Source organism: Coregonus lavaretus (genome assembly GCF_964263955.1).
Source record: "Coregonus lavaretus genome assembly, contig: HAP1_SCAFFOLD_1122, whole genome shotgun sequence".
Lineage (NCBI taxonomy): Eukaryota > Metazoa > Chordata > Actinopteri > Salmoniformes > Salmonidae > Coregonus > Coregonus lavaretus.
The window spans coordinates 11537-155715 of NW_028160143.1; the positions used below are offsets into that span (position 1 = coordinate 11537).

The following is a 144179-nucleotide window of genomic DNA, read 5'->3' on the forward strand; positions in this document are numbered from 1 at the left end:
TGCAGTCATGGGTGAACAGGGAGTACAGGAGGGGACTGAGCACGCACCCCTGAGGGGCCCCCGTGTTGAGGATCAGTGTGGCAGATGTGTTGTTACCTACCCTTACCACCTGGGGGCGGCCCGTCAGGAAGTCCAGGATCCAGTTGCAGAGGGAGGTGTTTAGTCCCAGGATCCTTAGCTTAATGATGAGCTTTGAGGGCACTATGGTGTTGAATGCTGAGCTGTAGTCAATGAATAGCATTCTCACGTAGGTGTCCCTCTTGTCCAGGTGGGAAAGGGCAGTGTGGAGTGCAATAGAGATTGCATCATCTGTGGATCTGTTGGGGCGGTATGCAAATTGGAGTGGGTCTAGGGTTTCTGGGATAATGGTGTTGATGTGAGCCATGACCAGCCTTTCAAAGCACTTCATGGCTACAGACGTCAGTGCTACGGGTCGGTAGTCATTTAGGCAGGTTATCTTAGAGTCCTTGGGCACGGGGACTATGGTGGTCTGCTTGAAACATGTTGGTATTACAGACTCAGTCAGGGACATGTTGAAAATGTCAGTGAAGACACTTGCCAGTTGGTCAGCACATGCTCGGAGTACACGTCCTGGTAATCCGTCTGGCCCTGCGGCCTTGTGAATGTTGACCTGCTTAAAAGTCTTACTCACATCGGCTATGGAGAGCGTGATCACATAGTCATCCGGAACAGCTGGTGCTCTCATGCATGCTTCAGTGTTGCTTGCCTCGAAGCGAGCATAGAAGTGGTTTAGCTCGTCTGGAAGTATTGTGTCACTGGGCAGCTCGCGGCTGTGCTTCCCTTTGTAGTCTGTAATAGTTTTCAAGCCCTGCCACATCCGACGAGCGTCAGAGCCGGTGTAGTACGATTCAATCTTAGTCCTGTATTGACTCTTTGCCTGTTTGATGGTTCGTCGGAGGGCATAGCGGGATTTCTTATAAGCGTCCGGGTTAGAGTCCCGCTCCTTGAAAGCGGCAGCTCTACCCTTTAGCTCAGTGCGGATGTTTCCTGTAATCCATGGCTTCTGGTTGGGGTATGTACGTACGGTCACTGTTGGGACGACATCATCGATGCACTTATTGATGAAGCCAGTGACCTGATGTGGTGTACTCCTCAATGCTATCTGAAGAATCCCGGAACATGTTCCAGTCTGTGCTAGCAAAACAGTCCTGTAGCTTAGCATCTGCGTCATCTGACCACTTTTTTATTAACCAAGTCACTGGTGCTTCCTGCTTTAGTTTTTGCTTATAAGCAGGAATCAGGAGGATATAGTTATGGTCAGATTTGCCAAATGGAGGGCGAGGGAGAGCTTTGTATGCGTCTCTGTGTGTGGTTGCACATTTCACATGCTGGTAGAAATTAGGTAGAACTGATTTAAGTTTCCCTGCATTAAAGTCCCCGGCCACTAGGAGCACTGCCTCTGGATGACCGTTTTCCTGTTGACTTATGACCTTATACAGCTCATTCAGTGCAATCTTAATGCCAGCATTGGTTTGTGGTGGTAAATAGACAGCTATGAAAGATCTAGATGAAAACTCTCTTGGTAAATAGTGTGGTCTACAGCTTATCATAAGATACTCTACCTCAGTCGAGCAAAACCTCGAGACTTCCTTAGTATTTGATTTTGTGCACCAGCTGTTGTTTACAAATATACACAGACCGCCACCCCTTGTCTTACCGGAGTCAGCCGTTCTATCCTGCTGATGTAGCGTATAGCCCGCTAGTTGTATGTTGTCCATGTCGTCGTTCAGCCACGACTCGGTGAAACATAAGATATTACAGTTTTTAATGTCCCGTTGGTAGGATAACCGTAATCTTAAATCATCCAATTTATTCTCAAATTATTGAAGATTGGCTAATAGGATTGATGGGAGCGGCAGTTTACTCGCTCGCCATCGGATCCTTACAAGGCACCCCGACCTACGTCCACGATATCTCTGTCTCTTCCTCATGCGAATGACGGGGATTTGGGCCTTGTCGGGTGTCTGTAGGATATCCTTCGCGGCCGCCTCGTTGAAGAAAAAATCTTTGTCCAATACGAGGTGAGTAATCGCTGTCCTGATATCCAGAAGCTCTTTTTGGTTATAAGAGACGATGGCAGAAACATTATGTACAAAATAAATGACAAATAACGCAGAAAAACACACATAATAGTACAATTGGTTAGAGGGCTGTAAAACGGCAGCCGCCTTCTCCGGCGCCATTATCTTATCAATCAGTTGCCAAAAGTTCGCTGGTTCGAGTAAAATGTGTCAATCTGTCGACGTTCCCTTGAGCTGTACTAATATGGCTGACCCTGTAAAACAACACATTTGACTGCACCTATCCATTGTATGTGACAATAAAACATCTTTAAAACAAAATATTTAACAATTTTCTATTTCTATATATCTCCTGTGCTATTTTTGTCTCGGTCTCTCTCCCCCCTCTCTCTTTCCCTCCCCCTCTCACACACGTAGCCGACATACAGAGTTCAACGGGAGGTTTGAGGCATCCCCACCCCTCCCCCCTCTAGTCAGCGTTGAGGGCCACAGGTGTAGGCCAGCCCTACTAACACTAATATACGGTACAGTATGTGTGCCGTGTGCGTCACAGCCTCTGTGTTTAGAAATGGGGGCAGGTGGCCAGCCAGGCAGGCAGCTCAGTTCTTGGAAAGGCAGAACAGAAAGGAAGGAATTAAATGTCACTATTCAGGGAGTCACTATTGTCTGATAATGATTATACAGTTGAAGTCAGAAGTTTACATACACCTTAGCCAAATACATTTAAACTCAGTTTTTCACAATTCCTGACATTTAATCCTAGTAAAAATTCCCTGTCTTAGGTCAGTTAGGATCACCACTTTATTTTAAGAATGTGAAATGTCAGAATAATTGTAGAGGGAATGATTTATTTCAGCTTTTATTTCTTTCATCACATTCCCAGTGGGTCAGAAGTTTACACACACTCAATTAGTATTTGGTAGCATTGCCTTTAAATTGTTTAACTTGGGTCAAACGTTTCAGGTAGCCTTCCACAAGCTTCCTACAATAGGTTGGGTGAATTTTGGTCCATTCCTCCTGACAGAGCTGGTGTAACTGAGTCAGGTTTGTAGGCATCCTTGCTCGCACACGCTTTTTTAATTCTGCCCACACATTTTCTATAGGATTTGAGGTCAGGGCTTTGATGGCCACTCCAATACCTTGACTTTGTTATCCTTAAGCCATTTTGCCACAACTTTGGTAGTATGGTGGGGGTCATTGCCCATTTGGAAGACCCATTTGCGACCAAGCTTTAACTTCCTGACTGATGTCTTGAGATGTTGCTTCAATATATCCACATAATTTCCTTCCTCATGATGCCATCTATTTTGTGAAGTGCACCAGTCCCTCCTGCAGCAAAGCACCCCCACAGCATGATGCTGCCACCCCCATGCTGCACAGTTGGGATGGTGTTCTTCATCTTGCAAGTACCCCCTTTTTCCTCCAAACATAACGATGGTCATTATGGCCAAACAGTTATATTTTTGTTTCATCAGACCAGAGGACATTTCTCCAAAAAGTGCGATCTTTGTCCCCATGTGCAGTTGCAAACCGTAGTCTGGCTTTTTTATGGCGGTTTTGGAGCAGTGGCTTCTTCCTTGCTGAGCGGCCTTTCAGGTTATGTCGATATAGGACTTGTTTTACTGTGGATATAGATACTTTTTGTACTTGTTTCCTCCAGTATCTTCACAAAGTCCTTTGTTGTTGTTCTGGAATTGATTTGCACTTTTCGCACCAAAGTACATTCATCTCTAGGAGACAGAACTCGTCTCCTTCCTGAGCAGTATGACGGCTGCGTGGTTCCATGGTGTTTATACTTGCGTACTATTGTTTGTACAGATGAACGTGGTACCTTCAGGCGTTTAGAAATTGCTCTCATGGATGAACGAGGTCCAAAAAAAAAAATCTGAGCTCTTGGCTGATTTTCTTTTGATTTTCCCATGATGTCAAGCAAAGAGGCACTGAGTTTGAAGGTAAGCCTTGAAATACATCCACAGGTACACCTCCAATTGACTCAAATGATGTCAATTAGCCTATCAGAAGCTTCTAAAGCCATGACATCATTTTCTGGAATTTTCCAAGCTGTTTAAAGGCACAGTCAACTTAGTGTATGTTCACTTCTGACCCACTGGAATTGTGATACAGTGAATTATAAGTGAAATAATCTGTCTGTAAACAATTGTTGGAAAAATTACTTGTGTCGTGCACAAAGTAGATGTCCTAACCGACTTGCCAAAACTATAGTTTGTTAAAAAGAAATTTGTGGAGTGGTTGAAAAACGAGTTTGAATGACTCCAACCTAAGTGTATGTAAACTTCCGACTTCAACTGTATATCAAATCCAAGGCATTATTTCATTATTTGACCAAAATCCAAACCATTGAATAATGGTTATAATTGTGTAACGATGTGTAATTATGCTATTACAGACGGTAATAATTATACTATTTGCTTATTAAAAATACTGCTGCAAAACGTTGAGGGTAGATAGATGGCCTTTTATTACAGTAAGTAACAGGAATGATGGGCTAGAAATGGACTGTTCTTTATGTTATTTCAGAGGTGGTTGGAGGGCTAATAGTAGTCAATACCAGTCCTGCTTCAGTCAGTGAGTCCACCAGTGTTCCAGCCCCTGGCTCTCTGTTAGTCAGCAGCTCTTGAGGAGAGTAGAAAGGAGATCCAGGCCCTGTACGAAGCCCAGTGTGCAGGAGGTCTAAACAGAGACGTGTCTAATCAACCTGCCTGGACACACAAAGGGAACCCAGGGTTAGGTTACTACTGTTACCTCCAGCCCTCACACACACTGACTGAGCCCTGTGTGGCGCAGGTGGCTCTGGAGGACAGGTAGAGTGCACGTACGTACGCACTGACTCGTGCATGAGCGCACGCACACACAGCACAGGTGTAGCAGCACAGAGAAAAAGGGTCAATGAAAGAGCAGTTCATGGTGATGGATTTGTCACCAGAGAGAGAGAGAGGACAAGAGAGTAGTAGATCCCCTTACTATAACCGGAGGCTGTTTCTTAGGACATGATGTGTGTCAGTAATAATGACCAGAGGACCCACTACAGGCCAGGGTAGACCGCGAGGAGAGCCTGTGCCGGGGAAGGAGAGGAGAGGAGAGGAGGCGTGGGCGGCCAGGCAGGTCGAGATCACCTCTGAGGCCACTTAGCTGGGGCCGCCCGTCAGGTTGCCTGGGGATGGTGGAGAACGCAACATGGATGACCCTGGGTTGTGTCACGGAGAAGCCTAGCCTATATCACCTATAGCAAAACTTCTCGTTAACTCCACTGCCAGGCGATTTCCAGCTATTATTAGCTTAGGAACAGCAAAGCCTCTTAGGGCTCTTTATTTAACCGGATCGGCAGTGATGTTGGGGCACTTCAGTTGTGTATGACGCAATCCTCTTGCTGCCTGTCAGGAGTGGAGGAGAGGAGAAAAGAGGAGAGGAGAGGAGGAGAAGAGAGGAGAGGAGAAGAGAGGAGAAGAGAGGAGAAGAGAGGAGAAGAGAGGAGAAGAGAGGAGAAGAGAGGAGAAGAGAGGAAAGGAGAGGAGGAGAAGAGAGGAGAAAAGAGGAAAGGAGCAGGGGCCTCAGGCCAGACCAGACCAGGCCAGACCAGGAGTAGAGTAAAGCAGCTGTGCTTTCTATTCATTGTCTGGTTAGATTATGAGATGTTCTGATGAGATAAAGGAGAGCTTTCAACTCATCTGACCTCATCTCTTACCAGGAACTTGTCCATTTCCAGAGGACTGACTCATATCTCGTATGAGGCTCCGTCAATGTCATAAATCATAGATCCAGTAATTCAACCTTTGAGCATGTGGGTCGGTGTGTGTGTGTGTGTGTGCGCGTGTGCGTGCATACGTGTGTTGGCCTGAGTGTGTGTGTGTGTGTGTGTGTGTGTGTGAGGGACTTTTAATTATAGTGTGTTAATATAATGGTCCTAAAACAGGGACAGGAGGGGTGTGGTCATGTTGACCAGCTTTCTTAGACCTGTCTGCTCCACATGCATCCCCGGCTACCCTTTCCTCCTTCCCCCCTCTCCTCCTCCTGAGAGCAGGTGGTTGGGGTCTGGCACTGACAGGGTGCTTTCCCCCCAGATGAGCCCCCACGCCAGGTATTAGGTGGCGGTCCAGTGGGCTAATCTGGTCCCAGAGAGGGGTGTGAGCCAGGGCACCCGGTCCACTCCACTCCTCCCACCCCCATGTCTACCCCCTGCCTCCCCCCAGAAGTCCCCCCCCCCAAGCCCCATCACTCTTCTCTCCCTTCCCCTTCTGTCTTTCTCTCTCAACCCTCCCCCCTCTCTGTCTATAAACCTCTCTCCCCCCCTCCTCCCCCTAGAAGACCGTCCAGTGTGATGAAACCGTGGCATTAACAGGAGGGTTTCAGATCAGTCATCTGAGGAGGCTGGAGGAGCTGGTGGAGGCCTGATAAAGAGGCCAAGAGGGTTTCCACATCATAAAACATACACCTAATTAGCTCTTAGACTGGTCAGGCAGAGCATTTAGACACACCTTCACTCACATACAGACTGTAGCCTATATATGCTGTATACAGTAGAGTCAGACTTCACAGGCCTTTCCAATGCCATGTGGAAGTAGCACAATGATGAGAATTTTGACAGTATCTAGGTTTCCATCAGATTGGCGATAGATTTTCATGCGGATATTCTAAAATCCACATTTTCCTGCCAAAGATGTGTTTCCATCAAATTGACTTGTTGCAAGTAAAAGGCTGTGCGTGATGTAGCGCACATAAAAATGACTTTTGAGATTCAATTCTCATGTACCGCATTAAAAAAAAACAAGTTAAATGGGTTTCCATGGCATTTTAAACTATACTGATGGTTTTGTTACAAAAATGTTTGCGTTATATAGGGAATTGTGCCCCAAGGTTTCCGTTTGGAAAATGTGGTTCCGGACATTTGACCGGCAACATTTTCATTTACCCGGACATTTGAGAAATGTACCAGACTGCATATGCATATGGGTGCGTAACCTGATTAGGGCTAACACCCACGGTGCTTAGAATGACAGAAATAACATTTAGAATATGGTAATTAATATTAACAAAACATGCAAGCCGAGGATGCAACAATGTATGGTCCTTCCTAACGAATTCTGATGTGCACTTTGAACATGTTAGAATAACTGTCCACATTTACTGTATCTTTCCTCATCCAACAAGACGAGTAACGAACAGCAAAATCATCACACACCATATCATCGTTTGACTCAACGTTTACTTCAACATAATGGTTGTTAAATCAATATATTTGCATGAAGGCATTTCCACCGCCATTTCCCACATAATTAATTTGACAGACCCCAAAAGATCCCACCTGGCCTAGCGTATTTTGTTTTGTCGACATTTTGAAAGTTTACTGACAAATTTGCTGTTTCCATCAGGCCTGTCATTTAAAAAAATATACCTGACATGTACTTTTACTCACATAAATAGGTTGGATGGTAACCTGGTTAGTGGTAAGGCACCTATCTGTCGGTTATTGTGATACATTATTTTGTAGACAGTTCTTGATTGAATAAAAAAAAGAGCCCTTAATAAGAACCAGAAGACCTTTAATATCCCACTGCTGGGCAAATTGGATTGAGATCAGATGGCTTCACTGCTTCCTTTGCTAATTAGCTCATGTGTTGTGTCTGACTCTATTCTAGCTGTATCTCTGTCAGTGGTCACACACACAGACAAGACAGGGAGATTACCATTTCTCCCTCCTTCTCTCCTGCATCTGCACTCTTTCTCTCTCTTTCTCTCTCTTTCTCTCTCTTTCACTCTCTTTCTCTCTCTTTCTCTCTCTTTCTCTCTCTTTCACTCTCTTTCTCTCTCTTTCTCTCTCTTTCTCTCTCTTTCTCTCTCTCTCTTTCTCTCTCTCTCTCTCTCTCTCTCTCTCTCTCTCTCTCTCTCTCTCTCTCTCTCTCTCTCTCTCTCTCTCTCTCTCTCTCTCTCTTCCCTCTCTCTCTTTCTCTCGTCTCTCTTCATTGAGTGAGCAATGTTAATGAACTGAGCTGGCAGCCTGCAGTGTGGTAGGGTTGAGTATTAATTGATGGCTGGCCATGCCACCTCACTCATTTAGAACAGCATTTAAATGAGGGGGGGATGTGAATTTACAACACAACAACAGGTGGCTCACACACACACACACACACACACACACACACACACACACACACACACACACACACACACACACACACACACACACACACACACACACACACACACACACACGTACATGTACAACACAACTGGCAGTTTTTTCTCTCTCTTTCCAGCAGGCTCTTGGAAACAGAGAACATTCAATAGATCTTTAATAACTGAGGTTTATTTGTGGACCCGCTCTTGTTCATTAATATGTAATTGAAAATGCCTGCCTTGAAAATAAGTCCCTCTTAATATATACGCATTTGGCAATGAATATGGGCTTCTTTGCACTTTAAATATCCAGGCAAATGTATTTTGAGTGCTTACGTCTGGCTGTAAACTGACTAGTTTTCCACTTTCAATTTTACCTCCCAATGGATTTCTTTAATGCAATGTGATTCACAAAGTATTGGCCATTACAGGTTTGTCTAACTCGATTTCTACCGTTGAGAATTTATTGAATACATTTATTTAATTGTGTGGGAAACAACCAGGGGCTGTCCAATCCTGTGCCTTTTGAGGAGTGTTGTCATGATACCGGTTTTTCGATTTCGATACCGATACCAGGTTTAGTATCACAATACTCGATACCATCACGATACCAAAACGATACCAAGGGAAAAAAGAAGGCGTATTATCCAGAGTCACAGAATGGCACTTGATCCAGACAGATCTTTTGAGTTCAATGTTTTTTTGAATGTATGCATTAATAGGTCAATTATACAATCATACAATCAATTTTACTTTATGGTAATCAGTTATTTGAATGGCAAATCTGTAGTCTATTGATTTAAACTGGGTAAATCAAGATTTAGCCTAGGCCTATTTACAATACAGGTGAATGCATATTCAATAGGAGTGTGTGCATGCCTAGATAAAAAAACTCTGTTTTCCTTCCATTTGGGACTTATTTTATTGTACTGATCAACAACATTTACATAGAAGAAGCAATCTCTTCTTTGATAAAAGTCTGTGCTGTCTCTTTTAAGACCCATGACGTCATACACACACACACACACACACACACACACACACAGACAAAGATGCTCGAGCAAAGATTATCTTGACTGGGAGAAATTGTGAGGCGGGGGAGATGAAGTGAATGAATAAAGTTTTTGGTGACAATCAGCTTTGAAATCAGCAAAATTTTTGCAGGATGGTTTGCCTACTGCATATTATCACAAACAAGGTACTAGGGTAGTGAATTGATGTTAGCTTCAGCTGTAAGCTAGCAAGGAAAGTTTGCCTACAAAGCTGGAAGCTACCGGTAACGTTATCTTCTTGCTTTGTAAAGTGTTCTAGCCTGTAGCTAAAGGACATTGTTTAGCGAACAGTTTTCAACATTTCTACATGCCGTTTTGCTGTTTAAGCGCGTTAACTTCTGTGCAGCACAAGTGGTGATGCAGCCCAGATTCCCAGTGAGTGCAGTGGTTCCTCAGGACAGGCTAGTCTAGAGCTAGCAGTGAGTAAGTGGAGCAGGCACCGTACTCTCGTACTATAAGGGGACATCGGCTGCACTTATAGACAGACTTGATCCTCTCTCAATCAGTAGAGGCCGTGAAAAAACATTTGACAGAAGTACCAAAAGTAAAACTAATTCTACGTTTCGGTATACCGTGCCACACTGCTTTTGAATGATTCTTTTTGAAACTTGACTAAACATTAACGGAACAAGAAAGTAAATGTGTGTGTTTTTTGCCAGATGCTATGGAGAGCTAGGCCTACAGTGTATAACTATCCAGCCCGATAGCAGTGCTTTAGTTAGTGTATCCTCCCACATACTGTACGCCATGCCTTTGTTAGTGTGTTGTGTCTTGTCCTTCCTCTGAGGGCTCGGGGGGGGGGGGGGGATGGCGAGGCGGTGCAGTGCAGCAGGCTGTTGACCCTCTGTTGTCCACACACACACACACACACACACACACACACACACACACACATCCTGTCTATCCCTCCTTCAGTCAGATGCTGTCTCCCTCTGTCGTCACAGGATACAGCAGTCTTGTGACATTGACAGGCAGGCATGGCCAGTGTGCAGCTGCTATAAATAGACTGCTGCTTGAGAGGGAGGGAGAGAGAGGGGGAGAGAGGGAGAGAATTCAGTAGGCTGCTCCTCTCCTAAAATGTCCCTTTTTACAGGCTGATTCTGATATTCTGATTTCATCTTTAGCTTTAGAAGACTGGTTTTCTAAATGTGTTGAAGCACTGGATTTGTGTCTCGTCTGAAGATCCTTTGAAAGTGTTTTGTTTTGAGGAACAAGCTTTTTTGCGTAAAGTGTTTTGTAATCTAACAGCAATTTCACAACCCCCATTGCCTATGACATGAACTCTGGGGTGTAAATATCATGATTATGTGCACCTTTGGTTAGGTTATTTGTATTTCACATAGAGCACAACACAACAATGTTACGTGATTTACACTTCTGCTGCAACACTAGTTCAAATGTAACCAAATTTTCACAAAGTTACAAAGGTTCAATATTGCAAATTCTCTTCATCTTTGTACTAAGTCCTAATATTGAACAGAACTATCGAATAGAACGTGACAGTAGAGCGATTCTCGTGTCTTTCTCGTGACGAGTCCAGGGGCGTGTAGTGACGCTGTGTCCTGTGTTCGTGTCCCAGTTAGGTGCAGCCAGTTTATCAATAACTACTAATAGAGTGGTGTTGGTGGACAATAGGTTGTTCTGTGTGTGCCTGTGTGTGTGTGTGTGCGCCTGTGTGTGTGCCTGTGTGTGTGTGTGCCTGTGTGTGTGTGCCTGTGTGTGTGTGTGTGCCTGTGTGTGCCTGTGTGTGCCTGTGTGTGTGCCTGTGTGTGTGCCTGTGTGTGTTTGTGTGTGTGTGTGTGTTTGTGTGGCCAGACCATTGCTGAGGCAGGGCCGATGTGTATTATTAGAGTGCTGGTGCTGCCGTGATGACAGGAGAGAGCATGCACCGTTGTGTGAATTTGTTTCCTGAGGAGCGATGCTCATCGGTTATCCCTCTTGGAACCATGCCTGTTTTCTTTCTGCCCGTCTAAACACACACGCACACACACACACCTCTGTCGTCCCCCCCGCCCCTCTGGAATGTAGGACTATGTCTGGAATGGAGGTAGCCTATCAGTAGACCATAATGCACCTACTGTTATAGATGAGGACTATCCTTGTTTGCAGCGAAGCAAAGTAACTCTGTGTGTGTGTGTGTGTGAAGCCAACTCCTGTTCGAGGCTAACAGAATGAAGACCACAGCATAAAGCACCAATAAAGGAGTTGGTCAGGGAGATACTGGAGCTGCCAAAGGGATCTGTGTTTGCCTGTGTCTTTCCTTATCACTCCCCTGGCGGTGCAGTGGCACTTAGACCTTGAAAGAATAAAGCTAAACAAACACATATTTATATCAATCTCAGAGGAATAGGGGAAAAAGTCATCTTCTATTGAATAAATTCAATTCAAAGGCATTGTCAGATCACAAGTATTAACATCCTCCTCATATAATACAAATTGGTATTATATGAACTATAGAGCGGTTATTGTGATGGTGACTTATGGTTCCTTTTCTCTCCATCATTCCCTCCACAGATCTGGAGCCTGATGACAATACGTCGTTCTACATCCTCAATGTGGGCCAGCAGGTTGTGGTCAACAACCAGTCTATGGGCCAGTCACGCCATGGCAGCATGCAGTCTCACTCCCACTCCCAGGTCATCAACTCCTCCCCCCATCAGCGCCTGCAGTCCCACAAGGTGTACGACCCCAACTATGAGGTCCAGGACAATGTCAACAAAAACAAATACAGCCCTGCAGGTGGGGGTGGGGGGCCTCCCAAAGCCTTTGAGTGTCCTAGCATCCAGATCACCTCTATCTCCCCCAGCTGTCAGCAGGAGATGGACGCTAACGAGGATGATCTTAGAGGTAATGATGGGGACTACCACCACGGGGACCGGCCCCTGTCCAGGGACCACCTGTACTTGCCCTTAGACCACTCGTACCGGGACTCAACTCTCAGCCCGTCCCCCTGCAGCTCCCTGTCCTCCAGGAGCTGGTTCTCAGACGCCTCATCCTGCGAGTCCTTCTCCCACGTGTACGATGACGTGGACTCTGAGCTGAACGAAGCGGCCGCAAGGTTTACCCTGGGGTCTCCCCGCACATCCCCTGGCTGCTCTCCTCAACCTGGGGTCCTGGAGGAGGGTCAGTGGGCTGGGCAGCAGCACCACCATCCTGCCTTTCACCACTCCCACCACTCCTCCCACTCCCTGTCCCCCCGCGCCTCCCCCTGCCACTCCCCACGCACCTCCGTCACCGATGAGAACTGGCTGAGCCCCCGGCCGCCGTCCCGCCCCTCCTCACGCCCCACCTCACCCTGTGGGAAGAGACGCCACTCCAGCGCAGACATCTGCTACCCGGTGGGCTCTGTGTCCCCACACCACTCCCCGATCCCCACCCCCGAGCCATCCCCAAGGGGCAGCGTGACAGAGGACACCTGGATAGCAAGCCCCTCCATGGGCATGTCCCCGTTCCAGTGCTGCCCTTCCGAGGCAGACATCCCCTCAAAGACTAGAAAGACGTCCCAGGATCGGACAGGCTCCATGGGGGGCAAGGGGGACCTGGGCCTGGATGACTCTGGGAACGGGTCCCCCCTCATGGACTCTCCCTCGGAGGACACCCTGCACTCCCTGAAGAAGGACGGGCCAGGGGAACAGTTTCTCTCAGTGCCCTCACACTTCACATGGAACAAACCCAAACCAGGACACACACCCATCTTCAGGTATGTCACTTCCTGTACCTGCCCTCTCAATCACAAATAGAGTTGGAAAATTCCACAAATTTACCCAGAAATTTCGGTTGGAGGATTCCCGAAATCAGGAGGGAATACGCAGGGAGGGAATCCTCCAACCAGGATATCTGAAAAACCAAGGAAGATATTTTGCAACACTAATCAGAACTCATCTTTGGGTTTAGTCCGCATTTAGCATGAATACACACTTATCAGAGTCATTAGTATTATTAGGTCAAGGTAGAGTACATGAAAGGTACAGAAAGGAACCTTTATGGGACCTTTTATAGGATTAGTGGTAAATTAACAAAATGTTCAGGAGCCTGTTTGATCCCGATAAGAGCATTAAGACACTGTTCCTACTAGTATTTTATGAAGGAAGATCATTACATTTAATCAAGTTTAATAGCAATAGATTACAGTTCACTCCTGGTTATGCAATGGCTTGGGACAGTTGGGCAAGCATTCCTCAAATTTGAGCTTGCAGTCGGATATCCAGAGCTCCAGAGTTAAAATTATGTAGCCTAATTGAATTAGAACAGGGGAACTACCCTGCACTTATTCTGCACCTATCAGGGGTGCACTATTGTAATATTCTGTGTCATATATAATATGACTCCCAATGCTCTCGAATTTTAGGTTCTGGGAAAGCTTCACAAGTCTATTCTTTAGTCACGTCTTTAGACGCACATGGCCTGAAACATTTAATGAGCCACAGAGACATGATGCCGCTGTTTGAAGTAGCACAACAGTGTAACATAAGGTTGTTGGTGCCTGGGGGGAAGCACATGCGCACGTCACACACACACACACACATATACTTTTTATCGGGAAATCGGCAACCAGAAGCTCTTGATCGTCGTGACGCACTGACTTCTATCAGAAAGAGAGGGTTAAAGTTTCCCTTCTCTGCTCTCACAATGTGTGCAGCAGATGAAGTCTCAGCTCTGGTCCCTGGCGCTATAAATCAGCACAGGTCACATATTGCTGAGGGGTCACACCACCACCATCTAACCCAGCCCTCCTTCTGAAACATCACAGTCTTGGCTGCCCATTCACAGACACCAGAAAGGGGTCAACAATGTACCTTGTTATAGTGGTCTAATGCCCTGCTACAAGAGTATATTCATATCTAGGATAAACCACGATGTATCAAATGATTAGTAGTTAGGACTAGAGTAGGCGTCCACTGTTGGATGTAGTGAGTGCTGTGACTGTGGGGTGATCTCTCCTGTCTGCTGTAGAAGGTTCTGGAAGAATCTCCCCCAGGTTTGTCACCATGATACCAGTATCGCGATACTCCAGAAGTATCGTGGCAATGAAACAAAACATGAAGCAGACATCATTTCTTGAGGAAAACAGTCCTATAGTAGAAAAAAAGTTGAGTCTGCTTCCTGTTCTTTTTTTTGCCAAGGAAAATCTGGTATCGTAGTATCGCCATACTGGTATCGTGACAACCCTAGTCCCCAGTCAGAGAAGCTGTGTCTGTGAGGTGTTCTGCTGAACAGATGGTCCAGGCGTCTGTCTGCTGGGTGGCTGTCACGGTTCAGTGGCTGGTGGTGGAGGAAACAGAGGCATGGCATGGGGCGGGGGGCTCCGAGTCTGAGCCTCAGACAGACTGGGGGTGGATTCAGGGAGCCCTCCCTCCCAGTCCCTCCCTATAGCCTGATCCCAGATCTGTTTGATGTATAGACAATTGGCATGACAATGACCATTGTAGTTGGCTACACTGCACAAAAAGATCTGTGACCAGGCTAGTCCATCCCACCTCAGGGCTAACCATAGACATACATATTCACATACTGGTATTCAGGTTGATAGGACATTTATTGGGGCTAAGAAAGGCTTTAGAGATGTAGAGGAGGATGTACAGGGGAGCGGCTGTAGGCCGCAGGATGTGACTGGTAGCACCAGGCTGGGAGCTCCAGAGCCCCGCGGTACGGAGCAGGATACCTGAGAAAGGTTACGCTATTTCAGGCCTCCGGCCTCTGCTCCAACCCGCTCCCTCCCTCCGCCCACCACAACGCTCAGGTTTTCCTAGCTACCAACCCCCTCTCCTGTTACTGTGGCCACTGGCCGGGGAAAACATACACTTCCGGTGTTATGTCGGTGGCATTGGAGGGTACGGGACAAGCCAATGTCACAGCCACCTTTGTTTTAGGCCTTAAACCTTTAGAGATGGTTTCCCAGACCTAGATTAAGATTACTTCTGGACTACAAAGCATGCTCATTGGAGAATCCCTATTCAAAAGGCTTTAAAGTCCAGGAATAGGCTTGATCTGGGTCTGAGAAGCCAACCTTTTATTTAGAATAGTCGTGACTCGTGCAGTACGTCTTTATAGTATGCAATGTGATAGTATTCATAGGGGCTTTCCTCTGCCATGTGCTGTGGGGGAATCTAGGCTACTAGGACAGGCTATCCTATAGCCTACTTTGATTCAAAATCGCTTGGGAACAGATGCTAGTGGTACAATACCCCTCATTGACCAAAATGTTAGAGATATGTGCTTCTATTTTTCTTCAAACGTCATACTTTCCTCTTGTACTTGTTTTTCTCATTCCTGTCAGAGGACAACAGTTTATTCAGTGAACCGGCTCCAAAGAAAGCCAGCCAGCACATTTCTCCCATTTAGCCTGACTGATGCTGTCCGGAGTCAGCCAGAAGCCCAGCTTCTGGTGGAGGCATGGAGTGGAGGGAAAAACTGACGGACTCATTTTTTACGCCTCTGTTGAATTCTTTTTGATTTCCCTGGCCTTTAGCAAGTTAACATTTTGATTTAATTTGGTGCCTGTGATCTGCATGCCGTGTGAGGGCTGAGTGGAGGGCATTTCTGTGTGGCATGTTTGCCTGGCATAGCATGGCCTGTTGAAAGCACAATTTTAGTTTCGCCACGAGCTGACAGGGGCACATAAAGAAACAATAGACAATGGTTAGTGACTTACCTTGACTAGCGGAGAAAAGAAGCCATAGTGGTTAGGCCAGTTACTGTAGAGAGAGGCATAATGTGGTGTAAATGTCTGCCTGCTTCGACAGCTTACAGTGGTGTGTATCATTCCTCTTACTCATAGGCCATGCACGCACCCACACACGTTTTATTTCTCCACTTGCATACTGCACAGTGCTGTGTTAGAGGAAACTGTGTCTCCCTGTAACTGTTAACAGACCAGGAACACCTGTATCATGCTGTATGGAACACATACTGAGAGCTCCTTAAAAACTGGCTCAATGTAGCCCAGTCTTTATAACTGGCTCAATGTAGCCCAGTCTTTATAACTGGTTTTATGGAGCCCAGTCTTTATAACTGGCTCAATGTAGCCCAGTCTTTATAACTGGTTTTATGGAGCCCAGTCTTTATAACTGGCTCAATGTAGCCCAGTCTTTATAACTGGTTTTATGGAGCCCAGTCTTTATAACTGGCTCAATGTAGCCCAGTCTTTATAACTGGCTCAATGGAGCCCAGTCTATAACTGGCTCAATGGAGCCCAGTCTTTATAACTGGCTCAATGGAGCCCAGTCTTTATAACTGGCTCAATGGAGCCCAGTCTTTATAACTGGCTCAATGTAGCCCAGTCTTTATAACTGGTTTTATGGAGCCCAGTCTTTATAACTGGCTCAATGTAGCCCAGTCTTTATAACTGGCTCAATGGAGCCCAGTCTTTATAACTGGCTCAATGGAGCCCAGTCTTTATAACTGGCTCAATGGAGCCCAGTCTATAACTGGCTCAATGGAGCCCAGTCTTTATAACTGGCTCAATGGAGCCCAGTCTTTATAACTGGCTCAATGGAGCCCCGTCTTTATAACTGGCTCAATGGAGCCCCGTCTTTATAACTGGCTCAATGGAGCCCAGTCTTTTTCATGAAGATACAGTGTGTATGCTAGTGGATTATGAATTACTAACAACCTAAATCGTTTTTTACAATAATATGCCTAAATAGGTTTTTAGAACAGATTATTTCTCTCTAGGTTGTAGCTCAATAGAGCCATAGACCAACCAAGCTACCCAGAGAGACTCCCTGAGACAGTTTGTCTGTGTGGAGGGGCATGGATGGAGTGTTTCTTTTTGAATGCAGCTGTTCAAATATGATTGTGCCCTACATAGATAAAAACACACAGAGGAAAAACACCCAGCAGCCTGCAGCCTCTCCTGTGACACAGCCTCTCATCCATACTACAGTGCTGAACAACACAACCATACTCTCCATCCATCTAAATACTGTTTATAGTGTAAAACCCCTTAATGATTCACTACTAGTTACAGTCCCTAAATGAGCTATTACAAGTGTGATTTTCGAGTATGGTTAGCCTAATGTTTGTGGGAATTCCTATGATTCACTGTCTTTTCTGTCTGATTGGGTTGAACACATCACATAGCCTCTTCAGCCCCATTTAGCCACTGTGCTCTGTGTGTCACTCAGACCTAGTGTAGGCCTAGAGTGATCCTCCACAGTGTTTCCAGAGGTCATGATTCAGTTCAACCTGTTGTGCTCTCACTTCTTTACAGTATATTAGCATACATAATGTGTCATTGCATTGGTTCTTCCATTGGTTTTTCCATTGGTTCTTCCATTGGTTCTTCTATGTACTTATTATCTTTGATTAAGGGCAGTCAAACCTACATTTCAGTAGCGTATTTAAACGCACAACCTCTTTTCCCTGACCAAATACAATTGCGATAGTTGAGTGGTTCTGTATGCTCAAATTGACTCATCTTACAAGTAGATGCTCTTAGTTCTCAGAATAAGACATGTGGGTGTGCTGGCCTGGCAGTAGTTTGTAAACAGAGGTACTGTACTGTGCTGCCAAGGCAGGTTTGAATGAATCCAGACGGTTTAGCTAGCTCTAACCTGTCCCAGCTGGCTAATATGTTAGACCTAAATCTCTGATTATAGTCTTTTTGTCATCCATAGGATGAGTATGTAGTCACAGGGCTCACAGGTAATGTCTTCCCAAAAGACAAGAAATTCTAGGTGATATAGGCTATATCTATTTGTTATCCATAGGATGAGTATGTAGTCACAGCGCTTCATAGATATCGCCTAGGTGATCTGTATCTTGTTGTTATCCAGACCAGCAGTACCCTTATTGTCTTATGTATCGGTTTGTCCCCAGGACCTCCTCCCTGCCCCCCCTGGACTGGCCCCTGCCCCACCAGTTTGGCCAGTACGAGCTGAAGATCGAGGTGCACCCCAAGGCCCACCACCGAGCGCACTACGAGACAGAGGGAAGCAGAGGGGCGATCAAAGCCTCATCGGGCGGTCACCCTGTTGTCAAGGTAAGACATATAGCTTATTGTAGTCTTTCCCCTAGATTGTTTTCCAGACAGGGCTCAAAGGCCCCTGGCATCAACATTGTTCATTGAAACCAATAGAAGCCAAACTGTTTTAGGCTGGGTGCAAAACAAAAGAGCTACTGAGCTAGGCGGGTGGACCTTCCTCACTAATTCACTGGCCTAGTGCATGGTCAATGAATAACCCATAGAAATCAGAATAACCAAAGTTATTACCAGCTGGTGTAACCAACCACACCTAATAACTGGCAAAACACAGGTCAAATGGCTCTTTAGGTCCTAGTGTAGGTCATGGCCAGTTTGTTGTGCCAATCTGTTAGCATGATGCCTGACTGCCCTGCATTGTGTTACATAAGGTAAACCTTTCCGAATCTAACCTATACCACCAAGGAAACTATCACCTTAGTCACGTAACCATGGTGTTGGCGTGGCAACCTGGACGCAGGAAGTAGAACTTGAGAAACTCTCTGATGTAAACTACAAAGGTAGGGCAGCTCAGTTCAGTTCAGGAGGTGACCTGCATCTATACTGACAGTGACAGACCTCATTCAGATTGATAGACAGCCCGTGCCTTGTAGAATCAGGACTGGTGCCAAGACTGGGACGGTCACAGCATGCAGTACCTCAACTGTCAATTCATCAATTTATATAGCCGTCTAGGTTACGGCAGCCAATGCTAGTGAATTAAACTACAGAGAAGTGTCTCAGTTTACCTGGTGAGCGTGTAAGTATTATCAGACAATGACCGCCCCACCCCTCCCTCTGTACAGGTAGAAATGTAAGCTGCTGCAGCAGGCATACCAAGCAGGGCAGGATACATCATCGGTGTCACCGTCACCGAAGCCCAATTAGTTTGTCTGTCATGTGAAACCCCTGGACACTGAGGCAGAGTGAGCCTCAGAGCTGGAGCAGTGAAACCAATAATAATATAATAGTAATATATGCTATTTAGCAAATGCTTTTATCCAAAGTGACTTACAGTCATGCTTGCATACATCTTACTTATGGGTGGTCCCGGGAATTGAACCCACTACCATGGCATTACAAGTGCCATGCTCTACCAACTGAGCTACTACAAAGGACAAGTTCCAAAGGTGCAGACCCTGCCTAACTACAACTCAACTCCAGGCAGGCTCAAGAAAAGGCTCCCAAGTATTTGAAAGGTTTTGAATACTATTTGAACCGAGGTCTGTTACAGTACCTATGTAGCGCCACATTCCTGACCCAGGGCTCCCGTTCTGTTATCCAGCTGACAACCAGAGCAGAGCCAGGCAGCGGGTGAATATTTTATGCTCATGGGACAGGGATCCTTTGTGTGGTGACTGAAGCCAGGCGGATGGCATCATGGGCCATGACCACTGTTGTGTAACCCAACAATGCCCCTGCTTGGAGTGTGTGTGTGCATAACCCAACAATACCCCCCTTATAGGAGCCAGGAGACGGCTTGTCATTCCAGTCCACTCCCTCAGGATAATCTTTTAGTTGGGGTTTTAATGGAACTATACGCTGGTACCCACAGCAACCCCAATGTCATACTCTAATTGAAGTGACCTTTAAGAATGTGGACCAGAGTAAGACCACAGTTTGGTCTCCAGAACCGCTCATTTGTTAAATCTTTCACTGGGGTTGTCATCATTGGTTATTTTGATGCAAATGTTGTTGACCAGTTGTTCCATACAGCATATTTTCTTAAAAACTATGCCAACTCTCATCTCAGGGCTAGTTATACAGACTGGGTCCTGTTCCTCCATCAGTCAGAGCTAATGTTGAACCATTCCAACTGCAACCCCTCCAACTGCAACACCTCATTATACCCCACCATGTGTGACGATGCATAATTTAGCTTTCAAAATGTTGAACCCATACGGGCATTGGCTGTGTTTGCCCTCATTCCTAGTCCAGAAGGGAGCTATTTGGCCATAAGATCATTTCATTCCTTCTTTTTTTTGTATCGCTCCTCGCTTTGTCTTTGTGTGTGTGTGTGTGTGTGTGTGTGTGTGTTTTTGTGTGTGTGTCTTGTCTTCATGTGTGTTATGGGGCACCAGACCAGTGTAACACTAGGAGCATGTGAGGATAGATATCATCTCTGGTCAGGCAGGTCTAGTGGTGTTGTCCTTGTTTACTAAACAGAACCTCCTCATTGTTTCTCTGTTGACACTCTGTTTCATGCCCCCTTTAACACCGTGTGACCAAGAGGCTGTCCTATTATATTTGTTTTCACAGAAACACTGTTGTTTTTATTACAACCTAAACACCTGCCTTACTGATACAGGTCCAAGACACAATGTGCTGCTAGAGTATTTACAAAAAGTCTCAGGTAAGAAGTGCTGATCTAGGACCAGGTCCCCAACGGTCCAGAAAATCATATTCATTATGAATTCATGATGTAAAAGGCAAAACTGATCCTATATCAGTGAATATACAGCAGGCCCTGGTGAATAGGGATGAGTCATCAAGGGTCAGTCACTAGGTTAACAACAGACTGACTAACAGCCTTTTCCCTCCAGGTGTAGGTCTGTAACTAAGCCTATAGTCCCTAGCCGTAGGAGGACATTGGTCCCTCAGTGTCTCAGTGTGTCACTGCATCCTTCTGCTCTCAATGGCTCCATGGGAGCGCCAGTCTTCCTGTGGGGTCCACTGACTCAGGTGTTGGGACTCGTGATGTCATCAACTGACGCAATGACTGCCATCTGGCCGTGGTGTGGCCAGCTTCCTTTTGTGACTGTTGTGTTTGTTGTCTATATCAAGACACACACACACACACACACACACACACACACACACACAAACACACACACCCCAGATCAAGGAGCCACAGAGCTGCTATGTCAACAGAAACAAGAGCATGACACTGGGAAGGGGTCCATGGTAGAGCCCTGCACAGGCAGGAAATTTAATCCCGAGCCCTACCCATGCCCTACCCTACCCGGGCCCGATTGCTTCTGACAAATTTAAGGCCCTGCCTGAACCCAAAATCAGAAATACATTTCTTCATGAGCTGCTCATCTCTGTCTGTTCCCCTGCTCCGTCCCTGCACTGCACTGCATCTGCTCCATGCGCTGTCTGCGTGTGTGAGTATCCATAGCAACGCCCCAGCTTGGGCTGCTCACGAGACGTGGTAGAGCTGTTAGCTAGCAACTTTTCGTTACTCTAAACTACTACCAAAACGTACGGAATATTATTATTTTCTGTGAAATAATATCTCCTGTCGACTCGGACAATGTTCTGGTTTTATATTTTATAAGAGGTTGAAGCACTTCTGACACCATGTTATGATAGTAAGATATGACTGTACAGAGACCCTGCACAGCAGAGCAGGAGGGAGCAAATGGCTCAGCTTCAAAATGTTAGTGATCAATTTAATCATTCTTGAAAATAATACCCAAGCCCGGCCCGTACCCTGGTAGATGAAAAAACGGGCCTTAACCTGATGTATAATGTTGGGGCCCTTCAGGCTCGGGTCAGGTAGCATAACCTAGAAAGGGTAAGCTGCTGCAGGGCAGGAGAAGGACAGACAGGGTGTCTGAGTGTGTGTGTGTGTGTGTGTGTGTGTGTGTGTGTGTGTGTGTGTGTGTGTGTGTGTGTGTGTGTCTCCCCCTCAGCCAGCCAGCCTACATTATTCATGCTACTGTATCTGCTTTATGCTAATTGTACCGGTCCTGTTCCTGAAGCGCTTGCTGGCTTTTCCCCCTATTATCGCTCTCTTTTTCTAGACTCTCTTTGACAGAGCCCAGTTTATATGGCAGAAGCCAGCCAGGCTTTGTTTTCTCTGATCACAGTGGGCCACAGATGAGCAGTTATAATGGTAGAGGTTGTGTCCCTGAGGCGGGAAGCTGTTAAAATATCCTGGTCCTCCCACCACCTGAAAGGGAAAGGTGGACTTGTCTCTGTTTTCTGTTACATTTACATTTACATTTTAGTCATTTAGCAGACGCTCTTATCCAGAGCGACTTACAGTTAGTGAATACATATTTTTTTTTTTGTTATTTTTGTTATTTTTTTTTTTTTAAACTGGTCCCCCGTGGGAATTGAACCCACAACCCTGGCGTTGCAAACGCCATGCTCTATCAACTGAGCTACATCCCTGCCGGCCATTCCCTCCCCTACCCTGGACAACGCTAGGCCAATTGTGCGCCGCCCATGAGTCTCCCAGTCGCGGCCGGCTGCGACAGAGCCTGGATTCGAACCAGGATCTCTAGTGGCACAGCTAGCACTGCGATGCAGTGCCTTAGACCACTGCGCCACTCAGGAGACTGTTACTGTCATGATACATGCTTTTACTGCTGTATGTTGACTTGCTGCAAACCAAAGTAAAAGAAAGGCAGCTTTAAGGCATGCCACTATATAGGACTAGTACTACACTGATAATGCAGCTCACCTAGTTTGAGCAACAGGCGTTTGTTTGCTTGAGGGGCCTCATCGTAAATTAGTGGTTTTATTTTATCCCCCATATTGTGTAGTAGATTTGAAAGTTCAAGAATGGTCGCTAGCTACAGGGTCTCCTTCCCATAACCCCAAGGGTCACCAGGTTATCAGGCAGGGCAGCGTCATTTAAATGAGAGGAACATGCAAGACTAACTGATCTTATCCACACTGTGATCAAACAGCCACCAAACTGTTCCCATGGACTTACATGCACATACATCTCCTACCATAAGTTAATGAGTAATATAAGGGAGTCAAAAATGAAAAGTCTCCTCAGTCCGTGTCTCCCCCCCAAAATAAACCATAGAGTGCAACAGAAAGAAAGCCATGGGTCTGCATGTCATAACAGTAATCTTCTAACTAAAACCTACAGTAGCCAGACAAACAAAAGCGAAACAATGTGACACTGTTTACATGGCACTGTTTGGACAGAGGTGATTCATACCACTGGGTTCTGTGTGGAATGCTGCTTATTCCAGTGGATACCACGCTAGGCTATGCTAAGCTAAGCTGTTCTTATGTAAACAGCCTGGGTTATGCTAGGCTAAGCTAGGGCTTCTCCTCAGGGGCTAGCCTAACTGCTGGGCAGGCAGACCATAATTGTAAGGCACACCTGTTGCTAGGAGACGGGTAAGTCCAAAGCCTCTGGCTTAGGAATCTGTGTGCGTATTTAACCGGCCTAATTGTGCGCTTGCTGCTTCGACACAAAGAGAAGGAGATCCACAGTGTTACACAGTGGGCCATGGATACAGGGAAACACGCATGCAGGCAGGATACACACACACACACACACACACGTACACACACACACACACACACACACGTACACACACACACACGTACGTACACACACACATACACATACACACTTTTACAGTATTATTAGGTAAAAGGCTTCTGTAAACAAAAACATTAAGGCTAAGTTTCTAAATATAACATGTTTTATATTGCAGCCCTTGCATTTAGTCTTTAACGTTCAGCCTTTTTAATAACTCTTAATGAGGCCATGGTGTCCGATAATGGGATTTGAAAGGCAAGATGGGCTGAGGCTGTCCAAGAGCGCATTATGTTTCCCTCTCTGGCCACACAGAATGATTGTGATACATCACGAACCCCCTCTCTGACTACCAGCGACTAGCTGTGGTTCTATTTCTATACAACATAACCATCAGCTTTTGTCACATAATAAAGCATGTGCCTTGCTGCGTTGTCACTTTTCTACACCAGTGCTCCTCTGCTCCACTGTGTGTAGTCTTTATTCCTCTGTGTTGTTGTGGCATGCCTTTGTTGACTCTTTCAATAGGTGTGGATGTGTAATAAAGAGGGAGACATGCGACGCTCTCCTCTCCTCTGCTCTCCTCTGCTCTGCTCTGCTCTGCAGTTTGCACTGTGTGAACCGACCGGAGCTGTTGTCCTGCCCCAGGCTCTATTTGATGTAAACATGATGTAGGCTGTGAGGCTCCGCTCTCATTTCATGTAATCAGGGTTAGTGTACAGTGAGGGAACTGGGGGGTGGGAGAGAAAGAGAGAGCGAGAGAGTAATGTTTACTGTTCATTTTTTATTGTTTATTTCACTTTTATTTATTTCACTTGCTTTGGCAATGTAAACATATGTAAACATAAATATGTTTCCCATGGAGAGAGAGAGAGAGGGAGAGAGAGAGGGGAGGGGGAGAGAGACCTTCAGCTTTAAGTAGAGGGGAGAGGGAAAGGGGAAAGAGAGACTGAGCTTTGAGCAGACCTGCAGAACCATACTCTAGCTGAGGATACAGTAGACGTTGCTCTGCTCTGTGTGTGTATATTGACCTTGTTTAAACAAACGGCTGTCTGGGCCCTGGTGTGCTGGCTACAGGCCTGTATGTGAACAGGGCTGTGCGCGTCCGTGGGCCCTAGGCCGTGTCAGAGACACCACTGGACGTCATGGGCCAGAAGCCGCCCATGACCTTGACCACCGCTGTTCCCGCTCCTACATCTCTCTCTTACACACACACACACACACACACACACATACACACACACACACACACACACACACACACACACACACACACACACACCCTCTAAGGGCTGTTTACACCAGTGTGAGAATGCACTCATATATACACACACTCAAATACACATGCACAGAGCCTTGCCATGGCAACACCAGAGAAACACAGGGAAACAACTTGGCAGAGGCATGCGCCTAAAGAAAGTGTTGTGTTACAATAGGGAGGGAGGTAGAGGGTCGGAGCTGAAGGGGGTGTGGAGGAAAGGGGAGGGAGGGTGGATTTAGGCATGATGAAACATGCCGCTCTCACTGTGAAGTTTGGCGGGCTACGCTTCTGTTGGTGGGACTTCGCCCAGCCCTAGCCCCAACCCAACCCATCCCTCAACACTTGTGTTTTGCCTTTTCATTTTTGCAAATGTCAAACATTTGAGACCGGGGCTGTTTTACATTTCTCCTTGTTGCATGTCACCCTCTTCTCTCCGGGCCCCGCTGGCCAGGCTGTTTTCTCTTCTAATACTGGATCAGTGGAACAGATGCCACTGAGAACCAAAATAAGCCTCTTTATTTAGACCTGAATCTGTAACGGTATCCAGCAGTTTTATATTTAGGTAACCTAGCAGGCAGCCTATGGTTGTGTTCCAAATGGCATTATAGTCCCTACATAGCGACATGCTTTCGACCAGAGCCCTGGTTGAAAGTAGTGCACTTACTGCACTATGTAGGGAATAGGGTGCCTTTTGGGATGCAGACCTATATCCAGCAGCAGCAGTGCGGCGTGTGTCAGACATGTGACTGGTATTAATGTCAGCAGGTTTAATATGACTACTGATTGACATGATCCATCAGGTCTTATTGACCATCTGGTCCCAGAGGATTTGAGGAGGTTAAGAAAGTGCAGAGACCACCCTCCCATAGTATTTCACACCAACCATGGATTTGGTGGGGGATGTGAGGCGAGGAATGTGAAACAAGCAGGCAGAGGGTGCGTGTGTGTGTGTGTGTGTGTGTGTGTGTGTGTGTGTGTGTGTGTGTGCATGCATGTGTGTGTCTGTGTGTGTCTACTCTGCGTGTGTCTACGTGTATGTGTGTGTGTATTTTTTGCTTATTCGCCCTTGCATGTGTTATGTGTTTACATAACACTTTGCGCATTACAGTATTTGGAAAGGTGTAGCCTAGCCTTGCTATGATGTTGGGACTGAAAGGTGTAGCCTAGTCTTGCTATGATGTTGGGACTGAAAGGTGTAGCCTAGCCTTGCTATGATGTTGGGACTGAAAGGTGTAGCCTAGCCTTGCTATGATGTTGGGACTGAAAGGTGTAGCCTAGCCTTGCTATGATGTTGGGACTGAAAGGTGTAGCCTAGCCTTGCTATGATGTTGGGACTGAAAGGTGTAGCCTAGCCTTGCTATGATGTTGGGACTGAAAGGTGTAGCCTAGCCTTGCTATGATGTTGGGACTGAAAAACGGAAACCGCAAAGAAAATAGTTATTTTGGATGTAGCTTTAAATGTCAGATGTTGCTAAATTAGTCGGCTCTGTCTTCTGTTTCTGTTCTGTTTGACAGTGTGGTGTTGACTCACTGGGAGTGCTGAAGTAGGTATTTTTCAGACCCTAATCAGTTTTACTTCCTGTATTATTTCATTTGACAATATGGTGGCTCGCTACCAGACCTGAGCCTCGTGTTGTAGACTCTAGAGACTGAGAGGCCTTTGTGTAGTAGGATATCTTTACAGAAAGTTATACTCAAGGATGAGCTGCACGTGTTCAAAGTATTTTATGTGTTCAAAGTAGTTTGTTTAGAGACGCGAAAAGCACCACAGCGCGAAACATGGTTTCACAAAACAATAACAATACTTGATTTCTGACCACGTTTCGTGCTGTAGTGCTTTTCACGTCCCTCCCTCCCCCCTCTCTCTCTCTTCCTCCCCCCCCACGCTGTCACAGTTTCACAGAAACATCAAGTCGCTAAATCATGTCTGGAACACACATGGTGTGCTGTGAACAGTGAATGAACATTACAACGCCACACACACACACACACACACACACACACACACACACTCCCTCAGTCTGTCTGCACTCACTTCCATAGTCCGCTTTCCATATCTATACTAGTAATGACAGACCGGAAGGCACCCATAAAACCAAGCCTAATGACTTTGAGCTTTTTGAAAGTAGGATTAAGGTTTTGTTTACAACCACAGGTTATTGTAATGATAATATAGATGGATAATTATCACTAGTTAGTTATTAGATGTATTTCACGTTGATATGGTTCTCTAGGGCTTGAGGATGACCCCATAATAGAGGGATATTATACAGGATGTCATGTTGATTGTATAAACTACTTTCAGCACATCTTAATATATTCAATTGCCCAAAAAGCTTTTTTGACATTTTGAGTTGCAGTCAGAGTCCGCACATCCATTGTCTCAGAGATTCGTTGCACTCTATTTCTTACGAGGCTTTACATTTCTGCTAGTCTCACCCGGTACCCTACAAAGACTAAACCAGTAGGGACAATGTTAGTGACTTCCACTATAAAGAGTAGGCCTGTAGGGACAACATTAATAACACTATAACAGCTGTGTTTCTGTACTCAGGTAGGGTTAAATCAATGCTAGTTCTCCTATTTGCAGCTGTAAGAGGCCATTAGTGCACCTCTCTTCCTCTCTTTAAAAGCTCTGAAGAACTAATCCATTACTAGGCTGGACTGTTCACCAACCCTGTCCGCTCATCAGGGTGCCAATGTGTTGTGGATGCCACAGGCCCTATCCCTGACTCTGGCTTTGTTTCGATGGGCGAAATGGCACTGCCTCTGAGGCTGATTGTCCGAAGTGTGAGTGTGTGTGCGTGTGTGTGTCACAGCGAGACAGGGATGTGACCTCGCACACTTCGTCCCGGCCATCCAAAAGCCTCTTAGCGTAGTCAGGGCAGTGTCAGGGAGGAGTCAGATGGTCTCCTAGGTATCAGCCTGTAGCCCGTAGGCCCAACAGGAGCAGACTTAGAGGGCACACACACTTCCAAGACATCCAGCTAGGAATGACTTTAGGGGGCTTTTCCTGTCCCTTTAAGTTCTAACCGAAGCCTGTGTGTGGCCCTCTGCTATGTGCTCTTTACTTAAAGGCCATGTGCCATTGTTCTAATGCATGCAATAACAGATCAACACACTTTGGTTTTTGTTCATTAAAGCAGTGGGTGGATTTGATTAGTAAGCACCCAGTACTTCAGCATGAACAATACATTGTGGAACTGGAAATTCTAACTGAGACAAATTGTCCAGTACCACATCAACCTTGAATTGAAATTGGAAGCAGGCCTACTGCTCAGCTGTAAGGTGTTTGCCGTGTGTTGAAAGATTAAGAATCAAGAATGAAGTCCAAATGAAACAGAACAGGTGTAATCACCCATACTCTGTGTAAAGGTCTCCATGTGTTGCTGGTGCTTTCCTAGATGTGCCTGCCTGTATAAATAGGTGGAGCTGCAAAGCAGAGAGGAGAGTGACCTAACCTGGTTGAGTTGAGCCAGGCAGGGCTGCAGTGGGCAGCTGCTGGGCTTGTTTTATTTTTATTTTTATTTTTTTTGCCAGCCACCCTGAAGATGAATTAACCAGCCAGACCAGACCAGCCGGGTGTTGTAACCTGTAACTAGGCCTATGAGGAGCCAGGTCATCCTAAACCCTGCCCCCTTCTCTCTCACACACACACACACACACACACACACACACACACACACACACACATATACGTACACACACAGAGGTTAGAGGTCAGGGAGAGGGGGTGGGTTAGTGTTCACTGCGTAAACAAGGCCCCTGACCAGCATCGTCTTGCAGACGTTGTGTCTCGGCTACCTCACCTCCCTACCCCTGTCCAGAACACTGAGGCTTTAAGCTAATTAGAACCCTGCTCCTGTCTTCAGTGTTATGGTAGTAGAGGTCTTTACCACCCTGATACCCAGGGGACTCGTCTTCTCTCCCAGACCTCTAAACACAACACATCGTTTCCACTGGCTCTGTCTGACCCCAACAGGCCCCCATACCTCTATTCTGACCCCGCTGGATCCCATCTATGTGTTTTAGTCAGAGAGAAAATAGTCTGAAAATTAAATAAAAACCAATGGAGTGTCTGGTAGGATCTCTCCCCCCTAAGCGGGTACACACCACCACAGTGCAGCTTTCAGTTGGAGCTGGAAAGGAAAAGGAAGTCCAATAATTGGTTTCAGAGAAAGTAAATATTTTGAAACCAAGCTGCATGTGATTTTTAGTGGTTGGTGTTTCTCAGGTACACTTGTTTCCATCCAGACCATAATTTCACTGTTTTGGCTGCTGTTGCTCTGGGAACCAACCGCATAATGACAACTCCCACCCTCAAACCCCCCTCTCCTTTCTTTTCTCTCTTTTTCTCCTTCCCTCCTTCTACACCTGACCTTTTTCTCTCTTTTCCCAAACGGTAATGCCGGTGTGTGTGTGTGTGTGTGTGTGTGTGTGTGATGCAGGGTGGGGAGCAGGGTTCACCCTCCAGCTGCAGTGGGGCCAGGGGTTGGCTGGGTCGGGGAGGTGTGTCGGGGGGAGGTGGTGGGTGGAAGTGGTGGTGGAGGGGGTACCATCCTGCCGGCACGGCCCCTGCCAAGCACAACATTCCTAACAGTAGTGGGATTGTGTGGCCGGTGTTTTCTCTGTCCCTCTGAGGAGAGGATGGAGGAGAGGGCCTCTCACCTGCATGGCAGGCTGGTGGCATTTTGGTTCCTGAAAGAGCCAAGGAGGAGAGCGGCTGCCCAGGGCTCAGGCCAAGCTGGCACTGGCATCACAGCTGGATCAGGGTCATGGGCGTTGGTTGGCAATTTCACTGACAGGTTTAGTCTAGAACCCAAAACCGCAGCTTCACCAATAAAAGTTGCTTTAAAAGGTGCACGATAGACCACACAGAATGAGTTGAAGATCATATCAGTGGTGACTTGTTTTTCCAAGCTTGCACTCCATTCAGTAAAGTTGTAGGCACATTTTTTCTGGTACTGTGGTGCACCAAAGTATGTCTTTCAAGATTATAATTTTTTCTCCTTTCTCTCTCGTGTTTTGAAAACGTGTCTCCTCGTTTTTTGGCTTGGTCTTTTTGGGTAGCTACGACCTGTTGGGGGTTTGTCTAGGAACTGGACTAAGGTCGGAGATGGTGGTTCCTCTGCAGAAGGGATTTTGGAGGTAATTGTGCACATGCAGGTTGGGATCCCTATTAAGACAGAGAGTAGATGGGGGAAATGATAAGGGTATTTAGTTAGAGGAGGAGAACGTGTGTGTGTGTGTGTGTGTTGACCTGGTTGGAGGCCAAGCAGATAGATCCAGATGAATCTCCAGAGATCCTGCCAGAAATGTCTGACTTACTGGGGTTTTCACTTGAACGTTTCAAGCTGACATTTAGGCTAGACTCGCTCCAGAAAAGAGAAAAGTGGGCATTGGGAAGCAAAGGAAATGTGCAGATTGTCCTGGAAGTGCGATGCTCATATGGACTCTATCTACATACTCATGTCTTTGTTTTAATTATTTACCCCCCCCCCCCCCCCCCCTTCCCTCCATATCTCTGTCTTGTCTCAGCTGATGGGCTACAACGAGAAGCCTGTCAACCTACAGATGTTCATCGGCACGGCAGACGACCGCTACCTCAGACCTCACGCCTTCTACCAGATGCATCGGATTACTGGGAAAACGGTGGCCACTGCCAGCCAGGAGATCATCATCTCCAGCACCAAAGTTCTCGAAATTCCTCTGCTTCCCGAAAACAATATGTCCGCCAGGTGGGTGTCATGGTCGCTCAAGGATGACATTACTCAGAGGAAGACCCTGAGAGTGTAAAAATAACAGTTCATGCAGGATCGTAATATCCAGACATACACACACACACACACACACACACACACACACACACACACATACACACATACATACATACATACATACATACACACGCTAGGGATTTTATTAGTCTTAATTCAAACCAACAGGAGGGTTAAGTTCAGCAGGAAAATGAGAATTTCCTACCAAGCAGAATATGCTTCTAATACACTTTATTTCCATATTTATGGATTTACATTGACCACAGTATATATTTAGGCTTTTATTTCGAAGGCTCTGGTTTTTCCTTTATAATCTGAATTCCGAGCTGTTTTGTCTTAGATTTGATGTTTCCCCTCATAGCTGTAGCATTAATAAATCATATTTACTGCATTTGCACTTTGTAATTTGACTCAGATGTATATTATTTTCACAATATGATGGCAAAGGTTTATTATGGCATTCATTCAGCCTTCCATTCAGCCTAATTAATTTCTTAATTGATACCCAATCGGGGGTGTGTTGCTTAGCTCCCCTCCCTATCTCTCTTGCAGTATTGACTGTGCTGGCATCCTGAAGCTGCGGAACTCGGACATTGAGCTGCGGAAGGGGGAGACGGATATTGGGCGGAAGAACACGCGTGTGCGAGTGGTGTTTCGTGTTCACATCCCCCAGACCAATGGGAAGGTTCTCTCTCTACAGGCTGCATCCATCCCCGTAGAGTGTTGTGAGTGTCCAGATCCTGTTCAGATGCGCACACACACACATACACACACACACACAGCCCTTTTCTCTCTCACTCACTCATCTCTCTTTTTCTCTGTCTCTTTCTATCTTTCTCATATGTACATTGCTGCCTATGTAAACCCCTCTCCTCTGCTCTCCTCTTTCCTCCCAGCCCAGCGTTCGGCCCAGGAGCTTCCCCAGGTAGAGAAGGCCAGTCTGACCAGCTCTCTGGTCAGCGGGGGAGAGGAGATAGTCATCACAGGATCCAACTTCTTCCCCGAATCAAAGGTCATATTCCTGGAGAAGGGCCCTGGTAAGAGATTTGTACACACAGCGTCTCACACACGGGGGAAGTCCTTGGGGACATCCTTGCTGAGGATTGTGATAGTTTTTCTTGATTATTTGTATTATATTGTATTTTACTTTATTTAGTATATTGTGTATACAGTATGGAGGGCTCCCTTGTAAAAGAGACGTTGGTCTCCATGGTAAAATAAGTAAAGATAAATATTGCTGACCCACAAGCTGACTCAATTCACATTGTCGAACAGTCCAAAGGATCAGGACAGATTATTTTTTAAATTGTCCTCTTGCCACAATGGTCTTATATCAGATATATAATACTGTTTAGTTAATCCAAATTAAACAGCTCAAAGAATATCCACAGTAGCAAATACTCTGTAGTTTGGATCCAGTGAGTTGACCCAAGATCTGTGTTGATTTGGGTACTGTAGCTCCATGTTAACGTAACCATTGTTGGGTAGAGAACAACGGGAGTGTAAGGAAGGACCCTTCTCAACATGCTCTGGATAGAACGTCACCATCACCAATCACCTCTTGCAACTTAGAGTTCAAACAGGTTCCAATAGCTGATTTACTGACAGCGGAGGAAGAGTCAGACCCAACTAGATAGAAACACCTGGGAAAAGAACAGTCACATGCCTCCTACAGCCCTGGGGAGCGTTCCACACCATGCTGCTATCCCGCCCACTAGCACTGCTCTACTATTTAAAGCACCTCTCTTTTTCTGTCATCCATGGAATGTTACTACTGAGTTATGTGTTACAATACACACATAGCTCAAGAGCAAGAGCCACTAATAACGGATCTCTATCTCTTTTCTGATTGTATCTGTCCGTCCCAAGAGATAGATAGGTAGCGTATCTGGCTGCTGCTACTGACTGAAACACAGGTCATCACACACCCACACAGTACAATCTACTGCTTACACCTGGCTCTTCAGTCTCTAGTCCTTATCAGTGTTAATATGTAGCCCTGCCCTGTTCAGTGTTGTAACTTAAGAAGAGAGAGTCTCTCTGAGTGTGGTCGGTCCTTCTACTCATACTGGACCTCTTCACTAATCGCTTGGGTTGAACTTAACTTATAACAACCCACTGTTTAGCCTCTCTCCCTCCTCTAACTCTCTCAATAATAAAACACAAGGATGGGCGGGTTCCAGGATGGAAACTGTGAAAGGGTGACCGCATTCTGTGAACCAGTCCCTGCCTGCCCATGTAGCTTTGTGAAAGAGGCCAAACTGAATCAAGTTCAAACACGGAGGAGAGTCAAGGGTGCTGTTACTTACTGACTAAGATACATTATTTTGAGAAATTGAGTGGAAACCTTTACCCTAGGAGTGGAAACCTTTACCCTAGGAGTGGAGAGTTTAACCTAGGAGTGGAGTGGAGGAAACTTGGGCCCCGCAAACATGATGTGTGTGTGTTTTGAGGTTGAAAGAGAGAGATAATGAATGATCTGGTTTGTATAAATTGTCCCTCATCACGGCTAATCCAGCCGCTTATTGCAGACCATGCCTGATTGGAGGGAGCGGATGGAGGGATGGAATAAAGACAGGAGAGGAAGAGAGTAGAAATGACAGAGTTTTCCACCTCCTCCTTCCATAAACAGAGTACAACAGTGGAATCACGTTGAGCGTAAAATACAGGTTTATTGTGGTTAGTTAGTTAATGCATAGTCAGTGTTTCCCCTAGGATTCTTTTCAGCAATGGTGGCAGAGTTGGGGGGGATGGGGTCTAGCGGGAGCTGGGTCTTCCTGCGGGGGGGTAGGGTGGGGTCTTCCTGCGGGGGGGGTAGGGTGGGGTCTTCCTGGGGCATATATAAAAATAAATGCAGTGGAAGCGCCGCTGCTAAATGCACATAAGAGGAGGGGAGGGTTCGGTAACAGGGATCCCTAGCTCCAGGCACCAGTTCATAAGAAGTACTACATTACTGTTTATGGAATCTCTACTGGCCTCTTTACTGGACTCTCTTCTTGACTTGTTATATTCCCATTTTTAAAGATGATAAAAGTCACTTTGAATAGAAAAGTTTGCTAAATTACCATATTGTTTTTATTACAAGCAGTAATGGAGGTATTTTAGTGAGTTGGTTGACTGTTAGTTAGGTCAATGGACTTGACTGCACTGCAGTGAGGATAGGGGAGGAGGGGGAGAGGTAGTTGAGGTGAGGAAGGGGAAGTTAGCCATGAGGATGCAGGCAGGCTAGCTACAGCAGGTCTGTCAGTGTGAGGTCTGGTCTTTGGCTCGCTCGCTCATCACCTCTTAATGCTAGGAAAAGCAGAAAGGGCCTTTCCATCTGTCCAGATGAAACAGGATAATATCCAATGGCTTCATGCTGACTTCTATCACTTTATTACCTGCTCGGAGGGAGGGAGGGAGGGAAGTATGGCTCAGAGGAAGGGGAATATGAAAAATGCATTATTATTCTGAGGGAAAAAACATATTATTTGACCAGAGTGAACCTCATCAAACAGAGAAAAAGGGTCCCTAGTTGGACTGACTCTACTGCCTGACTGACTACTGGCTGACTGACTCTACTGACTGACTGACTCTACTGGTTGAGTGACTCTACTGACTGACTGACTCTACTGATTCTACTGGCTGGCTGACTCTACTGACTATACTGAATGACTGACTCTTCTGATTCTACTGGCTAACTGACTCTACTGGCTGACTGACTCTACTGACTGTACTGACTGACTGACTCTACTGATTCTACTGCCTGACTGACTATACTGACTGACTGACTCTACTGACTATACTGACTGACTGACTGACTCTACTGATTCTACTGGCTGTCTGACTCTACTGACTATACTGACTGACTGACTCTACTGATTCTACTTGACTATACTGACTGACTACTGATTCTACTGGCTGTCTGACTATACTGACTGACTGACTCTACTGGCTGACTGACTCTACTGACTGGCTGACTCTACTGACTATACTGACTGACTGACTCTACTGATTCTACTGGCTGTCTGACTCTACTGACTATACTGACTGACTGACTCTACTGATTCTACTTGACTCTACTGACTATACTGACTGACTCTACTGATTCTACTGGCTGTCTGACTCTACTGGCTGACTGACTCTACTGATTCTACTGGCTGACTGACTCTACTGACTGACTGACTCTACTGACTATACTGACTGACTCTACTGATTCTACTGACTGACTGACTCTACTGACTCTACTGACTGACTGACTCTACTGACTATACTGACTGACTGACTCTACTGACTATACTGACTGACTGACTCTACTGACTATACTGACTGACTCTACTGGCTGACTGACTCTACTGGCTGACTGACTCGACTGGCTGACTGACTCGACTGACTGACTGACTGACTCTAATGTAGGGCCTTGATGAGCGCAGAAGTTTACACAAGGGGAGTGGAGAATGACGTAAAAAAAAAACAGTGGTTGAATTGAAATTGCATTTAACACACCAGGCATCAGTGTTTTTCCTTTCTTCTATACAAAAGGTCTAAAAGCTATAGTTATTATAGCTGTCTGACTAGCTTAGCCCTCGTTGTTTTGGTAGATATCATAACACATGGACGTGTGTTTTTAGCTCTCTGAGAGGGGAGCATATAGAACATGTTTTCTCTCGGAGAGAGGGGTGGATGGATGTGTGTTTTCAGGTGGGGGGTGCGATATGAGGTTCCTGTTGGAGCTTGTTTTGTGCTGGGCGGAGGACGGTGGCAGTACATGTGGGGCCCTCTACCTCCTCTCTCCTGCCTATTGAATGTCAACATGTGCTGCAGAAATACACTCAGTGTGCTGTATGCTGAAGTCAGACAGAGCTAAGGCACCCAAGGTCATTATTCAGTCATTACCAGAAAGCTGTCTGACTCAGATGGCTAGAGGAGTAGCTAGAGCCCTTACACCAAAAGAGAGGGAACCTCCCAATAGAGATACAATAGCCTAGAGTGGTTTATGTCATAAACCTGTTCTGTTTCCTTCTGTGGGACGGTGGAACCTCCACTGAGCTCTATGGAAGAGTCTAATGCACCACAGGATTACTGGGACAAAGACTGTCATCTGCCTCTGTTAGGATGAGATCAGGGGCATTTCTAAGCCTTCCTAACTAAAGTAGTATGTTATCAGTTAAGAGGAGATCAGAGTAGGGCCATCTACTATAGATGGCCATTAGAAGGGGAAGCCTTTGGAAAGAAAAGCAGAATACTGTAGATGTAGAGGACTTAGCCTATAACTACAGTACAGCTATAAGATCCCATTGTATAGATGGGGAGTCTTTCAGCAGGCATTAGGGCAGATCGGTTTTGGGGAAGCCCTTTGGTTAAGTGGAGAAGTAACACAGGTGCAGTCAGATGTAATCAGGCCCATATTGTGAACAGCATGAAACAGCCCCATTTGCAATTGCAAGTTAGTGTGGCATCATGCCATTTAAAAAAAGGTGTAGCTACTTACTACTGTAAGTGACAGCAGTAGTTGTGCAGTAGTAGCTGAAAATATCTATTTATATAGTAGTTGTGATGATCGTGACTTCTCCTGAACCGCAGCACCAGCCCAGCAGCCCGTTATAATTCTCTCAACTGCTTTTCTGAATGGCTGGATGCCTAAGATGTCTGGCCAGATCATTAGATCTGTAGTAGGAAAACTGGAAAATAAGGGGATGTTTCCTTTCCTAAGCCAGCCAGAACTCTGGCAGCACAACGCAGCCCAGCACGTGGTGGACCAACCGACGGAGGGAGGGGTTTTTAAATAAATAGACAGTTATTCCACTCTTCTCTCCATAATGTTAACCAGGCAAGACAATCAGCAGGATATTTAGACTTTGATTACTTTTTAATAGCTGTAAAAATACTCTCCACAGGGTTTCTGTGTCCATAAAGATGACATCATTGAGATGTTTCAGGTCCCCCAGCCAGAACCAATTGAAATCCCTCTGCTTTCCGAAGATTTTCTGTGGTTCATATTAAGCCATGTCTGCTGGGGCAGAGAGAGTCATACACTGACATGATGATCATTAGGAAAATAGACAGTACCCCAAAAGATAACTTCCAAAATATTACACAAGACTTAAAGATGGGTCTGAAAAATAATGCAATGATCATAGATCTTCCTCATAATTAGGTTGTGTGGCCGGAGTGTATTGCATGTTACGTGCATTTAGCTACCTGACTTATTCAGCTTTTTTCAACTCAACATTACTGTATTATCTTTAGATTTGATGGTCTTGGTTTTATAAACTATTTGACAGATACTATAATTCACTTCCTCCCAGATTCACATTGATATAGGAATTAGTCCAAAAGCTGGCAATTCAATTAGGGGAGGATTTGATGGAGTCCTTTGTGTCACATTTGTCTGTTGACTCCATCTGTTTTGTGGAGGAGTAGCAGGATGAGGAGGAGGGGGGTTGACTCTATGCTGAATCCCTATGGGTGCCATTCTGCTATTAATTCACACATTATTTGAAAAGCAGACAAAGAGCCGAATGCATTGTCTCTCGCCAGGCCCAGACTGGAGTGGGAATGCTGTGATCTTGCTGTCTGTCACAATGGAGTCCTACAATGTGTTCTACTCATCTATCATGTCTTCTCCCTCTTTTTTTCTCTTTTAGATGGAAGACCACAGTGGGAAGTGGAGGCGAAAATCATCCGGGAGAAAAGTCAAGGAGTAAGTAGAACATATGCTTTCTACACGTCTCTGTAGCTTAGCTGTCATATAAAGGCAATATTTTTACAGCTGTTAGATTTATGTAACATTATGAATTAATTATTACTAAAGTATCCTGACCTAATGTGAATGTCTGTGAAAAGTGGAAACGTTGACTGTGTTGGTTCCTTCTCCCAGTCGAACATCGTGGTTGAGGTCCCTCCCTACCACAGTAAGACCGTGACCTCGGCTGTTCAGGTGCAGTTCTACGTGTGCAACGGGAAACGGAAAAGGAGCCAATCACAACGCTTCACTTACCTGTCAGGTAGGAGGATCTACATTCTACACAAATCATAGTGCTTGAATTGCAAGTATTTAGAATCACTGGTGGTTGTGTTCCAACCCATCTTAAACACGGTCACACTGTACAGATTACTAGATCTGGCAACACTTGGTGTTAAGCTAACATCTCATGAACCACATTTATATGATATAGCAATTTTGTCATGTGTGGCAGTGTTCTAAAGACTTACTGGAACACAATCATGTGCAGTCACGTTTAAACCTCCAGTTGCTTCTCACTCCTCTGTTGGCCTCTCAGGGTGATTGACAGAAAGCAGAATCAGCCATGGAAAGCAGCAACACACACACACACACTGCCGAGGCTCCTGTTGTTTTGGAGAGCTTTGAACTTTCCCTCCCAGTTTGCATAGCTGTGGTTAAAGAAGGGGCACCTCCACTAGCAGTTCCAGTTACATGTGCACCTGCCAACCGTTCATGTAAAGCACCATTCAACTCTATTGCTGACTGTTTCTGATGTGAATTTGCATTGACGTTTTAGTATGCAAATCCCTCTGCTCTCCAGGAACATTTTACTGCACACAGGAATTGTGGGAATTTCAAATGGTGTTGTTTGCCTAAAATAAAATCTCTGCATCAAGGCTGAAAATGAGTGTTTTTGACATGTGGATTATGCAGTTTCCTAATGTTTCTGATTAAGTCAAATCGCTGCGTAGTTACTTGATATTGTTATTGTTTTCCAACAATAACGTCAAACCAACATTAGTCAAAACGAAAACTGCGTTGGTGGAATATAATGACAAGTAAGCAATTTCTGACATGTACCACAGGAGTGTGTGTGTGCGTACGTTTAAATGTATGTGTGTCCCTCCACCCACTCTCCGTTTGCAGCGCGTCGCCCACTCATCAAGTGCTTCCTGTTTTCCACGCTACCCTACCAGGACAGCCAATTAGAGCACAGCACAGGAAGCCTGCTCTGTCAGTGTAGATGCCACTATTGTTACCACGGACACCGCACGCTTAATTGTGGCATCACCGGCCCACCTATCACACTGTGCTACCTAGTGTGCGTGGGTAGCAGGGGCCCTGGCTGGCCCGGTTTAGGGATGAACTGTGAGAAAAGAACATCAGTTAACTTATGAGATCTCTTAAGGAGGATGTCATGACTAGAATGAGTAGGGTTCTGAGTTGTTCCTGGTCAGGTCAAGTGGTCAACACAAGAAAAACTTAGTCATTAGGGTTGGCTAAGTATGAATAGATGCAGTCAGCATAATCCAGAGGAAGACCCTTCTGTCTCTACAATATCACAGTGCCTTTCCTCCAAAACAAAAACATGTAAAAAAGCACCCTTTAACCCATTCTACCACAGTATCTCAGTCCCCTCCCCCTCAGAAACAAGTCTTCCTGGCTGTGTTCTCTCAGTAACATTCCTGTCAGATGGAGGGCCATGGGAGGTAGTATGGGTACTAGGGGCTGTGAACTGGTTTGTCCTCCTCCTGGTTTCAGCATGGCTGGAGGGCATTCTGCTTCTCCCCATACTGCAGACAACATGATGGCACCCAAACCTAGCAACATATGCTCCCTCTCTCTGATTCAGAGCTGGGTCAAAATAAAACCCTGCCTGTCACAAGCACCAGATTGGGAAATAGGTTACTGATTGGTACACAGCATAGTTTTGCTGTGTGCTATGTGCTGTTATAAAGGTGTTCCAATTAAGTAAAGATTTCTAATCTAGTTAACACATACATTCTGGTGAACTTGGGTGAACCACAATGCTTTGACACGGTGGATGTTGATTGGGAAGTTAATCCTGAGATTCGGCTATTTGTGGTGTTCCAGAATGTGGTAAAACAACGAATGAGTACTGCCTTCTTTGGTTTCCCATACTGAGTGTCTCTCTCTCTCTGTCTACCGCACTCCCTCTCGCTCGCTCTCTCTCTCTCTCTCGCTCTCTCTCTCACTCGCTCTCTCTCTCGCCCTCTCTCTTACTGTCTCCAGTCCTGGTGAAGCAGGAGCATAACAGAGAAGAGATGGAAGGGCCCCCTGCTGTGCCCCCCATGCCCGGTATGTCCATGCCCCTGGCCCATGCTGCCAGCCTGGTCCGCAATACCCACACCCAGCTGCCTTCCCCTGAGCAGGGCCACCCGCCGGACGGCCTTCTGTCCAGCTCTCCCCGGGGCCTGGCTGCGGGCCCCGGCCCCAGCCTCCATACTCTGCAGCCTGCCTGCCCCCTCATGGGCTCCCCCTCCTTCCAGCACCTGCCTCACCTCCAGGGCAGAGGCCTCCACATGCCTGCTGACTGCCACATGACGTTCCATCCGGGCCCAGCTCCTCCCAACAGGCCCTCCTACCAACACCATCCTATGCAGCAGAGTCACAGCCATCCCGGCCACGTAAGCAACCTAAATCACAACCTGCCCTACAACGGCCAGTCCAGCCTGCCTATGAACATGAACACTGGGGCTCCGCAGGGCTATGAGAGGATGCCTTACCACCAGCAGCAGTCTGACCCCGGGGCCTCTCACCCCATGGGGCTGGGTATGGTGTACCACTCCTCCCCATCCACCTCCGCCCAGCAGGCCTCCAGCCCCCACAGCCCCATCCCCACTGCCCCCCACAGCCAGCCCATGACCCACTCCTCCCACTCTGCTCCTCACCTGCTCTCCATGGGCTACCACTGTTCCCCCAACCCCAGCCAGGTGCCCTCGCCCACCCACCCCAACCACCCCATGGGCCAGCCCTCACCCACCCACCCTAACCATCCAATGCAGCCCTCCCCCCAGCTGCAGAGAGCTATGGGGGGCTACCACCCCACCAGCCAGAGGTCTGCCTCCTGTCCCACTACCTCCAGTGCCCCTCCAGCCCACATTGTGCCCTCGCCCCACTCCGGGCCATCCTCCCCCCAGCTCCACTCCCTGCCCTACCAGTCACCCACCTCCCCCTCCCCCACCGGCAGCCCTCTGGGCCACCCAGCACACAGTCCCCAGGCCAGCAGCCCTGTCATGTCCAGCCTGTCCCCAGGGGGACCGGGGCCCCTCGTGCAGCAGCACCCTCTGGCCCCCCAGCAGGGCCCCTTCCCTACGGAGGGGGAGAGCATGAACATCAAGCAGGAGCCGGAGGAGAGCGAGCCCACCTTCAGATCCATCGGCCTGCAGGACATCACACTGGACGACGGTAAGACACGGCTATGTCTATGTCACCCTCTCCATCTCTCCATGTGTCTGTACTCTCTCTATATCTCATTCTCTCTTGATTAGGGGGAATTTAAAAGCCCTTAAATTTCCATTATTTTAATAGCCTTTTAGGATTTAAAAAAAGTTCCATTACATTACATTGTTGCATAGCATCCAGCTAACACGTGTTATACAAAAAAGCTTCTGTTTTATAACACTGTGTAAAAAGATACTTTCCACCAGTTGCTGAATTCTCCTGGGTGAAATTATGTCTCATTATAGTGATTGTATTTCATACATACATCACTTAAACCGGCAGTTGGGTTTTGTACACAGTAGGGTTGTTATTGAATGGTCCTGACTGAGTACAGGAGGATTGGACATCATAGCAGCACAATAGACTAATGACTCTTCACACTAAAGGCCTCATCACAAATAGCTCATCCCCATCTGACACACACACACCAGTAAGGAGATTCATTACACTTTGGGTTCAGCTCATTTGTACTGACTGGATGTTGCAACAGTGGGAATACTAGGAAAATAGTTTTATACCACAGAGACCACAGCCGCGTCGTTATGCTGCTGCAATTACTGTGTGTGTATGCGGGTGTGTGGGTCCTTTCCATTCTTAATTTGGATGCTGAAGAGGACTAATGTACCTCTATTTACGGTGGTATAACAAACTGACTTGAGAATGATGAGTCTAACTCATTAAAATTCGTAATTGAGTGCCTCTTCACCTCAAGAACACTACAAATCCTAACTCAGCACAAACCGTCAGAGAAACCACCATTTCTCATTTAGTTTCTAATCTGCCACGCACAGCCACTTCTGCTTCTCTGAACCCTGGTCCCGGTCAGTCACATATTCAAATCAACAGCAGTCAAATGGCCCATAGTTAATAAACAGCCTGAAGAGACTGCGACATAAAGTGTGTGTGTGTGTGTGTGTATGCATCAGCAAGTGCTGTATTGTGTGCTAGCAAGGGCCAGGCTAATTAACACGGCCCATTATCAATAAGTCATGTATGAAAGGCCATCAGACAAAAGTTCACCAGCTGCATAATACACTGCATGTGTATTCATACACACACTCATACACTCAGACTTAGTCGCACAGTTGTGTGTACGCACGCATAATCATAATCAGTATATCCTTAATTATTCGCTCTCTATTTCTCTCTCTCTCTCACACTCACACACACACACACATTGTTAAAGTAAAGGTCTGGCTGCCTCAGTCAGTTTCCCTCAGACGGTGTAGCTACAGGTAACTGCCAAAATAAAGGAAACCCCAACATTAAGTGTCTTAATACGTAGGGCGTTGGGCCACCACGAGCCAGAACAGCTTCAATGCACCTTGGCATATATTCTACACGTGTCTGGAACTCTATTGGAGGGATGCGACACCATTCTTACATGAGAAATTTCATCATTTGGTGTTTTATTGATGGTGGTGGAAAACCCTGTCTCAGGCGCCGCTCCAGAATCTCTCATAAGTGTTCAATTAGGTTGAGATCTGGTGACTGAGATAGCCATGGCATATCGTGAAACATCAGCAAGTTGAGCAGTCTTCGTCACTGAAGCTCCTGCTAAACGTGCCCCAACATTCACCCCCCAAACTCACTGAGATCTATTCTAGCCATGGTAGCCAAAATAATGGGGCAACTGGGCCTGCCCAGCATTTTTATACACGACCCTAAGCATGATGATGGGATGTTAATTCCACACCAGTGGAAGAAGAAGAAGTGTGAGAAAAGTTATTGACTGAAAAGACTGACATGGTTCACCCTGGGATTAGTAACTCCCTGTCTGAATGAGGCCTAGAAATAGCTTATGTGCCATGCAGGCTCTGTAGGGCATCCACACACACACACACACACACACACAAAACACACACGCGCACACACACACAAAACACACGCGCGCACACTGGCGCTGTAGGACATCATGAAGCAGTGAATGACTGAGCAGCACAGTGCAGCAAAGGAACGGCTGAGTTTTTAGGCGGTCAGAGCAGCACATGAAATATACCACAGAGCAGACCAGGGTTCATGTGTATTTGAGTATTTGTTATTTAAATACCTTTTTTCTGTGTATTTGACTATTTTCAAATAATGTGGCCTGAATTAACTACTTCTATTGGAAGTATTTTAAAGTATTTTCGGTAACACTTTATTTGGATAGTCCATCTGTAGTTGCTCTACTGACTATCAGTAACATTTCAACTAACTATCTACTAACCCTAGCTCTAACCGTAACCTTAACCATTACCCTAACCTTAACTCTTACCTTAACCCTTACCCTAACCCTTATTCTAAACCTAACGGCCCATTATCCTGTTTGTAACCTGTATGTATATAACCTGTATGTATGTATGTGTATATATATATATATATATATATATATATATATATATATATATATATATATATATACACACACACACACAGTGGGGAGAACAAGTATTTGATACACTGCCGATTTTGCAGGTTTTCCTACTTACAAAGCATGTAGAGGTCTGTCATTTTTATCATAGGTACACTTCAACTGTGAGAGACGGAATCTAAAACAAAAATCCAGAAAATCACATTGTATGATTTTTAAGTAATTTATTCGGATTTTATTGCATGACATAAGTATTTGATCACCTACCAACCAGTAAGAATTCCGGCTCTCACAGACCTGTTAGTTTTTCTTTAAGAAGCCCTCCTGTTCTCCACTCATTACCTGTATTAACTGCACCTGTTTGAACTCGTTACCTGTTTAAAAGACCATCAGATGTAAGGACATCAGGGATAAAATTGTAGACCTGCACAAGGCTGGGATGGGCTACAGGACAATAGGCAAGCAGCTTGGTGAGAAGGCAACAACTGTTGGCGCAATTATTAGAAAATGGAAGAAGTTCAAGATGACGGTCAATCACCCTCGGTTTGAGGGCTCCATGCAAGATCTCACATCGTGGGGCATCAATGAACATGAGGAAGGTGAGGGATCAGCCCAGAACTACACGGCAGGACCTGGTCAATGACCTGAAGAGAGCTGGGACCACAGTCTCAAAGAAAACCATTAGTAACACACTACGCCGTCATGGATTAAAATCCTGCAGCGCACGCAAGGTCCCCCTGCTCAAGCCAGCGCATGTCCAGGCCCGTCTGAAGTTTGCTAATGACCATCTGGATGATCCAGAGGAGGAATGGGAGAAGGTCATGTGGTCTGATGAGACAAAAATATAGCTTTTTTAGTCTAAACTCCACTCGCCGTGTTTGGAGGAAGAAGAAGGATGAGTACAACCCCAAGAACACCATCCCAACCGTGAAGCATGGAGGTGGAAAGATCATTCTTGGGGATGCTTTTCTGCAATGGGGACAGGACGACTGCACCGTATTGAGGGGAGGATGGATGGTGCCATGTATCGCGAGATCTTGGCCAACAACCTCCTTCCCTCAGTAAGAGCATTGAAGATGGGTCGTGGCTGGGTCTTCCAGCATGACAACGACCCGAAACACACAGCCAGGGCAACTAAGGAGTGGCTCCGTAAGAAGCATCTCAAGGTCCTGGAGTGGCCTAGCCAGTCTCCAGACCTGAACCCAATAGAAAATATTTGGAGGGAGCTGAAAGTCCGTATTGCCCAGCGACAGCCCCGAAACCTGAAGGATCTGGAGAAGGTCTGTATGGAGGAGTGGGCCAAAATCCCTGCTGCAGTGTGTGCAAACCTGGTCAAGACCTACAGGAAACGTATGATCTCTGTAATTGCAAACAAAGGTTTCTGTACCAAATATTAAGTTCTGCTTTTCTGATGTATCAAATACTTTTGTCATGCAATAAAATGCAAATTAATTACTTAAAAATCATACAATGTGATTTTCTGGATTTTTGTTTTAGATTCCGTCTTTCACAGTTGAAGTGTATCTATGATAAAAATTACAGACCTCTACATGCTTTGTAAGTAGGAACACCTGCAAAATCGGCAGTGTATCAAATACTTGTTCTCCCCACTGTATATATATATATTATGTCCCACCCACTTCTAAAACCAAAGTTGCGCCCCTGAGTATCACTGTAGTATCGCCTGCATAAACTCTGTGTGTGTACCACCACGTCACTGTTTAAACTGCTGTGGTGATCTAACAGATGGCCTTGGTGACGTATGCCAGCGTATGGGCCATGCAGTAGTGTGTGTGTGTGTGTGTGCAGTAGGTCTACTCTGTGTGTGTGGGGTCAGGAGTGGCACAGACTTACTGACAGATGGACAGACGAGTTGAGAATCCCACCCAACTGGCAGTATGCACCCAAAAATGCATCCCCACTTCTCATAAACTCCTCCTAGCCGAATTCTCATCTCTAATAAACAAGTTTCTATCTAAGAATATGCATTTAGCAGTAAGAGGCAGGAGGAGGCCGTTTTTCTGCTAGAACTAGCACCTGAAAGGAAACTGCTGTGTACAGGACCTCTGCTTCTTTATTGGTAGGGACAGTTGTTTATATTTGGTTTAGTGTCCATATATTTCCAGTCTTCCTGAACAGTGTTAATGTGAGTGCACTATTAACAGGTACAGTAACTGTACAGTAGTGTGTATAGCGTGCTGTAGGTATGTGCCTCCTTGCTCTCTCCCTCCCTGTCTTCTGTGAGCGTGAGTGAACCCTCCTGTGAGGGTGATTACGGCCGTCATGGTGACAGACTGAACCACTTGTGGTGCCGACCCGCGTGTTTATCTAATTAATCAGCTGACTCTGGCCCTGTGTTTGCACAGACAACACATACACACACATACATACACACACAGTGCAGACGGGTGGGGGTGGGGGTGGGGGCGCTAGCGGAGGCTGTGTGTGTGACACGGCGTGCCTGCGTCTTTTGTTTGCTCTCCTGCTTGGGCCACAGCTGCCTCTCGCCGTGAGCACGGCATTCTGGGTTAATAATAGGCCGGGCCTGCTGCTCCCGCTCTCCTTGTGAGAGACAACGACACAGAGCAGGCACACACTCACTCACACACACTTAATTCTACCGCCGTCATAGTGTACACACACACACACACACACACACACACGCGCATGGAGACACAGGCACATCGTACACACAGTAACCAGCACACAGTAAATGCACCCATCAAAAACAGCCATTTTCACATCAGTACTATGAGTATGGAGCAACACATTGTAAACACTGTGCACACAGTAGTTAAACACATACTTTAGACAGTTTTCCCAGGCACAACTCTATATACAAATACACAAGATCAATGGCACTTACAGAGCATGTGCACAGTCTCTATTGACATAGCATAGCCAACACACAGACATAAACACACACGTCTACATTTAAAACATGGGGTAATCTGGGTCTGTTACTAAGGCTGCTGAAACATCGTTGTCACCAGACTCCATTCCCCTCCATGAGGTAGGCCCTGTCCATCTCTACTACTAGAGACCCAGGGATCCAACCCCCATTTCTATAGACAATGTGTAGTCTGCAGGTTGCACTACCACTAGACGGAAGTCACAGAACCCTGGCACCATGGTGCTGGTCAGTTTTGGTCAAGCAGGCCTCAGTCTCTGAGTCCTGAGTTGTCCCCAACAGTGGAAACTCCCCTCTGGTGCTCTGTGGTTTGGTGGCTTTGTGGCTCGGTCCAAGTCCCAGCCCAGCCAGTGGCTGCTTCTAACTTCGAACCGAGCATGGCAGATAAATAACACAACTCTCTATTCATGTGAGGAAAAAACAACAGTGGTAGGAAAATGCATCAGGCCTGGACCAAACCAAACTCAGCTAGATAAATACAATCACAAACGCACACCGCCGGCCTTGGAACAAGTGGAAACTGGCTTTGTCATCTTTCCATACAATTAAAGACTTAGGAATGTAATGAAGGCAGAGGTCTTGGCAGTGTAGCGCTGGGCTCTAGGGTTCAGGTCCTGCCATGGGAGCCTTTCTCTCTCTCTGTGTGCGTGTGTCTGTGCGTGTGTCTGTGCGTGTGTGTCTGTGCGTGTGTCTGTGCGTGTGTGTCTGTGCGTGTGTCTGTGCATGTGTGTCTGTGCATGCGTGTCTGTGCGTGTGTCTGTGCGTGTGTCTGTGCATGTGTGTCTGTGCATGTGTGTCTGTGCATGTGTGTGTGCATGCGTGTCTGTGCGTGTGTCTGTGCATGCGTGTCTGTGCGTGTGTCTGTGCGTGTGTCTGTGCGTGTGTCTGTGCGTGTGTCTGTGCGTGTGTCTGTGCGTGTGTCTGTGCGTGTGTCTGTGCATGCGTGTCTGCATGCGTGTCTGTGCATGCGTGTCTGTGCGTGTGTCTGTGCGTGTGTCTGTGCATGCGTGTCTGTGCGTGTGTCTGTGCATGCGTGTGTCTGTGCATGCGTGTGTCTGTGCGTGTGTCTGTACGCGTGTCTGTGCGTGTGTCTGTGCGTGTGTCTGTGCGTGTGTCTGTGCGTGTGTCTGTGCGTGTGTCTGTGCGTGTGTCTGTGCGTGCGTGTCTGTGCGTGCGTGTCTGTGCGTGTGTCCGTGCGTGCGTGTCTGTGCGTGTGTCCGTGCGTGTGTCCGTGCGTGCGTGTCTGTGCGTGCGTGTCTGTGCGTGTGTCCGTGCGTGCGTGTCTGTGCGTGTGTCCGTGCGTGCCTTTCAGTGGGTTTCTCTGTCAAGATGTTGGCCAGCGGCAGGTAGACGGGAGAGCCCAGGCAGGCCGGAGATCCTTGGTAATGTTGGAACTTAACATTTTCCTTCAGCCAGGAAAACAGAAAGAGAATCCTTTTATTTGTGTTTACAGAATAGAATACCCTCCAAAGGAAGTCCCATATCATGTTATGTCCCTATTAAACCCTGTAGTGTGCTTTGTGTGACAGCTGCTGTAAGGGGAGTGTGTCTGTCAAGTGTCTCAGAGAACTGTTGAGTCACTCTGCCCTGCTCTAGTAAACAGTAAAGTCATGTGCATTGCCATCACACACACCGGACACACACACTCACTAGTAAACAAAGGTCCACTGTAGCTCAGTTGGTAGAGCATGGCACTTACAACGCCAGGATGGTATATGCATGCATGACTGTTAGTCGCTTTGGATAAAAGCGTCTGCTAAATGGCATATATGATTATATATGACACACACACACCATAACACATCTCCACATGGCAGTCAGCTCACTGCAGCTATCCGCCATTCTAGTTATGTGGATCCAGGAATTCTCCTAACTCACTAAACAAGCCTCCGGTCCGGACACTTCTCTTAAAATGCCATTAGGTGCCATTAGATGTTTAGTCACTGTGAAATGCAGCAGACACACATGGAATGTGTCATTATCTGATCCCTACTGCACATCCTAAGGTGATGGTCTATTGTGGTGGAGGTTTAGATGAATCCTGTGGTTCGCCATTCCGGATCCTATTGGCTTCCATTCCAACGTTTTTGGACGGCTATTCCGGCTCCAATCCTGTTGGCTTCCACCTTGTAACTCACTCTTGTGGTCATCTGATGGCTTCCTGTGAGCATACATTATAGGGGCCGGATCAAAAGACATGGGTCTTGTGAATCACTTACAGGCACATCAAATGGGAAATCCACAGATGATTCACAGAGATGAGTGACTTTGTTAAAACGGTTAAAACTGCAACAGTGATCTAATGAGGCTATAGTGTTCTCACTGGACCTCTACTGTAACTGTGATCTGTCCAGACTAGAGTAACAGTCTATACATATCCTTTAAAAAAATATATTTCCCTTTATTACTTTCCAACCCCACCACCCCTTCCCTAATTGGAGTAAACTAGTGAACAACAACGCTTAGGCCTCTACTTCCAGCTTATATGTACTATATACATTTTATGGACAGTCAATTTTACAATAAGTCTATTTTGTTTGTTTTTTCTCCTGAACTTCTTCTACTCTCAACCTCTCCGATAATTTTCATGATGTCCATCCGGTTTGCTTCTATATGCCATATTGTTCTAACTGTGCTCTTTCACAAAAGCTCCCAACCTACAACCTATATACTTATTATGGACACAGTATGCTTACATTAGTTATCTTGCTGTTAGTTGTTATTAGTCCCATCCATCAGCTCCATTCAACACCTCCCATCTATCTCTTAACACCATCCATATAGGATTTATATTTGCCATATATATTATCAACTGTACTGTGATGTTTCACAAAAGTTCTGAACCCTTCTATTCTCATTGTTTCTACAGATTGTAAATTGAAAATAAACATTTTTGCTAAAAGTATTATTATATTATTGATCGATTGACTATGACTTTTCAGATCACCCAGTAGTGCTATCTGCAGGGTTAGCTCCAGGTTAATATTGCAATCCTTCAGCCAATCCTGGACCTGTGACAAAAAACAAGCTACAAATGGACAGTACCAAAACAAATGATCTAATGATTCTGTCTCTTCGCAGCAAAATCTGCAGAGCTGGAAAGAGTGTATCCCCTATATAAATAACATTCTGTTGGTAGCAAGAATTTTGTATAATAATTTAAAGTTATTGAATCCGGCGTCGTTTTGCGTATCAGTTCATAAACACTATGCCATGGAATCGGTACGTCAAAAATCTCTTCCCAATTATTTTGCAATCTATATGGGACGGCTGTCAATCCTTTGGTCCTTAAATGAAACTGGTATACTTTTTTTATTTATCACAATTTTCTTTAACCAATTATGTTCTCTAATGCAGGGCCGACAGACAAGTTCCTTACTTTTTCCCCCTTCCACTTTCGTCTTCCATTTTTGCGGTAATGCTGCAATTATTTGGTTGTAATTTTGGATAGAGCAGACATTTCCATATGTTTTTGTTAGCTGCATGTGCGACATAACTCCACCAGTCCTACCTATGATATAATTTACGAAGATTATACCTTTTTAAACATGTTTGAAAAACATTTTTATTAGTATATTTGAGTTTAACCACAATATTTATTCTGTCGTTTCTGGAAGATTAAATTGAAATTGCAACCAACTTTCTATGACTTGTTTTAGAAATAGTGATATTTGGGAGATGATTTCCTTTTCAAATAACTGAAAGTGAGAGGTTGTAATCTGAATAAAGGGAAAAAGGCCATTCTTGAACATTGGGTGAGACAGTCTTACTAATTTGCTAGAGAACCTGTTCGGATTTAAGTATAACTTTTGTATGACTGAAGCTTTTAGTGATAGGTCTAATGCTTTAATATTTAATCATTTCTGTCCTCCGAATTCATATTCATTATATAAATAGGCACGTTTAATTTTGTCTGGCTTGTTGTTCCAAATAAAGTAGAATATTTTTTTCTCATATAATTTAAAAAACTGTTCGCTAGGCGTTTGAGTTTGAGTTTGAGTTTAAGTTTATTTTTACAGGGACAGTGCACATTAATCAACGTTTCAGTAAAAGTGCCGGTTTTAGCCAGCCGGCTAATTTTCAACCGCAGTCCCTGGGCAGGTTATTAAAAACAATTACAATATAGACAATAACAACATAGAACAAGACATAGCATACAGACATAGCAACATAGGACAAGCAAGACGTAGCATACAGACAGAGCAACATAGAACAAAAAGCAGCAAGACAAAATTCATAAAAGCAACAAAGTGTTTCCACACCTCACAAGTTACAGACAACAGACATGGAAAGCGGCAACACACAGCTAGGGAGTAGGCAAGACCATAAGCAAAAACAGTGAGGGGAAAAAAGTATTTGATCCCCTGCTGATTTTGTACGTTTGCCCACTGACAAAGACATGATCAGTCTATAATTTTAATGGTAGGTTTATTTGAACAGTGAGAGACCAGAACAACGCATGTCAAAAATGTTATAAATTGATTTGCATTTTAATGAGGGAAATAAGTATTTGACCCCTCTGCAAAACATGACTTAGTACTTGGTGGCAAAACCCTTGTTGACAATCACAGAGGTCAGACGTTTCTTGTAGTTGGCCACCAGGTTTGCACACATCTCAGGAGGGATTTTGTTCCACTCCTCTTTGCAGATCTTCTCCAAGTCATTAAGGTTTCGAGGCTGACGTTTGGCAACTCGAACCTTCAGCTCCCTCCACAGATTTTCTATGGGATTAAGGTCTGGACAATAGGCCACTCCAGGACCTTAATGTGCGTCTTCTTGAGCCACTCCTTTGTTGCCTTGGCCGTGTGTTTTGGGTCATTGTCATGCTGGAATACCCATCCACGACCCATTTTCAATGCCCTGGCTGAGGGAAGGAGGTTCTCACCCAAGATTTGACGGTACATGGCCCCGTCCATCGTCCCTTTGATGCGGCAGAAAAACACCCCCAAAGCATAATGTTTCCACCTCCATGTTTGACGGTGGGGATGGTGTTCTTGGGGTCATAGGCAGCATTCCTCCTCCTCCAAACAAGGTGAGTTGAGTTGATGCCAAAGAGCTCAATTTTGGTCTCATCTGACCACAACACTTTCACCCAGTTCTCCTCCGAATCATTCAGATGTTCATTGGCAAACTTCAGACGGCCCTGTATATGTGCTTTCTTGAGCAGGGGGACCTTGCGGGCGCTGCAGGATTTCAGTCCTTCACGGCGTAGTGTGTTACCAATTGTTTTCTTGGTGACTATGGTCCCAGCTGCCTTGAGATCATTGACAAGATCCGCCCGTGTAGTTCTGGGCTGATTCCTCACCGTTCTCATGATCATTGCAACTCCACGAGGTGAGATCTTGCATGGAGCCCCAGGCCGAGGGAGATTGACAGTTATTTTGTGTTTCTTCCATTTGCGAATAATCGCACCAACTGTTGTCACCTTCTCACCAAGCTGCTTGGCGATGGTCTTGTAGCCCATTCCAGCCTTGTGTAGGTCTACAATCTTGTCCCTGACATCCTTGGAGAGCTCTTTGGTCTTGGCCATAGTGGAGAGTTTGGAATCTGATTGATTGATTGCTTCTGTGGACAGGTGTCTTTTATACAGGTAACAAACTGAGATTAGGAGCACTCCCTTTAAGAGTGTGCTCCTAATCTCAGCTCATTACCTATATAAAAGAAATCTTTCTGATTGAGAGGGGGTAAAATACTTATTTCCCTCATTAAAATGCAAATCAATTCATAACATTTTTGACATGGATTTTTCTGGATTCTTTTGTTGTTATTCTGTCTCTCACTGTTCAAAAAAAAATTATAGACTGATCATTTCGTTGTCAGTGGGCAAACGTACAAAATCAGCAGGGGCTCAAATACTTTTTTCCCTCACTGTACGTAAACTGGGATAATACTAAAGAGTTAATCAGGGTGATTTTTCCACAAATAGACAGGTATTTACCTTTCCATGGTAGCAAAATCTTATCTATTTTTGCTAACTTTCTATTAAAATGTATTGGAGTGAGATCATTTATTTCATTTGGGATATGTAGTCCGAGTATATCCACATCACTCAGAGATGTTAGCCTAGCAACCCTGGAACATTTTTAGTCATCTAGTTTCTGTTACTGAAACTGACCATATATTTCCAATGAAATATGATCATTAAGTGGACTTATCCATTTGACTTGAACGTCTCATGTTTTCTCTTCTACCCGAGGCTCTCTGAAGACGTGTGCATGTCATTACAAGGCTTCCTTTTGACATTCTCGTTTTCAGGGAAACTGAATCTTGGCTTGCCTGTCCCGTGCCTTGCACAAGTGTTTTCCATTGTAACATGTTTTCTTCATTTGGTAGAGTGGAGGGAACAATCACTCAGTCTTCTTGTTATTTTCATAAGCTGGTTCTCTGTTGGAGCGCCCTACATGCCCTTTTCTACTGCACACTTCAGTGTTTGTCTGTCAGGGAAGGTTTTTTCAATCTGTCAGAAGGGAACCAGGGTGATTACCCGTTTTCCATACTAACTGACGACTTGTTTATCATAGCAAATCCACATCAGTTTGACTGTTTCACTTCTGTTTCTCACTGCAGAGATTATTTTAACAGATCTCTTTTAGACATGAAATGTATACATCTAGACATGATGTTAAAGATCACTGTGTGATTCGAAACAAAGAAAATAAAAATATTTGGGGTCAGAAAGGACACACTATGTAGATTTAATGAGGGGCAGTCTGTTTCTCCCCTCTGACTGGGTTAGGTAAAGTGATTAATGTGAGTTTCCCCTTTTATGATAATGACATGACACACACTGAGACAGACCAGCAGAAAACCTTGTCTTACTGTAATTGGCCTAAGTCACAGTGATTGAAGGGTTCGTTCCCCCCTAAAGCACTGTCTGAGAGGTGACACCAGTCCGATGGGGAGGGAAGTCTTGTTCATGGGCTGGTTTAGTCACACATTCAGTAAAGTAGGCTAGCCCTACACACTGGGAAAGGACCAGAGAGGTATACCTTAGAAGCAAAATGACGGCTCACTGTAGGAGGAGCAGTTCCCTGGCTTACCAGGGACCCCCCCTCCTAGTCATATAAAGAGGATCTCCCTTCTAGAGGGTGAAAGAGACCCAGGGTTCTCTGCAGTAAGCTGGGCTAAATCATCAGGTTTCTGATGCAGTCATAAAAACAAGTCAATCTGAGACATTGGTTCAGGTATGAAACTACCGAAGCCAAGCACAATTGAAAGACTTTTCCCAGATCTAAATTACTTCAGAATATAGGCCTAATTAATAATATTTTATGAAACTGTCAGTATTGTTGGAGCCAATTGGAAACCTTACCAGTAGTCGATGAATAGGATATCTAACGGCCGTGTGAACGTTTGCATCGTTTTGAAAACTTGGAGTGTGATGTGTGTGTTCAGTGGAAAGTTTTCTAAACAGACACACAACTGCAGATAGACATTGTGCTTGAGACTTACATTAAACTCATACAACAATAATAACGCTTCATTTTTAGTTCAACATTTCAGCTGGTGTGCTGTATTTAGAACATCGATACATTGCTGATGTTTTATGTAAAGCTGTATGTCACAGTTAACCTCTCTCTGTGAGAAGATAGAAATATAGTATCTGTGTGAAGATAGATAGCAGTGTGTGATGGGAGAGGAAGAGCCATCCGCCCACGCCAACAGGATAGAGACGGTGGCTAGCCAGCCAGGCACAAAGGCCTGCCCCTCTCTCTGTCACATCAGCAGTAGTAGCAGCTCGCAAATCACACAAATAAACAGCTCTATTTCTATCATGGAACCACCAATACGTTTTCACTGCTTTTTTTAATGGTAGTCGAGAAAAATCCTAGCAAGGACAGTTGAAGCTACAGTATTCAATGTGAATACTGTAAAAGGATGTTAGAAATAGTTGTTGTTCTTTTTCTGAGACAGATTTCTTTTGGGGGCTTTTTTGAGATTGTACCTGTATTACAGGATTGCAATGTCTTTGAGATGTTGTAATTGTTTTCAGATAAGTAGCCGCTGATTCTTAGGAATGGGGGTAACAGTTGAAGAGAGGATTAGGTCTAACAACTGGAATATAGAGTATCAAAGCTTTTAATTCAATTAAATTGATGTCGTAGTGCTAGCTGTGCCACTAGAGATCCTGGTTCGAGTCCAGGCTCTGCGGGAGACCCATGGGGTGGCGCACAATTGGCCCAGCTTCGTCCAGGTTAGGGGAGGGTTTGGCCGGCAGGGATGTTCTTGTCCCATCGCGCACTAGCGACACCTGTGGCGGGCCGGGCGCAGTGCACGCTGACTCGGTCGGCAGGTATACGGTGTTTCCTCCGACACATTGGTGCGGCTGGCTCCTGGGTTAAGCGGGCACTGTGTCAAGAAGCAGTGCAGCTTGGCAGGGTCGTGTTTCGGAGGACGCACGACTCTCGACCTTTGTCTCTCCCGTGTCCGTACGGGAGTTGCAGCGATGGGACAAGACTGTAACTACCAATTGGATATCACGAAATTGGGGAGAAAAAGGGGGGGATGTAATTAATTAATTAAATTGATGAAAAAGTGTAATTCTTGATTTATGTTAATGAATAAATTATTATTTAACCCCATACACAGCATAATTTGGTTAAGAAATTTAAAGGGAAGATTTTAAGATGAACAAGATTCATTAATTTTAACAGACTCCCTAATATCTCTATTATACTCTGGATTTGTTGTCAGTGAAAAACTGGTAATCTAGACATGATTCGACATGGATGTGTTTATTTTCTGTTTATCACTCCATAAAGTACCACAGATATAAATACCCATATATTATTTTACCCATACAAAGCAGATGCTGAATGACACCATGGACCAAACTTGTCCATCAGACATGTCTGGGCCAGGGGCCAGTCTTCAGACATGCTGGGCCAGTAAATGTATGATTTCACAACAGACAGTTGCACAAGAAGTGGCCAGTTGTAGGTAGGAGAAGAGAAATCCCCAAGCAGCAGGGCTGGAACTGTTACTGTGGTATATGGACAGATCTGCCTGAATGCCTGCGTATCTTATCTGTCTCAATGTGCCAAAGTCAAACTGTCAGAGCTCAGAGGACTCACTCACCATCTCCTCTCTCTAAACCAGATAGTCAAACCCTCTCCTCTCTTTGCCCTCTGTCTCTCTGACCTGCCATGACTTTTGACACCTATGTGCCACATCAGGAAATTAACGGTATATGAATGCCGCTGCTGCGCGAATGCAGATCTAGCAATCACTGCTGTGTGGAAAATATCTTCACTTTTTCCACAAATACCAAACCAGTCTACTTATCCTCTCCGCTCTCTCCATTTCTTCTCTCTCTCTTTTCTCTCTCTTTTCTATTTCTTCTCTCTCTTTCTCACCCTCCTTTTTGTTCCACGGGTACTGTAGTAAACCAGATACAGCTTACAGCTTCAGTTTAGCGTGATATGGGGGTTAGAAGTTGATTTACCTTACGGCTGTGGTTTTTACAGGCTCCCTGCTGGTCCTCCCGCTGAGCCACGCTGGGCCCGGTGTGAGCTGAAAACAGCTTCGGCACCACTGTAACATCTCCAACATGCCCCAACGCCAGAGCGAGAGAGAGGGAGAGAGAGAGAATAACTTGTGTTATTTATTTAATATCAGGCCTAGCTAGCTCTGCCTGGTAGAGTAATTACCTACAGCACTGTGCTTGAATGCCTTTCTGGGGTCGACAACATGTGTTTTAACAATGGATTAGTTTTATACAGGCCCGTTTACTACGCTCGCAAACCCGCAATAATAGGCCAGAGGAAATGTACTCAAGCTCCATTAAGAGATGGAGGTAATGAAGAAACATAATAGAGAGCTTGTGCTCGCTAGCCATTAAATAAGTGGAGGATGATATTTATAGGAGTCGACATGTTGTGGTGGTAAAGGCGAAATATCATGGACGCTGTCAAAGGTCAAGTCTGACAGTAATGACACACGGCAGTGAATGGAATAGTTTCCCCTCGCTTTCTGGTTGTTGATGGTGTTTTTTTCATTCCAAAGCTGTGAGTTGAACCTCTGGGTCTTGCCAGTGTATGTATGATTGAGTTTTTCCCCCTCTGTCTCTCCAATATGATATGCTGAAGCTGAACTTTTCTGTGTTCAGAGTAGTCAGTAAGTGAGCTGGGCAACATCGCCCTCTGCTGGTAAACGTGTATTTTCTCACAGTCCGAATGCATTCAGGAACACAATTTAGATTTGATTTCTTGATAATCTATGAGAATCAATGTGTCCTCAAAAACGTTGGGTCAAGTGAAGTAGAAGAAAGCCTTGCTAAGGTTTAGTAGCCTATAATAAACCCTCTGGACTGTGTTGTTCAGCTGTAGTGAACCTGTATCTCTCTCTCTCTTTGTGTTTCCAGTGAATGAGATCATCGGCAGAGACATGTCCCAGTCCCCTGGCGGCGGTGCCCAGTCGTAGCACTGTCTGCGGCCTCCACACACCCAGCTGGGCATAGCAGTGTCCTCACCAGCCCCAACACAACCACCTCCACCACAGGACTTTACCATCTGCCTCTAGGCAGGACAGACTTGGCTGAGATTCCCCTTTACACTTCATGGACCTACCAGTCCACAAGAAGACCCTCCAGACACACATGAACACACCTTTCATATACTCACATGGCAGCAAAAGAGCTCAGATTCACCCACCTACACATGTATACATCAGATTATAAACAGGAAAACACCGCAGGGTGGTGACAAGCTGTGGGATTATTGGGGTCAGTGAGGGGCAGAAAGACGAGGAACATGTTCTCTGTTCAGTTGACTTCGGGTTCTTTTTTAGGATTAGTTCTCAGTTCTCAGGCCTGGGCTCAGATCCCCAGAGGTGATCACTGGTTTAGAGAGTGATCACCTCCTAAACGGTTTCTATGCAGCAGAACTCTCTGGTCAGGGGCATCTGATTGGAGTATGTAATCTATCCTCTCAAGTCAAAGTGTAGCCCCTAACAGTGTAGTGCTCAGTGAGGAAAAATAGGATGCCCACAGTAGGAATAAAGAAGGGTTGAATACTGTACTCATGATTTTCTCACCAGCATAGACCTCGACACGGTACAAATCACCCCGGTTGGTTGAGTGATGTCACAACAGTGCCCCGTGGGGGTGTATAGGTAGTACTGCAGCCCCACTGCGATGACCCCCCCCCCCCCCCCCCCCCCTCTATCACCCTACTCCTTCTCTGTCTCAGGTATCTGGGTGCCTGGGAGCCCCTCTTCTTCTCTGGTGCTGGACTGGGATCTGTAATATGCAACATTCCACACTTCTAGTGACCTTCCAGCCATGTAGATACAGTGCCTTCAGAAAGTATTCACATCCCTTGACTTTTTCCACATTTTGTTGTGGTACAGCCTGAATTTAAAATGGATTAAATTGAGATTTTTTTGTCACTGGCCTACACACAATACCCCATAATGTCAAAGAGGAAATATGTTTTTAGACATTTTTACAAATTAATTAAAAATGAAAAGCTGAAATGTCTTGAGTGAATAAGTATTCAAGCCCTTTGTTATTGCAAGCCTAAATAAATGCAGGAGTAAAGAATGTGCTTAACAAGTCATATAAATAACATGATTTTTGAATGACTATCTCATCTCTGTACCCCACACATAAAATGATCTGTCGAGTGGTGAATTTGAAACACGGATTCAACCATAAAGGTTTTCCAATGCCTCGCAAAGAAGGGCACGTATTGGTAGATGGGTAAAAAAAAAAGCAGACATTGAATATCCCTTTGAGCATGGAGAAGTTATTAATTATACTTTAGATGGTGTATCAATACACCCAGTCACTACAAAGATACAGGCGTCGTTCCTAACTCAGTTGCCTGAAAAGAAGGAAACGGCTTAGGGATTTCACCATGAGGCCAATGGTGACTTTAAAACTGTTACAGAGTTTAATGGCTGTGATAGGAGATAACTGAGGATGAATCAACAACATTGTAGTTACTCCACAATACTAACCTAATTGACAGAGTGAAAAGAAGGAAGCCTGTACATAATACAAATGTTCCAAAACATGCATCCTGTTTGCAACAAGGCACTAAAGTAATATTGCAAAAAAATTGGCAAAGCAATTCACTTTTTGTCATGAATACAAAGTGTGATGTTTGGGGCAAATCCAAAACAACTGCATCATGTTATGGGTATGCTTGTAATCATTAAGGACTGGAGATTTCTTTAGGATAAAAAGAAACGGAATGTAGCTAAGCACAGGCAAAATTCTAGAGGAAAATCTGGTTCATTCTGCTTTCCACCAGACACTGGGAGATGAATTCACCTTTCAGCAGGACAATAACCTAAAACACAAGGCCAAATCTACACTGTTGCTTACCAAGAAGACAGTGAATGTTCCTGAGTGGCTAAATTACAGTTTTGACTTAAATCTGCTTGAAAATCTATGGCAAGACCTGAAAATGGTTGTCTAGCTATGATCAACAACCAATTTGACAGAGCTTGAAGAATGTAGAAAATAATCATGGGCAAATGTTGCACAATCCAGGTGTGGAAAGCTGTAATCGCTGCTTAAGGTGCTTCTACAAATGAGATATTTCTGTATTTCATTTGAAATAAATTAGCAAACATTTATAAAAACATGTTGTCATTATGGGGTATTGTGTGTAGATGGGTGAGATTTTTTTAAATATTTAATCCATTTTAAATTCAGGCTGTAACACAACAAAACATGGAATAAGTCAAGGGGTATGAATACTTTCTGAAGCCACTGTATCTGTATATTATTACTACCCTCTCCTCCTGAGTCCCCAATCCTCCTCTTCAGGTTGAACAAATGCCTTATAAACATTGTTAACTAGCAGCTTTGAATGATAGGATGGTAAAAGCTTTTGTTGTTTGTTTGCACAGTTGACTCTTCATGCAGAGTATGAGGTTGATTTTGATAGAAATTAGGTAGATTTATGAGTTGGTGATATGGAGACGCTTGACTTTCGATGAATATAATGTTTTGTGCGATGGATAGATGAACACTTTGGTTTGGTCCAGACTGAGGTAGCCCGTTAAGACGAGTAAATATATATATTTGTAACTGTAAGTAGACTCGTTGGAGTTTAATTAAAGGTGGTGTTTGAATTATCCACAAAGCGAGACGGACCTGTGTTCCTCTGAGCTCTGTAATGCAATAACTGACGTGCGTCTGAAATGGCACCCTATTCCCTGTATAGTGACACCCAATTCACCAAACAGGGAATAGGGTGTCATTGTGGATGCACACTAACTGTCCTGATGCCCTGGGCCCAGTTTCTCAAAACTTTTAATCTGGATAAGAATTATCCGGATTCTGTAATCCTTATTTCCAGGATCAGATTGCTCTGGCTGTTTTTGGGCCAGTTTTTCAGAAAATAATTGGATAGGATCATTCTGATGCACAATATGAAGGTCACAGAAGCCAGATTTTCAGTGCTTTCAACAGGCCTACACCTTTCCATTTATTGGACAGGTTATGGTACTACTTCTACACTGTCAGGGAAACAGAGATGAGTAAACTACATGAATAAAGGTAACTATATTACAAATAATAGAGCCTGCATATCACTTATAAGTAAGTACATGCATTTATTTGACACTTCTCAATATAACTGACCACATACTTAATACTGCGGTCAATTTAACTTCATCAACCTTTGGTTTTCAGATGTAAGAATGTTTTTTAAACCTCCTCACCTTAGTTACTTAGAAGATTATTGGTTGTTGTGCCTTTCACCTTTCTAAATCCACCCTGAATACACCCTTCCAGTGGGATCAAGATAATCCAGATTTTTGGCATCAAAACGATCCGAATCATTACCTTTTGAGTAAAAAAAAAAAAACTACATTTAATCCTGATTAATGGTCAGATTGGATTACTAAATCCGAATCCCTATCTGGAGGATCAGAATCTTTACTTTTATTTTTTAAACCCAATTCTAACATGTAATTGTATGTGATTGCAGAAATCCGATCAGATAACTTTTGAAAAACTGGGCCCAGAGACCCTTGTGTGCCTTCCACTTTGTAACAACCACACCTTTCTGAGGGTAAAGCAGCTTCAATCCACATACTATTGGAAATAATATGATAACACATTGAAAACTGTGCAGATTTCAACTGTTGATAAAAGTATTTTATATATAGTCCTTTATATATACTGTATTAATGTATTGCTCCCCCCCGACGAACAAGGTTAAGTTAGTTTTGTAAAATTACGCCCACTTTTGACTGTTGTTGGTTCTTCCACGTCCCCTGTGTGTTGCACATCACGACAAACGATAATTTTGTCTTCAGGATGTTACCTTAACAAAAATATGTATTAGTCAATCTTCCTCCTTGGGGAGACATACATACTGCGAATGTATGGAATATTGATAGCAATAATAAAAATATTCTCAGTTTGCCTGAGAATTACAACAACAAGAAGTCCAAAGAAAATGTTAAAAAGCGACATATTCCAGTACAACAACATCATAAGGATGTTTACAGAATGTGATTCTGAATGCTGGATAGATGTATGCCATACATTACGTAGTCATGCTGTAATACAACATGTTTATTGGTCTGGGTAGGAACAACTCCTATTGCCTTAACATGTTCTCTGTGATTGAACAGTGATATGTATATTCTTGCATGTATATTTTTTTCTCTGAGAGGATGTTGCTAATAACAACTGTCAATCATGTTCAAGTCCAATTGGAAGTAGAAAATAATTCTGCTATACACAAAAAATCTGCCTGATGCCTTTAAAAACATAAAAAGAAACAAAAAAGAACCTTGATGCCTGTAGTTGTAGATGCAGTAGAGATGCTTGGTTCTGTCACTTCAAGGCTGCATTTACACAGGCAGCCCAATTCTGATCTTTTTCTAACTAGTTTGGCTTTTGACCAATCAGATCAGCTCTGAAAAAGATCTGTGATTGGTCAAAGAACCAATTAATGGAAAAAAGATCAGCATTGGGCTGCCTGTATAAACGCAGCCTTCTAGAGTATCAGCACAATACTTCTTATTACTCCTGCATACCAGAGGGCCAGTCAGTGAATCTGCCTTGTAAAGGACACAGTGCAAGCGTCTTAGTAGATTATATTAAGTGTGTGTGTGGATGTGTGCGTTTGTACCCAATAAACTGTAGATAAGTGTTTTTTGAATAATTAATTTCAGTTCTGTACAATACAAGCACACCGATGCATTAGGCTACTATGCAAAGCATGACAAAAGCAACATGACAACGTGATATTTGGCATCAAGTAGAAAATAACTGATTTGTTTGTAATAATCTTGTGGCTTGTGTTTTATGTGTAAAACCTTTTCAAACAGTGAGGAGAGAATGTCACTATTTGTTTATTTAAACTATAGGAATGCCTTAACTCATGTTTTTAATATGAATTACTGGTTGGTTTTCTATATGCTCTTCTGGGTTCATCATTTACTTGTGAGAATATTCATTTTGGACAGCAGGACGTTAGTTAGAAGAGGAGAGGCTGGCTCTGGGGCTGGTTGTGAGACTCCGTTACCTGATTCACAGTATAGAGCCGATCAGAACCGTACTGTGCTGGCTTGGATGTTTCATTTTCACATTGTCCTTTCCAGCACTATGTAGATGCGTAACCAGGGCAGCCCAGTATAGATCGGCTTGGCTCAGTTTGGCCCTATAAGTGTGAATGAGGCATATGAGTCAAGACACGAGCAGCATTAAATTCAGTAAGCGTTCGCTCTCTGCCGTCCTCTTCTGTAAAACCAAAGACCGAACAATATGTTCCCATTTTACATACTGATAAAAAGCAACACAGACTGACTTTAGAACTCTATTTTTGATACTTTGAAATGGATGTCATTCCTAACGGTTGGGGACATATATCTATAAATATATGTTTTGTAAAAGAAAAGGGAAATACAGGTTTTAGCTGATGTTTACGGAACCTTGTATTGTCATGTCATGTACATTTTGTATTTTAAAACCATTTTGTAATTTAAGACTGCAGTGCTTTTTGAACTTATTCAAAGGGAATACCTTGCATTTAGGCTCTTACAGTAGTGTATCAATAAAAATAAAAAATGTCCAACTATGGTTTTGTGTTTTTGTCTTTCTATACTGAACAAAAATATAAATGCAACATGGAACAATAAAGATTTTACTGAGTTACAGTTCATATAAGGAAATCAGTCAATTGAAATACATAAATTAAGCCTTAATCTATTATTTTCACATGACTGGGAATACAGATACACATCTATTGGTCACAGATACCATAAAAAAAGGTAGAGGAGTGGATCAGAAAACCAGTTTGCTATTACCACCATTTGCCTCATGCAGCGCGACACATCTCCTTCGCATAGAGTTGATCAGGCTGTTGATTGTGGCCTGTGGAATGTTGTCCCACTCCTCTTCAATGGCTGTGCGAAGTTGCTGGATATTGGCGGGAAATGGAACATGCTGTCGATCCAGAGCATCCCAAACATGTTCAATGGATGACATGTCTGGTGTGTATGGAAGAACTGGGACATTTTCAGCTTCTAGGAATTGTGTACAGATCCTTGCGACATGGTGCGTTACCATGCTGAAACATGATGCGGATGAATGGCACGAAAATGAGCCTCAGTATCTCGTCACGGTATCTCTGTGCATTCAAATTACCATCAATACAATGCAATTGTGTTTGTTGTCCGTAGCTTATGCCTGCCCATACCATAACCCCACCGCCACCATGGGGCACTCGGTTCACAATGTTGATATCAGGTAACTGCTCACCCACATGACGTCATACACGCTATCTGCATTCTACAGTTGAAACGGATTCATCTTTGAAGAGCACACTTCTCCAGCATGCCAGTGACCATCGATGGTGAGCATTTGCCCACTGAAGTCAGGTCAAGACCCTGGTGAGGATGACACGCACGCAGATGAGCTTCACTGAGACAGTTTCTGACAGTTTTTGCAGAAATTCTTCAGTTGTGCAAACCCAAAGTTTCATCAGCTGTCCAGGCTAAGATGATCCCGCAGGTGAAGCCGGATGTGGAGGTCCTGGGCTGGCGTGGTCTGCAGTTGTGAGGCCGGTTGGACGTACTACCAAACTCTCTAAAATAACGTTGTAGGCGGCTTATGGTAGAGAAATTAACAAAATTATCTGGCAACCGCTCTGGTGGACATTCCTGCAGTCAGCATTCCAACTGCACGCTCCCTCAAAACTTCAGACATCTATGCTATTGTTTAGTGTGACAAAACTGCACATTTTAGTTGCCTTTCGTCCCAAGTACAAGGTGCACCTATGTAATGATTATGCTCTTTAATTAGCTTCTTGATATGCCACATCTGTCAGGTGGATGGATCATCTTGGCAAAGGAGAAATGTTCACTAACATGGATGTAAACAAATTTGTGCATACAATTTGAGAGAAATAAGCTTTTTGTGCATATGGAACATTTCTGTGATCTTTTATTTCAGCTCATGAAACATGGGACCAACACTTCACGTTTATATTTTTGTTCAGTTTGGGAGGAATAATAATAATAATATGCCATTTAGCAGACGCTTTTATCCAAAGCGACTTACAGTCATGAGTGTATGGGTGGTCCCGGGGATCGAACCCACTACCTTGGAATGGTGGTGTTGATCCTGGAAGAGATTGCCTTATCACTGGTTGACAATAAATCACTTTATTATGCAGGGCCTCATTTCATAGGAGTCATCTATACCTACACTGGAATATAAAGTATGTATAATTTACTGGATCAGCCTTTCAAATAGCCTACTAATAAGGATTACTAGAAGACCTAATTTATGAACGCATATGTGCCATTAAAGAGCCGAGACATCTTTTGCGCCACTAGTTTCCCAATTCAATCCAGTGTAAAAATACACATTTCATTGGTGCATGCCGCCATAATACATAAACGCTTTTCACAGCAAAAACAAAGTTATACTAGTTGTCAATAAGTACACCATGTCACAGACTACTGTATATCGGCCTTGTCTAAAATGTCTGACTTGTTCAATAGAATTTCATTGATATAGTTCAGAACAAATTAAGGCTGTTTAAACACTGGGGCAATAAAGTTTCATTTATTTATTCAAACAGTTATATACACATACAGTTATAAATTCATACAAAGTCAAGTCTCAAACTTGCTTAAAAGAAACAAACAAAAAAGTCCCCTCTGCCACCAGAGGTCAGCCAGGCCTCAGAGGGGGCTGGTATTGCACTCTGGGTAATGTAGGCACAGTGAAGATGAGAAACCAAAGACACTAGTGTTCTCAGCAGCCCAGTCACAGGAAAAGGAACAAGTTTTTTTAAACAGTTTGTCGGTCCAAAACAAGGGAGAATCGAAAGCATGCTGCAGAAGACCGCGGTTTTCAAGAACAGTCTGGAAGAAAACTAAAGAGATGGCACAGAGATCTACTCTCTTTAAAGGATAAATGATATTGCTTAAAGATTATGCAGACCAACAGCCAACTCTTTTCACATTTACATTTGAGAGTTTATTTTGGATTAAACAAAGAATCAATATTTGTCATGCTAGTATACTACAGAACTATATGAGACTCTGGCTACTTGAGCCTTAGCCTACTCTGATTGTAGCAAAGACAACAAAAAAAGAGTGCTTGGACATATTCTAAATAGAATGGCATGCCATACATAAATGGTTTTTACAGCAAAAACAAAACACTGTTACACAAGTAGTTGTCAATAAGTGCATCACCCAGCATGTTACTGTGGCTCTCTACTGTACATAGTGGCCTTGTCTTTTCTAGTTCTCCAAAAGCCATGCCAGGGAGTAGTGGAATGAGCATCTGATTTCCCTTCTGCTATCCAGTACAATAGTAGTTTCAGTTCCAGTCAGTCTATATGGCTGTCATCTATTATCACACTGTACAGGTCAGCATTGGAAGGCACATCATTTACGACACTAACGTGCATACAGTACATACGTAGTGTTTGAAGACATACACACATGCATACGGTAGGCTACATACAGTAGTGTTTCAGACTGACAAACCAGACACAGGGGAATAGGGATTTTGTTTAGAGGTATGAACATCTTATATAGTGGGGTTGTAGTGGTCATTTTGCTAAAACAAAGGGAGACGTGGTTTCATGCTTTAGGTGAGTGGTAAATATCATTGTCATCGTCGGTGGATGTTATGGAAGTATTAACACAAGGCACTTCGAGCCAGACACACAGAAAGGATGACGTGCATCATATATAAATATGTGTACAACCTAGTGCTGTGGGGAGAGGTGTCTGTCGGTCTGTGTATGAATGTTGAGAGGGAGCGTGAAAGGGGGGGGGGGGGGGGGGGGGGTCGGCGGATTGTTTGTGGGGAAAAAGAGGTGTGTCCATCAGTAGTGGAGGGAGAGGGAGTGACGAGGGAGAGAGAAACGGTGTCAGCAGTTGCGGTCCTCGGCTCATCCCTCCATGGTCGCGGTCAGCTGGTCACGGTCAGTTGCAGCACACCAGCAGGTGGACGGGGAGACCAGACAGGGGGTGGTTGGAGCGCTCGGCCACGGCCCGCCTGGCTGACTCCTCGCTGGGGAAGGTGACCAGGGCCTCGCCACTACGCTGGCCGCTGAAGTTGTACAACAGGAGGATGGAGTCCGGCTGGAGCTGGAGGCAACAAACCACAGGAGATGGAGGAGGGATGTAAAGAGGTGTGGAGCGAGAGAGAGAGGGGATAGAAGCCACACCGCTCATAGTCATTAGCACCATCCCAACACCAGGGGGCCACAATCAGGCAAAGGAGAGAGGAGATCCTGCACTGATCAAACAAGTAGAGTTAGAGAGGAGATCCTGCACTGATCAAACAAGTAGAGTTAGAGGAGATCCTGCACTGATCAAACCAGTAGTTAGAGAAGAGATCCTGCATTGATCAAACCAGTAGAGTTGGATGAGTCAAAGACGAGAAACCACAGGCCAATGCAATTCCTTCTAATGCATGCTTCCCTTTAGAAGAGCTTCAGTCCAAAAGCAATCCCCTGATCAGTCTGTGGGAGCAGGTTAGCAATTGTGTTAATAAACTCAGAAAGAACACCACTAGGGTAGCACACTCAGGTCAAGGGCTAGATAAATAGTTAGAGAGGAGAGGAAGGGAGATAGAAAGAGAGAGAGATTCACTCTGGAGCACACTGTTGATTTGGTGTTCGGCAGGTGGACTGGCAGGCAGGCAGACGGGGGGGCCATGCGAGGTACAGGGGGTTGAGGGTGTTAACTTACCTTAGTCTCCCTACAGACAGAGCCACTCTTTGGGCTGGATCAGACTCCTGGTCTGTCCCTGACTCATCTGAACCATGCTGCTGTAGTCTTCAGGAGAGTACTACAGTGTAATGAGTTTCACAGTCAGACAGGTGGACTCAGTAGAGCATTATATACACACACACACCACATAAATAAACTCACAGTTTAAAACCTAGATACACACGTTTTAAATGTAGATACACCACACTACAAGTCCCCAACAACTGTCATTGGAACATACATGCATACACTATAAGTGTAATGTATGTAAGACACCAATCAGAACAGTTTCTCACCCAAACTGAGTGCTCAGTCAGAGATAGCACAACAAGTTTATAATTGAGCCAGATAGCAAAAACCAGGGGATAATCAGTCAGGATGAGATTACAGTGGTTTAGCCAAGAGTCAGGACTGAACACAGCAACACACACTCTTTAGCACACACACACAGCGTATGACTGAAAAGCCTTACAGTAACTGGTCAGGTGATCTCACATGCTGGGAACTTAAGAGTTAGCCCCAAGGAAAACACATACCTATGACATTAAAAACCAGCAGCAACTTTTCTAAACAAACCTTTAAGAGCACAAAGAGACCCAAACCCTTTTACAAAAACATCCCAGCCCCAGCCCCATCCCTGTATCCTAGAACACCTAATACACCTTGCCCAACCAGCCCAGTCAGTCACAGTACTGTGAGAGTTCAGTTCATACCTCCTCTGTAGACTCACTCCACCTACTCAGCCAGTCAGCCAATGAGGGAGAAGTAAGAGAAGGGGAGAGCACAAGTGCACACGTGTTCCTTATTGAATATGCAGCACGGCTGAACCATGCTTGGTGTTGCAATAAAGCATTCTGGTAGCTAATATATGAGCATAGTGACTGGTCAATGGTGAATGATGGTTTGCCTACAGGCTTGTAGTTAAACATAAAGCTGGTTTTGTCATGAGGTGGGGTTATAGTTTGGGGAATTATACAAATATGCTATTATGGAATAAGAAGGGTTTGGACAGTTTGTCCAGGTATTTCTTAAATTTAAAATTTTGGGGGATTTGTGTGTATTGTTAGGTATTACTGCACTGTAGGAGCTAGAGACATAAGCATTTCGCTGCACCCGTGATAACATCTGCAAAATGTGTACGCGACCAATAACATTTTATTTTTACAGTTTATGTAACACAAGTCAGAGCCGCACTCGCCCCAAACCAATTTAGAGCCCCATCTGACACCAGGACAGATTTTTCTCCTCAACCCGACTCTCCCGCATAGAATTGTTCCGAGAGCTGATCTGTGACCCACCAAATAACATCAATTTTATTGTTTCCATTACTCCAGAGTAGTAGGCCATTATTCCCTCCCTGCATGAATTCATTTGTTTGCATGTCTATTGAACATTTGGATAAAAGGAAACCAAGCCGATATCTTTTTATAATTGACAACTCAAATCACTCTGAAACAAGGGCCTTCTAATTAGCCTTCTTACCTAATGAAAGCCTTTAGCTGACAAAACTCGTGCAGCACCTGTTTCCACGATGGTGTATTTCATAACCTTTATTTTTATTTTTCCAGTTAGGTCTATGTTAGACATTTTTGCCTGAGCTACGCTATCCAGGGAAATTACACTTGGCAACATATTCCAGCACCACACAATGGATAGTTCCCTGATCCACTGCGTGCATGGCTGGTAGCCTACATGTCTGTCTCACCGCTCACAGAACGGAATTCTCAACACAATAAGCTCCTGGGTTTGTAAAAAAATATTTTATCTTGATTTAAAATGCTTCCGACCCGCAATATAATTGTTCTGAACCGCAAACCGACCCATGGGTTGAAATAACGTTTTCATTGCTCCCGCTAGCTGATTTTTTTGCAGGTCAACCGCGGGGAACCGACCCGATGCAGGACTCTAACCGACAGCCCCTAAACCCTGCAAAAACTAGCAGAACATCCTGCTTTGCTATTGGCTGTCACACACAGGCACAAACATATACCCGCATCAGACAGAAGATGTGGTATGTTACAACGCAATGTTTATATAAGCCCCTTTCAAACAGCCTGTTATTTACCACTCAATTGCAGGTATACTCCTTTTATACATGTCAGTGGGTAAATGGCAAATTGGGAGGGATGGGGGTGTTGTTAAACCATGGGGGCTGTTTGCATTTCAAATTAGGGAGGTGTTAAAACAATGGAAGTGTTAATGAATTTACCTGCAAAAAGCAGAAAACCAATCACACAGACCCAATACCTGTATTTTGGTTACAGCGTCTGTGAAAATGCAGGAATCATGACTAGGTTTTTAGGGGGCTTTTAATTTGCCATGTTTTTACCCCCTACCCCTACAAAAAGCTGCTATGGTAAAATAGTGGGATCTTAGTCTGTATATGAAAAGGGACAAAACACACAAAAAATAGTGGCAAAGAAATCACCAAGACACACATTAAACTGCAATGGAGATTGAGGAGTGGGACTGGGGAGACTGGAACTAAGGAGACTGGGGGTAGAGGGAGGGAGGGACTGGGGGTAGAGGGCAGCAGAGACTGTTTTAGGGGACTGTGGCGGGAAAAGGAGAGGGTTAGTAGTGGGGGGTATATTGGGGGTTCTGACCTGGTATCCCTGGAAGAAGCTGAGGATGTCTTTGACCCCGGCATTGTAGGGCAGACCCTGCATCCTGACTAGAGCGCCGTGCTGGGGCATCATGGGAGAGGCAACATGGCCTTGGGCATGGGGCTGCTGGGCCGCTAACGCTACTGACCCTGGAGGAGATGCAAAGTAGCTCACCGTGGAGGGAGAGACTGGGGGGCTAGAGCAAGAGAGAGAAACAGATAGTTTTTTTTACTTTGGAAGCAAGTGTACATTATCCAGAATATGTTGGGTATTGATTTTGACACTGGAACATGGCACTTTGAACTGCATACACACATGACACAAGAGGATATACAGTTCATATTGACAAAACCCCAGAGGGAAATGGTTGTGTGGTTTGTACACTAAGCTGGGGTAGTATTCAGTGTAGTTTACACTAACCTGGGGTAGTATTCAGTGTAGTTTACACTAACCTGGGGTAGTATGCAGTGTAGTTTATACTAACCTGGGGTAGTATGCAGTGTAGTTTATACTAACCTAGGGTAGTATTCAGTGTAGTTTATACTAACCTAGGGTAGTATTCAGTGTAGTTTATACTAACCTGGGGTAGTATGCAGTGTAGTTCATGTTCATGTTCATGTAGAGCTGTGCAGGGTGGTGCTGTGGGGGGTAGTAGGCCAGGGTGGGGTGGGGGCTGTGTGGGGGCTGGGGGGTTCTGGGGGTGGCCAGTAGGGGGGGCTGGTACAGAGCAGCCTCAGAGAGCATGGCAGGAGAAGGGAACGCAGCATAGGCCGGAGGAGCCAGACCTGGGGAGAGGACAGAGAGGGAAGTTCAGAATTTCAGATACAGTAACATTCAACTACACAGGAATATTGGATCCTTATCATAATCTCAATATTATTACACCATCATAACATTATCATGCCTAAGCCTGCACATCAAACACTGAACCATCATACATTTACATTTTAGTCATTTAGCAGACGCTCTTATCCAGAGCGACTTACAGTTAGTGAGTGCATTCATTTTTCATACTGGCCCCCCATGGGAAATGAACCCACAACCCTGGCGTTGCAAGCGCCATGCTCTACCAACTGAGCTACAGGGGACTACAGCTCCATGTGCCATACAACATCAATCCAATTGATTTATAAAGCCCTTTTTACATCAGCAGTTGTCACTAAGTGCTTATACAGAAACCCAGCCCAAAACCCCAAAGAGCAAGCAATGCAGATGTAGAAGCATGGTGGCTAGGAAAAACTCTAGTTTTTCATATGATTGATAAGACTGTATATATTAGTCACATAAAAGCCTCAAGATAGTATCCTACTCAGAAAGTTGCTCCAGGTCTGTCCTTGGTGCTGCCCTAACCCTACAACATAAACACACTGAGGGACTGAGGGAGGGAGGGACAGCGCATTTATACACAAACAGGCTGTATGGGTCTGTGGGCCACATTGACACAAAACACAGTCAGATGACCTTGTGGGCTGAGGGTGGGTTTGCAGGTACACTCCCCTAACCAATCTGGCAACTTAAGTGACCTTGTTAGGCTGAAGGTTGCCACGTATTGTACACTCCACTACAATCTGGTAACCTGAGTGACTGGTCACCAAACTGGCAACTCAAGTGACCTTGTGGGCCTGAGGGGTTAACAGGTGGACTACACTCCGCTCACTAACCTGGGAACCTGAGTGAGAGTGACTGACTTTGTAGGGTTAAGGGTTGCCAGCCAGGTAACGTACACTCATCCCTACCCAATCTGGCAACCCAAGTGACCTTGTGGGGATGAGCGTTCTAGGTACACTCGGCTACCAACCTGGCAACCTGAGCGAGGGACTGCCATAACTCCAGGTCAAACCAGTGAGATTACAGTTGATGTCAAACATGAGGTTGAATAAAGGGGAAAAAGTCAACAGCAAACAGAAACCGCCATTTGAGTAACTGCTCTCAAAGTGTGGCCATCAGAATTCACAACAGCCAATGGTGACACCAGACGGAATTCACAACAGCCAATAGCCACACCAAGAGCATGCACTGCCTTCTAGTGATATGATAAGCAGGAATCTAATCTCTATAGCAACAGGGCACTAATAGAACAAAGTACACTGGGATAGACACCCACTTTAACCGTGTGTATGCAAACAAACCCTTCATAGTTTTAATTGGTGTGTTACACCACCCTACATTATACAACTAATATGGAGGGCATAATTACTACAGCTGACCCTGCCTGTGTAATATGTTCCCTGAACAAACCATTAACAAGGCATAACCATGACTGAAACATGTCCATTTGAATAATAAAGAAGCATTTCTGAAAGCTACTTCCACTGTCCTCGCTACATATTCTCTGTTCTACGTGATATGTTGTAAAACATCAATGGGACATGCAGTGATTCAGCTAGATCTATTATAGACTTACAGGGTAGTTTGCAGGGTGGAGGGGACAGGCCGCTGCGGTTGAGTGTTCCTCCCATCAGGACGAAGCTCATCTCCTCAGTAGAACACTGGAACACCTCCACATAGCGATCCTTCATCATCTTCTTATGGCACTTCTGGGCCACCATGAACGCCCTGTCAGCTGACTTCATCTGGATGAAGGCGTCACCTGAGGGACGACCCTGGAGAGGAGAGGGAGGTTAGAGATGAGAAAGATGGGCTGTTGGAAGGGTTAGGGTAGGAACTTTGGTTGCATCTCAATAGTGTAAAGCTGCTTCCGATTCCTCGGCTTGTACCCATCACTTCATCTGCGCTAAGTGTTTAATATAAGATGGGTGAAAGTATCATGGCACAAGCGCACGTGTGTGTGTACCAGTACCTGTTGGTTGAGCACCATATGAACCCCATGTGGTTTAATATCAATAGTGTGTTCTCCCATGAACTCCAGTATATCCTCTATAGCAGCGGTGTATGGTAGACCTCGCAGACGGACACAGTCCCGCGTGCTGCCAGTCGCCAGGTAGGGGGGTGTGGCCAGGACCGGCATGGGGACCATGGAAGAGGAGGGCAGCGTGGAGATCAGAGGGGTGGACATGTACCGGTTCAGGACCTAACAGAGAGGGCAGAGGTCAAAAGGTCAGACGACAAAGTCGTGTTTCTCTGTTGTGTTGAGTCATGTTGATCGTCATTTACAATAAGCTTTTATCTAATACTGTCAAACTAACATCTCTGGTGTCACGACACAAGCACCATCCTCCAGCCAACTGACTCATGGGGACCACATTCTATGCTGTGTCACGTATAGTCCTTCTCCAACTTTAGTCATGTCTTACGCTGTAAAGACAATACTCATTGCACAACATGTACAGTAACACTCATTTCAGACGAAAATAAGAGAACTGGTTAAATATGGAGAAAGAGGTTTATCTCCAGTAGTCCTCCTTTCTAAAGAAATGACCTCAAGTGACAGGCAGTGCCTAGAACACTGTACCCGTTGGACCTCAACTGTACTTCTAAAACGCTCTATGCATCTCTACCTTACAGTGACTGTCTACTATAATGTAATTGTTGCACCGTGGCTGCAGTACAAGGGAACAGCTTGATGCATCTCTGATAGCAGGATAAGTAGTAAAGAAACAACCCCATTAAGTCCCTAAACACCACCTGCTGCACCTCACCTGCAGTACTTATGAACATCTCTACATTCTACTACACCATACCTGCTGCACCTCACCTGCAGTGTACTACACCATACCTGCAGTATACTACACCATACCTGCTGCACCATACCTGCAGTATACTACACCATACCTGCTGCACCTCACCTGCAGTATACTACACCATACCTGCTGCACCTCACCTGCAGTATACTACACCATACCTGCTGCACCATACCTGCAGTATACTACACCATACCTGCTGCACCTCACCTGCAGTATACTACACCATACCTGCAGTATACTACACCATACCTGCTGCACCTCACCTGCAGTATACTACACCATACCTGCTGCACCATACCTGCAGTATACTACATCATACCTGCTGCACCTCACCTGCAGTATACTACACCATACCTGCAGTATACTACACCATACCTGCAGTATACTACACCATACCTGCTGCACCTCACCTGCAGTATACTACACCATACCTGCTGTATACTACACCATACCTGCTGTATACTACACCATACCTGCTGCACCTCACCTGCAGTATACTACACCATACCTGCTGTATACTACACCATACCTGCAGTATACTACACCATACCTGCTGCACCTCACCTGCTACACCATACCTGCTGTATACTACACCATACCTGCTGTATACTACACCATACCTGCTGCACCTCACCTGCAGTATACTACACCATACCTGCTGTATACTACACCATACCTGCTGCACCATACCTGCTGTATACTACACCATACCTGCTGTATACTACACCATACCTGCTGTATACTACACCATACCTGCTGCACCTCACCTGCTGTATACTACACCATACCTGCTGCACCATACCTGCAGTATACTACACCATACCTGCAGTATACTACACCATACCTGCTGCACCTCACCTGCAGTATACTACACCATACCTGCTGCACCTCACCTGCAGTATACTACACCATACCTGCTGCACCTCACCTGCAGTATACTACACCATACCTGCTGTATACTACACCATACCTGCTGCACCTCACCTGCAGTATACTACACCATACCTGCTGTATACTACACCATACCTGCTGCACCTCACCTGCAGTATACTACACCATACCTGCTGTATACTACACCATACCTGCAGTATACTACACCATACCTGCTGCACCTCACCTGCAGTATACTACACCATACCTGCTGCACCATACCTGCAGTATACTACACCATACCTGCAGTATACTACACCATACCTGCTGCACCTCACCTGCAGTATACTACACCATACCTGCTGCACCTCACCTGCAGTATACTACACCATACCTGCTGCACCATACCTGCAGTATACTACACCATACCTGCAGTATACTACACCATACCTGCTGCACCTCACCTGCAGTATACTACACCATACCTGCTGCACCTCACCTGCAGTATACTACACCATACCTGCAGTATACTACACCATACCTGCTGCACCATACCTGCTGTATACTACACCATACCTGCAGTATACTACACCCTACCTGCAGTATACTACACCCTACCTGCAGTATACTACACCATACCTGCTGCACCTCACCTGCAAAATACCATACCTGCTGCACCTCACCTGTAGTATACTACACCATACCTGCTGCACCTCACCTGCAGAATACTACACCATACCTGCTGCACCTCACCTGCAGTATACTACACCATACCTGCAGTATACTACACCCTACCTGCAGTATACTACACCATACCTGCAGTATACTACACCATACCTGCAGTATACTACACCATACCTGCTGTATACTACACCATACCTGCAGTATACTACACCCTACCTGCAGTATACTACACCATACCTGCTGCACCTCACCTGCAAAATACCATACCTGCTGCACCTCACCTGTAGTATACTACACCATACCTGCTGCACCTCACCTGCAGAATACTACACCATACCTGCTGCACCTCACCTGCAGTATACTACACCATACCTGCAGTATACTACACCCTACCTGCAGTATACTACACCATACCTGCTGCACCTCACCTGCAGTATACTACACCATACCTGCAGAATACTACACCATACCTGCAGTATACTACACCATACCTGCTGCACCTCACCTGCAGTATACTACACCATACCTGCTGCACCTCACCTGCAGTATACTACACCATACCTGCTGCACCTCACCTGCAGTATACTACACCATACCTGCTGCACCTCACCTGCAGTATACTACACCATACCTGCAGTATACTACACCATACCTGCAGTATACTACACCATACCTGCAGTATACTACACCATACCTGCTGTATACTACACCATACCTGCTGTATACTACACCATACCTGCTGTATACTACACCATACCTGCTGCACCTCACCTGCAGTATACTACACCATACCTGCAGTATACTACACCATACCTGCTGCACCATACCTGCAGTATACTACACCTCACCTGCAGTATACTACACCATACCTGCAGTATACTACACCATACCTGCAGTATACTACACCATACCTGCAGTATACTACACCATACCTGCAGTATACTACACCATACCTGCAGTATACTACACCATACCTGCAGTATACTACACCATACCTGCAGTATACTACACCATACCTGCAGTATACTACACCTCAGCTGCAGTATACTACACCATACCTGCTGCACCATACCTGCAGTATACTACACCATACCTGCAGTATACTACACCATACCTGCAGTATACTACACCATACCTGCTGCACCTCACCTGCAGTATACTACACCATACCTGCAGTATACTACACCATACCTGCTGCACCTCAGCTGCAGTACTTATGAACAGCTCTACATTCTACTACACCGTACCTGTCAGACCTCAGCTGCAGTGTTTCTGAACAGCTCTACCTCATAGTGACTGTCTACTACATCGATAAACAGTGACTGTGCTGTGTTTTACCTGTTGGACCTCAGCTGCAGTGCTTCTGAACAGCTCGATGTATCTCTTGCCCAGGATCTGCTTGTGTTTCTTCAGGGCGTTCAGGGCGTACTCCTCACAGGAGAACAGGACGAAGGCGTCGCCTGTGGGCCGCCCATCGGGGTACTTTACGAAGAGTAGGCCCTCGCTGGCGTCCGTCACGGGGCTGTCGGCCCCCAGGAAGGTCAACACCTCCTGGGGAGAGGCGGTGAAGGGAAGACCCCTCATCCTGATGATCACCTGGTTCTCCTTGGACAGGAACTGGGCCACCTCGTTGGATGTGCCTACAGTCACACAGAGGGAGAGGAAACTGAATTAACTAGGAGTTAAAAGTTCACACTTTAGCTAATTACTTGGTCCCTTTTACATGCAGATTATTCTGAGGAGTTGATTGTTGCCACTAATAAATAAAATGATCAAATGCATTACATTACTTAAAATACAAGAGTAGACATTAAAACAAGAGCAGTGAGTCAGAGTCTAGGGCCGACAGTATCTGCTGGAAGTACAATGTTTTGTCAGACATTATAGATCTCCAGTCGTCTGGCTAGAGTCCACAGACAGACACTAGTCTCTCCCCTGCCCTCTCTCCTGTATCAGCTCTGCTCTTTGTCTATTCACACCCCCTTTGTGTGGCCCTGAGCTGGGCCTTTCACTGGCCGCCGGGAGGATGAGGTGAGACACTGTCGGCCAGGGGTAAAGTTACCTTCCACCAACTAGCCTCTGAGGGGTGAGAGAGGGGAGGGGGTGAGGCTCACAAAGCGCCTTTCATTCCCCCAGGATAAGCCAGAGAACCGGAGCGGTACAGGGCAGGGGAACAGGGCCAGTTCCTCTAGTCTCTACTCTATACTCTCCGCTCTGCTCAGGAAAGAGCTGCTGTTTGAGAGGCAGGGGGGTCTGTCTTGGGTCTGTCTGGGATATGGGGGGGAATGTAATAGAAAGCTACACTACCACACACTAACAGAGAAACGTTCAACATGGCTTCATAGGAAGCAAGGGAAGAGACAGGGAAGGGGGAAAAGTCTGAAATCTGACCTCCAGCGATCTTGAGGAATTCCTCTCCTGTGGCTTTGTAGACCTGTGAGGATGAGAGGAGACTTTTAGCAACTCTAAATGGCCTTTCATCTGACCAATGCAACATGCACTGTGTGCTACAGTTGGAAAGCATGACTTTTTTTCTCTGTAACAGTATTGGCTGGATAGGTGATGCTGTAACGGTATTGGATCCATAAGTGATGCAACAGTAATGGTATGGCTGTGTTAGACGTAGGGGCTGCTGTCTTAGACGGATGCTGACCTCAATGTATCTGCTGCCCATGTGGTGTTTGTGTCTCTCCAGGGCCAGGTCTCTGTGCTCCTGGTTGATGAAACGAACCAGGGCTTCACCGTTCCTCCTGCCCTGGGCGTTCAGACAGAGGGCCACACCACCCCTAGAGATACACACAGGGAGAGGTTGGAGGAAGGGTAAGCACAATTTGACCCTCTATGGAGACAAAGCTGCATGTACAACTTATTGTGGGTGTTAGTCGCCCATTCTCAGTGGAAACATGGCTTAATCACATGACACACACACAGTCATGTTTTAGTAACGTACTTGGCGATGTTGAGGCCCTTGAAGAAGCGGGCGATGTCCTGGTCAGAGGATTGCCATGGCAACCCTCTGGCTCTGATCACTGTCTCACTGTCCACTGGTTCGGTCTTACTGCTGCAGGGGACAAACCAGAGGCACGGTCAACATGGGGAATGGTGTTTAACTGTTACACACTGAACTCACACAATGCTGCATGAGACAACAGAGAGAGAGTAATGTTCAGAAACTCTTTGAAGACAATGTAAATGGCTTGAATAGTACTTCTATATTGTTAAAAAACCAAAGTGTTTCAGTAAGTCGTCTTCATCAAAGAGAGACATGGTAAAAATTGGGACTTATGCAGTTTAACAGTCTACTTCACACTACTCTAACACAGCAACACAAATTCCAGGGGTTGTCAAGGCAATGGGTATTGGACACCGTAGTGGGATTTGTGTGGTGCTACTGTATAGCCAGTTGAGTACTTAATGGCAAAGTTGGAGTGGTTTAATGACACGCTTGTGGTTTCTCTTGTTGCTGTAATCAATGCTAAGAGCCTGGCTCTGAACATGGGAGGGACGGTTAGGCTTCAACTACAGTAAACACTAAACAACAGGTTTAGTATAGAGACGTGGCCACACAACCTCATGGTTGAATGAGGTAACATTAAGTCGATGCACTGAGAATATACATACCATGCTCCCGATTCAAGCTTGTACTTCACAGCTTCAAAGCATGAGAATTTGTGGTCTGGAAGAGATTCAAACACTAATTAACAATACACATCAAACTTCTATCCACATTTACAATCAAAAGTACCATACTGATAAAAAAATCACTTCACATTAGGCTTGACATTGGATCTGCCAACAAAAGCCAATTGACTTCACTTCTATTCAGACTAAACAATACAACAAATGTTGTTTTTAGTGTTGCTCCGCGTTGCCAGGTTGTTTCATGCTCAACAGGTCTGGCCTGCCAGCCTGCAACTTCAGCAGCATTCCTGTTAGCCACCTAGCCTAGAGAGATTGACAGGGCTGTGGGGTGGCCAGGTGGGACTGGCACAGACAGAGAGCGGGGGGAAATGTGGGCTAAAGAGAGGGATAGCAAAAGAGAGATTTATAGACGTACTGTATGGCTCAGCCAGGATGTGCAGGGAGAGCTGGACCATACTCCTCACCTCCTTCAGCCCCATCACCTGCTCTGACAGGGGAAGTTCTGGGATGCACACATCTACACACAGGTAAGGATGGTTTATCTGTCATTTGTATAAGTACTAGGAACATCAAAAGTGTTGACTGACATTATATTTAATCTAACCCTGACTTACATTCTAGCATAGAGGGCAGTGTGAGGTCCTGGACCTGTCCAACGTTGGGACAACATTTGTGAAACTCTTTCCTCACATCCACAAAGGAGTAGAAACACTCTGGCAGGACCAGGTTCTGAAACACACAACAGGTCGTTCAGTCATTAGTCTATTCAACATTCACTGAATAGTAGAATACTCTGTAGACAGACCTCATGAAAATAAGGGATAATAGGAGTGACGCAATGAAGGAGGGAGCCAGGTATAGGCGGCATAAAGAGATGAAGAAAGAGGGGATGAGATGGAAAGGAAAGTGAAAGAAAAAAGAGAGGACAGGACGCCATCTCCGGATGATTGTGTGGATAGCTAGCATTCCTGTGCAGATTATGACATGTTACTGCTCAACACAAGACAAGCACAGGAGAAATACTGCTAACTGTGACCCAGGAAGTACAACTTACACGTGTGGCTAACAAGGTCAAATGTAAAGAATATACACAAACAAATACCAAAGACTCAATATCTGGACTGAATTATAGCATTGTGCCTCCTTCACCTAAACAAAGTCCTAGAGACTGATACACATAATACCTTTTCCATATACATGTTGGAAATTCCCCTAAAAACTAGGTCAGTAAATAACGGCAATTATATTTTCTAACAAAATGGCTACATTTCCCCTAAATGGTAGGTTAGAAGATCAAGGGCCACTCAATACCTTCTTGGAGGCCTCAGGGTGAAGGGCCTGTCGTATGATGAGGGGCCCGTCGACACACAGTGTGTAGGAACTTCTGCCCAGAGCCTTCACCTCCGCTGAGACGGACTGCTGGAACTGTAGGGAGAGATTGAAGAAAGATACAAGAGGAGAGTTATTGTGAGAACATACAATGAGTCAAACACACACAACCAAACTAAAGTATGACTTTACTTTGTTGGTTATCAGCCAAGTAGTTGCCTGTGGTCTTTTAGAGATTCAGTGTAAACCACTTGTGGCCAGCAGACAAACATGGGAGTGCCAATGTCACCTCTGAAAAACCACAGAGTAACACAGTACTGATTAATTCTGCTCTGCTGCAGCACGCTACTAACTACATTTACATTTACGTCATTTAGCAGACGCTCTTATCCAGAGCGACTTACAAATTGGTGCATTCACCTTATAGCCAGGTTATACCTTATAGCCAGGTTATGCTTGATTTGTTTTCAAATAACAGTGCTCAGGGAGTTCTCTCCCATAAGAATTAGAAGTGTTTCTAACCTTTAACACTTTAAATAGGCCAAGTCTTTAAATAAGCCCACTGGTACGAACAAGTTCCCTGAACAGGTAGGTTTGAGTTCTGGGGGATCAACAGGTAGGGAGGCGTCCTGAGATTGACGGATGTGAACGCTACGTTCTGTACCGTGCGTGTGTGTGCGCGCATCTTATAAATGGGGAGGGGGGGGGGGGGATCCAATAGGTTTTTTCAGGTGTTTGCATAGCGAGGAAGCAGACGAGGGATCGTGGTGCTAATCAGCACCTGGATCAGGGACTTCACTTAGCAGTTAGACCAACTGTCACGACCAGACCAAGATGAGACAATGTTCGCCAATCACTAGCCCCTATAAAAACACTCAGCCAATGACCAAGCCCCGCAGCAGTGACTCCCAAATAGGTATGTGTTTAGTAATCATCACATTTAAATGGGGCCCATTACTAGTGTTGTGTAAACTTTACTGGTGTCTTTGAACAGTCAACAGACATAACGTCTCACCATCACCTCAACCAACAAACTGACCTCTCCAATTTGCCAGTTGGTGCTCCAATTCCATTTCTAGCTAGGCTGGCTTCCTTCTTTGAGGATATCATTTTGGTATCTTGTCTATTAGGGGAGAGTGGGGTAAGTTGAGCCAAAAGGGTAAGTTGAAACGCACTTGTTTGTAGGAAACCATACACAAAATGTATCATTTGACCAAATATTGAGGAACCGGTCATAATTTTATGGAGTCTGAAGGGAGAAACCACATGGAAAATGTGGTAAGCAAGTTAGGTAAAAAAATTTTTTTAAAGATTCACCAAGTCAAATTAATGTATTGTGTTAAGAGGTTTCATTTACATTTTAGTCATTTAGCAGACACTCTTATCCAGAGCGACTTACAGTTTATTATTTATTTTTTAGATTCATACTGGCCCCCCGTGGGAATCATACTCACAACCCTGGCGTTGCAAGCGCCATGCTCTACCAACTGAGCTACACGGGGCTTGTATATAAACCACAGTAGATCATTTTAAGATTGTTCTATACATCAGTTGGGGTCTCTATAAGCTTCAATAGGAGGTCCTAAACCTAGCACGGAAGCCTCTATAATGCAAATTCTGTTGTGTGGTGTTCCGCAGGGCAGCTGGCTGGGCCATTATTGTTTTCACTAATGATATTCCACTGACCTTTAATAAAGCCTGTGTTTCTATGTACGCTGACAACTCAACAATATACACGTCGGCTACGACAGTAAAATAAATAACTGACACCCTTAACATAGAGCTCCAGTCTATGAGCTCAAGTGTTTGTTAGGTGAGCTCAAGTGTTTGTTAGGTGTTAAGCCAAAAAAGCCATTTTGATTGTGTTGAATTGTGTTTGGGAAATAAAGATGGGCATGGTTTTAAAAAGGTAGTGGTAATACTTCATTCAGTACAGACATTTGTAGGCGGCTTAACTTACCCTGTTTCGCGGCTCAATTTACCCCATACCCGTAAGTTGTGCCAAGAGACCACTTATTTTCCCAAAACTAATATTTACATGGATTCTGATTATTTCCAAAGATACAACAACATCCTGAAATATCTAGATATCTTTGTTAGAAAACTATTTCCCTTGACGGAGTGATGCTGAATATAAAAAAAATGACTAAATTTACCCCACATCAAATAGGCAACACTACTCTCAAATTCATGGTTTGTTTAGCTACTACTTATCCCCTACAAGCTACAGTCCCACAGAGAGGGATACCATGTTATCTGTCCAGAAGATCTAAATGGTCGTTAGTAACTAATTGTCAGTCAGTCAGTGAGGCTAATTTCACATGGCCACTAGCCATATATGACATCCAGCCTTCAGACAGTACGAGTGTGTTGCTGCTGGTGTGTGTTAGAGCATGCTCCACACGGACAGCCAGGAGATATATACACAGGGCCATGACCTCTCAACCTCAACAGCTGGCGACTCAACTGCCTGAGAGAGGAGCCATGGGTGCTGTTAAAGTAGGGCACACCGTAGGAAAATGATTGCAACGGAAAGCTTAAATCTGTGACCCTATTGGTCAAGAGGTACCTCCCCATTTCAAAAATGTTTTCGCCCTACTGAACATGACCCCTGACTGGCTCTCACTAATCTACATGAGGTTATGGAGTTCAACTTGAGGGAAATAATTATGTTCATGAGGGTCTCTATTTCAACACACTGACCGTTACCCACAAACACCATCACACAGGACAAAAAAACACTAGGCCCCCTATACCATGATCATATGCATTGTATTGAGACAACAAAGGAGAGTTTTGTTGAACCCTTCATCACTCCATCTATCGTCTACAGCTATCCTGAACCTATCAAACCCTAAAAAGGGATGAGATGGTTGAGTCCTCGTGGTGACCGGGACCAGGATACTGGGTTATTGATTGACAGGTCTGTCTTGCCACGTGGAGCTGTGGGATGCCATGCCACTTCAGGGCCTGGTGTGTTACAGTTCACCATGCTATGATAACATCTGGGTTAGGGAAGGACTGATACACACAGGAAGCTCATTGGCTGATGTGGGCCGGTCAGATAGGCCCCTAAGACTACTGACTGGCTTTCTCTGAAAAGACTGTCTGCCAAGGATCCAGAGGTCAATGTGTCATCATCTGGGAGCCATGACAGATGATACACAGTGTATGTCATAGGGTATCAACAGATACTGTAATGTATCTGGTAACATCTATGGTATAGAACCCAGTCATTTAAGTAGTCCCATAGATAATAGGACAAGCAGGAACAGACCAGGATGCAAAGGTAGTTGTGTTCAACCTAATGCATGGTGAGTGAGGTGTGGTGTTCGTTTGCTTGCGGCTGTTTTCACAGATATGCAGCCCCGCCTTGCACAATCAGCAGCCGGATTAGGAATAGAAACAAATGGTTTAAAGGAACTAAGCGACACACCCTGTACTCTATCCGCTCTGCCAAACTAGCATGCTATTAGAGCAAACATGTCCAACAGGACAGGCCTAACAAAGGGAACAGGTACTGATAAATATGACAACACAAGCAGCAAAGGTTAAATCAGAGAAAGTACCAGACATTAACTCAATAAGGCAGTCAGAATAGGAAATGTCAACATGCTACAAATGAGAACATGTGCATAGACGGTCACTAATCTACCTGACCTGACCAGGCCAGCCAAACCATTCATTGATTACCATTGGTTTCATTTTCCCCATTGGGAGGGCGGGTGGTTCTCTGCTGCACTGTGCCATGGGTGAGAGTGAGGTAGGAGTTGACCCTTGAACCATCTGTGTTTTCTCTTTGGTATAAACTATAGCTGGTGTGTTTGCATGGTGTTGAGGCCGGGCCCATGGAGAGGAGTCGAGCAGGGGTGGTGGTGAGGCTCACGATAAGGTGTTAGGGAGTACCAGGCAGTACTCATGGCTAGGCCTGTTACAGTCACACCACTGTCCCAAACTTGTCATTTTATGACTGGACTGTGGAGATTAGAGGTTTACAATCCTGGGTCTGTATAGGACCCTCTGGTTTGTTCTCTACAAGGCACAATGCTGTTGGAGAATGGGAAGGGAGAAGACCGAGGGAGAGTTTTATTGCTGCTGGCCCTTTATCTTTCATTATCTGCCTCTGCTGTGCACCTGCCCTGCCCCAGTGCCTTCAGAACCTGGGAACAGGGTGACGCTGCCCCACCTGTGAGAGAGACCTAGCAGCACAGAGAGCTGAACACGCTTTGCTCCAGGCTGCCTGGCACAGAGCAAGTCAGAGCCTGTATACTATCACTGCACTGATCTGAGGCTCTTCACACTCAATACTGGCCCTAATAAAGGGAGGCCCTAAGACTGACTGGGGTTCAATGAGTCCAAACCACAAGTGTCTTCCAGACAAACCCATTGATCTGAGAACAGCTAAGAAACTAGAACAGGATTCTGACATAAAAATAAAATAAAAAAACTCAATCTTAGGGAGAGAAAGTTGTTAATATGTTGAATGGAAGGCAGGCTACAAATCCACAAGGAACAGTAGTGTTTAAAGTCCCCCCCCCCCAATGGAAAGGGTGCAGCCCAGTTCTAATCTCGATTGCCATTTTTCTCCGACTGAATAAATCTTTCACCAAAGAAAACAAATCTGCGTCCTTGGCTAGGCTGCTCTGGCCTTATGACATTGTCAGGTCCACTGAGATATGGTCTCTGCCAGGTTAGTTAGCTATTCCTACCTACAACCCCAAAGGCAGTCTCTCCTATGACTCACATTAGTTGAATGTAGCTTTATCTCCATTCCTCCACTGACTACCTGGCTTAAATCAATAGACACAAATGAATAAACTAAACCTGACCAATGGCAAGAGAAAGTGGCCCAGCAGACAGAGGTAAGCCAGTAAAAAATGGATTGTTCTGGTTAATCTTTAAAGGGTCCACAGACTCACAAAACAAACTGGAATTGGGACGGCTTGCGGGTAGAGAAACTCAAACTACAGATTACTTCAGCAATCAGAAATCAGCAGTGAGAGAGCATCTTGCAGTACGGATCTACTCTAAATCTATATTGTGTCACAAGCCACAACCACAAGAGCACTGTCAAACTCAGGGACCTTATTGCAAAAACATTGTTGTTGTTTAGGAAGGATTGATCACTTCAGCGAACCTGCTTGTGCTTGTTGCATGGGAGAGGACCACAGCACTGAGTCAGACAGCATCTCTAAACCATAACCCTAAATCACTAGGAGAGCCTGGTAATATGGGGTTTTCAATTATGAAATAATGCTGGGGCGGGGATGGGGTTCGGTGTAACTCCCTACCTACAGAGTGCATACAAATACTCTCAGCACTGCAGGCAGAAAGAGCGGTTGAAAAACACGTTTGGCAACATAAGCCCTTCTTTTGTCAAAACATACCTGGGGAGGTGGAACCTGAAAACACATTCACATCCTGGTCATCATAAACAGGAACAGACTGCCTCATCTCACAACTACCTAGCCTGAGAAAACAGGTGCTAGGCTATGGCCAGGGGTCTCCCTCACTCCCCCTCTTTCTCTCTCTCCGTCCTCTCTGCCCAGGAGGCGTGTTTCTTTGCGTTCCCAGGTAAACATTCAGTCTTCCAGATGTCAGCAGCTCGCATCAGTCTGGGACAAGACTAGACCTGCTTGTCTCCCCGTCCCTACCTCAACCCCACGGCAGTCACTGCTTAGCCAAGCAAGCCTACTCAAACCAGCTTCTACACTGGGCCGGTCCCAAATGGCACCCTATTCCCATAGGGCTCTGGTCAAAAGTAGTGCACTATAGGGAATAGGGTGTCATTTTGGATGCAACTACTCACTGCCTGTCAAAGAGCTTAATAGGCCAAACAGCAGCCAACCAATTGGAATAATTGTTAATGGTCAGAAACCTTTCAGGGGTTTCCATTCGCTGAGAAAATCGACACACCTTAACATTTCCCTAAAGCGTCACCATCAAGCTTGTTATGTCCTGTTATCTCCCTCCAGGCGGTTGGCGATGTTAAAGACCATTTGAATGCTGTCAGTCTTATCATGCATGGTTGTTTTTGCCAGTTAAAGTTCAGCCATTATCATATTAGAGATGAAATGCTTTGTTCAGCATCTTAAACTTTTCTTTGGAGTCAGTTTTAAAATATTTAAGTCTTAGAATGCAGGAAAGCAAAGGACAAGACTCGAGATTTTGGTCCTAAACAGGAATCTTCACTATTGGGCCTGAACAGGAATCTTCACTATTAGGCCTAATCAGACAAAATGAGTCTCACCTGTTGCAGAACTTTGTCCAGAGGTTCGGCCTTGTAGAGTTCGTCCACAGACAGCCCAGTCTCCTCTTCACTCTGGTCTGTCAACTCTAAAGTATCGGGCTTCACAAGACGTCTCTGAAGTTTCCCAACCTGTGAACGGAATCGGTGTTTCACCACGGCATGTGCCACCCATTTTAGTTCTAAACTACAGAGTACAGCTTGGTAAAAACGCAACAACTAATTTCCCAAGTCAGTACTAAACATGACAGGCCCATTTTATGAACTCACCGACTATCAAACAAGCAGTTAATTGTCAAACAAGCAGTTAATTGTCAACGCAAAGTTGCCAATGTCAAGGCGTTGACATATAACCAAAAAGGTACGCTTTCTTTCATCCTATATTTAAAGCATTTCACTGAAATTAAATCTGACACAGGTGTAGGCTACACACCCTCAGCCTATCGGTTGGTTTAGTTGAGGCCCATGTGCACACTTATCTTTTAAAACTGTGACCCACAAATATTTACAGAACGCGTACGTTTGTTGATTAATATATGTCAGCTGTCAAGTTAAAACATGAGTCCACTACTTAGACACAAAACACTAAAAAGAAGAAACCTTTACAACGGTTGAGAAAGTCCGTACCTTTTTCTCATGTAGATCCACAATTTGCCACACCAAGAGAATTATTTCCCTCTCATCCGAACCCAGTTTACCCCCATTTGCACCAGCTGTTGCCCCAAAGAACACCACCAGAGTATCACTGTGCGAAGCCATCAGGGACCACAAGGGTAAAAACTACAATTAAAAGCAAAGATGAAATAAAAATAACACGAGGGTTCACCTTTTTCCAGTGATAAGGAGCAAACAAAAGGTCTGGAAATTCAATTGAAGTCAAGTAAACGAATAGGGGGAAAGAAAGATTATTTTCAAGAGGACACGAAAGAGATTGCGTTCAAAGACTCTACCTGATCAAGTACTTGAGTGTGTTCTATCCAGAGATACTGGTTTAACTGGTAAAGAAAGTTGGTAAAAATCCGTGTTTTCCTTCACGCGAACTCCATGACAAGCCCTGAAGTTTTTTTTTCCTCTTCCTCGCAATTTTTACGGAGTTACCTGTGTATAGTTCAGCCTCTTACTTTCAGTCAAAGCTCCCAGGGGAGTTGGCCTATTGGCCGCTTGGCAAAGGTGAGGGCGGAACATAGCGCACCAATACCTATGTAACCTAACCTGATTGGTGTAGCACGTTTGAAGGAAGTAGTAGCATATAAGTATCCCGCTGTTCACCACACCTTTGAAGTAGCAAAGCACCTAACGCCTCGAGCACACCAACAGTGATTTTACGTTTTGGGACACCAGAAGTTAAGCTACATTCAAATCAAAATAAAATGTTATTTGTCACATGGTTGGTAAACAACAGGTGTATGCTAACAGTGAAATGCTTACTTACGGCCCTTCCCAACAATGCAGAGAAAAACAAAAATTTATAACAGGAGGAATACATACACATAGACTAACGATAACTTCACTATATACACGGGGTACCATTACCGAGTCGATGTGCAAGGGTACGGGGTAATCGAGCTAGATATGTACATATAGGTAGTGATGAAGTGACTATGAATCAGGATAGATAATAAACAATAGCAGCAGCATATGCGATGAGTCAAATGGGGGTCAATGCAGATAGTCCGGTAGCTATTTGGTGAACTATTTAGCAGTCTTATTATATGTGGTAGAACCTGTTCAAGGTCCTGTTGGTTCCAGACTTGGTGCATCGGTATGGCTTGCAGTAGGGTAGCAGAGAGAACACTGCGTTTGCCTTGCAGCGTTGCTTTGCAGAGGCAGTTGCAGTTGTTCTGTGTGGTGCATTGGTTCGATATATCCAACGTATGCATCAAATTGTGCGTAGACTTGACAGAAATTGTAACAAAAGGTGAATGTTGAACTTTTGTTGAACACATATCCAGTAAAAATTTTGGAATACATATTTAAAAGGTTTGACTGCAGAATTTATTATGCAGCATTGATGCAAGGACGGTGTCGGTCTGATCGAGGCGTAAGAGTTTCACTGCCAGTTTTTGTCAGTGTGTGTGTACTGTGTATGACAATTTATATATATACAGTGAGGGGAAAAAAGTATTTGATCCCCTGCTGATTTTGTACGTTTGCCCACTGACAAAGACATGATCAGTCTATAATTTTAATGGTAGGTTTATTTGAACAGTGAGAGACAGAATAACAACAACAAAATCCAGAAAAACGCATTTCAAAAATGTTATAAATTGATTTGCATTTCAATGAGGGAAATAAGTATTTGACCCCTCTGCAAAACATGACTTAGTACTTGGTGGCAAAACCCTTGTTGGCAGTCACAGAGGTCAGACGTTTCTTGTAGTTGGTAACCAGGTTTGCACACATCTCAGGAGGGATTTTGTCCCACTCCTCTTTGCAGATCTGTGTTTGATGTGCAGGCTTAGGCATGATAATGTTATGATGGTGTAATAATATTGAGATTATGATAAGGATCCAATATTCCTGTGTAGTTGAATGTTACTGTATCTGAAATTCTGAACTTCCCTCTCTGTCCTTTCCCCAGGTCTGGCTCCTCCGGCCTATGCTGCGTTCCCTTCTCCTGCCATGCTCTCTGAGGCTGCTCTGTACCAGCCCCCCCTACTGGCCACCCCCAGAACCCCCCAGCCCCCACACAGCCCCCACCCCACCCTGGCCTACTACCCCCCACAGCACCACCCTGCACAGCTCTACATGAACATGAACATGAACTACACTGCATACTACCCCAGGTTAGTATAAACTACACTGAATACTTACCCAGGTTAGTATAAACTACACATAATACTACCCCAGGTTAGTATAAACTACACTGAATACTACCCCAGGTTAGTATAAACTACACTGCATACTACCCCAGGTTAGTATAAACTACACTGCATACTACCCCAGGTTAGTATGAACTACACTGCATACTACCCCAGGTTAGTACAGTGAGGGAAAAAAGTATTTGATCCCCTGCTGATTTTGTACGTTTGCCCACTGACAAAGACATGATCAGTCTATAATTATAATGGTAGGTTTATTTGAACAGTGAGAGACAGAATAACAACAAAAAAATCCAGAAAAACGCATGTCAAAAAAGTTATAAATTGATTTGCATTTTAATTAGGGAAATAAGTATTTGACCCCTCTGCAAAACATGACTTAGTACTTGGTGGTAAACTCTTGTTGGCAGTCACAGAGGTCAGACAATTCTTGTAGTTGGTAACCAGGTTTGCACACATCTCAGGAGGGATTTTGTCACACTCTTCTTTGCAGATCTTCTCCAAGTCATTAAGGTTTCGAGGCTGACGTTTGGCAACTCGAACCTTCAGCTCCCTCCACAGATTTTCTATGGGATTAAGGTCTGGAGACTGGCTAGGCCACTCCAGGACCTCAATGTGCTTCTTCTTGAGACACTCCTTTGTTGCCTTGGCTGTGTGTTTTGGGTCATTGTCATGCTGGAATACCCATCCACAACCCATTTTCAATGCCCTGTCTGAGGGAAGGAGGTTCTCACCCATTTGACGGTACATGGCCCCGTCCATTGTCCCTTTGATGCGTTGAAGTTGTCCTGTCCCCTTAGCAGAAAAACACCCCCAAAGCATAATATTTCCACCTCCTTGTTTGACGGCGGGGATGGTGTTCTTGGGGTCATAGGCAGCATTCCTCCTCCTCCAAACACGGCGAGTTGAGTTGATGCCAAAGAGCTCAATTTTGGTCTCATCTGACCACAACACTTTCACCCAGTTCTCCTCTGAATCATTCAGGTGTTCATTGGCAAACTTCAGACGGGCATGTATATGTGCTTTCTTGAACAGGGGGACCTTGCGGGCGCTGCAGGATTTCAGTCCTTCACGGCGTAGTGTGTTACCAATTGTTTTCTTGGTGACTATGGTCCCAGCTGCCTTGAGATCCTTGACAAGATCCTCCCGTGTAGTTCTGGGCTGATTCCTCACCGTTCTCATGATCATTGCAACTCCACGAGGTGAGATCTTGCATGGAGCCCCAGGCCGAGGGAGATTGACAGTTATTTTGTGTTTCTTCCATTTGCGAATAATCGCACCAACTGTTGTCACCTTCTCACCAAGCTGCTTGGCGATGGTCTTGTAGCCCATTCCAGCCTTGTGTAGGTCTACAATCTTGTCCCTGACATCCTTGGAGAGCTCTTTGGTCTTGGCCATGGTGGAGAGTTTGGAATCTGATTGATTGATTGCTTCTGTGGACAGGTGTCTTTTATACAGGTAACAAGCTGAGATTAGGAGCACTCCCTTTAAGAGTGTGCTCCTAATCTCAGCTCGTTACCTGTATAAAAGACACCTGAGAGACAGAAATCTTTCTGATTGAGAGGTGGACAAATACTTATTTCCCTCATTAAAATGCAAATCAATTTATAAAATTTTTGACATGCGTTTTTCTGGATTTTGTTGTTGTTATTCTGTCTCTCACTGTTCAAATAAACCTACCATAAAAATTATAGACTGATAATTTCTTTGTCAGTGGGCAAACGTACAAAATCAGCAGGGGATCAAATACGTTTTTCCCTTTTTGTATATATATATATATATATATATATATATGAATTTTAGCTTCTCTTCTGACGTGTTTGAAAGTAAAACTCTGTTGCACCATCTATAAAAGAAAATACATTTATGGCCCTCGCTAAAATGGAAATAGTAACACAATAAAATTACAATAACAAACCGATATACAAGGAGTACTGGTACTGAGTCAATGTGCAGGGGTACAAGGTAGTTGAGGTAATATGTACATGTTGGTAGGGGTAAAAGTGAATAGGCAATCAGGATAGATAATAAACGGAGTAGCAGCAGCGTGTGTGTGTGAGAGCATATGTAGTCGTATGTAGTCTATGTGTGCGTTGGAGTGTCAGTGTAGTATGTGTGAGTGTTTGGGTAGAGTCCAGTGCAAGAGAGTCAGTGCAAATAAAAAGGGTGTCAATGCAAATATTCAGGGTAACCATTTGATTAACTGTTCAGCAGTCTTATGGCTTGGGGGTCGAAGCTGTTCAGAGAAACTGGTTGTGTGAGTGACAGCACACCTTTGTGGAAAGGTCATAAAATAACTAAACGGTAAGTCTTGGGCAAATGTCTCATAAAATGCATTATATTTCCTAATGCCTATACATACCTCATAGCTAGGCTACAAGAAAAAAAACTTATGTGCATTCCCACAGGTACTTGTCCAGGCACATGGCACATGTCTGCTGCCTCTCGGGAGCCCTGTGAATTGTTACTCCATGGCCTGGTTCCCAGGATGGTGTTTTGTTGCTCTCTACGCCCCTTCCTTCTGTACTATAGGTAACTATGGGCTGGAGACAATACAAAGGAAAGGACTTTTGTCTCATCACCTCGTTTCACCCTATTGTTTCCCCAAGCCTCAGGAGGGCTGGTTGCCTTCACATTGAAATTCCTATTGTGAAGGTCTCTCTCTCTCTCTCTCTCTCTCTCTCTCTCTCGCAGTCTCTCTCTCTCTCGCAGTCTCTCTCTCTCTCTCTCTCTCTCTCTCTCTCTCTCTCTCTCTCTCTCTCGCAGTCTCTCTCTCTCTCTCTCTCTCTCTCTCTCTCGCTCTCTCTCTCTGTCTCTCTCTCTCTCTCTCTCTCTCTCTCTCTCTCTCAGTCTCTCTCTCTCTCTCTCTCTCTCTCTCGCAGTCTCTCTCTCTCTCTCTCTCTCTCTCTCTCTCTCTCTCTCTCTCTCTCTCTGTCTCTCTCTCTCCCCTCCCTCCCACTGAGTGTATGAAACTCAGATGAAAGCTTTTAGGCCCTGCTGTGTCAGAGAAAGTGTGTTTAAGACATTATATGGTTGGTGGTATTCTATATTACAGGGACTGTGATGTAGGATGGGACTGTGATGTATGATGGGACTCTGATGTAGGATGGGACTGTGATGTATGATGGGACTCTGATGTAGGATGGGACTCTGATGTAGGATGGGACTGTGATGTATGATGGGACTGTGATGTAGGATGGGACTGTGATGTATGATGGGACTCTGATGTAGGATGGGACTGTGATGTATGATGGGACTCTGATGTAGGATGGGACTCTGATGTAGGATGGGACTGTGATGTATGATGGGACTCTGATGTATGATGGGACTCTGATGTATGATGGGACTGTGATGTATGATGGGTCTGTGATGTACTCCTGAGTGGCGCAGTGGTCTAAGGCACTGCATCGCAGTGCTAACTGTGCCACTAGAGATCCTGGTTCGAATCCAGGCTCTGTCGCAGCCGGCCGCGACCGGGAGACTCATGGGCGGCGCACAATTGGCCCAGCGTCGTCCAGGGTAGGGGAGGGAATGGCCGGCAGGGATGTAGCTCAGTTGATAGAGCATGGCGTTTGCAACGCCAGGGTTGTGGGTTCGATTCCCACGGGGGGCCAGTATAAAAAAAAAAAGATGTATTCACTAACTGTAAGTCGCTCTGGATAAGAGCGTCTGCTAAATGACTAAAATGTAAAAAATGTAAATATGTATGATGGGACTGTGATGTATGATGGGTCTGTGATGTATGAGGAGATTGTGATGTATTTCCCACCATGTTTTTATCTACACATAAAGGAAATTGCCATAAGGTAGTCGGCCCCTATGTTTTGTGTTTCCTTCTGTGAGTGTTAATGGTGAGAAACTTAAATTCTGAATGAACTTGTCCTTTCTTTCAAGACTAGAGAGACAATCATACTCTGGCAAGCTGTGACCAAAGGTTTACAGGTGTTTGACACCATGTTAACATTTTCTCACACACTGACGGTTGCTTCCTCATTTTGCACCACACGTTCAGAGCTTGGCAGTGTGCAGTTGAGTGTAGCTTATTACAAGCAACATCAGTGAAGCAAGACGTGTGCCATGGCCATTGGTTAGTTGACAGTCAAATGATGTAGGCAAGCCTCAGGCTGTTTCGGCCTCTGTCAGTGTGACACCAGTGTGATTTTAGTCAGCAGCCCAGGCCCCAGAGCAGTGATGAAGACCAGAAGTGAAACTGTGAACTCCACAGGAGCCACAGGCTCATCCTCACATAGACTGACCAGGCTGGCTGCAACAACCACTGTGATTGGTTAGGCTTAGGTTCAGACAAGACAGGAGCACCTGCTGGGGCAGCAGCCAGCACCACTACACACAGCTGTGATTACTGGAGGCAGTGCCGCAATATCATTTTTCACAAATATACAGAGGGTAAAGGAGACCACCCCACCCCCTTACTGTCAAGTTCGTTGATGAACGGGTCAGACCAAGGCGCAGCGTGATATGCATACATGTTTATTTGAAACGAATAAACTAACGACACATGAAGTCCACGGTACACAAACAACATACCTCACACGGAACAAGATCCCACAACCCACTAGTACCAATAGGCTGCCTAAGTATTGTCCCCAATCAGAGACAACGAGCGACAGCTGCCTCTGATTGGGAACCACACCGGCCAACATAGATCTAGACATACTAGATCTAAACATAGAAAATCACAACAAGGAATATACACACCCTGACTCAACATATAAGCGTCCTCTGAGTCAGGGCGAGACACTTACATTCAAATTGTACACACTACAGGAGCAGGTGAAAACAATTTAGGCAGTGTTGTCCTGTAATTGGGTTGTGTTGACACAAGCTGCCCTGCCCAGCCCAGTAATTCTTACACTCAGCAAGCTAGAGCAGCCATTACATGTGTGTGTGTGTGTGCGCCTGCATGTGTGTGGGCGCTTGTGTGTGTGTACGTGTGTCTGATTGACAGCGTGACACATTGAATAGAGCCAGGCTTACTGGAGCAGGATGAGACAGAGCACCCGTCTGAGGCCCAGCCAAACGCTGTGTGACTCACTCCTTCAGAAGAATACATGCAGAGACACTGTGGAGCCTCTTGACTGTCAACGCGATATAAAACTTCTTACATCTTACCTAATATATAGTGAAATTACACCTTAACATACATATTTTAGGCGGGTTCATTTATAGTTGAATTAAAAGTGAGATAGAAACTGTGCTATTAAATGGAGAGAGAGGGCAATGTCTTGTGAATGTGTCAGAATTCCACAGTCATTGGAAAATAGGTACACTGCCACCTATTGGACTATAAGGACTAATGAATCATCATTTACAATCAATAGTATGATATTGATGTAAATAAAATAAATCCCTATTTGAATAAAATATTTAACTAGATTTAGCTGACATAGGAAACTCCCTAGAAAAACAATGTGGTTTTCTCTCTAATATGATTGTGCCAAAGAGTCGTACAAGATTCCTCTTTTCGTCAGTGGTCAAAGGGGACACAAGGCAGATTTTCATGTTGCAATCTCCGTAGATGAGAGGGAAGTTGAAAGCATGACTCGTGCTGTCGCAGAACAGATGTTAGGTGTAGACCAGAACCACAGAACTAGCAGATTCATACTTTCTGACTGAAAGATAAATTTCGTAACACTTGTAATGGTCTTTGTAACACTTTCAACACGTTTTTTTAAGGGATCTTTTTAAAAATAAGTATTATTTTATTTAATAAACGCACAAATATGACCTAGGGTATATACACATGTTCATTGACTTCAACTATAACAATTAAATGATCAGTATAAAGACAGTAGTAAAGTTCAGTATGACAGCAAGAGGCTGATATCTGTGGTTGCCATTATCATGAAGGCTAAAGCTGTGGATGAAATATATTCCATCCAGATCAGGAGGATCAAAAATAAATGTAGTGAGGCATGGCCTCAAGATAAGCAGCTGAATACATACAGTACACTCAGTCATTATACTCATATCACATAGCTTCAGACAAACATATGCAGTGACATATGTTCTTTTTTTCTATAAAGCTCTTTCTTCTGTGGCACATGGAATATAACATTATTTTGAGCATGAAATGAGCATTATATCACAACTAAAAAATTGGTCAAACACAGTGGGCCTACATCGAAAAACGCGTATTTGTTAAACCTTGAAGTATCATTTCAAATGTTAATTCAAATTCACTACAGGTAAAATGATATACAGTACTTATTTAAATGTTTTTTATATGCATTATGTTTGACATAAACATGATTAACAATTGTTATTCTACATTTTAAGTTAATTAACATATAGAAACAATGTGACAAATCAAACTTTGTAATTTACACACAAAAATCTTTATCAAAAATGTATGATACACATCATATTCAAACTCAGGATGAACCATTTTCACATATATTTATAAGTACATCCATTTGTTCCTTAGGCTCTGTGACACACTGGGAGCTGTGGCTCTGTGTCTGAGAGAAGCTCGGTCTCTTGGTCACAAAGGACAGTTCTTTAGTCCCCTCTCTGGGGGCCGTGCTTGAGATGTGCCAGAACAATTTCTGGATCCCTGTTTCCCTCAGGGAACTCCGGAATGTACGCGCCACAAACACATAAAGCAAAGGGTTGACCGAACTACTGATGAATACGAGGGCTCCAGCGATGAAGGTCATGGTGGTTCTGGCGCTCTCTAGACGCGCTGCGACCTCGCGGTGGGACCCCTTGATGGTGAGGATGACGAGGGAGAGCACGTTGCCCACATGGTGAGGGGTCCAGCATAATGCGAACACCACTACCACGCTTGCAATCAAGCCCGTGGACTTACGCTTGGACTTAAAGGTCATCTGTGCGATGCGGCTGTAGAGACAGCTGTAGCAGACCACAAGAATACATAAGGGGACCGCAAAGCCCACTAGGGTCTCCAGTAGAACACACACTGCCTCCTGGCCATCTGAGGTGTACTCCCTGTACAGGCAATGCTCCTCCCCAGGGTCCCCCTCCACCACCTGGGTGGGAAAGACCGGGATGCTGAATAGAAACGCAGCAGCCCACAGAACAAGAAGAACTTTATTCAAGGCCTTCTTCCTCCTCCAGCCGGCTGAGGCAAAGGGGTGTCGCACAGAGGCGAAGCGCTCAACGCTCATGAGGGTGATGAGGAAGACACTGCTGTACATGCAGGCGTTGATGACATACACCATGGCCTTACAGGAGGCCTCCCCGAACACCCAGGAGCGGGCCAGGGAGTAGATCCACAGAGGCAGGGTGATGAGCACCAGCAGGTCTGCAGCAGCCAGGTTGAGGATGAGCACCACGGTGTGGGAGCGCTGCTGGACATGCCTCAGGATGGTCCAGATCACCATCAGGTTCCCCGGGACCCCCACCAGGAACGACAGGCCCAGGATCACACAGGCCACCGCAGTTCTGCCAGCAAACTCATCAGGAGCCATGGTGGACTCTGAAGCTGAAGACAGCTGATGATCGAACGGTTCTGGTTGATGCTGCCGATCGCCTTGCCTCACCTCGCCTTACATGCCTCCTATCTGGTGTACATACTCAGACAGAAAAAAAGTGCTGCACCAGCAAGCTTTCACTTCCCTTTAACTTTGCGGAGGAGAGCAGGAAAGAGGTTGGTTTTTCACAGAGCCATCATTCTGTGAGAGACAGAGCAGTGAGTCATCCAGTGGGTCCTTATTGTGGCACTGTCTGGAAAAAGAATCTTCTAAGATATTTTAAGAGGTCAAAGAATTGTATTGACCTGTCACGATCGTCTGAAGAAGCGGACCAATACGCAGCGCGTGGAGTGAACATAATGACTTTATTAAATAAAGCAACCACGAAAACACAACAAATGACGATAGTGAAGTCCTCTGTAACACTAACAGAAACATGGAACAAAAACCCACAAAACCAAGGTGAAACCACACAGTATAAATATGGCTCCCAATCAGAGATAACGAGCCGACAGCTGACACTCGTTACCTCCGATTGGGAGTCATAGACCAAACATAGAAATAACCAACCTAGACACCCCAACATAGAAATACACCCAAACAAATGAAAATGAACAACCCTGGCTCAAATATCAAAGTCCATGGAGCCAGAGTGTCACAGTACCCCCCCCTAAAGGTGCGAACTCCGGGCGCACCAACATAAGGACTAGGGGAGGGTCTGGGTGGGCGTCTGTCCACGGTGGCGGCTCTGGCCCCGGTCGTGATCCCCACCCCACCACAGTCACAACCTGCTTCAGTAGCCTCCTCCCAATGACCACCCTCCAACTAACCCCACCTGGACTAAGGGGCAACACCGGACTAAGGGGCAGCACCGGACTAAGGGGCAGCACCGGGATAAGGGGCAGCACCGGGCTAAGGGGCAGCACCGGACTAAGGGGCAGCACCGGACTAAGGGACAGCACCGGGCTAAGGGACAGTACCTGACTAAGGGGCAGCACCGGACTGAGGGGCAGCTCCGGACTGAATGGCGGATCCTGGCTGGCTGGCTCTGGCGGATCCTGGCTGGCTGGCGGATCCGGGCTGGACGGCTCTGGCGGATCCTGGCTGGACGGCTCTGGCGGATCCTGGCTGGACGGCTCTGGCGGATCCTGGCTGGACGGCTCATGGCTGGCTGACGGATCTGGCTGCTCATGGCTGGCTGACGGATCTGGCTGCTCATGGCTGGCTGACGGATCTGGCTGCTCATGGCTGGCGGAAGGCTCAGGCTGATCCTGTCTGGCGGACGGCTCTGGCTGATCCTGTCTGGCGGAAGGCTCTGGCTGATCCTGTCTGGCGGACGGCTCTGGCTGATCCTGTCTGGCGGAAGGCTCTGGCTGATCCTGTCTGGCGGAAGGCTCTGGCTGATCCTGTCTGGCGGAAGGCTCTGGCTGATCCTGTCTGGCGGAAGGCTCTGGCTGCTCCTGTCTGGCGAAAGGCTCTAGCGGCTCCTGTCTGGCGGAAGGCTCTAGCGGCTCCGGTCTGGCGGACGGCTCTGAAGGCTCATGGCAGACGGGCGGCTTTGCAGGCTCAGTACAGACGGGCGGCTTATGCAACGCTTGGCAGACGGGCAGTTCAGGCGCCATAGGGCAGACGGGCAGTTCAGGCGCCGTTGGGCAGACGGGCAGTTCAGGCGCCGTTGGGCAGATGGGCAGTTCAGACGGCGTTGGGCAGACGGACAGTTCAGGCGCCGTTGGGCAGACGGGCAGTTCAGACGGCGTTGGGCAGACGGACAGTTCAGGCCCCGTTGGGCAGACGGCAGACTCTGGCCGTCTGAGGCGCACCGTAGGCCTGGTGCGTGGTGCCGGAACTGGAGGTACCGGGCTGAGGACACGCATCTCAGGGCTAGTGCGGGGAGAAGCAACAGGGCATGCTTGGCCCTGGGGACGCACCGTAGGCCTGATGCGTGGTGCCGGAACTGGAGGTACCGGGCTGAGGACACGCATCTCAGGGCTAGTGCGGGGAGAAGCAACAGGGCATGCTTGGCCCTGGGGACGCACCATAGGCCTGATGCGTGGTGCCGGAACTGGAGGTACCGGGCTGAGGACACGCATCTCAGGGCTAGTGCGGGGAGAAGCAACAGGGCATGCTTGGCCCTGGGGACGCACATAAGGCCTAGTGCGGAGAGCAGGAACAGGCCGGGCTGGGCTGGCGACGCGCACCGTATCTCTGGTGCGAGAGGCCGGAACAGGCCGGGCCGGGCTGGCGAAGCGCACCGTATCCCTGGTGCGTGGAGTAGGAACAGGCCGGGCTGGGCTGGCGACGCGCACCGTATCCCTGGTGCGAGTGGCCGGAACAGGCCGGGCCGGGCTGGCGAAGCGCACCGTATCCCTGGTGCGAGTGGCCGGAACAGGCCGGGCTGGGCTGGCGACGCGCACCGTAGGCTTCGTATGAGGCTCAGGAACAGGCCGGGCTGGGCTGGCGACGCGCACCGTACACTTAGTGCGAGGGGCCGGAACAGGCCGTACCGTACTGGGGACACACACTACTGGCTGTACCTCGGGATTAGGAACGGGCCGGACCGGACTGGTTACACACCCCAGTACCTCTCGCCGTGCCTCTACACCTTCCTTCCCTGCTTTTCCCAGTAGCCCCCTTAACCTGGTAGCCTCCTGAATCCGTCCCTTCTCTGCCTCCGTCAGCCCCCTTAACCTGGTAGCCTTCTGAATCTGCCTTGTGGCAGCCTCCTGCTGCTCAGTCGCCCAAGCCATGTGCCCCCCCCCAAAAACTTTTTGGGGTTGCCTCTCGTCCTTCCAACGATGATGGCCCTGCTGACGCCGTTGCTCCTCTCTCGCCAGGGCCTTGATCTTCCCCCAAGGTCCCTTGCCCCCGAGCATGTCCTCCCAGGACCACGATTTGCCCACCTGGGCCATCGCCAGCCTCTCGATCTCCTTCCCAGGCGCTTCCTCCCATGTCCAGCTGTCTTGCTCCTGGACACGCTGCTTGGTCCTTCTATGGTGGGTTTTTCTGTCATTATCGTCTGAAGAAGCGGACCAATACGCAGCGCGTGGAGTGAACATAATGACTTTATTAAATAAAGCAACCACGAAAACACAACAAATGACGATAGTGAAGTCCTCTGTAACACTAACAGAAACATGGAACAAAAACCCACAAAACCAAGGTGAAACCACACAGTATAAATATGGCTCCCAATCAGAGATAACGAGCCGACAGCTGACACTCGTTACCTCCGATTGGGAGTCATAGACCAAACATAGAAATAACCAACCTAGACACCCCAACATAGAAATACACCCAAACAAATGAAAATGAACAACCCTGGCTCAAATATCAAAGTCCATGGAGCCAGAGTGTCACATGACCACAAATTACTTTTATTGAAGTGATATGAACTTGAGATCAGATTGTTTTATTTTATTGTGATCAAATAGAGTAAGCCAGTGTGTTATTTTGGGAAACAGGAATTTCAAGACAATAATATTCAAGGAATTGTAACAGGACCACGAATAAATGTTATTTAAGTTATACCACTTTATGAGCAAATGCAATAGCTTTATTGTGTTGAAATAGTCACCATTTAATTACTTTTGTGGGCTTTTCTCACTGTATTTCACAAGCACTACAACAATCTCTAGATTTCGTACCATGATCATAAAAATCAAACTTGTAATCAAACTTCTAGATTCTAGCCATATTTATTATCATCAATGCTGACATCTGAATCATTGATCAGGTCACAGTTTTCATTTGTCATTTTAGTAATTTAGCAGGCGCTCTTATCCTACACATTTTGCCATGGGGCAGAGAGAATGTTTTAAAACTAGTTTCCTGCAATTCTACACATTTTGTCATGGGTCTGAGAGAAAAATTGATCCAGAATGCTCTTATCCAGAGCGACCATTTCTGTAGTCCTACACAGTAGTTCTATCTGTGGTATTGTTGCAGTCTGGCATTACTGAGGGCATTGTGTTGTCCGATCCTGTTGTGTTGTCCGATCCTATTGTGTTGCCAGATCCCCTTAGCTTGGAGGAGGTGTGTGAGGCGACTTCCTGGAACAGCCTGACCATGCGGGACTCCTGGAGACTGCCCTGGAAGTTCCTCGCAGCGAAGGTATAGAACACAGGGTTCACAGAGCTACTAATGAAGGCCAGCGCTCCAGAGATAAACACTACTGCACTCTGGACCACTGAAACAGGCACAGCATCATCTGGATCCTCTGTCAGAATGCTGACTAGGTTTACAGTGTTGAGGACATGGTGAGGAAGCCAGCAGAGAATGAAGGCTACCGCCACACTACTGATGAGAACTGTCGACTTCTGTTTGCTGCTGCCGAAATGCATTGTCTTCAGGTGTGTTGCTACTAGACAGTAACAGACAGCCAGGGTGGAGAAGGGGACCACGAAGCCCACCAAGGTCTCCAGGCATAAGAACACCACCTCTTGGGCCACTGAGCTGTACTCCGTGAAAAGACACTGCTCAGTCCCATCGATCTCATCGATAGAGCGGGTCAGAATGGATGGGATCCCTAAAAGGAAAGCCAGAGCCCAGATAGCCACCAGAGCCTTGTCCATAATGGCCTTGGTCTTCCAGCGCAACATCTTGAACGGGTACCGGATGACAAGGAAGCGCTCAACGCTCATGAGGGTGATGAGGTAGACGCTGCTGTACATGCAGGTGTTGATGACGTACACCATGGCCTTACAGGAGGCCTTCCCGAACACCCAGGAGCGGGCCAGGGAGTAGATCCACAGCGGCAGGGTGATGAGCACCAGCAGGTCTGCAGCAGCCAGGTTGAGGATGAGCACCACGGTGTGGGAGCGCTGCTGGACGTGCCTCAGGATGGTCCAGATCACCAGCAGGTTCCCCGGGACCCCCACCAGGAACGACAGGCCCAGGATCACACAGACTACTGATCGCCCTATGGTTGACATTTCATTAAACAATGCATCATCATTGTCTGAGATGGAGGAGCTCGAGCTGTTCATTTTGCACTGCAGTCAACTGCTGTTTCCTAAGAAATAATGATGTTGTTTGGGGAGTAGTTCCTTATATCACCCTTGGCCTCGTAAGCAGTAATGGTCACTTTACTTCTGTAATAGTACAAACAAGAGTTTCTGTCTGAGTGTGACAGGAAAGCAATGTGGTTAGCTAGATGTGACAAAGTAAAATGTACAGGATGTTAAATATTTTTTAACCGTTTTTATGTATTATTTTTGTATTTATTTGTTACAGTAGATTATGTACGCCTTCCCCATTACAGTTTACACAATAATTGTTTTTAGTGCATGAATGCATTGTGTTGGGTGCATTTTACATTGACCCCCTTCACCCCCACTTTTTTTGCACTGACTCTCTTGCACTGGCTCAATGCACACTCAATAGACTCTACCCACATATAATACGCTGACACTCCAACACACACACACTGTCACGATCGTCATATGGAACAGACCAAGGCGCAGCGTGATGAACAAACATACTTTAATTAGTTAAAGTTTAAACTCAATACAAAACAAGAAACGACTCGTGACGTCCAACGGTATCAATGACCGAACACGGAACATATTTATTTAGAGAATGATCACACGATCAAAACAACAGACGATAACGTGATGTCTACGGTTTAACACAAACCAAATAAGAACAAGAAACCACAAATAATGAATGCCTAACGGCTACCTAAGTATGACTCCCAATCAGAGACAACGAGCTACAGCCGTCTCTGATTGGGAGCCACCCTGGCCAACATAGATATACAACAACTAGAACATAAACATAAAACTCACACCCTGGCTCAACATACTAGAGTCCCCAGAGCCAGGGCGTGACAGTACCCCCCCCTAAAGGCGCGGACTCCGACCGCGCCAACCAAATACAACAGGGGAGGGACCGGGTGGGCACTCCGCCTCGGCGGCGGATCCGGCTCCGGACATGACCCCCACTCCTTCTCTAACCCCCCAAAGTACCCCTGGTCCGGTCTGGCCCTGCTGACCAGAGCTGAACTGAACAGTGGTGGAGCGGATTGCTCTAGCTCCGGCGTGACGCAGCACCTGACCGGTGCCGGACCCGCCACCGGTGGAACAGGCACGGGCCGTGCCGGGCTGACGACGCGCACCACTGACTTGGTGCGGGGAGCAGGAACGGGCCGGACAGGGCTGACGAAACGCACCACTGACTTGGTGCGGGGAGCAGGAATGGGCCGGACTGGGCTGGCGACGCGCACCACAGACTTGGTGCGGAGAGCAGGAATGGGCCGGACTGGGCTGGCGACGCGCACCACTGACTTGGTGCGGGGAGCAGGAATGGGCCGGACTGGGCTGGCGATGCGCACCGTAGACTTGGTGCGAGTGGCAGGAACAGGCCGGACCGTACTGGGAACACACACCACTGGCCCTACGTAGGGATCAGGAACAGGCCGGACCGGACTGGCAACACACGCCAGTACCTCTCGCCGTGCCTCTACATCTTCCACCCCCTCTTCGACCAGTGGCCCCCGTAACCTGGCGGCCTCCTCTGCCAATCCGCTGGCCCGTCGTCCACGACGTTAGCCCCCCCCTAAAAATTTTCTGGGGGTCTCTCTTCCCCGTGGGCCAGGCCTCTATATTTCTCGCCCAACTCTCGCTCTCCTGCTTCCAACTCCAGCCATTCTGCTCCTCCTTTGGCTTGACCCAGTCGAGACTCTTCCTCCACTGTTCCCAAGTCCACCCTCTCTGCTCCTCACTAGGCTTGACCCAGTCGAGGTTGCCACGGAGATCTGCTAGCGATCTCCCTGGTGATGGCTCCTGGACACGCTGCTTGGTCCAGTCTTGGTGGGTTTTTCTGTCACGATCGTCATATGGAACAGACCAAGGCGCAGCGTGATGAACAAACATACTTTAATTAGTTAAAGTTTAAACTCAATACAAAACAAGAAACGACTCGTGACGTCCAACGGTATCAATGACCGAACACGGAACATATTTATTTAGAGAATGATCACACGATCAAAACAACAGACGATAACGTGATGTCTACGGTTTAACACAAACCAAATAAGAACAAGAAACCACAAATAATGAATGCCTAACGGCTACCTAAGTATGACTCCCAATCAGAGACAACGAGCTACAGCCGTCTCTGATTGGGAGCCACCCTGGCCAACATAGATATACAACAACTAGAACATAAACAAATGAAAACTCACACCCTGGCTCAACATACTAGAGTCCCCAGAGCCAGGGCGTGACACACACACACACACACACACTACATACACTCACACACACAAAACCCACAGACACTTGCATATTGATGCCACACACTCACACATAGACACACTTTCACACTTTTTCACTCTCTTCACAAGCGCTGCTGCTACTCCGTTTATTATCTATCCTGATTGCCTATTCACTTTTACCCCTACCAACATGTACATATTACCTCAACAACCTTGTACCCCTGCACATTGACTCGGTACCGGTACTCCTTGTATATACTGTAGCCTTGTTATTGTTATTTTATTGTGTTAAAATTTTTCCTTTTTTATTTAGCAAAATGTTTTCTTACTTTTTAACTCTGCATTGTAAGGAAAGGGCTTGCAAGTAAGCATTTCACAGTAAAGTCTACACCTGTTGTATTCGGCGCATGTGACAAAAACATTTTATTTGACATAGAGTTGACTATTTTTATTGTTATAATTGATTACTGTACTGCATTGTTAAGGAAGCTAGCGCATAAGCATTTCACTGCACCTTTTATACCTGCTGTAAACAGTGTTTGTCATGAATTAATTAGATTTTTGATTACATTTTTCGGTTGAGTAGGTTACGCTCTACTTTCACAGTTACTAGTTACCTGTCCAAAATTGTAATCAGTAACATTACTTTTGGATGACTTTTCCCTTAAAAGGCATTAGCATAAAGATAAGGTGGAACAAACTTAAACTTGCACCTTTTTTCAATGTTGAATTGAAAGTCATTGAGAAAACAGAAAGATATCATAATTTATTTTTTGCAAACATTCTTTCTGAATTAAAATGTAATCCAAGAAGCAATCATCTCCTTTTTCAAAAGTATCTGTAATCTTATTGCAATATTTTTTGCTGGTAAAGTAAGTGATTACAGGTAATTGTTTTTAATAATTAGATTACATGTAATTGATTACGTGTAATCAGTTACTCCTCAACCCTGATTTTACTGGACAACATTGCACTTGACACACTTTTATTTTGAAAGTTGTTGTGAAGACGCTCAGAATTTCATGTCCTGGGTCTCTTGCATAGATTGTATATCTCCAGCCAGAGAGAAATAAACAAGATGTCGTCAACATATGCCGCGTTCATACACTAGACGGGACAAGGAAACGTCCTAACTGGTTGTAGTTGTACACGTGCCGCGGTCAACGAACTAGCAAGTCGGACATTTCCGAGTTTTCTAGTTCCGACCAGTATGTGAATGCAGCATTAACCACGGATCGGGGAATTTCAACGTAGTCTACTGTCAACCTCTACAAGAGGATATTGGATGTTGGACATTAAGTTAGCTAGTTAATGTCAAATTGATCAATTTGTAAGTTGAGTGAAATGTCTTTGCTCAAATATTAACCAGACTGGTTTGGTTTATTTCATAATCTCCAGCTAGCTAACTAGCTAGTTGCTAATGCTAGCTAGTTAGCAACCTCTCTGCCGAGGACGGAAACGTCAAATAGATTCTGGAACAGGTAGCTAGCTAAATTAGTTAACTAATTAGCTAGAGAGTTTGGACTTTTTAACTAGACAGTCAGCAAGCTAAAGTGCTAGTTTATAAGCAATGTCAGGTCCTTTATTTGAGTTTGTTTTATTTGATATATATAACATTGGGTAGCTAGCTAGCTGTCTAAACTTGTAGCGAACAGCTAGCTTCCATGCTAACATTAGCCTAGCACGCACTAGCGAGCTGGACCAAAATGGGCGTTGTTTTGGTAGCGGTAGTTAGTTAGTTAGTTAGCTAGCTAATAACAATTTGAACTTAGCCAGCAAGTTTAGCTGCTCAGCTAGCCCTCCACAACTGTCTCTGGCCAGTGAAACAACACTATAAACTAGAACTAGACAGAGAGGGCTTATTGCTCAGGCTTACTACCGTTACACTAGCTAGCTAGTTCCATTCATTACCATTACCTACAGTAGCCTAACTGATTTGTTTTCTTTCCCTGCAGGTTGTTGACAGAGCAAAGGTGTGGTGGAAATCAGTGTCAAGCCTATTAGGCCTAACTTCACAAGTCTTGTTTGTGAGAGACCTCCAACATTAACATTCCAATGCCTCTGCTATTCCTGGAGAGGTTTCCCTGGCCAAGTCTGCAGACCTACACAGCGCTGAGTGTGGCTCTGCTGGCTGGAAGCATCTTCAGCGCTTACACTACTGTGACAGAACAGGGGTTCGGGGTTCCAGACATGGACGAGCCTCCCCCACCTGCCCCCTTAGAAGGAGATAATAGAGGTGGCCAAGGCCTAGAACATGTGACTAGTGATGATGTTGTGGGTGCAGATACAGAATTGGCAACCACTGTTATGTGGTACCTGGTCACTGACAGTCTCTTTGTATGGGTAAGTCTTATTCAAGATAGGCTCAACTCAGCCAAGCAGACAATATTGTTGTTACGTTACTTAGTTGTCACTTGGTTGCTAAGTGGTCTACTCTTCTCTACTCCTCAGGTGTTGGTGAATACAGCATGCTGTTCTCTGATGTTAATTGCTAAGATGATCCAGTGCATGGTTTTTGGGCCCCTCAGAGTCAGTGAGAAGCAGGTGAGTCTTGGAGTTGTGGTGGTAACCTAATAACTGGTATTTGATAAGCCTTGTGTGTGCTCACATGTCAACGTGGTACTTGCATGTTTTCTCAAGCGTCTGCTTTTTGGCATGTCGCCTTATTGAAGGTTAGGCATCTGACTGTGTGTCTATAAACTATAGTACAAATGTCCTCCACAAATAGTCTGGAAAACAAGATCTTAGCATTGAAATCCACACTGGTGGTTTGAGTCTATTAGTGTACTCTGACCACTCCATCCATGTTCTAATGTATTGACCTCTCCTCTCTCCACCCCTCTCCCTTACCATCTCCTCTCTACTCCACTCCCCTCAGCACCTGAAGGACAAGTTCTGGAACTTCATCTTTTATAAGTTCATCTTTATCTTCGGGGTGCTGAACGTTCAGACGGTGGAGGAGGTGGTCATGTGGTGTCTGTGGTTCTCTGCCCTGGTCTTCCTCCACCTCATGGTCCAGCTGTGCAAGGACCGCTTTGAATACGTACGTCTCATCAACCTCTAACAGTACATTTTAGTCACTTAGTAGACGCACTTATCCAGAGCGACTTACATTAGTGCATTCATCTTAAGATAGCTAGGAGAGACAACAACGTATCACAATCGTAGCAAGTACATTTTCCCTCAACAAACCTCTATTTCTGTTGATAATAATAGTACATTTTATGGTAACACTTTACTGTAGGTGTCCTTATGAATGCATTCATAAAGCCTTTATAACAGCTATATAACACATCATTTGTCATAAGTAGTTTTAAATAGTTATGAGTAACGACATGATATGTTATAAAAGTAGTTATAATGGGTAACAACTGCTATTACACAGTCTGCATGACAACTTATTACAGTACTGAATAAAAAACTGAAATACACTGAAATGATAAAATGTAGATGGGCCCACCCACTGTACTATAGGGAGAGTGACCTTGTTGACTTGTTTACACTGTAAACATATATACCTCTGTTAGATGTCAGTGATATGAAGCTGTTGGCTATACATTCAGTCACAGTGACTGCCATAGACCGGGTTTCTTTCAGGTCCAGACCAGACCTATTAATAAGCTAGTTCTTGCTGTATGTATGTAGGCCAGGGTCTTAGGTTTAGCTAATGTTTCAGTCACTTCATAGACTCAAACTACAGAGTGGGGGACTACAGATGAAAATGAGCTGTCTGGCTAAATCTGGTGTAATGGGATGTTGTACATGGTCCCTGACAAATAAATGTAATAATACAAAAAAAAGTATTAACATTTAGGCCTATTAGATAGTGTGCTGTAGCTATATGAGAGGAAAACAGAACATCACACCACATTGCATTGTGAAGAATGACACCTCTCTGTCTGCAATCAATGGTTGTTAGGTTTTCCCCTTATCATATCAACTGACATAATACCTGTTGGAATGCTGTACTTTGTTGCTAAAAGTTGGATCAGAGCCTGTTAGCTTTTCATTGCATAACAAGCCTGGATGTGCGTCACTGTACCTGTGTCAGTATTCTTGTGTGTCACTAGACTGGTTTTTTGAGCATGTGTTAGTAGGACAGTATGGGGCTGCAGTGACACTGCCCAGATAAAGCTTACCTCTTGACCAAAAAACATGCTCAACTGGAAAGTCTATTGAAAGAGTAGCCATGAAGTCTGCAACCTCCCCTAAATTGTCATTGTGTGTGTTGGTCGCTCTTTGTGTGAAAGTACAAGTTATATGTAGGTGTGCATGTCCGTCTACATCTGTGTGTGTTTGTCTTAGTAATCTCTCTTTCTGTACAGTAGGTTAATGTGTACCTGTTCCCCCCCTGCAGCTGTCCTTCTCCCCCACTACTTCTATGAACAGCCATGTACGTGTCCTGGGTCTACTGGTATCCCTGCTGCTGGGCTGCTGTGGTCTGGCTGTGGTCTGTGGCCTGCTGGGCGCTACCCATGGCATGCACACCCTCTCCTTCATGGCTGCTGAGGTGAGGACCAAGCCCTAAAGAGCTCGCCAGCTTGTAGTTCTAAAAAACGTAAATGAGTAACCTCTGGTTCGTTCGGCCGTTCCTATGGGGAAAGAATCGGGTTTTGGAATAGAAAAAAAAAGAGGCGAAAAATAAGGTCTGAGGTTAACACAGACTTAGGAGATGTTATACGTTTTGTTCTATGAGACAGTATCAGTCCGTTAAACATGACCTTTATGAATTATGAAGCCTTTATGTGCTTTTCTGATGACATAAATGCTTAAAAATTCACAAAAAGTGAAGTTAGCTGATGAAGATTATCTCATAGAACAAAACGTATAAGATCTCCATACCTGTGTTTACCACAGACCTTATTTCTGGCGTTGATCCAAAAACCCTACAAAAACTCAATTCATTTCCCAATAGGCTTTGTCCAATGAACCATGGCGGAGTTAGTGCCTACAAAAAGACCCCATTACTATTGCTCTATATTGGGGGGAAGGTATTTCTATAGGCACGCCCATTGGTGTAGACTAGAGCAGGACTGGCTAAACCTCCTGGGGAGTTGGGACTACCATCCTGCAGGAGTTTGTTCCAGCTGTTGTTTTATTGTAAGTTACAGTAACAAGGCGGTTTACTCAGTCACAAATTAGTAATACATAATTGTCATCAGTTCCTTTCTTGTGGGAAACAGTTCTAAAATCAAGGTATTGTATAAAATACTTATGTATAATTCATATCTCTTTCTCTTGTCTTTCAGTGTCTGCTGGTCACTGTGCGGACTGGACATGTCATCATGAGGTAAGGTCCTTTCTTTCAGAATGCAGACCCTCTTGCACACCACCACAGCAACACAGATGACATAGCAGATCTAGAATGAACCAGTTCTATTATTAGCGTGCTGTTAGATGTGTTACCATGAGCACCCGTTGAAAGACTGCTTTGTACTACAGAGGGTGATCAGGATGACTTACAGGCAGCTGTATTTATTGGAGTGGTTCATTAATTAGTTAGGTTAAACCCTGTAAACAGTAGCCAGGTGTATGAGTTGTTGCTTTGCTTTGTGTTGTGTGGATACCCATAGCATTAAGTGCCTATCAGAGTCCAAAACTTGTACGTGTATGCATAGCAGTGTACTTTTCGAATTCTCAACGCAGGTCAGTCAATTTCTCCAACTGTCAACACATTGAAATGAATAGAAGGACGTGTGCGCAGAGCTGCGTTGGTTGGGAATTTTGGGGAGGTGCACGTTCGGGCTGGCCCAGTGAGAGTTAAGCTAAGTGATGATCTACAACGACTGATTAGCGCAAGCAAAAATAAGTTAGTCTGGCCTTAATGGCTATATACTCTTATCTCCATCTGGCACAGTCAGAAGAGGACTGGCCACCCCTCAGAGCCTGGTTCCTCTTAAGGTTTCTTCCTAGGTTCCTGCCTTTCTAGGGAGTTTTTCCAAGCCACTGTGCTTCTATATCGGCATTGATTGCTCTTTGGGGTTTTAGGCTGGGTTTCTGTATTAGCACTTAGTGACAACTGCTGATGTAAAAAGGGCTTTATAAATACATTTGATTTGTAGTGTGTACAATTCAAAAGCATAAGTGCAAAAATGTCAAAATAAAAAGGCATTATTGTGACTTGGGCAGGTTTCTGACTGTCTGTTTCTCTGCAGGTACACCATCCACCTGTGGGATCTGAAGCACCCAGGCACCTGGGAGAGTAAGGGCTCCTACGTCTACTACACTGACTTCATCATGGAGCTGTCTATGTTGTCCCTGGACCTTATGCACCACATCCACATGCTGGTGAGTAACAGAGCTGGGAGCACTACGGGCTGGTGTTAGTAATGGAACTAACTGCACTACCGAGAGGCCCACAAGATGGCTGACTGAACTAGCCTGAATTTAAAACAAGGGCTCTATCTCAATTTGTCTTTCTGCGATTCCTTGCATTCCATCTCCTCTACTCCTCAACTATATTGGAGGAGAAGGTCCATGGTCTCTCCTCTCAGATGATGAGAGTAATCAAGGAAAGATTAATTGAGATAGAGCCACAGTATTCAGTTAGATGAGTTGAGTATGATCTTAGAGCTGTGTTTAACATTGGACACCCCTGTCTCCCCTCAGCTCTTTAGTAATATCTTAGAGCTGTGTTTAACGTTGGACACCCCTGTCTCCCCTCAGCTCTTTAGTAATATCTTAGAGCTGTGTTTAACGTTGGACTCCCCTGTCTCCCCTCAGCTCTTTAGTAATATCTTAGAGCTGTGTTTAACGTTGGACTCCCCTGTCTCCCCTCAGCTCTTTAGTAATATCTTAGAGCTGTGTTTGACTCCCCTGTCTCCCCTCAGCTCTTTAGTAATATCTTAGAGCTGTGTTTAACGTTGGACTCCCCTGTCTCCCCTCAGCTCTTTGGTAATATCTTAGAGCTGTGTTTAACATTTGACTCCCCTGTCTCCCCTCAGCTCTTTAGTAATATCTTAGAGCTGTTTTAATGTTTGACTCCCCTGTCTCCCCTCAGCTCTTTAGTAATATCTTAGAGCTGTGTTTAACATTGGACACCCCTGTCTCCCCTCAGCTCTTTAGTAATATCTTAGAGCTGTGTTTAACGTTGGACACCCCTGTCTCCCCTCAGCTCTTTAGTAATATCTTAGAGCTGTGTTTAACGTTGGACTCCCCTGTCTCCCCTCAGCTCTTTAGTAATATCTTAGAGCTGTGTTTAACGTTGGACTCCCCTGTCTCCCCTCAGCTCTTTAGTAATATCTTAGAGCTGTGTTTGACTCCCCTGTCTCCCCTCAGCTCTTTAGTAATATCTTAGAGCTGTGTTTAACGTTGGACTCCCCTGTCTCCCCTCAGCTCTTTGGTAATATCTTAGAGCTGTGTTTAACATTTGACTCCCCTGTCTCCCCTCAGCTCTTTAGTAATATCTTAGAGCTGTTTTAATGTTTGACTCCCCTGTCTCCCCTCAGCTCTTTAGTAATATCTTAGAGCTGTGTTTAACGTTGGACTCCCCTGTCTCCCCTCAGCTCTTTAGTAATATCTTAGAGCTGTTTTAACGTTTGACTCCCGTCTCCCCTCAGCTCTTTAGTAATATCTTAGAGCTGTGTTTAACGTTGGACTCCCCTGTCTCCCCTCAGCTCTTTAGTAATATCTTAGAGCTGTGTTTAACGTTGGACTCCCCTGTCTCCCCTCAGCTCTTTAGTAATATCTTAGAGCTGTGTTTAACGTTGGACTCCCCTGTCTCCCCTCAGCTCTTTGGTAATATCTTAGAGCTGTGTTTAACGTTGGACTCCCCTGTCTCCCCTCAGCTCTTTAGTAATATCTTAGAGCTGTGTTTAACGTTGGACTCCCCTGTCTCCCCTCAGCTCTTTGGTAATATCTGGCTGTCCATGGCCAGTCTGGTGATCTTCATGCAGCTGAGGTATCTGTTCCATGAGGTGCAGCGCCGCGTCCGACGCCACAAGAACTACCTCCGTGTCATCAACAACATGGAGGCCAGGTCTGTCTACTGATCAGCCCACTGACAGCTCTCACTGTCCTGTATATAATACAGCTCTTATTAGATGATGGGTGGTGTTCTTTCACGCTTAGCTGTGACTCTGTGTATGAAGCTGTTGTTGTTTGAATCTAGTCTCTCTGCTTTCATATGACGGGCTATCTAGCTATTAGCTATTTACAGTTGAAGTCGGAAGTTTACATACACTTAGGTTGGAGTCATTAAAACTCGTTTTTCAACCACTCCACACATTTCTTGTTAACAAACTATAGTTTTGGGCAAGTCGGTTAGGACATCTACTTTGTGCATGACACAAGGCATTTTTCCAACAATTGTTTACAGACAGATTATTTCACTTATAATTCACTGTAGCACAATTCCAGTGGGTCAGAAGTTTACATACACTAAGTTGACTGTGCCTTTAAACAGCTTGGAAAATTCCAGAAAATGATGTCATGGCTAATTTACATCATTTGAGTCAATTGGAGGTGTACCTGTGGATGTATTTCAAGGCCTACCTTCAAACTCAGTGCCTCTTTTCTTGACATCATGGGAAAATCAAAAGAAATCAGCCAAAACTTCAGAAAAAGAATTGTAGACCTCCACAAGTCTGGTTCATCCTTGGGAGCAATTTCCAAACGCCTGAAGGTACCATGTTCATTTGTACAAACAATAGTACGCAAGTATAAACACCATGGGACCATGCAGCCATCATACCGCTCAGAAAGGAGACGCGTTCTGTCTCCTAGAGATGAACGTGCAAATCCACCCCAGAACAACAGCAAAGGACCTTGTGAAGATGCTGGAGGAAACTGGTACAAAAGTATCTATATCCACAGTAAAACGAGTCCTATATTGACATAACCTGAAAGGCCGCTCAGCAAGGAAGAAGCCACTGCTCCAAAACCGCCATAAAAAAGTCAGACTACAGTTTGCAACTGCACATGGGGACAAAGATCGTACTTTTTGGAGAAATGTCCTCTGGTCTGATGAAACAAAAATAGAACTGTTTGGCCATAATGACCATCGTTATGTTTGGAGGAAAAAGGGGGATGCTTGCAAGCCGAAGAACACCATCCCAACCGTGAAGCACAGGGGTGGCAGCATCATGCTGTGGGGTTGCTTTGCTGCAGGAGGTACTGGTGCACTTCACAAAATAGATGGCATCATGAGGAAGGAAAATTATGTGGATATATTGAAGCAACATCTCAAGACATCAGTCAGGAAGTTAAAGCTTGGTCGCAAATGGGTCTTCCAAATGGACAATGACCCCAAGCATACTTCCAAAGTTGTGGCAAAATGGCTTAAGGACAACAAAGTCAAGGTATTGTAGTGGCCATCACAAAGCCCTGACCTCAATTCTATAGAACATTTGTGGGCAGAACTGAAAAAGCGGGTGCGAGCAAGGAGGCCTACAAACCTGACTCAGTTACACCATCTCTGTCAGGAGTAATGGGCCAAAATTCACCCAACCTATTGTGGGAAGCTTGTGGAAGGCTACCCGAAAAGTTTGACCCAAGTTAAACAATTTAAAGGCAATGCTACCAAATACTAATTGAGTGTATGTAAACTTCTGACCCACTGGGAATGTGATGAAAGAAATAAAAGCTGAAATAAATAATTCTCTCTACTATTATTCTGACATTTCACATTCTAAGACAGGGAATTTTTACTAGGATTAAATGTCAGGAATTGTGAAAACTGATTTTAAATGTATTTGGCTAAGGTGTATGTAAACTTCCGACTTCAACTGTAGCTATTCATGAGACTAGTAAAGAGGTTGATCTAGATTTCTTATGCTCTGTACCTCTCAGGTTTGCAGTGGCCACAGCAGAGGAGCTGGTAGCCAACAACGATGACTGTGCCATCTGCTGGGACACCATGCAGACAGCACGCAAACTGCCCTGCGGACACCTCTTCCACAAGTAAGAGACTGACCCAGCCAACTATGGCACCTCTAAAAACCCAGGAGTCATTATTTCCTCACACTTGATTGAATGTGGCATTATGTGGGTGATGTTTTGAATGACACTAAGCGACTGCTTGAGTTTCTCTGGGCTCATAATATGCTTGTGTGTCTGTGTTGTCTGTATCTGTGTTTGCTGCATATCTGTGTACATTAACATTCCTGTTTGTTCTATTCCTCAGTTCCTGCCTGCGGTCGTGGCTGGAGCAGGACACGTCGTGTCCAACATGCAGGATGTCCCTGAACATCAGTGGTGATGGGGGCCCGGCCAGGGGCCAGCAGCAGGGGGCTGGCCTCCCACTGGAGAACAACCTGGGCCCCGGAGGCCCCGCTGCAGACGCCAGACCACACCTCAACCAGCACAATCACTTCTTCCACTTTGATGGTAAGGCCCATACAGACTTGTTTTTACAACACAGGTGCTCCCACTGAATGGACTACTCTATTGAGTATGGTTGATGATGATGATGAAGTGTATATGAGTTCTGGCATACAACTTGCTGATAGTCACATAGACAGACATCACAATATTAGAAACATTACATGTAGTGCACATTTCAGGTAGAGATAATTGTGGTGATGTCTCCTCCCAGGCTCCCGCATCGCCAGCTGGCTGCCTAGTTTCTCAGTAGAGGTGATGCACACCACTAACATCCTGGCTATCGCTCAGCAGGCCAACAACTCTCAGCTCAACACCATGGTGAGTCACAGCCTTACTCTAATCCCCTCCCGAGACACCAGGGGATTCTCCTTTCAGCATGCTTTTTAGTCCTGGACTAGGTTTAATGTGTCCGCCAAAACAGTTTCCAGGGGGTCTCGCAGGCATCATCTGAGCTTTGAATATTGTTTTTACACCTGCCCTTCATCAACAGCTTTGTTTTCAATGTATTAATTGCAGCAATATGACTTGTATAGAATGTAGGTGGCTGCTGGGTAACGTAGTGTTCTACTCCCCACAGGCCCATCAGATCCAGGAGATGTTTCCTCAAGTTCCCTACCACTTGGTGCTGCAGGACCTGCAGTTGACCCGCTCTGTAGAGGTCACCACCGACAACATCCTGGAGGGACGCATCGTGGTGCCCTTCCCTGCTCTGGTAGGTCCTCCAGTTCAGTTCATTGGGTATTTTGGCCATGGTGGTCCACATAGAGATCCCAGAAGGCCTACACTTTCTCCTTGTGTGTGATTGTACTGCCTCATTCTTAAGGTTAGGTAGAAAAATAGAGGGCATGAGTTCAGGTTCTGGTCAAATGTGATTAAAGATGTCTCTGACTTGCCTCTCCCCCTCGAGGCGGCTGAGCGTTCCCCCCTGCAGGTGAACCCAGGCCCAGAGGAGGGGGCAGGAGCCAGTGGGGGGGTGGAGACGGCCCCCAGCGAGCTGAACAACCTGGAGGTCAGAGGGAGCCGCTTCTCCAAGTCTGCAGAGGAGAGACAAAAGATGTTGCTGCAGAGGAAGGATGAGCTGCTACAACAGGCACGCAGGTACTGTACTGTCACCACTGGCAATACTAGACCAGTCTGTCAAATTACATGGGTGTATTCAGTGAGGGGAAACCTTCACAGCTTTGCAGATAGAAATATAGCTAACCCTATTCAACTTGGCAGACAATCATATCTTTCTACACAATCCATTTTCTATCTGAATGTTTTGCAACATGACCGGGCATCCTGACCAGGCCTCAGCTGACAATCTTTTCAAAATAAGAGTCTTATTAGATAAGAGCAAACACTTGTTGCTATCTTGGTGGTTGTTTTCTTGTCTGTTAGGTCAGGGTTCAGTCTCTGGCCCTGTAACTGAGTAACTACAGTAGCAGAATATATCTATTGTAACTAAATGACTGTGAGATCACGGTCATGTTCATAATGACACATCATAGCAAAAGTTTAGCAAAATGAATGTTTCTTATTAGACTGGTTCTGACAGTTTCTCCCTGCTACACTCTGTTTCTGAGCATTTTCTTCCGTTTCGTGTCTACTGAACACAACCCATATCAATTCATTTCCCCACAGGAGATACTTGAGAAAGAGCCCAGAGGATGAGGAGGACCTGCCCACTCTGGAGGAAGACGCCCCTGTCTCAGACCTGACCATGTTGAGACGCAGGACCATGGCAGCAGCTGCAGAGAGACGCATGCAGAGCCAACCAGACCCTGCTCCCTGAGTCTATACTGGACTGTAAACTCCCACCTGGACAGTCTCGCCTCAAACCCACATCTAATACCCTTGGAGTGTCCACCAAACTCCCCACGTCCCACCTAAGAGGCACAGCCACCTCCACCGAAAGAGCTAGTACCCCTCTCTACGTTATATGATCAATGGAATTACCCAAATAAAAACATGACATTACAAAGTGTTACAAGAAGCATGGGCTTTGGCTGCACATGGCACAGGGGCTCTGCTCTTTTAGGCTGCCTTAGTGAGATATGAGAGCTGTTGGGCCTTGGGAATGGTACCAGCCTCCTCTGAACTTACACCAGAGGCTTAATTGGACATAGATCAGCAGTGTTTTAAAGGAGTGGTGGGTGTCTGTCTGTCTGTCAAGAGTTTCTGAAGTGCACCGTAGAACGCCACCTCGCACACCTGTCATCACATAGCCGTAGCCCCAGCTTCATTAGACTTACCTGTCATTCTCTTTACTGGCCATGATGGGGAAGGAAAGAACATGGTCTCAGAGGATGCAGCTGAGGTTAGTTAGGGTTTGTTAAGGTGCTATCGCTACATACAGCTCATAGTATAATGAAGTAGTTAATATTTGTGTTGTAATGGGCTGAGATTGCTATTAAGATCATGGGTTGGGTTTAGAACCTACTGATGTGTTGTTTTATAACAATGGAGTGAAAACTGTGAATTAAGAGGAGGTTTAATGGATTCAAATATTGTGAAGCTTTTTTATTTTCTTTTAATCTTGCCTTTCAGTAAGAGAATGTCACTTTAGTATTGCAGCCTCTTCGAAATATGAATGTACTTTATCCACATAATGCTGCAGAGAGAGAGAGAGGAGAAGAGTTTAACTTCTGGCCGTTGTGGAGACTTGGTTGTTAATAATGTGTTAAATGTTACATATCCACCCAAGAAAGAGCACTATCTGGATAGGAAGACGGAATAGTTTTGTGTTCCAGGATCCAGACAGACAGTTAAACTCTCACCAGTACTGAGTTATAGAAGAGAGCTGACCTCTAGGTCAACCAGGGGTTTCTATCTGCAGTCTGTATACCTCTAAAACTTCCCAAAACATACCTACACTGTATTAAACATCCATTGATAGAGGTACAGAGGAGTTGGGACGACGGTTGAGGTTTGAATACTGATGAACTAATCTGATCCAGATTCAGGAGTTGGTTGTTCACTCACTCACACTCCATTCCTACACTCCATGTACTGGTAGGTTCATTCTTGCAGATGATATGTAGGCCTACGTGTTGGATTCTTGCAGACGATATGTAGGCCTAAGTGTTGGATGTCTGATAAAACTAAAGGCTTTTGAAAGTTGATTGGTAGTGAATCACAATGGAGTGCTTTAGTTTGTACTTTTATCCCAAAGAACATTGATCCCATGAACTTCCACATGTCTTTCTTTGAGATGTGCATCTTTTTTTGCGTTTGGTTGATGCAAAAGATTTCTCTCTTTCAGCTTGTTTCATCTGTGGGATTGTAAGAAGTTTCTACTAACTATATTTGTGTTTCAGAGATGCACCTTTTGTCAAAAACGAAATACACTAGTCCGTTTTCATTGATTCAAGCTATTGATCAACTCATATTTTCATATCCATGTCATATTTTTATATTCATAAGGGGTTATTTTTGTAACCATTATGTATTTGACCTAATCAAAAACATTAATTAATATTTTGGACTGAGCTTTCCTCATATTTTGTGCCTAAATCAAGAATAGTTCTATGGATTGATTGTGTACATAATGTAGTTTTTGTAAGAACTGCTCTAGTAACATGAAAACATTATAAATAATAAACAGAGCTTCTCTACAGCCTTTTAACAAACTCTAGCTTTTCTTTGCCTCAATAAAATAAACATATTGTAGTGCAGTATAATGGTATAGGCTATAGACCAGTGGTTCCATACCTTTTCTGGGTACTGTACCGCCAACTGAATTTTGTTCTGCCCCGAGTACTGCTGAAGTACCCCCCTCATGTGCATTTTAATGAGTCTTCTCAAGTACCCCCTGTGGATAGGCCAAGTACCCCTAGGGGTCCTAATACCCCAGATTGGGAACCACTGCTATAGACAATGAGTAATCTCTCTCTAGACAGATGGGTTGCCTCCCACAATGTTACCACTGAGGGAGTTTGATTAAGCTGAACCGCAGTGCACCGGGCTATGCAGTGAGGGAAGAGCACCCTTCTCAAATCGAACAGTAATCTGCGTCGCTCGGTCATGTTGTCAACAAGGCAGCATGATGCAGGCCTCCTGTAGCTCAGTTGGTAGAGCATGGTGTTTGCAACGCCAGGGTTGTGGGTTTGATTCCCACGGGGGGCCAGTATGGAAAATGTATGCACTCACTAACTAAGTCGCTCTGGATAAAAGCGTCTGCTAAATTACTAAAATGTCAAATGTAATGCATCGTTCAGAAACATACATCTCTTTTCCCAAATTGTTTTGCATTTTCAAACTTTTTTCATTGGGAATGCAGATAAAGCGTTTTTATCAAAGCAGTCACTTTTGCATGTGAAAACACAGAATCCTACTATTTACTCCACATGCTTAACCTACGCCACTTTTGTTTTGAGCCGACTCCACCGTCGGCCAAAACAGGGCACCTGGCTCACGCCCCTGGAGGCAGCCCGGTTACAAAACAAATGAAATCAACGCTAACCCGGTTCACCCGGGGCAGTCCCGGGGCATTAATCGAATACCCTCAATGTTCCAGCATACACACATAGGTCTGGGATTTCTGAGACTAGGCTATGAGTACAATACTTAAAGGGGCAATCCTTAGTTGAAACAATAACAATGCGGTCGCCCCGCCTCTGTTCTGGTAAAAAGCTCAAGGATGGGCCTAGATAAATGTAACCACTCTCAAATTCATAGACAGCTGTGGACTGACCTCCAATATATGAAAATTATAGTTTTAAGCATGTTTTGAGGCTATGCAGTGTTTATTTACATTTACAATGTTTACAAACATTGGAGTAAAGCAAGCTTATATTTTGGGTTCTGATGGGGTATGACAGTTGAATTAAGCTCATGAGGCATAAATTATACATTATCTAAAAAAATCAATGGGTGTATATCACTCATTTACATATCCAAAAATTGATGTAGGGACTGCAGATTGTCCCTTTAAAGGTCCGGCTTCCTGGACACAGCTGGACTAAAAAACATGCCCAATGGGGAATTTCCATTTAAATCACTTTTATTTCCAGGTCTAGGTTTATTTAGGCTAATCTGTCTCTGGGAAACTGGCCCGTAGTGTTATTACTTAGATTGGACAGTAGATGGCAGTAATCCCATCTCAATGACCACACTGTGTAGTGTACACGATCTATTCTAAAGATCTATTCTATGCCGTACAGTCCAATGTATTTCAGTCCCACACGTAGCCTACATCTGGGCGGAGGGAGCTAGTAAATTCGCATTATTCAGTTGTGATGTTCGGGTTTAGGCTGCATTCGTTGTAAATAACCCGACCAGCTGATCGATCACCTTGCACAGTGAGTTTTGTTCTGCTAAAAATACTTTACTTTTTAAATAATTATGTTGCCTATGTTTACTGAATTATTATGCTTTTTTATAGAATTCCAGTTATTTGTAGGCCTATTTGCATAATATTTATAGATCCGTAATGTTTTGGATCACTCATTAAAACTGTTGACCCATTAACTGTAAAAGTTACTTTAAATGTTATGTTCAACTTTAAACGAACTACAACTTTTAAGGATTAATGAAGCCTTCATTAATTAACCCTTTAGAAGGCCAACAGATGCTTAAGAAACCATTCTAGCAGAAGTCAGCAGTAGAAACAATAACTAAGCAGATATTCTGCCTCTGTTGCAGTAAAAAGCTGAGGGATGGAGCTGGAGAAATGTAACCACTCTCAAATTCATAGACAGAACTATGTATGCAAGGACTGACCATCCATGATACCAACATTATACTGTAGTTTTAACCATGTTTTGAGGTTATATAGTGTTAGTTTACATTTACTTTATTTACAAACATTGGAGTAGATAGGCTTATATTTTGGATTCTGATGGGGTACGACAGTTGAACTAAACTCATGAGGCATTTTATAAATTATATTCTTCAAGAATCAATGGGTACATATTGTAAAAACTGTTGGTCACTAAATCCGGCTAGAATGACCAAGTAAAAATGGTTGGCTGGTATGCCCTAACCCGTCTGAGCGGTCGGCTGTAAATGCCCTCACCCGCTATATACTTATAACTGATTGGTTTGGTTCTATCCTCTGTAGTGCTGTCCGGTTATAACATGATGTTGAGGCCCATCACTGTACTCTTGATAGTCACCACCACACACACGCAGACGCAGCTGTTTCCATTTGGAGAGGTGTATATGGTTTGGTAATCTGAATGATTTTGAATTTTATTGTTGTGTTTCTATAAGACAAAGATATGCACACATGTAAACAGTATTAGTTAAGGGTTATAACTATGCAATATACATACAGTACCAGTCAAAAGTTTGGACACACCTACTCATTCAAGGGTTTTTCTTTATTTTTACTATTTTCTACATTGTAGAATAATAGTGAAGACATCAAAACCCTGAAATAACACGTATGGAATCATGTAGTAACCAAAAAAGTGTCAAACAACCCAAATATATTTTATATTAGAGATTCTTCAAAGTAGCCACCCTTTGCCTTGATGACAGCTTTGCACACTCTTGGCATTCTCTCAACCAGCTTCATGAAGTAGTCACCTGGAATGCATTTCAATTAACAGGTGTGCCTTGTTAAAAGTTAATTTGTGGAATTTCTTTCCTTAATGCATTTGAGCCGATCAGTTGTGTTGTGACAAGGTAGGGGTGATATACAGAATATATCCCTATTTGGTAAAAGACCAATTCCATATTATGTCAAGAACAGCTCAAATAAGCAAAGAGAAACGACAGTCCATCATTACTTTAAGACATGAAGGTCAGTCAATCCGGAACATTTCAAGAACTTTGAACGTTTCTTCAAGTGCAGTCGCAAAAACCATCAAGCGCTATGATGAAACTGGCTCTCATGAGGACCGCCAAAGGAAAGGAAGACCCAGAGTTACCACTGCTGCAGAGAATAAGTTCATTAGAGTTACCAGCCTCAGAAATTGCAGCCCAAATAAATGCTTCACAGACTTCAAGTAACAGACACATCTCAACATCAGCTGTTCAGCGGAGACTGCATGAATCAGGCCTTCATGGTCGAATTGCTGCAAAGAAACCACTACGAAAGGACACCAATAATAAGAAGAGACTTGCTTGAACCAAGAAACGCGAGCAATGGACATTAGACCGGTGGAAATCTGTCCTTTGGTCTGATGAGTCCAAATGTGAGATTTTTGGTTCCAACCGTCGTGTCTTTGTGAGACGCAGAGTAGGTGAACAGATGATCTCTGCATGTGTGATTCCCACCGTGAAACATGGAGGAGGAGGTGTGATGGTGTGGGGTGCTTTGCTGGTGACACTGTCTGTGATTTATTTAGAATTCAAAGGCACACTTAACCAGCATGGCTACCACAGCATTCTGCAGCGATACGCCTTCCCATCTGGTTTGCGCTTAGTGGGACTATCATTTGTTTTTCAACAGGACAATAACCCAACACACCTCCAGGCTGTGTAAGGGCTATTTGAGCAAGATGGAGAGTGATGGAGTGCTGCATCAGATGACTTGGCCTCCACAATCACCTGATCTCAACCCAATTGAGATGGTTTGGGATGAGTTGGACCACAGAGTGAAGGAAAAGCAGCCAACAAGTGCTCAGCATATGTGGGAACTCCTTCAAGACTGTTGGAAAAGCATTCCAGGTGAAGCTGGTAGAGAGAATGCCAAGAGTGTGCAAAGCTGTCATCAAGGCAAAGGGTGGCTACTTTGAAGAGGGATAATTAAGGTAGGCTGAGCAGCCAAACTAACGGGAGTTAAGGGAAACTGAAGGGACTGTGAGGTGAAGTTAGGTAGAGAGGAGAGGAGCAGGACGGCCTTCTTTACACATATCCTTAATTTGTCAAAAAATTTATGTAGCAACTGCTGATTGCCCCTTTAAGCAAATTTCATATGTTATAAAGAGTGGCAAAGGATCACATTTGCCAAAGACCTGGATTTTATATATAGGCCTTTCATATCACACGTTATACAGTATTACTTTGTTTATAAATTATGTAGTGCTTATCAAGACTTTATGAATGCCATATAAAGCCTTCATACATTGTAGTTCGTTTAAAGTGGGACCAAACGTTCAAAGTACTGGACTGATTGAAGTTACCACGTCTTAAAATTACTTTATTTATAGAATATGATGTCGCGGATACTCCATAGAGGTGATTTACTAAGCCTGGGGACACACTTGATGCTGTGTTTTCTCTGTGGCATGATGTCGGAAGATCCTACAACAGGAAGTGCAGTTGGCTTGATGACAAAATATCCTTTGATTGATGGGTAAGTGAACGGAGGAAAGTTGTCTTAGTTATTCTGGCTTTCCTAAAATAGAGAGAAGTTTATCCTACAGTATTCCTTATTATTGGTTAATTATATATTTGTCTGTGCAGAGATACATAGATATTTTTGTTAAATCATATGCAGCCTAAAATATTAATAGCTCAAGGATTTTCAACGGTAAACTTTTGGAAATTTGGCAGTAAGTATCCAAAACAAGTGTAGTTCCAAAGACAAATAATTACCATCCCGTACTGAGTCATTCTCGCCCACACACAAGTGGTACTGTATGGAGCTGTCCCTTTTGAAATTGGATATGTAAAGATGTCTTCCTCCAGCTCCACCTTGAGTCACTCCCCTCTATTCCATCTGACTGACTCATCTCTCTCTCTCCTAGACATAACGACCTAGCTCTGATGCTAAGGATTCTCCACAACAACAGACTGAGTCAGGTTGACCTACGCAACATCAGCAAAGTGGCCACGGACATCAACCGACTCACAACGGGACATGTCGGCGCTCTGGTAGGTTAATGTATGGTTAATCGTAGCCTAAGTGTGTGTGTGTGTATGTGTGTGTGTGTATGCGTGTGCATGCTTGTGTGAGTGTGTGAGTGTTTATGTGTGTGTGTCCCCGTGCGTGTGTATACTGAGTTGTACTAAAGCCATAATACCCTTCTAACTCAAGTGTTGCTCTCTGGCCTCCTGCTTTGTCCCCATCCCATGCTCTGATCAGGTGTTTGCAGCCTACGTGTTGTGTGGCGCCCAGAAGAAGGATGCTGTGCGGCTCACACTGGAACAGATAGATGTGATCCATCGCATGTGTACAGAGAACCCAGAACTGGAGCTGGTTACATCTGTAAAAGGTATACAATATACCAGGGGTAGGCAAATAGATTCAGCCGCGGGACGATTTTTGTCAGCGTGGATGGCCGTGGGGCCGGAACATAATTATAATCATTTGTACACTGCAAATTGACCACAAATAAGCCCAATAAGAGATTGTATTTGAAAATAACAATAGTTTCATACCTTGATTACATTGAGACATGATCATGTTTCTTTTTTTATTCGTGGGAATACTTAATTATTATATATTTCTTTCTGAATTCCTGGTGATTTTAGCATTTTTTCCCCCCTAAAAAACTAAAAGTGTATTTGAATGTGTGTGGTTTTGTGTGGGAGTGTCAGTGTAGTGTGTGTGAGTGTATACTGTACATAGTGTATACAGTATATAGTCTAGTGAGTGTGCAGAGTCAGTGCAAGATAGGGTCAATACAGATATTCCGGGGTAACCATTTAATTAGCTATTTAGCAGCCTTATGGCTTTGGGGTAGAAGCTGTTCTGGAGCCTGTTGGTCCGAGAGACGATGCTTCGGTACCGTTTGCAGGATGGTGGCAGAGTAAACAGTCTATGGCTTGGGTGGCTGAAGTCTTTGCCAATTTTTTGGGCCTTACTTTGACACCGCCTGATATAGAGGTCCTGGATGGCATGGAGCTTGGCCCAAGTGATGTACTGGGCCATCCACACCACCCTCTGTAGCGCTTTATATTTGCCATACCAAGCGATGATGCAGCCAGTCAAGATGCTCTCAGTGGTGCAGCTGTAGAACTTTTTGAGGATCCGAGGGCGCATGCCAAATCTTTTCAGCCTCCTGAGGGGGAAGAGGTGTGTGTGTGTGTGTGGACCATGTTAAGTCCGTAGTGATGTGGATGCCAAGGAACTTGAAGCTCCCGACCCGCTCCACATCGATGTGGATGGGGGCGTGCTCTCCCCCCTTTTTCCTGTAGTCCACGATCAGCTGCTTACTGACATTAAGGGAGAGGCTGTTGTCTCTGATCTCCTCCCTGTAGGCTGTCTCATTGCCGTCCGTGATCAGGCCTACCACCGTCGTGTCGTCAGCAAACTTGATGATGGTTTTGGAGTTGTGCGTGGCCACGCAGTCGTGAGTGAACAGGGAGTACAGGAGGGGACTATTCACACACCCCTGATGGGCCCCTGTGTTGAGGGTCAGCATGGCAGAGGTGTTGTTGCCTACCTTCACCACCTAGGGAGCGGCCTGTCAGGATGTCCAGGATCCAGTTGCAGAGGGAGGTGTTCAGTCCCAGGGACCCGAGCTTGGTGATGAGCTTGGAGGGCACTATGGTGTTGAACGCTGAGCTGTAGTCTATGAACAGCATTCTCACATAGTTATTTCCCCTCTTGTCCAGGTGGGAGAGAGCAGTGTGAAGTTCAACTGAGATTGCGTAATCTGTTGGGGCGGTGTGCAAATTGGAGTGTGTCCAGGATGTCTGGGATGATGTGTGTCATGACCAGCCTTTCAAAGCACTTCATAATTACAGATGCGAGTGCTACGGGACGATAGTCATTTAGGAAGGTTACCTTGGAGTTCTTAGGAACAGGAACAATGGTGGGCAGCTTCAAACATGTTGGGCTTACAGACTGGGCAAGGAGACACTTGCCAGTCACTTCCGTCTGGCCAGTCATTTATGCTCTCTGATGTCATTTGATGGGTTTTCCAAATGGATCTTTCCAACATTATGGAAATGTGTGGTTGTTCAAGTGGGTTGATGCCTAGTAAAAATATGTTTCTGCCCCATTTACAGTAGTATGATGATGATGATGATGTGTGTGTGTATCATGTGTGTGTATTCCACAGGACTAAATGACACTAAGAGGATAGCGTGTCTGATCAGCATTGAGGGAGGTCATTCTATAGACAGCAGCCTGCCAACCCTGCGTATGTTTTACCAGCTGGGGGTTCGCTCAATGGCCTTCACACACACCTGCAACACACCTTGGTGAGCACACGCACACACACACATGCACACACACACACACACACACACACACACACACACACACACACACACACACACACACACACACACACACACAGACAGACTCATGCACAATATGTGTTATATTTTGGCTTGACATCTTGGGTTCTTGCTACTGGGCTATGACACAGTAGTTTTTTCTTGCTGCAGGGCTGAGTCCTCCTCAACAATCTATGATGTCTATAAAAGAGAAAATGACAGCCTAACAGACTTCGGTAAGGTAAGGGGAACCTTTAACACTAAGTCTGTGTTAAAGCCAAGACTTGTAGCCTACGCCGGTCACTTCACGCGTCATACTGGAGCGGAATGACATTTCGCTTCACTTACGTCTTTAAGTCACAAACATTCTTGATCCTTGACGACTTTTAGGGGGCTGTGTAACACTGATTATCTCATCACTGAGAGTTTTACTGTTTGAAGTGCTTACTTCAAGAAAAGTTGAGCAAAGTGTTGATGTTTTTAATGTCAGCAGATAGGTACAATGACGTACATAGAGCACATCATTACTGGGAAATCTCAATAACACGGCAAGTGGTGGCGTTATTATGCTTTATCTGTTCTCTCTCTGTCTGTCTTTCTCTCTCTCAGGATGTGGTGAAGGAAATGAACAGATTGGGGATGATAGTAGACCTGTCCCATAGTTCCTGGGCCACAGTCAGGGCAGTACTGCAGGTCTCCAAAGCTCCAGTTATTTTCAGCCACTCCTCAGCCCATGCCGTGTGTAACCACAGCCGCAATGTCCCTGATGACCTGCTCCACGAACTGGTGAGACCAAAGGCTAGAACTCTCTCTCTGTCTCCCTCTCTCGCTCTCTCTCTCGCTGTCTCTGTCTGTCTGTCTCTCTGTCTCTCTCTCGCTGTCTCTGTCTGTCTGTCTCTCTGTCTCTCTCTCGCAAACACTCCTCCATCCCTCCTCCCTTTCAACCACCATCGGCACGGTCACTCAGTGTGGGTGGCCTATGTTTATCAGGAGAGACTTTTGGAATGATGTTTTGACGATGTCCTTTCTGAAGTGTTTCTTTAATCAACTTGTCCTTTATTTGCATTTCCTGTTTTACAGTGCCTTCAGAAAGTATTCATACCCCTTGACTTATTCCACATTTTGTTGTGTTACAGCCTGAATTAAAAATTGATTAAATATATATATATTATCCATCTACACATGATACCCCATAATGACAAAGTGAAAACATGTTTTTAGAAATTTTTGCAAATGTATTGAAAATGAAATACATAAATATCTAATTTACATAAGTAATCACACCCCTGAATCAATACATGTTACAATCATCTTTGGCAGCGATTACAGCTGTGAGTCTTTCTGGGTAAGTCTCTAAGAGCTTTGCACACCTGGATTGTACAATATTTGCCCATTATTCTTTTTTAAATTCTTCAAGCTCTGTCAAGTTGGTTGTTGATCATTGCTAGACAGCCCTTTTCAAGTCTTGCCATAGATTTTCAAGCCGATTTAAGTCAAAACTGTAACTAGGCCACTCAGGAACACTCATTGTCGTCTTGGTAAGCAACTCCAGTGTATATTTGGCCTTGTGTTTTAGGTTATTGTCCTGCTGAAAGGTGAATTTGTCTCCCAATGTCTGTTGGAAAGCAGACTGAACCAAGTTTTCCTCTAGGATTTTGCTCTATTCCGTTTATTTTTATCCTAAAAAAACTCCCTAGTCCTTGCCGATGACAAGCATACCCATAACATGATGCAGCCACCACCATGCTTGAAAATATGAAGAGTGGTACTCAGTGATGTGTTGTTTTGGATTTTCCCCAAACATAACGCTTTGTATTCAGGACAAAAAGTTCATTTCTTTGCCAATTTTTTTGCAGTTTTACTTTAGTGCTTTATTGCAAACAGGATGCATGTTTTGGAAAATTTTTATTCGGTACAGGTTTAAAAAAATCTCAATTTAATCAATTTTAAATTCAGGCTGTAACACATAAAAACATGCAAAACGTCAAGGGGTGTGAATACTTTCTGAAGGCACATGGCTGGAAGGTCATATTTTTTGATGTTCTATTCTGGGTGTGTTGTTGTTTCAGAAGGAGAACGGAGGACTCATCATGGTTAATCTGCACAGTGGGTTTGTGGCCTGCCATGGCCAAGCCAATGTCTCCATTGTGGCTGGTGAGCAGTTGCCTTTGATTAGTGTTTACTGGCATCAAACAATTAAGTGCAAAATTGGCTGCCTTGTTATCAATTAAGACCTGTTTACAAGAGCAATACGAAGAACATCAGTAACATGTGTATACATGATTTATCCTATGTAAATATCTTCCTGATCTTCTGATATTCCTCTCACGTTTTGCAGACCATTTTACCCACATTAAGAAGGTGGTTGGACCCGAGTTAATAGGAATAGGAGGAGACTTTGATGGAGCGTCTAAGTAAGAACTTGTTGTTACCTCAGAGTAAGAACAGCACATCCAGCTTTAGTTCATTAATACATTAGGCTCCAGCTTGAATGCTATCAGAATGACTCACTTTTTTGTAAGCAGGCTGGTAACAGATAGCAGCTGCATTTTACATGTTGTTCTCCTTTGGCCTAAGGGTTTCAGTAATACATATCCTGTTATGTTCTACTGTCTGAAGGTTTCCTCTTGGATTAGAGGATGTGTCCAAGTATCCCGCTCTGATCCAGGAGCTGCTGGAGAGGAACTGGACAGAGAACGAGTTGTCCGGGGTCCTCAGACGCAACTTCCTGCGTGTGTTCAAGGAGGTCGAGAAAGTGAGTGCTAAAGGAACAAAAGCGCTGTGTTTTCAGCTCATAAAAAAGGCTCCATGCTACGGTGTGAGTATTGTAATCAAAGCCCATCAAAAACACCTGCAGTAGTAACAAAGGAATGAAAGGCATCTCTGTCTGGGACTGAATGTCCATCTGAGTACTTTGTGGTATGAAGGGAACTGAGAACTGGAAAGGAGCCCAGTATAGTGCATGGAAAATCCCACTTGGTTTTTCTTGTTCAGTAGAGTCACTGTCACGGCATCATAACACAGTGTAAACTTCTCTCTCTCTCCCTCCCTCCTTCTCCCTCTCCCTTCCCCAGGAGCGTGACAGGCAGAAAGAGAAAGGAACTCTCCCCAGTGAAGCTCAGATCGACTTGGCTGAGGTTCAGAACCCCTGCAGGCTGGTTCTCAGGCGACCCGACCACCAGGGGATCAAGAAGGAACAGATGTACTCCAAGGGCCACAGTGAACTGGTGGCCCCCAGGAGTCTGGTCTGGACTGTGGTTGTACTAATCTCCTGCCTCTGTGTCCTGATGGACCATTAAGACTATAATAATATGGCCTCGATTCAATCAGATCGAGCACTAACCCGCGCTGGCCGATATCCGCATAGCGGATGTTTTGGCAGTATTGGAGGTGTAACTGCGGTGTGAGCTGACAAATAGGTGTGTGGCTGCTCTTTTGTGTCACCAACCACTCCCTTCCTTACTATCCCTATGCATTAGATGTTCAAAACGACAAAAGCAAGTGTAGGCTCTGTCGATGATGGAGATAATGACAGGCCAATGCATGTTTTCATGTTCATTTGGATGGGGGGATTTATAACCTATCAGTCTATGTAGACAATAGACCATTACGCATTAGAGTGGTTGAAACATGAGCTTCTAACGCGGCTACATGGGATTTGTGGGATATAAAGTCAGGTGTGGTTTCATTGCATCCAATGGCAGTGTCCACGATAATGTACCGTAAGGGGCTGCTCTAATGCAGTTCCTCCTCCGACACTGCCAAAACAACTGCTATGTGGATGTCGGCTACAACGGATCTGATAGAATCTAGCTCTTAGTGTTACTAAACTATTAGCAGTGCTTGACTTGGGCAGGAGCCTACCGGAGCCGAGTACCGGCACCTCAAATTCTCTACTGCTTGAGCTCTTTTTACTCTTATAGAATATTAGCTCAAAAGTATAGTGGAGCTCCTGCACCTAAATATAAACAGTACTTGCACCCAAAATAAGTACCGGCACCTATTTAGTAGTACTACTAGTGTTGTATTAGTAGTGTTATATTACACTACAACCATGTTTCTCCGACAGTTACAAGCCTAGCTTTACCGTGTTTACTGTGTCACTTGCTTACATGCAGATGTGATCTGGCCTACAAAGAACTTTACCTCATTTTTAGTTTCGGTCATTTTGACCTTGAAGGAGTTTTATATTTACACAAAGCTCTGCATGAACTTTGCACTATATTACATTGAGTTCAACACGTTGAACTCTTTTTACATATCTCATTATAAAAATATATGTTGTTATGTTATGTTTGTTTATTGATACAGTCAAGGCCACAAGGTCATTCTGAGGCATTTACAAGGTCATACTGAGGCATTTAGCTTTATTTATCTGAGGACACAGACCTTGAGGTTCATCACACAAACTTGATTGTCACAATGAAACTATTTCATAGCAAGTGAAGATTTCATCTTAACATTAAGATTATTGTAACATTTCCTCACAAGAGGGTACAGTGAAACGGTATGTAACTAACATGTTAATATACTGTAATGCCTCCTACAGTCATCTCAGGAATGTTGTATTCTGTATTCATATCATAGGTTATATCATATTTATTTTGCCTTTCTCTTAAGTAAATAATGCTTTGAGTTTTCTGTTTTTCTACCATGTTATTTTGTGAACACATTGATATATCTGAAGTCAAGAAAATTACATTCTGGTTGAATATGGAAATGAATCATGATTTTATTGCCACGTTCAGATAAGTACTCTTCCTTTTTACAGCTCTTGCAGTCTACAAGAAATAAAAGGAAATGTGTGCGTATGCTACTCTGTTCGTTCAGGTGGCCCAGAAAGTATTCTTCATGCCTATCATAATGACTTTTGTACAGAAATAGCAGATCAACAACTATACATTACATTGAATGATGTAAAACCTCTTCTCTTTCAACAATTACAATTACAATAATCATAAATCAAAATGATTTCAAAACAATCTCTGGCATCTACATTTACAAGCTCTGTCTCTGCCATCTGTTGAAATACCCCAACTGGCATTTCTTTGTTCATTATCTACAATCCGAAAAATCTTAACCTCATCGGGGGAAGATAGAGAAAATAAATAAGAAAATAAATATAAAAGTTATTATTCCACCAACCAAAAAAGGACTCAAATTGGCACTCTACACAGAGGCCTTCATATGGCCCACCCAAGACTATGCGCTATCTGGCAAGCTAATCCTTGATGAGGGAAAGCCCACCATAATTTATTTTCTGCAAAAAAATACAAAAATACTGACTCAGTCGACATAGAAAATTAATGTTTGATGGATGTATGTGTAAAAGTAGCAGTTGTTAATGGTCTCCTATTGCAGAAATAGGTTTGTGAATGACACAAGCTTTAGTTGCCTTGGCAATAAGGCATTCATATGAGGGAATTATAGCATGTCATCTTTAAAGGCTACTGTCCTCGTGGAAGGCAATACATTCCACAGAAATGCCAGGCAAATTATTATTGCTTTCTGTGGTCCTCAAATTCCACAATAAAAGTCCTCTTAATTCCATCATTAATTGGCACAGTTTGTGTGTACTGTATGTTGAGGATCGGCTGGATGCTGCTGCCGGTGCTGCAGTGCCCCCGGTGGTCGGGGTGGAATGTTTCCTGTCGAGGCAGTGTCATGACCTATGATCCCAGTGGTTTCTGATAGGTCAGGAGTAGATAGTGATGACCTCTCGTCCTCCTCCTCTCACCAGCAGCACTCTCTCCAAACCTTCCGTCAGCACCTCCAGAAACTCCATATCTGGGCCAGAGTTAAGCACTGCTATAACCAGCAACTCTGCTCTGCATTGCTGCACCTGCGATTACATCTGCAAATCTGTGTACGTGACCAATTAACTTTGATTTGATGTTCAGCTCAAAAGCCAGTAGTCTTTCATCTCGGTAGACATAGCCAAATATTTCGTGCATGCTGGCTGGCCATCTACTAATACTCATTCGGTCATCTTTTACACAACTCATGCTACACTCAACCCCAAATTACACTCCCTAACCCCATAATGAGCCCTAAAACTGTCCTAAAAAATGAAATATTGTACCACACAGACCTCTAAGACCAGTGTTGTCCAGTAAATTGAGAGCAGCTGTTAGTGAAGGATACAGTTCTCGTCTCCGTCTGTGTTGCGTGGCGGCCCCGGCATGTTGAGCAGCACCAGACGAGCATCATGGGACTTGTTGACGATTACCTCGTTCAGCTTCACTGCCGTGTGCATCCGCCGCACATTGGACTGGTCCCTGGGACACAACCACATACAGATGTTACAATGCAATCCAGAACATTCAAGTATTTAAAGGGATAGTTCACCCAAATTACACATAGGTTTCCTTACCCTGAATGCAGTCTATGGACAAAGTATGACAGCAATCCAGTTTCCCTGGCTCTGTTTAAACATGCTAAAGTTTTAGCATTTGTGGCACAAGTCCCATTCAAGTCATGGGACCGATATTATCATTTTTCACACATCATGTCCAAATCATCCGAAAGTATCTAAAATTGATTTTGAACCTCAAAAAAGTACCTTATAGAAGTTTTGAACATGATGTGCAAGAAATGTTATATCGATACCATGATTTTAATGGGATTTGTGCCACAAATGCTAAAACGTTAGCATGTGGAAATGGTGCCAGGGAAACTATACTAAAGCATGGATTGCTGTCATACCTTGTACATAGACTGCTTAACAAAGTCAGAAAACCAATATGTAATTTTGTAATTTGGGTGAACTATCCCTTTAACAATGCCGTGGAATAATGTTCAGATATCTAACAGTGAACAGCATGAACCAACTCAGTCATAAAGCAGAAAGACATCAAGTGCAGTCCACATACCAAAGCACACCCCACCCCGCCATTCCAATCCATTGCATGGAACTTACAGACTCAGAGTGATCAGAATAACATATTACTAACAGGAACTTACAGACTCCGAGTGATCAGAATAACATATTACTAACAGGAACTTACAGACTCCGAGTGATCAGAATAACATATTACTAACAGGAACTTACAGACTCCGAGTGATCAGAATAACATATTACTAACAGGAACTTACAGACTCTGAGTGATCAGAATAACACATCACTCACAGGATGAACCATTCTCTGTCTGCAAGACAACAGAAGCAGAAAAAAGAGAGAGAAGAAGGAAGACTAGAGAGAGTGGACTACCTCAGATGGGGCCGGATGGAGATTTTCCTAACCACGTGAAAGGCCTGGGGGTTTTCCTAGTCAGATCACGTGGGTCAAGAAAAACTCCTGGCCTTCCAATAGACCAACAACAAGTGACTCACGGTTTGAGGCTCATGAGTTCTCTGAAGTTCTCTGGTGCGTTGTTCCTGTTCCTCCTTTCTGCCTCGTACTTCTCCTTGGTCCAGGTCATCTGGATCTTATCAGCTACAGGCTCCACCACCTCCTCCTCCTCGTCTGAGTACAGGCTGCCCATACGGATCAGAGAGTGTCTGTCCTTTACCAGCTGGGCCTATAGGGGGCAGAGTGCAGGGGATACAATGTCCTAATGTCCATACCAGAGTTACTTGAAATGCATGGCCATACATTGCTTCATTTAATGCTAGTGTAGATACACTTTATATACAAAAGTATGTGGACACCCCTTCAAATTAGTGGATTCGGCTATTTCAGCCACACCCGTTGCGGACAGGTGTATAATCGAGCATACCGCCATGCAATCTCCATAGACAAACATTGGCAGTAGAATGGCCTTACTGAAGTGACTTTCAACGTGGCACCGTCATAGGATGCCACCTTTCCAACAAGTCAGTTCGTCAAATTTCTGCCCTGCTAGAGCTGCCCCGGTCAACTGTAAGTGGTGTTATTTTGAAGTGGAAACGTCTAGGAACAACAACGGCTCAGCCGCAAAGTGGTAGGTCATACAAGCTCACAGAACGGGACCACCGAGTGTTGAAGCGAGTAGCGCATAAAAAGTGTCTGTCCTCGGTTGTAACACTCACTACCGAGTTCCAAACTGCTTCTGAAAGCAACGTCAGCACAGTAACTGTTTGTCGGGAGCTTCATGAAATGGGTTTCAATGGCCAAGCAGCCGCACACAATCCTAAAATCACCATGCGCAATGCCAAGCGTCGGCTGGAGTGGTGTAAAGCTCGCCGCAATTGGACTCTGGAGCAGTGGAGTGATGAATCATGCTTCACAATCTGGCAGTCCAACGGACAAATCTGGGTTTGGCGGATGCCAGGAGAACGCTACCTGCCCCAACTGTAAAGTTTGGTGGAGGAGGAATAATAGTCTGGGGCTGTTTTTCATGGTTCGGGCTAGGCCCCTTTGTTCCAGTGAAGGGAAATATTAACGCTACAGCATACAATTACATTCTAGATTATTCTGTTCTTACAACTTTGTGGCAACAGTTTGGGGAAGGCCCTTTCCTGTTTCAGCATGACAATGCCCCTGTGCACAAAGAAAGGTCCTTACAGAAATGGTTTGTCGAGATCGGTGTGGAAGAACTTGACTGGCCTGTACATAGCCCTGACATTAACCCCATCGAACACCTTTGGGATGAACCTGCTACTGGGCTAAATCACACTTTCAATGGAGATTCTCCAACTGAGGATGATTAAATACAGGAGAAGACTTCTGGGTCTGGGAAACCAGCTCAATATGTCATTCACTGTGGTCCACAACTATTGTTAAGTATGTTTGGTCTGACAGGTGTAATTCTGTGGATGTTTGTGGATGTGTAAGATGTACCTCTCTTTCTCGCTCTGCGCTGGACAGCCTCATCTGTCTGAGCATCTGAGACCTCTGCTCCATCATCAGAGTCCTCTCATACGTGTAGGCCGAGATGTCGCTGTCATGCTGAAACAATTAACATGGTAGTACGTAAATACCTGACCTTTGAATACACTAAGGGGAGAGAAGTGATTTAAAAATGGAAACTCAGTTGGATTGCATGTTAGACTCCTGGTATGAGGTACTTCTCTTCCCATCTCCACTATCATGACATAATTAGGTTTAAGGAGGGACATCTCTCACCATCTCCACTATCATAACATAATTAGGTTTAAGGAGGGACATCTCTCCCAATCTCTACTATCATGACATAATTTGGTTTAATGAGGAACATCTCACAATCTTCATAATTCGGCTTAAGGAGGAAATTCTCTCACCATCTCCACCATAATGACATAATTAGATTTAAGGAGGTTCATCTCTCACCGTCTCCACCATCATGACATAATTAGCTTTAAGGAGGAACATCTCTCACCATTTCCACCACCTCCACCTCTGCCTCTATTCTCAGCTGGTACAGGAATGTAGCCAGGTCCTTCTTCATCTGAATACTGTTGTCCTCCATCTGGGCCACAGTGAAGATACGCATCTTACACTTCCTCCAAACCTGAAACACACACCATGGTAAGAATGGAGTAGCTTAGCAGTTAAGAGTGTTGGGCCAGTAACTGAAAGGTCTCTGGTTCGAATCCCAGAGCCAACTAGCTGAAAAAGCTGCCGATGTGCACTTGAGCAAAGCACTTAACCCTAACTGCTTCTTTAAGTCGCTCTGGATAAGAGCGTCTGCTTAAATGTAGATACATTTCTAAACAAACAAATCCATACACCTTTAGTCTCTCTCAAGTCATGGTGGCCAACAATAAATGCTCCCAGAGTTTCTGCTGGACTTTACCTTGTGCTGTTTGAGCAGGAAAGGTAGCAGCATGAGCATTCCTCCGTCATGGACGATCCACCACACATCGATGGTGCCATCTGTGAAGCGTTCATGGTTGCTGGGGTAGAAGGACACGTTCTTGGGCACCATCAGAGCCAGGTGGGCTGCTGTGGTACAGCGGACTGTGTCTGTGGGGAGGGGCACAGAGAGGTAAATATGTTTACTTTGTGTAATATGTAATGTAATACAGTTCAATGCTGATGCTATCAGTTAACTAAAGAGTCAGCATGGAATGCTTCAAATACTATACAGGCTGAAGGACAGTCCACCAAACCCACAAAAACATAGAGATGGCCAATGCCCTCATGGAGAAACTGGGATGAGGTTATTGTTTAGAACATGTTTAGGGGAACGGGTCAGATCCATGTGTAGGACCAGGCTAGTCTACAGTAATCAGAGTCTTACTAATGAATGTCTTCCATGCGCGGGGGTCTTCACTTTGCCTCCAGCCGTAGGGCCATCCCATCACCACTGTGTTGTGCTTCATGCCCCCCAGGCCACAGGACTGGATCAGGTGGGCAATGCCCTCCCTCACCTTGGACGCCACAACCACCTGGCAGAAACCCTTCACCCGCTCAATCTCCATCATGTTCTTTACGGCCTGACGAGGAGGAGAGCAGACAATGCAGGTAATCATAAAGCTGGTAATAAACTCACTTATTCTTATTGGCGCATGTCACGGTTTCGGCCGGGACTGCTCCTCCTCCTGGTTCGGGCAGGCTTCGGCGTTCGCCGTCCCCGGAGTACTAGCTGCCACCGTTGTATGTTTCGGGGTGTGATTGCTTTAGTCTGTCTTGTACACCTGTGTCTGTTTGTGTTCTGATTACGTGTCCTATAAGTTCCCTGTTTTGTATTAGTTAGATTGTGTGTTGTTGTTTGCCTGTCGTGCGGAGCTGCGTGTTTGCGCTCTGTTAGTTTTGTTTATTGTTTTACGCATGTTGCGTAATTCCCTCGCCTCCATTTGTTTTCGAGGTCGTGTATTGTTTTGTTGCACTTTGGACTAGTAAAGTATTTTGGACGAATCCTCTGTGTCCTGCGCCTGACTCCTCCACCACATCCACATCGGTTCTTCTGACAGCGCAAAGGAGACAACAGAAATTAGATCTCTTTCTTATAGCTTTGTAAAGTGGACTGTATGACCAAGCAATGATGGTAACAGCCTTCAAACAATCCTGAACTGATTCAATAAAGCTACAGTACGGCAACATGTCTTTTTCTTGTACACACAGTAGACTGTCGGAGAAATAAGATACAGCTCTATCTCTACCTGTTCAGAGGCCTGTGTTTCTCCGTAGCTGTCCAGGAACTGTCCCTGGATGACAGAGCCCACTATGGTCAGGCCCTTCCCTGCCTTCAGCTGGGAGACAAAGGTCAACAGACGGGGATACTTCACATGGAGGTCCTCATCCAGCTTCAACAGCACCAGGACCTGGGGCCTGGAGAGTGGAGGGGCAAGAGAGACAAAGTACGTGAGAATCTACCTGGAAGTACTTATTTGATTTACTAAAAAACAACAACAGTATAAACTGTAGAGTGAGAGAAAGTACAGAATGTATGACAAGGAAGAGGTAGTTATGCATATCTGAAGTTGGAGATACCAGATATCTAAGACTATGGACGAGGAGTGATGTTTACCTCCAGTTTTTAGTGTGAGGTGGTCCATGCTCCAGCCGTAGCAGAGAGTACCGCGCAGCACTGAGGGACAAACCTCGTATCCCATCTCCCCACTCCTTCTCCGCTCTGAGAGAGAGACAGAGTGACAGCATCAGAATATATACTCTAGCCTAAATAGCTAACTCATACAGTGACCCAATTATATACAATTATGTTATGAGACGGGTAAGAGTTCAGACATACCCCTGGTACTCAATGTACTTGTAGATCATGCCAGCGATGCACATGGCCACGATGGCATAGTACCAGGAGGAGATGAACATCAGAGCCAGACACATACTCATACCCAGAAAAGACAGAGCCCTGTGGGGGAAACACACAGTAGTGTAGTACTCATTATACTATAGTACATGGGTGGCAGGTAGCCTAGTGGTTAAGAGCATTGAGCCAGTAACCGATAAGTCACTGGTTCGAATCCCCGAGCCAACTAGGTGAAAAACCTGTCGATCTGATAAGAGTATCTGCTAAAATGTGCACTTTAAATGTAGTACTCTTTGCATTTGACAGGGACTCAGGAGGAATGTTGTGTGAGGGAAATGTATGTTGTCTGAAGAGCTAGCATTGAATTGTAAACAGCTTCTCCTCTCACTCTATCTTGGTTCGTGACTGTGACCTCCTCCTCAGACCAATTGGCAGTACACCCAGAACATTGTTCTGGGGACCAAAAGGAGTATCTCAGTTTCAAGGTCCCAGCTTTGAGAGAAGAAGCCTCGTCAGTCACATGCAGGAACCTACGTTAATAATGAATAATGAAAATCATGCTTATATGACTTGTTTGTATAGCAGTATCAAAGGACTGAGAAGGAACGCCCTTTTCAGAGTTTTCATCAAGCTTGGATTGAGTTTGTGAACCTCTCCGGCCGTGCTAATAAAGATTGATTCATTTACATTGAGTTTGAGTCCTTAGTGGTGAATTTCCACGACAGGTGCTATACTTGTTCAGCTACTGAAGCTTATTACAGTAAAGTTCCTTCTTTCTAGGTCACCATGCAGAACACCAGAGAACAAAATGCTTCTCTAGCTGGAGTCTGCATAAAGTCCTCCAGTCAGTCAACAGGAAAGCAAAGTAGATTATTCAAATGGAGTGGAAGTGTAGCCAACACACCCACACGTATACAAATGGAGTGGAAGTGTAGCCAACACACCCACACGTATACAAATGAGTGTTACATCGCTCACATACAGTATGCTCGGATACACAGCCACGCACATACACCTGTACTGTACTTACCAGTGGTAATATTTAAACCTAGGCCTCCAGTTGGGTGTCCGTAGTAAAGTCTGCACAGCACAGGCTAAGTTCACAAACAGATAGCACATCAAGAAGAACCTGTCGGAAAAAAAATCACACACCATAAAATGTAATTAATTCCAAACCGATTTAGTCATTGAAATATTGCTTTGGAATTACAATACATTAATTGTCCAGTTATGTACTTGTTGCAGGATGTATAGGCCTAGTAGTCTGCTAAAATACATCTCAACTGAAGGCAAAACACAGAAGCACAAGAAAGTGCACTAGATCAGGGGTTCCAAACTTTTTCACTCAGGCCCCCCTTCCAGCATTGGGGAACATCCCGCACGCACGCGCACAACGTCTATTTCTGTGGGCACAAGCACTGTTCATGACACAAACTGTTCACACCACCATTTTTTCAGGTTTAAAGCTTATTTCCTGCAATTCTATACATTTTGCCATCTCTAATGTGTATTCATGTGATACTTGAGTGACTCGAACATTACTACAAAATGTATGGGCACTGAAACCTAGCTAAAAAACGTTACCTGAAATGAGCTAGTTGATCTGGACATTTCTGACGAGTTATAAATAGCTCTCTAAGGTATGCAATGACCGACATGACAAGAGGAATACTGATGATGCACTACTCAATTTTGAAATTTCACCTTGTGCATTCTACTATTATAACCTTCAACAGTAAGTTGAAAGTCGGATTGAGTTCCTTAAAATGTATATATCAAAAAAAATAACTGGACCCACAGTTTGGGAACCACTGCACTTGGTGACCTTCCACAAAAAGCCACTTGTGCTGAGTGTGTTCACGGTGCCTGGCTGGAATGAGGTGTTTCACTTGTGAAGTGGTTGTCTAAAATGTAAGTGATTTGATTAAAGTACATTTTACAGACACTCTTATCAAGAGCAACTTACAGGAGAAAGTAGGGTTAAGTGCCTTGCTCAAGGGCACATTGACAGATTTTCCACCTAGTCAGCTCAGGAATTTGAACCAGCAACCTTTCAGTTATTGGCCCAGCCTCTTAACCGCTAGGCTACCTGCCGCCCAAAGTACTCCACAGAGGACCATAATGTTCATTAAAACATCTGTGAGATGGAGTGGAATAACCACTAGATACACACACATTGAAAATGGTTTATTAACAGTGTGTGAGAGGGGAAGTAGAGTCATCAAGAGTCTGTTTTCTCCCATGTAAGGTACATGACTTTGGCTGATGGGAGTAAGTTCAGCAAGTTCACACAACATACCATTATGTAATGAATATGGATATGAGTTGAAATAATCCCTATTTGACTGTTTTTAAATCATCATGTTTGTTGTGTGCATGTCTGCATGTGTGTGTTTAGTGTGTTTGTGTGCGTGCATGTGTGTGTTTTTCCTTGTCTGTGTGCATGCACCTGTGTGTTTAGTCTATTTCGTGCACGTGTGTGTGTGTGTGACTCACATGGAGAGGATAGGGGCCACCATGTCCAGAGAGGCTATGAGGATGCCCAGCTCAGCGATGAGTCCTGTCAGTAACAGTGCCCAGGTTGGCTCCCCATTGGCCTTGCCATGACCAAACACCTGCCCCAGGAAATAAGAAAATATACACTTCATTGTCCATTTTCTTTACAGATAACAGAAATATGTATTTTTGAAATACATTCATTGTTTTTTTAATGGTTTGTTTGTTTTTTATTTGTTAATTGTTGTATTGTAGCCAAGGGGACAGATAACTTATGGATTGTGTGGCTTTAAAGGCCCAGTGCAGTCAAAATTAAGCCTTTTCACTGTTTTTTGTATCAGATTGTACAACGGCTGATGAAACTAACACTGTAAAAGTGTGCAGATTTTTTTTTACCCTATTTTTTCTCCCCAATTTCATGATATCCCGTGTAGCTCAGTTGGTAGAGCATGGTGCTTGCAATGCCAGGGTTGTGGGTTCAATTCCCACTGGGGACTAGTATGAAAATATATGCACTCACTAACTGTAAGTTGCTCTGGATAAGAGCGTCTGCTAAATGACTAAAATGTAACTGTAAATATCCAATTACGATCTTATCTCATCGCTGCAACTCCCCAATGGGCTCGGGAGAGGTGAAGGTTGAGTCATGCGTCCTCCGAAACATGACCCGCCAAACTGCGCTTCTTAACACCCACCCGCTTAACCCGGAAGCCAGCTGCACCAATGTGCCTGAGGAAACGCCGTTCAACTGACGGCCGAAATCAGCCTGCAGGTGCCCAGCCTACCACAAGGAGTCGCTAGTGCGCGATGAGCCAAGTAAAGCCCCCCCCCCTGGCAAAACCCTCCCCTAACCCGGACAATGCTGGGCCAATTGTGCGCTGCCCTATGGGACTCCCGGTCACAGCCGGTTGTGAAACAGCCTGGGATCAAACCCAGGTCTGTAGTGACGCCTCAAGCACCGCAATGCAGTGCCTTCGACTGCTGCGTCACTCGGGAGGCCAATGTGGTATATTTTTTTTAAAATCAGTGTTATTTCCTGATAGTTGCTGATTGAAAATACAATCTACACAGGACCTCCTAATCAGCAGGTTTGCAAGGGTGGGAGTTTCGGCTTGTCTGGTGACATCACCAGGCAGTAAATTGGTTAAAGCTGCAATATGTAACTTTTTGGGCGACCCGACCAAATTCACATAGAAATGTGAGTTATAGATTTACATTTTAGTCATTTAGCAGACGCTCTTATCCAGAGCGACTTACAGTTAGTTATTTTTATATTTAAATTTTTCATACTGGCCCCCCGTGGGAATCGAACCCACAACCCTGGCGTTGCAAACGCCATGCTCTACCAACTGAGCTACATCCCTGCCGGCCATTCCCTCCCCTACCCTGGACCAATTGTGCGCCGCTCCATGGGTCTCCCTGTCGCGGCCGGCTACGACAGAGCCTGGATTCAAACCAGGATCTCTTGTGGCACAGCTGGCACTGCGATGCAGTGCCTTAGACCACGGCGCCACTCGGGAGATCCGTCGTTCTCATTGAAAGCAAGTCTAAGAAGTGGTAAATATGTTCTATGTGCATTATTTATATGCTTCCAGTTCTTAAGTGTTGTTTTTGCGTCTTTTACTTTCAGTTTTGCACACCAGCTTCAAACAGCTGAAAATACAATATATGTTTGGTTATGGAAAAGATATTTCACAATGGTTTAGATGGTACAATGATTCTCTACACTATACGTGCGCTTGTTTTGTCACATAAACTGAAATTAGGCAAACTATTCGAATTTTAGCAACCAGGAAATGGCAGAGCGATTTCTGCATAGTGCAGCTTTAATAGACCAATAACAAATAGAGTTCCAACCTCCCTGCCAATAACAGCTAGTTTTAGTTTTCCCCACCCCACTCGGACCACTCCCAGACAGTCCTAGCTAAATTCTTGCTTGAGAAATATTTTTTGCTAAAAAAGCTATTTTTTTCTATTTTAATAGAAAACTATGACAGTAAGGTACTTAATTGTTACCCAGAAATGATTTGATATTGATTGAAAAACAGCTGCATTGGGCCTTTAAGTGCTGGTCCTAGGCCAGTTTTTGGTACCTGATTCTTCATGGTTGCTTAAGCTGATCATAGACCAGGGTTACTCAACCATAACATTACCTTCTTTTATATAGCTAATCCTCTTCTACCAACAAGAATTGAAATGTGGGAATGCAAATTAACTCATATGTTCAGCTTCATTCAAATGAGTAAGCAAAGACATCCGCAACTCGATTCTCTTGTTCACTGTAGTTTGTAGTTGTGTATCATATCGTAGGGCCACTGTAACCATACACGGGCATAGAGCCGAGCAATGTGTATAAACAGTGGTGGCAGCTAGAGAAACCTTGAATTATGGCTGTGTTTTCCGGTCCACTAACAGCTCTGCATTTTATAGAAATGACACAACAGTGTGTATGTACAATACAGCTCCAACCACAAAGGCTCTGATAGCCAGTGTATAATTTTTTACATTGTAGCAAACACTCTTATCCAGAGCAATTAGGGTTAAGTGCCTTGCTCAAGAGCACATCGGCATATTTTTCACCTAGTCGGCTCTGGGATTTGAACCAGCTGCCTTTTGGTTACTGTCCCAATGCTCTTAACCGCTAGGCTACCTGCCGAGGTGGCTGGTCCTACCCTAAGGAAGGGGATGATGTTGTCCTTGGCGATGGCCTGTAGGAGACGAGGGGCGCCGGTCAGGGACTGTAGTCCCGCCCCCACGGTGGAGAAAAAGGAGCCAATCACGATGACCCAGGGGGAGGGCCAGGACAGAGTCCCCACAACCAGGTTCTTACTGACTGCATCCCCAAACCTACAGGACAGGAGAGGACATGGACCTGTTAGTGAGGCCATTATCAATACCAACAAACACAGCATTTGAAGTGCTTTGCCATACCAACAAATATAATTAAAAGCTTTGTACTATATGTTGTTGAGAAGCAGACATGCCATTGTCTGGACTTGAATGTAGCTTGTGATGTCAAAGATGTGGCCTAATGCTACAGACAGGTTCACTTACTTGTCCCTTAGGACCACTCCTTCAATACAGGCCCCAAACAGAACAACAGAGCTGAAATCTGACGGCAGGATGTTAAGGAACATACAGAAACACATGCAGTATGGAACACAGATGTATCTAGACATCGAACAACTTGGGCACAACACTGCCTATTGATATGGACAAGGAAGAGCTTGCAGGTAGGCATTTCACTGTACCGTTTACACCTGCTGTATCCTGTGCACGTGACAAATAAACGCTGATTTGATTTGACTATTGACTCCATGGAAGGATACAGACAAGGGTAGTAGTGGTTATAGCCAAAATGGTTCCAATAGGGATGGACTTCTGAGCATCTTTCAGATCTCCTGATCTGTTGGAGCCTGCCATGATACCTACAGTACAGGGACATGAAGGACACACATCAGTTACTGACAACACTCAGAATGTTGACTCAACCAATCAGTGAACAAACATGTCTCTGGGTTGCCAGCTGGTCAATTGGTCTGGTGTTGCCAGTTCATGGTCTGGGTTACCAGTTATGGCTCTGGGTTGCCAGGTCTTACCTGTGGCGGAGGGAAAGAAGATTCCCACCAGGAGGGTGAAGGAGGTAGCGATGTCAGCTGAGACGTACAGGCCGAAGCTCTCCACAGCCCCGTGGACGTCTACTGAGGGCAGACCAGCCTTCTCCAAGATCTGACCCTTCTCCAGGTAGTCTCCCCACATGTTATCTACAATACACATCAGGAACAAACTTTATAGATATGCTAGCATCCCATCCACAAAGTAAGCAACGTAATGACATCCCCCTAACGGCACAGCAACACCCACCAAAGCTCTACAGCAGGGTTGCCCAACCCTGTTCCTGGGGAGCTACCCTACTGTAGGATTTCGCTCCAACCCCAGGTGTTACTAACCTGATTAATGGTTGCAGGTAGCTTAGTGGGTAAGAGCGTTGTGCCAGTAAATGAAAGGTTGCTGGTTCTAATCCCCGAGCTGACTAGGTGAAAAATCTGTTGATGTACCCTTGAGCAAGGCACTTAACTCTAATTGCTCCTGTAAGTCGCTCTGGATAAGAGCGTCTGCTAAATGACAAAAAAAAAAAAAATCTTATCAATTCGCAAATTATTAGAATCAGGTGTGCTAGATTAGGGTTGGAGCAAAAACCTACAGCATGATAGCTCTCCATGAACAGGGTTGGGAAGTCCTGCACTACAGCATCACAAATTATTGTTATAATAGTATATATAAATTCACTTTTTAGATAGCTAAATCACTACAAACATGTTGTACACAAAGTCTGCAGAAATCTCAAAGTGCATGTTTTACTGTAATTACATATCACCATTGTAAAGTGGATGTGGCTCTGCTGCCCCATAGCTGGCTGGTCCCCAATGGCTATAGTAAAAGAGTGAATTTGCCCCTAGACGCTAATATTGGGTCAGTTATACATTTCCCCCCATTAATGGTTAAGGTTAGGATTGTGGGAGGGGGAAGCTGATCCTAGATCTGTATCCTAGACTTCACCCAGTGTGGTAATAGCCATATCATTACAACTATGGTCCTTACCGCTGATGATGCCGCTGGCCAGTCCTGGTATTCCCTGTATCTCTGTAACGTTGTTCTGGTTGAAGTAGTCGTCACATTGAGGACTACTTATGTTGCCAGAGCTACAGAAGTTCCTCCACAGCTGACTAGCTACAGTCACATTGCCCTGTAGAACCGTCTTACTACACACGTCAAACTGATCTCTCACCAATGTCCTGTTACCCAACATACAGATCCTGGAGAAAGAGGGATATTATTGGTTATGATTATCAACAGAGTGATGAAAACATGTCATGATAATGTGATGATAATATCTGTGTTTTCACTCTACGTTAGATCAAATATTAGCTACATTATAGCTACACTGAAAAACATTTACAGTATGCGTACAGTAGCTACATCTTTAGGACAAAGTTCAACAATGGAAATACAATTATATCTCCCTGGACCATTCCAGCCAGCGGAACAACAAGTGTCTTGGCTTCCGTTGGGGAAAAACTGAACAATCATTAACACCAAATTAAATCCACACAAATTATACCATTATCCCCATTTCCTGTTTAGACAAAGAAGTCAACAAATACACAGTGCCTTACGAGAAGTCGGGCGGTTGGAAAATGGACTTGATGGCCCCGGCGTAGATGGAGACAATAGAGATAATGACACAGGCCAGGAAGAGAGAGGCCAGCTTGTTGACGTATTTCACCCCCACAAAAACCACCACGGCCATGAGACTGAGACAGATGGTGCCGTAGACCCTCATGTTGTTGAGGATGGCACTGTCGCCCCCGTGGTGGTCGCTGGCGTGGAAGATGGCCGCCTGGGGGACCAGGTATTTCTGGGAGAGGACAATGACAACAGAAGTAATTTAAGTAAGTACACTTTCTGTGAGGCACACACAATGGTGTAAAGTGTAAAGTACTTAAGTAAAAATACTTGAAAGTACTACTTAAGTAGTTTTTTTGGTATCTTTACTTTACTATCTATATTTTTGACAACTTTTACTTTTACTTCACTACATTCCTAAAGAAAATTATGTACATTTTACTCCATACATTTTCCCTGACACCCAAAAGTACTCGTTACATTTTGAATGCTTAGCAGGACAGGAAAATGGTCTAATTCACACACTTATCAAGAGAACATCCCTGGTCATCCCTACTGCCTTTGATCTGGTGGACTCACTAAACACATACAGTGCCTTGCAAAAGTATTCATCCCCCTTGCCGTTTTTCCTATTTTGTTGCATTACAACCTGTAATTTAAATGGATTTTTATATGGATTTAATGTAATGGACATACACAAAATAGTCCAAATTGGTGAAGTGAAATGAAAAAAATAACTTGTTTCAAAAAATTCTAAAAGATAAATAACGGAAAAGTGGTGCGTGCATATGTATTCACCCACTTTGCTATGAAGCCCCTAAATAAGATCTGGTGCAACCAATTACCTTCAGAAGTCACATAATTAGTTAAATAAAATCCACCTGTGTGCA

General features: G+C 44.9%; 7 protein-coding genes across 11 annotated transcripts in view; 3 read left to right on the forward strand and 4 right to left on the reverse strand.

Moving 5' to 3' along the window:
• The first annotated feature begins 11732 nt into the window (after positions 1-11732).
• Positions 11733-57038, forward strand: LOC311122086 (nuclear factor of activated T-cells, cytoplasmic 3-like). Of its 2 annotated transcripts, none has more exons than XM_084196498.1 (9): positions 11733-12926; positions 18047-18209; positions 30224-30423; positions 30991-31187; positions 31359-31499; positions 37089-37144; positions 37322-37448; positions 39422-40597; positions 56261-57038. In XM_084196498.1, exons 1-9 carry the CDS (start codon positions 11815-11817, stop codon positions 56317-56319), a joined length of 3231 nt encoding a protein of 1076 aa, XP_084052624.1. In that variant the 5' UTR covers positions 11733-11814; the 3' UTR covers positions 56320-57038. The 2 variants fall into 2 exon arrangements, with proteins under 2 accessions (XP_084052624.1, XP_084052625.1); XM_084196499.1 differs by having other exon boundaries at positions 31015-31187.
• Positions 57039-63924: 6886 nt separating this feature from the next.
• On the reverse strand, positions 63925-86265 carry LOC311122087 (epithelial splicing regulatory protein 2-like). Of its 3 annotated transcripts, XM_084196502.1 has the most exons (17): positions 86084-86265; positions 85761-85913; positions 85137-85265; positions 78869-78982; positions 78172-78286; positions 77973-78074; positions 77537-77591; positions 76866-76976; positions 76569-76701; positions 76307-76349; positions 75254-75555; positions 71518-71748; positions 71122-71320; positions 69298-69502; positions 68718-68913; positions 66091-66190; positions 63925-65484 (listed from the first exon to the last, which is right to left on the reverse strand). In XM_084196502.1, exons 2-16 carry the CDS (start codon positions 85890-85892, stop codon positions 66101-66103), a joined length of 2157 nt encoding a protein of 718 aa, XP_084052628.1. In that variant the 5' UTR covers positions 85893-85913; positions 86084-86265; the 3' UTR covers positions 63925-65484; positions 66091-66100. The 3 variants fall into 3 exon arrangements, with proteins under 3 accessions (XP_084052628.1, XP_084052626.1, XP_084052627.1); XM_084196500.1 differs by lacking the exon at positions 66091-66190; XM_084196501.1 differs by lacking the exons at positions 66091-66190; positions 86084-86265 and having other exon boundaries at positions 85761-86077.
• A 7433-nt stretch (positions 86266-93698) lies between these two features.
• LOC311122082 (leukotriene B4 receptor 1-like) lies at positions 93699-95472 on the reverse strand. The gene has a single exon (XM_084196493.1). It carries the CDS (start codon positions 95404-95406, stop codon positions 94348-94350), a length of 1059 nt encoding a protein of 352 aa, XP_084052619.1. The 5' UTR covers positions 95407-95472; the 3' UTR covers positions 93699-94347.
• A 3689-nt stretch (positions 95473-99161) lies between these two features.
• LOC311122080 (leukotriene B4 receptor 1-like) lies at positions 99162-100394 on the reverse strand (the record flags this gene model as incomplete). The annotated part of the gene is made up of 1 exon (XM_084196492.1): positions 99162-100394. The coding sequence occupies one exon, from the start codon at positions 100392-100394 to the stop codon at positions 99321-99323; it is 1074 nt and encodes a 357-aa protein (XP_084052618.1). The 3' UTR covers positions 99162-99320.
• A 3428-nt stretch (positions 100395-103822) lies between these two features.
• LOC311122085 (E3 ubiquitin-protein ligase AMFR-like) lies at positions 103823-116549 on the forward strand. The gene is made up of 14 exons (XM_084196497.1): positions 103823-103955; positions 104581-104968; positions 105077-105169; positions 105504-105668; positions 106983-107135; positions 107875-107915; positions 108781-108913; positions 110470-110603; positions 112415-112525; positions 112749-112951; positions 113160-113266; positions 113526-113660; positions 113856-114046; positions 114575-116549. Exons 2-14 carry the CDS (start codon positions 104681-104683, stop codon positions 114723-114725), a joined length of 1905 nt encoding a protein of 634 aa, XP_084052623.1. The 5' UTR covers positions 103823-103955; positions 104581-104680; the 3' UTR covers positions 114726-116549.
• A 1579-nt stretch (positions 116550-118128) lies between these two features.
• LOC311122084 (dipeptidase 2-like) lies at positions 118129-128635 on the forward strand. Its single transcript, XM_084196496.1, has 11 exons — positions 118129-118233; positions 121033-121178; positions 121573-121699; positions 121911-122040; positions 123835-123976; positions 124166-124235; positions 124604-124780; positions 126064-126148; positions 126333-126408; positions 126614-126749; positions 127069-128635. The coding sequence occupies exons 2-11, from the start codon at positions 121036-121038 to the stop codon at positions 127291-127293; spliced, it is 1311 nt and encodes a 436-aa protein (XP_084052622.1). The 5' UTR covers positions 118129-118233; positions 121033-121035; the 3' UTR covers positions 127294-128635.
• LOC311122083 (solute carrier family 12 member 4-like) overlaps positions 128345-144179 on the reverse strand; it is a 22543-nt gene continuing 6708 nt past the window's right edge. For both annotated transcript variants that reach the window (XM_084196494.1, XM_084196495.1), the window contains exons 7-24: positions 143280-143521; positions 142705-142919; positions 141702-141866; positions 141432-141530; positions 141157-141214; positions 140775-140949; positions 138103-138221; positions 136637-136735; positions 135589-135708; positions 135367-135471; positions 134999-135167; positions 134137-134332; positions 133690-133859; positions 133273-133404; positions 132756-132863; positions 131327-131514; positions 130139-130272; positions 128345-129781 (exon numbers count right to left, since the gene is read on the reverse strand). In XM_084196494.1, the coding sequence (XP_084052620.1) occupies positions 129690-129781; positions 130139-130272; positions 131327-131514; positions 132756-132863; positions 133273-133404; positions 133690-133859; positions 134137-134332; positions 134999-135167; positions 135367-135471; positions 135589-135708; positions 136637-136735; positions 138103-138221; positions 140775-140949; positions 141157-141214; positions 141432-141530; positions 141702-141866; positions 142705-142919; positions 143280-143521 (2586 nt within the window). In that variant the 3' untranslated portion in view covers positions 128345-129689. The remainder of the gene's footprint in view (positions 129782-130138; positions 130273-131326; positions 131515-132755; positions 132864-133272; positions 133405-133689; positions 133860-134136; positions 134333-134998; positions 135168-135366; positions 135472-135588; positions 135709-136636; positions 136736-138102; positions 138222-140774; positions 140950-141156; positions 141215-141431; positions 141531-141701; positions 141867-142704; positions 142920-143279; positions 143522-144179) is intronic.

Coding starts and splice junctions, on each gene's coding strand:
- LOC311122087 (XM_084196500.1), bottom strand. CDS start 85,892: ATGGCTTCGCACAGTGATACTCTGGTGGTGTTCTTTGGGGCAACAGCT. Junction 78,075..78,171: donor ACTGCCCTCTATGCTAGAAT/GTAAGTCAGGGT, acceptor ACCTGTGTGTAG/ATGTGTGCATCCCAGAACTT. Junction 76,977..77,536: donor AAGCTTGAATCGGGAGCATG/GTATGTATATTC, acceptor TGTCCCCTGCAG/CAGTAAGACCGAACCAGTGG.
- LOC311122084 (XM_084196496.1), top strand. CDS start 121,036: ATGATGTCGCGGATACTCCATAGAGGTGATTTACTAAGCCTGGGGACA. Junction 124,781..126,063: donor ATGACCTGCTCCACGAACTG/GTGAGACCAAAG, acceptor TTGTTGTTTCAG/AAGGAGAACGGAGGACTCAT. Junction 126,750..127,068: donor TGTTCAAGGAGGTCGAGAAA/GTGAGTGCTAAA, acceptor TCCCTTCCCCAG/GAGCGTGACAGGCAGAAAGA.
- LOC311122085 (XM_084196497.1), top strand. CDS start 104,681: ATGCCTCTGCTATTCCTGGAGAGGTTTCCCTGGCCAAGTCTGCAGACC. Junction 107,136..107,874: donor TCTCCTTCATGGCTGCTGAG/GTGAGGACCAAG, acceptor CTTGTCTTTCAG/TGTCTGCTGGTCACTGTGCG. Junction 114,047..114,574: donor CTGCTACAACAGGCACGCAG/GTACTGTACTGT, acceptor ATTTCCCCACAG/GAGATACTTGAGAAAGAGCC.
- LOC311122086 (XM_084196498.1), top strand. CDS start 11,815: ATGGGCCAGTCACGCCATGGCAGCATGCAGTCTCACTCCCACTCCCAG. Junction 18,210..30,223: donor GCGGTCACCCTGTTGTCAAG/GTAAGACATATA, acceptor GTCTTGTCTCAG/CTGATGGGCTACAACGAGAA. Junction 30,424..30,990: donor GAAAACAATATGTCCGCCAG/GTGGGTGTCATG, acceptor TGTGTTGCTTAG/CTCCCCTCCCTATCTCTCTT.
- LOC311122082 (XM_084196493.1), bottom strand. CDS start 95,406: ATGGCTCCTGATGAGTTTGCTGGCAGAACTGCGGTGGCCTGTGTGATC.